Here is a 112,857-nt window from a genome sequence, read left to right on the forward strand (position 1 = left end):
TCAGGGAATAACAGAACTTCTTATTCAAAATTTTGATCTTATAGGATTCCTTTTTGAAGAATGGCCTCGGGAATTTTTTATCCAAAATTTTGGTCCTGTAGGGATCTTAAAGAATGGCATCAGGACTTCTTATCCAAAACTTTGGTCATGTACCGCCAAAATAATCTCAACTATTAATCTAATAATTTTAAAAATAGACGATCAATATTATATTTTATTTGAAAAAAATACGACCTCTAAAATCAATTGAAAAATATCGTAATACAATAATAAATCGAAAATGATTACATTGTTGTAATACTATTCAAACACAAAAAATGATATAATGTCCTAATACAATCATAGATAAAATATGATTAGAAGTTCAACCAATCATAAATAAAAAGGTATTATATTATTCTAATATTGTTCAAACATTGAATTATAATACAATAATACAATGATACAACCGTAAATAGACTAAGATAAAATATTCTAATATATTTATACTATCTATAATCTATACTATATTATAATAGACAAAATATTAAAAGTTTGATAGTCGGTCGGTCGGTACTTGCAAAAATTATTAAATTACCCCTTATATGGTTGATATTAAAAATATTAATTATAATTGGTATTAAAATCTATTCAAACAAAGTCATTGTTTTTGATCGTGTATAGTATAAACATAGAGTCAAGGACGATTCTTGAGAGAAAGGCTTAGGAGTCATTCGGTTCGTCAAATTCTGAAATTAGGTATGAGTTTTAGTCATTTCAACCTTATACCTCGGGTTTGGTTCATAAAAATAGGTTTGATACCCATTCCTCAAACCTCCAAAATATAGGTTTTTCATACGAGGGGGAGGTGGGTATGTAAGACGGGTATGTGAATTAACTTTGATTCTATTATTTTAACTTCAATTTAAGCAATTAAATGTAAATGTTTAGTATTAAAATAAATCTATGAAACAAAAATATGTCAAAATAATAAAAAACTTTATATTTAATTAAATCAAAATTAATGACTTAAAATATTTTAAATTACAAATGTTCATTCTAGCACTCAACGAAATACGTGATATCAGATATGACACCTATCCCCATACCACTCTAACCCGATTCCACATCTTGAACTAAACGACCCCTTAATATTCATAGAATCCATATTAAACAAAAAAACTAAATATAGTGATAATACAAGTGTTACTCCTAATATATCGAGTAATGATGTATAGATGTACTCCTGAGCTTCAATTTTTTTTTCAATTAGCTATTAATCTATTATTCATGCGCTTGATAGGAATTTAACGTGTAATCTTTCATTTAATAATTCACCGTATTACAATAGAATGATTTAATTTGAAAAATAATAATATAATATTTAAAATATTAAAAGTTTTGTTACTCCGTTCTATTTATAATTGATATTAGAGTCAACTTTCTATACCGACTTAACTTCTATTTCCTATCGAGTTTTATATAATTTTTAAAAAATATAATACTTGAAATATTAAAAGTTTGGTTGGTCGAATCTAATCATAATTGATAGTAGGGTAAACTTTCTCTATCGACTTAAATTTTAATTCATATCAAATTTTATATTATTTTAATCAATTTTAAAGTGAAAAGTTCTTCTAAAAAATTTGATTCTAATTAATATGAGGCATATATTATTTTAACTGATGTTGAAGTCAACTTATTCTACTAATTTAATATTTATTTAAATAAATTCTAAAACAAGTTTTACCATAACATTTATTATTAGGTATAATGACATCAAATATAAAAATATTTTAAATTAAAAATATGTAATACAATACTTAACCAAACATATAATATCAAATATGATATTTCATCACCATACCACTCTACCCGTTCTAACCTAATATCACATTTTGACCAAAAGGCCCCTTAATATTTTTCAAGCTAAATCACTAATAAAAAAACGCTTCAATATCCGGTAAAGTCTCTGTTTGTAATTTGGTTGCTTTAATCCTAATTATTGATTTTTTAAAATCAAATTTATGATTAGATATTAAAATAATAGTTATTATATAAATCACTTCAAGTTCTGAATATTATCAACAATATAAATGATGCTAAATTTAAATATTTTAACTGAACCACATGGCCTATTTAACTGGGATAGGTTTATATTTTTCAGAACTCATTTAGTGATCATTTTATTAACTTATTTACTTTTAAGCCTACTTATTATAAATAGTTGTTATAATAAAATGAAAAATATATTCGATTATACTTATTTAGTCATACTTACCCGTTTAACAAGCATAATTAATATAATATTAAGTAAAAATGATATTATATCAATTATTTTAAACAACTGTGTATCGTACGGGTTTTAGATTAGTATTTATAATAGAAAAAATATTAAAATTTTGATAGCCAGTCGGTCGTTAATCGTTAAAATTACTTATAACTCTTATTTAATGATTTCAATATTTTACTTAATTACCATTATCTAATTAATTATATTTTTAAAATAAAAAGCGTTAAATTTTAATTTTAACTTACTTAATTATCCTTACTAAATTATTTTAATTTTAATTAATACATGATTTAATAATACATTATATCCTTATTATATAATATGCATAAGAGGATCTTATCCAAATATTTGGTAGTTATGGTCACTGTACGGCCAAAACAATCTCAACCGTTAGATCATAAAAGGTAACACCTAACTGTTAGATTATAAAATTAGATATGAAAATAAAATTATAAATACATTATAACTCCTAATCCTTCACAAATTCTTCTATAATCAACTGTATTCTAAAATGAATAGAATATAAGATTTAAACTAAAAAGAAGTAGACATCATATATTAAATAGAATAATAATTAGATATAAAACTAAAATTGTAAATACATTATGACTCTAATCCTTCAAAAATTCTTCTATAATTAACTGTATTCTAAATTGAATAGAATATAATATTTAAACCAAAAAGAAGTAGGCATTCTAAATTAAATTAAATAATAATAAAATATCTTATTATATCTTACAGTTTTAAATTGAATAGAACATAGGATTTAAATAAAAAAGAAGTAGAAATGATCACATTGTTTTAATACTTTTCAAACACGAGAATAAAATACAACTTCCTAATACGATTCTAGATAAAATATGATTAGATGTTCAACCAATTATAAATATAAAAAAATTGTTTTACTAATCCTCAAACACAAAAGTGGGGCAAGGTAAAGAAAATACACTCTATAATATACATGACAAAAAAGTAATTAAATTCAACATTAATATATTTCTCAATATCTGCATATTTGTTGAAATACAAAAAAATATAAAAAATTATAACAATATAAATATAAATATCAGAAATAATAATATACGTATATTAAAAAAATATAAAATAAATTTATAAAATTTTAAAAAATAAAACAAATAAATAAGCTAGTAGTAAATAATAATTACACGGGTCCTTATCTTTGAGAAACAGGTTTTATTTTTGAAAGGGTGAAAACCCATTAATTGACAACAAACGGCATCAAACTTCATCTATGAAACAACCATAAGTAAAACAAATGTTACATGCAACTGCTCAAAAACAATTTAAGAAATAGAAAATAGGGGGCCCATTATGTTAAAACGAAAAGTTCCGACTTAATCAATATTGAACTTAATATATTAAAGGTCCACCTATATATATTATCTATTCATTTATCTATACTCATCTATATCGTAAATAGAAGAAACATTAAAATTTTCAATAAAATATCTATTTTTGATACATGCTAGATTTACTTACCCTTAATAATCATAATAGATTAATATAAAATTATTAAAATTATTAGTCAAATAGGATATATGTACTATCTTATAATAAACGAAATACGAAACTTTAAAAATTTGATTGATACGGTACTTCTTTATATTACTTTATTATCATCAATTTGTTATTTAACTTTATTAAAATTATTTCATTAATATTAAATATTAGAAAGCCTCTTCCCTTTAGCTCATGCAACTTTTTTTTTAATATAATAGATTAATATAAATTTATAAAAATTATTAGTCAAATAGGATGTCTATACTGAGTCAAGTTCTATGGAGACCACTACTTTATCGGAGACCTCGGAGACCACCAATATTCTACAATCAAAACACTATAAAATACATTAATTTGTGAAGTATATTCAACAGATATCACCAATTCATTAAAATTGTTGAAAATCCTTTAAATTTAATAAGTAGAATGTGTATGTTCTGCAAGTTGAACAAATGTTCAGCAAACTAGACATGCTTCGTAAAATAAAACATTTTGTAATATTCTACATGCAGTACATATATTCAAGATTTTGAATAAAATAATGATTTTTGCAAAACATGATTCACAAAATAATAAGTTTTGTAATATTTTTAAGCAAGATTTTACGTGCAGAACATAAGTGGTCTCCAAGTCTCCAACAAAAACGTGGTCTCCATAGAACTTAACTCTACTATCTTATAATAGACGAAATACGAAATATTAAAAATTTGATTGATACAGTACTTTGTTAAATTACTTTATGTTATTTAACTTTATTATAAATAATTCACTAATATTATATATCGGAAAGCCTCTTTCCTTTTAACTCATGCAACCTTTTTGATACACTCAATGCCTACCCCTCATGTAAGCCGTCATTCGCATCAATCGAAACCAAGCAAAGCTATCTCCCGATATCACATCTTCTTCAAATCAAATTCGCTCCTTAAGAGCAAATCGGGGGTCAAGTTTAGGATTTCGTGTCCTCTAGATTTTTTAGTCGTGCAATTATTCTAATTAAAATTAATAGTAAATTCAACTTTTTACATAACTATAAATATATTTAATTATAAAATAGGAATAAGAATTATTGTTATATCATATTATAGAATAGCCACGTATTTGGGATCCAACCAAATAATTTTATAAATATCAATAACATCAATTTTATAATATATGTATCTATATTATGATATTAAAAATGAAACATATAAAGTTGTGTTGGTAATTGTCTAGTAATCTGTATATTTGTCATACTTTAAATTTATAATTATACTTAATATAAAATACTTTCATTAATTGATTAATATTCACAATATAATTATACAAATGGAGTTAAATCTGTATAATGATATCGGACGAAGACAAAAGAATATATACTTTTCACCCGGGCAAAAAAGAATATATTATTAATATGACTAAAACAAAAATTAAAAAAAAATTGTTGATAAGTATAATGGTACATGTATAAGAAAATATATATTATTCAACTGGTTTAAACAAAAGTATACTATTGATATTGCTTCAAAAACCTAAATATAATTAGTTGAATTTGCTGTATCGGTTAAAACAAGACAATAAACACTATTGATGAGGTTAAAAAGTTGTACTATTAAACCGAGTTCAATGGAAATTCCAATTGAAACATAATTATGACATCGGCCAAAACAAAATTGTATACTACTCATTCAGGCTATATTAAAATAATATTCAACCATGACTAAAATAATTTTTAAAAATAAATAAATGTAATTACATGAATTTGGTTAATATAACGATTTAATATAATTATAATTTTCTTCTATATCTATTATACCTACACTATTTAAAATAATAATAAAATAACAATTAGTTAAAACAATCGTGTATCAAACAGGTTATATTGAAAGATTACTTAATTACCATTATTTGATTATAATTATTTAACAAAATAAAATAACAATGTTAAAATTATTAAATAACTGGTCAGTTATTAACACAAACTCATTATCAATTTCAATGAAATTAATAATATATTTTTAAAATTCTCAATAAAAATTAAAGTAAAAAAATCATTCGATATTAAAGAACATCCTTACATCGCATGAATTTAAACGAAATATTAAAAATTTTGTAGTCGATATTTGTTGAAATTACTTAATTATCATTAATATATTTTATTTTGAATTATAAATATCAATACCCGCTAAAATTAGTTGATTATACTTAATTATTTTTATACAACTACAGTAATTAATATTAAAAAAACTCCATCTTCGTGCAGCTGCTACTCTCATCAGCAGCCTGAGCACTAGAACTGGCAATTCGTGTCGCGTCGTGTACTTTCGTGTCGTGTACTTTCATTTTTCGTGTACTGATATGCTGATCCATGAACGAAACGAAATTATTTCGTGTACACATATTCTAAAACGAAACACGAAATGAAAGTTTCGTATCAAAACTAAACGAAACGATAAGTACACGAAATATTTCGTGTACTTTTTGTGTAACTAAACGAAAACGATATGAAAACAAAAATGAAACGAAATTGTACACGAAATAGTACACGATGATTAAGATACAAAGTCTGGCAATGTAATTTAAAATATCTGTTTACATCAGAATTAACATTAAAATGTGGATTAAACTCCACAATGAAATTCAGGGGTACATAAAACAAAAATATAAAGTAAGCTCAAATTTTGACGGGCTTCACATCTTTGTCAGCAACCATTAGCAATTTAGCATATCCAGTAAACAAAAGGCGTGGCAGGTGACAAGGTATTGTTGTACATAAAATTCAGAAGTTCCATTAATCTTGATCAAATTCAATGCTGCAAAATTGAATAAAATGCAGTCTATCAATGGATATGTAACAGAAATGTGATCAGAAGTTATTCATATCCATTAAAAATATCCCTAATCAGCAAACTTTGAGAATAACTAGAAGAATAGATACCCAGATTTTCGTAAAAAACTTTGAGAATAACAGAAGTGTGATCAGAAGTTACTTTCTACGCTTTTTACAGTTCCAATCACTTCTACGCTTTTTACAGTAACAATAACTTTGATCCATATATTAATTAACAGTCAATCATTTTTTCTCTTTAGTACCATACTTCCAAGTGATCAAAAGTTCACAACCAAATAGGAGTCGACCAAAATGAAATTAAACAAACAATAAGAGAAGGCTTACATCAATAGACCCAACAAAAGCTAAAAGATACTATCTAACTTACAAATCAGCCTGATCAGCGATAACGAATTGAGCAAAGGAACCAAGAGAAACAAAGCCACAAACATGTCTACTGGACATCAACTGTGAACAAAGTAACAGATGCAGAGTTTACTTTATATGGAAGGCCCCAAATCATCCTTAATCGCCAAATTTATAATATCTTGAGTAAGTTCTTCCAAAGAATAATTCGGAAGAACTGAAATAGGAAAGAGCAGAATTAACTATTAATCTATTATGAACAACATGTATAAAATTATATATACCAAATTAATTATTACCTTCTTTTTATAATTTTGTAACATTATAGAAAACTCCAAGAAACTTACATATCCCTTCAACATTATCCCATTCCTCATCATCAAGAGCATGTTTATAGTTAGAATCACTTAATTTCAAATGGGAAAACGCTCAACAACAGTAAAGTGCACTATCAAGTATTAGGTATGTTGAGTTCCACCTAGTTGGGACATCTTGACGCAAGCCTTTGCTCCTATTTAAAGCCACTTGTTCTATACATTCTTTAAACTTCTCTTTCCTACGTTGAGACCCCTTAATATATATAACCGACTATCTAACTTTTATAAAGAATTCGTCCATATCTTTTAAGCCTTCTTGAACAATTAAATTAAGGATGTGAGCACAACATCTAATATAAAAAATTGTCCTTTGTTCACAAAGCATTCCTTATATTCAACTGTGTCCTCAAAATATTCACAAAGGCATCATTACTTGATGCATTATCTAAAGTAATTCTAAACAACTTGAACTCCAGATTTCATTCGCATAACAACTTATAAATCTTATCAGCAATAGTAATTCTTGTACGCGGTGAAGGCATATATGTAAATTTTAGTAACTTTTTATGCAATACCCAATCATCCGCAATATAATATGCCATAATTGTGATGTACCCATCAATTGCAACTGATGTCCATAAATCTGAAGTTAAGCATAGTCTACCATCTAATTTTTGAACATATTAAACATCTGCTTCTTTTCATATTTGTAAAGTGCTATTATATCACTTTGTAAAGTATTCCTACTAACCAAGGTAGCTTTCAGATTGGCATAAATAAAAGCCTCCTTAATACCTTCGTACTCAACAAATAAAAGAGGAAGATTATGTCTTACCCCGACACTTGTGATCATGTCTCTGAATTTTTTTCGATCGAATGATGTGTTCCGTAATGCAATAGAACCTTGACTGCTTGACAAGATCATCTACCTTACATCTCCAGTGCTTAGACAAACTTTCTGATGTTTAAGCATATTAACAGTACCGTTTGTTGAATTGTAAATGCAGGTAAACCCACATTTCGAACATCTAAAATACAACACCTTATCTTCTACAATCGGAAGTTCATCAAATGTATCCCACGCTTTCGATCTTCTTTTTCTTGTTCCCTTGCGCTTCTGTCCAGGTTTACTCGAACCCTCAGTAGGATTAGTCGGGTCAGTTGGGTCGGTTGCTGCATCATCTTTGTCTTCATCGTGCTTATCTCCATCATCGCTTAAAGATTCATAATCCTGCAAATGGTTCACAATCGCAATCGATTTAGTATTTACACACGTCAACAGTTAGAAATTTGATAAATAGAGTGAAGCTTACCAGAATATTAGTGTTCGTTTCTTCCATTGGAAGTGAAGAACTCAGAGAGCGGCGTTTTGTTTCGAAGCGGCGGATTGCAAATAAAAACCCTAAAATGTTTTAGTTTTAAAAGATTATGGTCCTCATTTGGTCAACAACTACTTCCGGGTATAAATGTAAAATTTAAAATTAATATTTATATATATATATATATGTATATATATATTATTTAATTATTTATTTGTTTATTTGTTCCGTGTACTTTCGTTTCGTGTCTTGTACCTGTGGATTAAACCAAAACCAACACTAAAATTATTCGTGTAATTTCGTGTTCGTGTACTTTCGTGTTCGTGTACCAAAGAGATAAAACCAAATCCATTATTTTCGTTTCATGTTCGTGTTGTGTCTGATATTTCCAGCTCTACTGAGCACCTGAATTCCGTTTAAATACTAAAATCTTCGAAAATATAACTCGGGAATTCCTTCGTGACACATCTAAACACTTTTTTCGTCTAACAACATGAAATAATTGAAATTTTGTTGTCTACATATTATTATAGTAATATTTAAAATAAAATATTTTTAAAATAATAATTATAATATTTATAATTTTATACTATCTTATAATAGATGAAAAATTAAAAAAATTGGCACGGTATCTATTTTTTGGTATTCACTAAATTTACATAATTAATCTTACTTATGAATTTGTGTAAATTAAATTTAACATAAAAAATAATTATATATAGTTAGTATTACTATCTATCTATTATTAAGACGAAACATTGAAAATTTTGTATGGTACCTGTTTTTTGGTACACAATAAATTTACTGAATTACCCTTACTTTATTTAAAATTTTATTAAAAAATATTAATTAATTAAAATCAATTAGTAAAAAACTTATATTTTGTAAACACATCCGGAATGTTTATTTTTCATCAGTTAGCTTATAGAAGTGAAATAATTTTATGCGAATTAACCATGAGCGTTCACTACCTTACTTTGTTGTTTGTAGGATCAAAACAAATGGCATGCCCTTCATTTCTCCTTCGCGTTAATTTTTACTATTTAATTAGACACACAATCGCTTTCTCATATTCATATAAAAAGTATATTAATTGTCTTGGCCTGGCTTGAAAGGAACTATTACATGACTGACCACGTACAAATAATAATTTTATGTACGATTGGTCAATCGATCAATTATAATTGTTATTGAAATTAAATTCCTTTATCAATTTAAATTATATTTCATATCAAACTTTATATTATCCTAATTAATATTAAAATCAAATTTTTTTACCAAATTTAAATTCTGATTCATATTAAAATCTATGTTATTTTAATGAATATTCGAACCAACTTATTCTACTATTTGAATTTTATTAAATTAAATTATAAAATAATTTTTACTATAAAAATCAAACCGTATGATTACTATATAATTAAACTATAAAATAGATATTATAATATCTATTATATAGATATTATAAATGTGTTTATCTATACCATTAAACGATAAATTGTTGCTTTGTATAAGGGTCTCGATATAAAATAAAATAATCTACACTTTTTACAACAAAATTATATTATTGATCCAAACTAAAAAAAATATATAACAAACTAAATTTAATTAGTTGGATTCGGTTAATATAATATAATGTGCCTCATGTAATGACAAATAATAAAAACTATTAATCCGGCTAAAAAATTATATTACTGAATCGAGTTAAAATAAGATAATATCTACAATTAATTAAGTCTTAAAAATTTTCTACAATTAATGCAAACTAAAATAAAACTAAAATCAACACATAATTCGACCAAATAAAATAAAATCATATGGATTATTTATCCAGGCAAAAGGAAAATTATCTTATTGATCCGGGAATAAAAATAATAAAATGGAACTAAACATAATTCATTAGATTTGGTCTATCTAATGGGTCTAGGGTTAAAACACAATAAAGTATATTATTGGTTTGGGATAAATTAAAATTAATATCAGGCAAAGCATAATTCGTATATATACTATTCTAGTGGACCCCGTTCCACCCTTTTCAGAGGAGCCTGTGTATGTTAGTTCAGATCCGGAGAAGGATCCATCAGAGAGTAGTGAGAGTCCTATGCACATATCACCCTTGAGGCCAGAGTCAGAGACCCCATCCCCTGAGCTAGAGTCTGAGATGCCTAAGATTGTGCCTGTTAGTGTTGGTGGCAAGTTAGCCCAGGATCGAGATTTTGTTTACTCCCCATTCTTGAGTTGGGAGCTTTGGTGGATAGGCTAGCTCAAGAGTCTAGGCTGGGGACTTCAGTTGTGGAGGAGGAGTGGAGAGCTAGGATTCAGTTCGTAGAGCAGGTTGCCCGGAGGAGATTGGACGAGGGACCGTCCACTAGTGATGCTGATGCTGAGGCCCAGAGGCTGCATAAGATCATTTGCTGGATGTTGGTTGTGTTGAGAGATATTCTGGATGATTAGATGATAGTGTTGATCAGGCGGGACATCTAGTGGAGCCCGTAGTTGTTGTGATTTCTTTTCAGCACCAGTAGGCTTTGGGATACTTGGTCAGATATCGGGATCCCTTTTTCATTTGTTGTGTTGTATTGTATTTCAGAACTTTGTAGTAGTAGTTGTTAGAAGTTAGGGGTAGATATGGGGATGTTTTCCAGTTTTTCCTCTGTTTAACCCTGCTATATTATTGTACCTTATTTTCAAAACTTGCTGCAATCAAACCTTTTATTTATGTACCTTTGGTTTATTGAATCAATCAAATATCTTGTTTCCTGTTGTGAATCCTGGAAATCTTTATAAACTGTTTTACATACCATGTTTCTATATAATCATGATTAGCATTTCACAAATCATACCCTAAACCATAAGAAAACACAACTGATAAGAGAAATTATATAGCAATAGGATTACATGTGCAAATTTGGGTAAAAGCTTAAAACGGGTAAAAGTCATTTTAAAGTAAAATGTTATTGTCATATATCAATGCTATGCTATCGTATTGCTAAATAATTGCTCAATCGGGTTTGTAAGAAATGGCCAACTCACCAGATCACCAAGAAGAAGAGACCCAAACCCAAGACCAAGAACTAAACCAAGATACCACTATGATGAACTGACTTGCTCAGCTTTTGCAACAACCCGTAGCCCCTAAAGTTGAAAACTTCAATCATTTTCAGTCTGTTCATCCCCCAGAGTTCTTAGGTTTGCCATACCCGATAAAAGCTCAGTCGTGGTTAAGAGAAATGGAGAAAGCGTTTGAATTAGCGGAAGTTAAGGATGAGAAGAAAGCTCAGTATGCGAGTTATTACCTTAAAGACGAGGCAAGATTCTGGTGGGAATCTTCGAAGGCTTTGATTGAAGGAAAGGCCTTATCGTGGAAGAAGTTTACCGTGTTAGATATATTTGAGATGTCATGTCTAATATGTTTCATGTTTAGTTTTCAGATCTTAACAAACAGGGAATATCAGTACTTACTGGAATCAGTACTTACTGGAAGTCAAAACTTAAGGATATCAGGATTTAGATTATCAGAAGATAATATCATAAGATAGATATCAGAACTTAAGTGCTGGAGGACTAACAGTTAAGGAAGGAAGCTGATTTACAGGAAAGAAGATCGAGACTAATACAAACTCAAGATATGCATGGAAAGAGTTAGAGGACTTAAAGACTTGTATAAGATATCTGATTGATATATTTTAGGAGACAGAATTATATTCCATATCAATTAGAAGTTATATTGTAACTGTGTACTATATAAACACAAACATAGGTTTACACTATATGTGTTATCATTATCGAGAAGATCATACATTGTAACCTAGCAGCTCTCGTGATATTTGTTCATCACTGAGAAAGAACAGTTCCATTGTAATAGAGTTTATTATATCGAATATATATGTTTACTATTACTTGAGTTCGAAATCGATTTGAATGTATTCTACATTGTATTCAACCCCCTTCTACAGTGTTGTGTGACCTAACAAGTGGTATCAGAGCCTATCTGTTAACACACATACAGTAAAGATCCAAAACAATCATGTCTGAAGAAGCAGAAAATCCAACCAAGCCCGCCAAAACTGAAGAAACTCAAAAGACTCAAATTCACAGTCGATATGAGACTATAAGGGTTCCCATACTAAGACCTTCTGAGTACCCCATATGGAAAATAAAGATGGCTATGTTTTTGGAAGCTACAAATCCAGAATAGCTTGATAAAATTAATGAAGGACCACATAAGCCAACCAAACTCTCTGTTGTAGTTGCAGATCAGCCAGCAAAGACCATACCAAAGGAGAAAAGTGAGCACACAGCTGAAGATATCTCATCCATTGCCAAGGATGCAAAGGTAAGGCATTTGCCGCATAGTGCCATTGATAATGTCATTTCAAACAGGGTAATTCACTACAAGACTGCAAAGGAGATATGGGATGCTTTGAAGATAAGACGCCAGGGAACTGATGCAATCAAGAAGAACATGAGGACTATACTCACTCAAGAGTATGAGCACTTTGACTCAAAAAGTGATGAGTCATTAACTGACTTATATGACAGGTTTGTCAAACTCTTGAATGATCTGTCACTGGTGAATATGATCTTGAAGATTCAAATTTAAAATTCCTTTTAGCTCTTCCTGAGAGTTGAAATTTGAAGGCTACTATTATATGAGACAACTATGCTCTTGATGAAACTACTTGATGAAATTTATGGTATGCTCAAGACTTATGAACTTGAGATGGATCAAAGAAGCAAGAGACACGGGAGAAAGTCAAGGATAATTGCTCTTAAGCCTGAGGAGGAATTCCCCAAAGTGGCTGTCTCAAAGAAAGGCAAAAGAAAAGCTCTCATCAAAAAGTCTTATACAGAATCATCAAGTTCTGATGATGATGATTCAGAAACTGAAAGTTTACCTGAAGTAGATGCTGATGAAGAGATGATGAAATTGTGTGCTCTTATGGTGAAGGGTATCACAAAGATTTCCTACATAAAATTCAGAAAGGGAAAGAAATTTTCCAGGAAAGGGGTAAGTAATGATAAGAAGGGTTTCAGAAAATCTGAAGGCAGAGGAGGAAAGTCTGACAGAGGAGATTACTCAAATGTCAAATGCTACAATTGTGGTGAGAAAGGCAACATATCTCCTGACTGCAAAAAAGGAAAAAGTGACAAAGATAAAGCACTTGTCATAAAGAAGAAAAGCTGGACAGACTCTTCAGATTCTGAAGACGAGGAGAACTATGCCTTGATGGCAAATACTGATGGCAGCCCTGAAACTGCTGAATTAAAGGTACCTCAAACAACTCATGCCTTTCATACTGATGATATTACTGAGTTGATATTATATCTTAAAACCATATTTATTAGCTACATAGATCAAACTTTAACATGTAAAAGATTAACTTCTGAAAATCTTGCTTTTAAGAAAAGGAATGATTATTTAGAAAATGAGTTAGTTATGTTCCATCAAACTCAGAAGATGATGCTTTTTATGTTAGAGATGAATTGCTAAAATTGAATAAATCTCTCAAAACTGAGTTAGAAAAAGAAAAAGAGATTATCAGGACTTGGACTAACTCTGGAAGAACAACTCAGAGTTTATTAAGTAGTGGAAACTGGAAAGAGGGCTTAGGTTATGGAGATGATTAAAGTGAAAAAGGAACTGAATAAGTTGAGCCAATTGTTGCTAAACAAACTGTTAAGCCAAAGGTAAATCCTGTTAAGTTTGTAGCTAAAACTGTAAAGTCTGATTCTGAAAAGATGAAAGAGTCTGTGACAGAAGTTAAGGAGAAGTCAACTTCTGACAAATTATAATAGGATAAACTAGCTGAAGTCAACATAGGCTTAATGACTAAGAAGCAGCTTAAGCATAAGCTGAAAGAAATAAGGAATGTCAACAAGGTTAAAGCAGCTAGGAAAAATAGGAATGGAAAGGAAGGTGTGAAGAAAAGCAATAATTATATGCTTGTTCCTAAGGCCCCTAGAAAGAAATGTTATAACTGTGGAAACTCTAACCATCTTGCTTCTTTTTGCAGGAAGAATAAGAATATAAACTCTTTACCTCTTAAGTCAGGAGTTAAGAGTCAGTCTGTTAGGTTTAAGCCACAAAATACTTCTTTTCATTGTGGTAGTTTATGGCATTCCATTTATACTTGTAAGGAATATCATAGTTTATACTATAATTATTATCAAATAAAACCTTCTTTGAAGAAAGTTGCTTTAATTCCTTCTAGTGTAAAGTCTGATGCAAAGTCTGATATAAGTTCTGATAAACAGCATGTTAGCATAAACTCTGATATTAAATCCAGTGTAAATGCTAACAAACTTAAAAAGGCCAAAGGATCCAAGCAAGTCTGGGTCTTTAAAACTAACCATTAGTGGTCTTTGTGATTGCAGGGCAACAGGAGAAACATCCTAGTACTGGATAGTGGATGTTCAGGACATATGACTAGAAATAAAGCCCTGCTCTCAGACTTTGTGGAGAAAGCTGGCCCAGAAGTTTCTTATAGAGACGGCAACATGGGAAAAACTCTGGGATATGGAAATATTAATCTTGGGAATGTCATCATTGAAACAGTAGCTCTTGTCTCAGGACTTAAACACAATCTGCTAAGTGTGAGTCAAATCTGTGATAGAGGATATCATGTGGATTTCTTTAAAGAACACTGTGAAGTTGTAAGCAATTCTACAGGTAAAGTAGTTCTGAAAGGATACATGCATGGTAACATTTATGAAGCCATACTTTCAACAACTTCTGATGGTTCTGCAATCTGTCTGTTGAGTAGAGCATCAATTGAAGAAACCTGGAATTGGCATAAAAGACCCTCTCATTTAAACTTCAACAACATAAATGAGCTTGTAAAGAAAGATCTTGTGAGAGCATTGCCAAAATCAGTATTTGCTCCTGATGGCCTTTGTGATTCATGTCAAAAGGCAAAATAAAGAAAATCTTCTTTCAAGAGCAAAACTGAGTCATCAATTCTTGAGCCTTATCACCTACTGCATGTTGATCTATTTGGTTCAGTCAATGTCATGTCTATTGCAAAGAAGAAATATGCTATGGTTATAGTGGATGAATTCACAAGGTACACCTGGGTGTACTTCTTGCACAAGACGAATGAAACTGCATTTAATCTAACTGATCATATTAGACAGCTGGATAAGTTGGTCAAAGATTCTGTTAAAATTATAAGAAGTGATAATGGCACTGAGTTCAAGAATTCAATCATGGAAGAGTTCTGCAAAGAGCATGGAATCAAACAAGAATTTTCTGCACCTGGAACTCCGCAGCAAAATGGAGTTGTAGAAAGAAAGAACTGGACTCTCATTGAAGCTGTATGGACTATGCTTGATGAAGCAAAGCTGCCAACCTACTTTTGGGCTGAAGCTGTGCAGACTGCTTGTTTTACACAGAATGCAACACTCATAACCAAGCATGGAAAAACACCATATGAGATCGTGAAGAAAAAGAAGTCAAATCTGAAATACTTTCATGTATTTGGTTGTAAGTGTTTTGTTCTTAAGACTCATCCTGAACAGCTGTTAAAATTTGATCTAAAAGCTGATGAAGGAATTTTTGTTGGATATCCACTTTCCACAAAAGCCTTCAGAGTCTACAATTTAAGAACAAGAGTTGTCATGAAATCTATCAATGTATCTTTGATCGGTGGTTCCTGCATTCTTGAGACCAAATGCCATAACAAGATAACAATAAACACCAAAGTCAGTGATGAATGATACCTTTAGGATGTTGTCCTTGTGCATCTTGATGTGATTGTATACATTAAATCCATCCATGATGCTCAACATCTCATGTCCAGCAGTGGAATCTATCAAAGTATCTATTCTTGGCAGCGGGAAACAATCCTTGGGGCATGCATCATTCAAATCAGTGAAATCCACACACATCCTCTATTTCCCATTAGCTTTCTTTACCATCACAGGGTTTGCTAACCATTCTGAAAATTGTATCTCCTCAATAAAACCAGCTTCTAAAAGCTTCTCTACTTCCTGTTTTATAGCTTCTTGCCTTTAGGGGGCAAAACTTCTTTTCTTTTGCTTCACCGTCTTCCGACTCAGATCCATATTCAGCTTGTGAGTAATCAGTTTCGGGTCTATGCCTGGCATATCAGTTGCCGACCATGCAAACATATCACTATTTTCTTACAGAAATTTCACCAACTTCCCTCTAAGGGGCTCCTCTAGTGTGGCTCCAACAAAAGTCACTTTCTCAGGATCCTCGGGAGCTAAAGGAATCAAAACCAAGTCTTCTGCTGGCTTCCCTCTTTTCTCATCATTCTCTCAGATATCCAGATCTTCAATAGGCAGAACTTGCCCCCAACTCCATCTGCCCTCAGATAGGCTACATAACAACTTTTAGCCATTTTTTGATCTCCTCTCTCTTCTCTAATCCCATTCCGGGTGGGAAACTTCATAACTGAATTGTAGGAAGAAGGGACTTCCTTGAAGGTAAGTATCCCTGTTCTCCCCATGATAGCGTTGTAAGTTGAACTAGCCTTCACCACCACAAAGTCCAACATCTGTGTTGCTTGCCCCGGTTCTTGTCCTACGGTCATTGGCAACTTGATTATCCCTTCCACGGGGGACTCCACTCCTGCAAATCCATATATCGGCATATCGGTCGGGGTTAATTGAGAATCATCATAACCCATCCTTAAAAGGTGTCATGGAGCAAGATATTCACTGAAGCACCATTATCCACAAGGACCCTCTTAACCGGGCTGTTTCCTATTATCGGTGTTATGACCAGCGGGTCATCATGAGGAAATTTCACACCCTTCAGGTCAGAATCATCAAAAGCTATTGTTACTCCTGTCCTAGCCCTCTTCGGGGATTCCCCAGCAATATGCATAACCTCTCTGGTATATGCTTTCCTGGAGTTCTTGGATAATCCAGCAGCAGTTGGTCCTCCAAAAATTGTATTTATCACAGGCCCTCGGGATCGTGGTCCTCCAAATATTGCATTTATAACTGGTCCCCTAGGCTGGAGATTCCGACCCTGATCGTCTCGGTCCCTCCTATGATCTTCAAAGTTCTTTCTCCCATTGTTATTCCTATCTCTTCCTTTCCCAGTGTACTTGTTCAATCTTCCTTTCCGAATAAGGAATTCTATTTCATCTTTTAGTTGCCTATACTCATCGGTGTCATGACCAACATCTTTGTGAAATCTACAATATTTTCTCTTATCTAGCTTGGCAAGATCAGCCTTCAAGGGTTTAGGCCAACAAATATCTTGATCTTTCTCGATTTCCATCAAGATCTGGCTTCTAGGAGCATTCAGCTCAGCGTACTCAGTGAACTTTTGTCTAGGTCCTCCCTTCTTTGGGGTTGAATCAGGGTTTTGCTCAATTCTGGGATACTTGTCCTTAGCAATATATTCCAGATCATTTTTTTGCTTCTTGCCTCCAGTGGGCTCGTTACTCACTACTATCTTCCTCATGCTCTCCTCTACTTTGATGTACTTCCCGGCCCTATCTTGGAGCTGCAACATGCTTTCAGGGGGCGCTTGGCCAAGGATATCTTGAAGAACTCATCCCTAGTTCCCTGTTGCAGTGCTATCATGGCTACCTTGTCATCAAGGTCCGGGACTTTTAAAGCTTCCTTTGTGAAATGATTCAGGTAGTCTCTCAAGGATTCCTTCGCTCCCTGCACAATGCTCATGAGGGATGCTGAACTTTTCTCATGCACTCTCCCGCTGATGAACTGCTAAAAGCCTGACTTAATTCTTTGAAGGACCCAATAGAGTTCAGGGGCAAACGACTATACCATCTTGGAGCCATACCCGACAGGGTTTGAGGAAAGGTCTGACACTTAATAGCGTCATTCACGGGCTGCAATAACAGTGCATTAGAGAATGTCCTGACATAATTAGCGGGATCTCCTGTGCCATCATAAGCTTTAATAGTAGGCATCTTGAACTTTCTTGAGATATGGGCATTCATTATCTCTTCAGTGAATAGTGGAGTAGGATCATCAGGATCTCCAAGGGGAAGAAGATTGCTTGGATCAACTTTTGGGACTACAGCCCTTCTTTATGACGGACCATCCAGGTCTATGATTAGGGGAGGATTTCTCCCCCTAGGTGGTAATGGGAGTCTGGTGCGCCTCCAAGTCGCGCTTCAGCCTTTGAATCTCAGCCTCGTGGGCCTTGATTCTATCCTACACTTCTTGGGGATTCACCCCTCGGGTGCTGCTAGGACGTTGGTTTTCATCATCCATCGGCTCTTTACCAGCACGTCTCCTTCTTGGAGCCACTTCATCATCTGAAGATTCAGAGTCTCTCTCAGTGTAAGGACCAGAAAATTCCTGATCCTCTGGGATAGGATCCAAACCTTGTATGTAGGGGGATGTTCGCCCTCGTCCTTCACTCCGTCCAGCATGTCCACTTCCTCTAACCTCGGGGTAAAGGGGCATCCCATAAGGGGGGTTAGTGGTCACAACAGTTGAATACTCATACCCAACGGGTCAAGAATCTACAGGTATATGTAGCTGTTGAAGTTGGGGATTCGTCCCTTGAGGAGCCGAGGGAATCGTCCCTTGTGGTTGAGGTTCAGTTGCCCCTACCTGGGCTCCTCCTTGGGTGGTGACATAGGTTGAATGCGGAGGTACCTCCACGGTTGATGAAATCGTTTGGGTTGTCCCCGCTGGTGTTCCTCCTTCTAGGGTGCTGCTTCATCTCCGTGTTCTCGCCTTGGTTGTTGTTGTGCTTCCCCACAGTCGCGCCAAATGTTATGATTCAAAAACTAAAGTATAATAATTGCTGTATTTATCACTAAGGAACGTGAGCTTCGAGGCTCGATTTGACTGCTCTTGTGTTTTGTGACTCGATCTGCCTTACAAGATGCCTACGTACCTTGCTGTGTGCCAATGATCAAGTCAAAAAACGTAGTTCTGATTAGTGGGGTGAGGCCCCTTATATAGATGTTGGGATTCCTTGAATTGGACTTGGGTTAGAAGACTTGGTGGGCAAGTCTCAGAATTAAAATGGACTTTGGAGTCCTAAGAGGTAGGAAGCGGATTCCTTGTCCCACCAGGTTCCTTGGAGACCAATCTACAAGGATTTATTTCTCCACTAGGACTCATCTTATCAGCTGACTTATCCCTTATTAATTAATTACAAAATTAATTAATATTCAGGGTTTTGGGCCTTCTCAAATGGGCTAGCCGTTGGCCCAATTCTGATATGATTAATGCAACATTAATTATATACCCAGGCCTTATTTTCTTCCCTATCAGGCGACCACTGGTGCCTTAGAGAATCTCTATGGCGACCACTGTGGTGCCTTGGAGATATTTTCTATGGCGACCAGTTCTGTGGCGACCATAGTCTTTGTACACTTCTATGGCGACCAAGTAGAAGACTGTTATGACTTAGAGTATTCTTGCTTTTACCAAATCATTTTTTATTGTATCAACATTTTCTTCTGTAATTGAATCAAAATTCCTTCTTGAATACTAATGTTTGGTGCACTGGTCTGGTTCACAAACAACTAGCATTGAGAGAATCCTAATTCAATTTATCTTGAGTTTCTGAGCTGATACAGATTGGTGTTTATCCATTGCTTCTTTCACTGAACCCTTGATTTGTACCACTTGAAATCAATTCATGTAACTGATGCTTAAAGTCCCTTATTGTCTTATTCTTCATGGATGCTTGAACATTAGAATAAACTTCTTCCCTTGATCTGTTAGAGGACTTAAAGAGTCAATTGCATCATTTGGTTCTTTGTGTTTATCATGTCTTCATCTGTAGAGTTCCTGTGCTTCACAGTTTAATATTATTTATCTGTTTCTGTTTTCATGTTGAGTTATAAATCCTCGATTACATGTTACATTACATTATACTTTACAACTCTATTATTGATCATCAAATTCTACGATATTGTACTTCAGATGTTTGTGATCTTCAACACTCTCAATAGTTTTAGGAACAAACTAAGAGCCTATCAAACCTCATAGGTTCTAACCCAAGTCATTAGAACCAAACACTTCTCAAAAAGTATTCCATTACCTTACTCTGATACATCCCCCATATTTTGCTCTGATTCACTTAATTTTTTTAAGATATCAACTCAACGATCAGACAAAATTACCATTTGGTTTTGGAGTTATGTTGAGAATGAGGGAGATAATGCCAAGAAACACCACATAAGGAAGGAAAGGTCAACCCTAAAGCTCTGTCTCTCACAAAGAAGTGGAGTATGTATAACCTGAGACATCTGTAAGCCCATCTGTATTCTCTCAAAAGGATATAGAGCTAAAAAAGGCATATAAACAGTTACTAGGTGTATTCTCCCAACAGAATGTTATCTATTAAAAATTCGCTGTCAGCCAGGGCATATGTGTAAGAGTCACTACCCCTTGACCAAAATGTTTCCAGTGCACATGTGAGATTCACATACACAAGGAAGGTATTGACGCAACAATCATTGTCAAACCATATCAAGGTCAATGGCAATAGGTTGAAATCATGGATCATGTTCTACTCTTTATCTCTTATCTTGAATGAGAACATGTTAGATATATTTGAGATGTCATGTCTAATATGTTTCATGTTTAGTTTTCAGATCTTTACAAATAGGAAATATCAGTACTTACTGGAATCAGTACTTACTGGAAGTCAGAACTTAAGGATATCAGGACTTAGATTATCAGAAGATAATATCAGAAGATGGATATTAGAACTTAAGTGCTGGAGGACTAACACTTAAGGAAGAAAGCTGATTTACAGGAAAGAAGATCGAGACTAATATAAACTCAAGATATGCATAGAAAGAGTTAGAGGACTTAAAGACTTGTATAAGATATCTGATTGATATATTTTAGGAGACAGAATTATATTCCATATCAATTAGAAGTTATCTTGTAACTGTGTACTATATAAACACAGACACAGGTTTACACTATATGTGTTATCATTATCGAGAAGATCATACATTGTAACCTAGAAGCTCTCATGATATTTGTTCATCACTGAGAAAGAACAGTTCCATTGTAATAGAGTTTATTATATCGAATATATCTGTTTACTGTTACTTGTGTTCGAAATCGATTTGATTGTATTCTACACTGTATTCAACCCCCTTCTACAGTGTTGTGTGACCTAACAAGTGGTATCAGAGCCTATCTGTTAACACACATACAGTAAAGATCCAAAACAATCATGTTTAAAGAAGTAGAAAATCCAACCAAGCCCGCCAAAACGGAAGAAACTCAAAAGAATCAAATCCACAGTTGATATGAGACTATAAGGGTTCCCATACTAAGACCTTCTGAGTACCCCATATGGAAAGTAAAGATGGCTATGTTTCTGGAAGCTAGAGAATCAGAATACCTTGACAGAATTAATGAAGGACCACATAATCCAACCAAGCTCTCTGTTGTAGTTGTAGATCAGCCAGCAAAGACCATACCAAAGGAGAAAAGTGAGTACACAGCTGAAGATATCTCATCCATTTCCAAGGATGCAAAGGTAAGGCATTTGCTGCATAGTGCCATTGATAATGTCATGTCAAACAGGGTAATTCACTACAATACTGCAAAGGAGATATGGGATGCTTTGGAGACAAGATGCCAGGGAACTGATGCAATCAAGAAGAACAGGAGGAATATACTCACTTAAGAGTATGAGCACTTTGACTCAAAAAGTGATGAGTCATTAACTGACTTATATGACAGGTTTGTCAAACTCTTAAATGATCTGTCACTGGTGGACAAGGAATATGATGTTGAAGATTCAAATCTAAAATTCCTTTTAGCTCTTCCTGAAAGTTGGGATTTGAAGGCTACTATTATAAGAGACAACTATGCTCTTGATGAAACTACTATTGATGAAATTTATGGTATGCTCAAGACTTATGAACTTGAGATGGATCAAAGAAGCAAGAGACACGGGAGAAAGTCAAGGACAATTGCTCTTAAGACTGAGGAGGAATTCCCCAAAGTGGCTGTCTCAAAGAAAGGAAAAAGAAAAGCTCTCATCACAAAGTCTGATACAGAATTATCAAGTTCCGATGATGATGATTCAGAAACTGAAAGTTTACCTGAAGTAGATGCTGATGAAGAGATGATGAAATTGTGTGCTCTTATGGTGAAGGGTATCACAAAGATTGCCTACATAAAATTCAGAAAGGGAAAGAAATTTTCCAGGAAATGGGTAAGTACTGATAAGAAGGGTTTCAGAAAATCTGAAGGCAGAGGAGGAAAGTCTGACAGAGGAGATTACTCAAATGTCAAATGCTACAATTGTGGTGAGAAAGCCCACATATCTCCTGACTGCAAGAAAGGAAAAAGTGACAAAGATAAAGCACTTGTCACAAAGAAGAAAAGCTGGACAGACTCTTCAGATTCTGAAGATGAGGAGAACTATGCCTTGATGGCAAATGCTGATGGCAGCCCTGAAACTACTGAATTAAAGGTACCTCAAACAACTTATGCCTTTCATACTGATGATATTACTGAGTTGATATTATATCTTAAAGCCATGTTTATTAGCTACAGAGATCAAACTTTAACATATGAAAGATTAACTTACGAAAATCTTGCTTTTAAGAAAAGGAATGATTATTTAGAAAAGGAGTTAGTTATGTTCCATCAAACTCAGAAAGAGAGAGATGATGTTTTTTATGTTAGAGATAAATTGCTAAAATTGAATAAATCTCTCAAAACTGAGTTAGAAAAAGAAAAAGAGATTATCAGGACTTGGACTAACTCTGGAAGAACAACTCAGAGTTTATTAAGTAGTGGAAACTGGAAAGAGGGCTTAGGTTATGGAGATGATAAATGTGAAAAAAGGAACTGAACAAATTGAGCCAATTGTTGTTAAATAAACTGTTATGCCAAAGGTAAATCCTGTTAAGTTTGTAGCTAAAACTGTAAAGTCTGATTCTGAAAAGATGAAAGAGTCTGTGACAGAAGTTAAGGAGAAGTCAACTTCTGACAAATTAGAACATGATAAACTAGCTGAAGTCAACATAGGCTTAATGACTAAGAAGCAACTTAAGCATAAGCTGAAAGAAATAATGAATGTCAACAAGGTTAAAGCAGCTAGGAAAAATAGGAATGTAAAGGAAGGTGTGAATAAAAGCAATAATTATATGCTTGTTCCTAATGCTCCTAGAAAGAAATATTATAACTGTGGAAACTCTAACCATCTTACTTCTTTTTGCAGGAAGAATAAGAATATAAACTCTTTACCTCCTAAGTCAGGAGTTAAGAGTCAGTCTGTTAGGTTTAAGCCACAAAATCCTTATTTTCATTGTGGTAGTTTATGGCATTCCATTTATACTTGTAAGGAATATCACATTTTATACTATAATTATTATCAAATAAAACCTTCTTTGAAGAAAGTTGCTTTAATTCCTTCTAGTGTAAAGTCTGATGCAAAGTTTGATATAAGTTCTGATAAACAGCATGTTAGCATAAACTCTGATTTTAAATCCGCTGCAAATGCTAATAAACTTAAAAAGGCCAAAGGATCCAAGCAAGTCTGGATCCTTAAAACTAACCATTAGTGGTCTTTATGATTGCAGGGAAACTGGAAAAACATCCTAGTACTGGATAATGGATGTTCAGGACATATGACTGGTAATAAAGCCCTGCTCCCAGACTTTGTGGAGAAAGCTGGCCCAGAAGTTTCTTATGGTAACGGCAATATGGGAAAACTCTGGGATATGGCAATATTAATCTTGGGAATGTCATCATTGAAACAGTAGCTCTTGTCTCAGGACTTAAACACAATCTGCTAAGTGTGAGTCAAATCTGTGACATAGGTTATTATGTGGATTTCTTTAAAGAACACTGTGAAGTTGTAAGCAATTTTACAGGCAAAGTGGTTCTGAAAGGATACATGCATGGTAACATTTATGAAGCCATACTTTCAACAACTTCTGATGGTTCTGCAATCTGTCTGTTGAGTAGAGCATCAATTGAAGAAACCTGGAATTGGCACAAAAGACTCTCTCATTTAAACTTCAACAACATAAATGAGCTTGTAAAGAAAGATCTTGTGAGAGGATTTCCAAAATCAATATTTGCTCCTGATGGCCTTTGTGATTCATGTCAAAAGGCAAAACAAAGAAAATCTTCTTTCAAGAGCAAAACTGAGTCATCAATTCTTGAGCCTTATCACCTACTGCATGTTGATCTATTTGGTCCAGTCAATGTCATATCTATTACAAAGAAGAAATATGCTATGGTTATAGTGGATGAATTCACAAGGTACACCTGGGTGTACTTCTTTCACAAGACGAATGAAACTGCATTTAATCTAACTGATCATGTCAGACAGCTGGATAAGTTGGTCAAAGATTCTGTTAAAATTATAAGAAGTGATAATGGCACTGAGTTCAAGAATTCAATCATGGAAGAGTTCTGCAAAGAGTATGGAATCAAACAAGAATTTTCTGCACCTGAAACTCCGCAGCAAAATGGAGTTGTAGAAAGAAAGAACAGGACTCTCATTGAAGCTGCATGGACTATGTTTGATGAAGCAAAGCTGCCAACCTACTTTTGGGCTGAAGCTGTGTAGACTGCTTGTTTTACACAGAATGCAACACTCATAACCAAGCATAGAAAAACACCATATGAGATCGTGAAGAAAAAGAAGTCAAATATGAAATACTTTCATGTATTTGGTTGCAAGTGTTTTATTCTTAAGACTCATCCTGAACAGCTGTTAAAATTTGATCTAAAAGCTGATGAAGGAATTTTTGTTGGATATCCACTTTCCACAAAAGCCTTCAGAGTCTACAATTTAAGAACAAGAGTTGTCATGAAATCTATCAATGTATCTTTTGATGACAAGAAGATCACTGGACTTGAAGATTTCAATGATAACGATTAGCTGAGATTTGAAAATGAAGACTTAAATTATGATTCTGTAAATTCTGATGACTTAAACTCTGAACCTGTAAGTACTGATGTCATTGAATCTGTGGTAACAACTCCAAAGAAAAATGCACCTGTCCAGGGGGAGCAAGCTAAAGATCCTACCACATCTCAAGACTCTCAAGAAGCATCAGAACCTGTCACTGGCTCTTCTAGTACTGATTCATCTAGTTCTGATGAGCTAAATTCTGATAATTCTGGAAGCTCTGATACTTCAAATCCTGAAGGATACAAGTCAAACTCTGAAGTCTCAGAGAGCATAACTACAAGGGGAGCATTAGAAAATATTGATGGAGACAGTATGGATCATGGGGGATGTAACACCCCCAAATCCGGGGTCGGGGATCCGGGTTGTCACGAGTTCCATTTCCCTTAATAACACCCAATCTTAATAAAAAATCAACTACTCTGTACTGTGACCCCACAATAAACACACACACCACAAGTTATAGTCTCAGAGATGAATATCCAAAAAATAACACGAGTCGTTTTATTCCAAAATTATATGCCATTACACCTTAAAAGGGTTTCTGAATAAATTTACATTTCTTTGCCATTATTACAATTGATAAAGATACATAAGTCTGGTACATCAAAAGTTGAAAGCCCAGCCTATTGGTAGTTCCTACCTCAGCTACAACGACATCAACGCCTATAGGAAACTGCAAAACGTTTCCTATCCGCTCGCGAATTGAGAGCTTGGTCATGTTCATCTTGTCTATCTGATGTTGTGTGATGAAAGAAGAAAGCAAGGGTGAGCAACAAGCCCACCGAAATAATATGTAATATAATTAACAATATTTGAGCATTCTCATAGTACTCATGAAAGTCTTGGTCAAGAAGAAATGAACCAAGTTTGATATCTTAACGCGACCAAGTCACAAAATATTCAGTATATATATATACTTTTCACAACATTTGAAATCCTCTGACATGTATAACATCCACAGAGTTCCAGTTTATAACTGTATAAAAATATCGTTGCAAGGTGATCTCATATATCTAACCTTGTCTCAACGTTTTTCTGAAACCTTTGTCATTCATAAGACAATCATTAACTAGATATAAGTTTAAAAGATGAAGTTACAACATACTCCAATATACTTATATCTTTTCTGAATACTACTTGAACTACCACCGTTCAATGAATAAATAGTTCATCCTATAGATTAAGCTACAAGACAAAACTTGTATAGAATCAATCTTTAAAATATTATCAAAATAAAATGAAGTTATGAGATACTTCATTTGATGCAAACATCATTTTGAAAACTTGACCCTGCCAACACTCAACAATCGCCCAACCGTAGCCTTTCTATCGAAGTGCTCTGGGTAGTGTTGCAGAAATATCCAATTGGATGATGAACTCATTACGGGAGTTTGCCGCGCCAGGAAGACCACTTACGATGATCAGTCGTAGTAGTGCAACCCCACCATTTTTTACATGTAGAGGAGAACCTGTCGGATTTACTTGTCAACCGAACACTGGACTCCTAAGGAATGGACGGTCTTAGCGGAACTTCCGGGCCATTTGGGCCAATATAATAAGGCCGGGCCGGCCCTACTCGACCACTTACGCCACTCCTAGTTCAGATGAAATCCATGACCCTGAAACGTAAAGCTCGTTCTCCCTTTCCCCAAGTAGAAACTTGTTGATACGGCTCCACTAAAAAGTCGTATCTAGATGGAAAGGAAAACTCACCAATATTTCTCAGGCGATGCCTGTTAATGGATTAACTTGTTCCAAGAATTTTACTTCCCGAGTGTTGGGTAAGTAATCAAAAACTCTTTTATCAAAATAGCAACCTCGTTGCGAATATAAAACACATCACAGAGCCGGATCCCTCAGGTTTTGAGCGAATATTTAAATCCCCTTTGAAAGGAAGATCTTAAATATAAAATGAGTTTTGGGATCCGCTCTAACTTTTAAAATCATTTTGAAGACTCGCAAAACATTTTTAGGAATGTTTGGAGTGATGCTGATTTACTAAAATAAACCAGTCCCGATATATTAGGAAATATCTGAATATTATTATTTAAATAATATCCTCATAAAGAATAATCTTTATAAAAATAATTGAAGTAGAAGTTTTAAAACTTATACTTGCAATGAATATTAAATAACCAAAGATATACTTATACGAAAGTACTATCTTTATTTGAATAATCAAAAGTGAGTTTGATTATCGACACATTATTCCTTAATAAAATAAAGAATAATAATTAGTAAATAATCGGAGTCATAAGTCCTCAAATGAATATTCAAATAATAATATTCATTAATAAAATAAACGGAGTCATAAGCCCTCGAATGAATATTTAAAATAATATTCAATAATAAAATCAACGGAGTCATAAGCCCTCGAATGAATATTCAAAATAATATTCAATAATAAAATCAACGGAGTCATAAACCCTCGAATGAATATTCAAAATAATATTCAATAATAAAATCAACGGAGTCATAAGCCCTCGAATGAATATTCAAAATAATATTCATTAATAAAATAAGGTTATCGAATAAACCTTATTTGATTCATAGTTTTAAAAACTATTCATATATATATATAAATATGTATATATTATACTCGGGAGCATCGACTCCCGGTTTTAGAAAAACGTTCACCTTTGGATCCCTTATACTAAGGGTATATGCAAATTACCGCTTATCTCTAGCATAGGTAAGAGCATCGACTCACGTTCGCTTTCGTGCTTAATGATTCACTTAAGTCGCTCGAGTACCCTCGGCTCCACCATTTTTTATAAATTAACCATTAAAGTTTTAAGGAAATTCTTTCACGAGTGCCTTACCAACTGCCTAATCCACTTTACATAAATGTTTTATACCCCAATTAGTCATTTAAGGTCCTTAACCAAGGATTCAAAGTATGGCGAGGGGTAATGGTTCGGTCGCGAAACGCCGTTACTTAAAACGGTCGTTTCTCCTAAACCGATATCGGAATCAAACGAACTACATATCAAAACGAAGCTCGTAACATGAACTATCTAATCATGGTAATGGTCAAAACCTAGCAGTGAGTTCACGGGTCCTAATGTTAAGAACAAAACAGTCTAAAGTAAATCGGACATTACGACGGCTATGTTTACGCGATTACCCAAATTTATACAACTCCAAATCAACCCACAATCAACCCACAATCACAACCCAATCAAAACTCCATCCATACTTCACCATAACAGCCCCAACAACTCAACATTATCAATTTATACTATTCTCAAACATGAATTTAAACTATACTTAAGTTCATTAATCAATACTCCAAGAATTACAACTCCAAAATATTACAACACCAACTATCCTCTACATTCAAAACAAACAAGCCTCTCATGAACTATAACAACATAACTAAACCTAATACTCAAGTAAAGTTAGGGTTTGGAGGGGTTATACCTTCCTTGGAGAGTGGAGAATCAAGTAATTAGCTTGGAATCACCCTTAAAAGTCCTTATCCAAGCTTAATCTAAACAAAACCTCAAGAACAAAAATTTTAGTTCTTAAAAAACACTATTCACCATCTTCTTCCATGATTTTTAGGAAGAGATTGTGAATGATTTAGAAGCTCAAACTTATAGGATAGCTATATTTATGCATAAGGAGTCTTAGATAATTACCTTGCTAATTAACAAAGCTTGGAACTAGGATTTTGATTTTTTTCTCCTTGAAAAATGAAGGAAAGCCGAGAGCTTTGATGAAGAAATGAAATAAACTTTGTGTTTTCTTACCTTTTACCATGGTAACTTTTGTGTGGTTCTAAATCAACCAACAACACACTTGCTTTGGTCATGCTTATGTCACCAAGTGATGTCATCCTCCCACCTTTGTCCCCTTCTCATTGGTTTGATGACATCATCCCCATTAATCTCTTTGATTAGCTTCTAATTACTTGGCTAATGACCGCTGAGCTGTTGTGCGGTTCGCTTAACTTTCATTTTCATTTATCGTTTGAGGGATCATACCCGGGATCTTATTACTTAGGTTTCTTTAATCTTTCTCAATACATTATATTCCCTTTATGATCCTCTCTTATAATCCTTGAATTTAAATCCTTTTTATTCTGTTACCTTATACTCAATTCTTTCTGTATCCTGTAGATTTCCGGGAAAAATCAAAGTGTTCGGATTTGGATTTTGACGATATTTACATACACTTATATACCACATAGAGTACTAATAATATCCCAGAAGATCAATAAAAGAACCCCTACATAGTGTGGCATGAAAAGTTTTCTTATTCAACATAATCAGCAAAACACTATTCATAAGGGTTTCAAAAATTCCAAAAATTGGGGTTATTACAGTCTCCCCTCCTTAAAAGGATTCCGTCCCGGAATCAGATAGAAAATGAGTAGGGATACTTTCTTAGCATTGCACTTTCTAGCTCTTAAGTAATTTTCCCACATTGTGGTTCTACCATCAAACTCTGACTAGTTTGATAACTCTTCTCCTAAGCATTTGTCCATTTTTGATCTATAAACCTTCCTGGTTGCTCCATGTAGGTTACGTCTAGTTGCATGTCTATGCGCTCATATGCCCCTATTTGTCTGGCATCCGAATTACACTTCCTTAACATTGATATGCGGAACACGTTATGAACTTGCTACATGTTCGGGGGTAGGGCTAGCTCATATGCTTACTTCCCAATACGTCTTAATACCTCAAAGGGTCCAACAATTCGTGGACTTAAACTTTCCTTTCTTTCCAACCCTCATCAATTCCTTTTTAAGGGAATACTTTTAACAATACAAGGTTCCCTCCTTCATACTCTTTGTCCTTTCATTTGTCAAATCAGCATACTTCTTATGTCCATCTTGGGCTACTCCCAGCCGTCCTCTGATTAGATCTATTATATTCTGGGTCATTTGGACCACTGCTGGTCCGAGCATCTTGCGCTCTACAACTTCATCCTAACATAAGGGAGATCGACATTGTCTTCCCTCAAAGATCTCATAAGACGACATCTCGATACCTGACATACGATCTATTATCGTGAGAAAACTCATCCGCGTTAAGTGATCATTCCAAATTCTTCCAAGTCTATTGCACAGACTCTTATTATAGCTTTTAGCATTAGAGCTTTTGCTTCTCAATACCCATTCATTTCCAGTTCGTAATCGCTACTACCTTCCGTTCCTAATATTATTCTGGTTACACCTTTGCTCGTTAGCATTCTATAACCTTTTAATAATCGCGTCAACCTTAGTATCACGAACGCGTTAGAATCGGAATACCACCATACTTGGTACCACTTCCTCTCTAGCTGCCTCCATCTTCGAAAGCTTGGTCCTTCATATAGAAGTAAAAGAATTTATTGAGAGATCACTATGATCATGAACACTTGTTCTATTGCATAGTTAGTACAGAAGGTGGCCAGCCTTTAGTACTTGACAAGCAATTAAACAACATGTGGTATCCTACTAGGCTTCTATCACACAGATAGATAGTCATTCGGCAGTACCTCCCCTTCTAGAAGGGTTGTTCTTCTCAGCTTATACAAAATGAAAAGGAGAGAAAAGAATGAATTGAAGAGAATTGTATATATATATAATATGCTGCCACAAAATATCTGGCTTGGAATCTACCTCTGAACTATAGAGGTTTGTCATAGGAGAACAAAACATATATGTATATAAATCCACATCAAGTATAATAGCATCGCATTTCACATGCTTAAATATTTACTATTCCATCCATCATTCTATGGACCCATGCTCTTGCTCGAGCTTATACACAATCACCTTTGAAACTCCCTCGACATCGAAAATCGAATCTGGGATTTCATTCTAGACATCACCGTTACTAGAATTCTATGCTTGCACTGCAACCTTCCTCGTATAGTAATACAACTCTCTATTGATAAGAAGGAATAAATATTCAATAGGTAGATAATCTACTTAATTAGTCTATCAATGATAACTTATACACCACCACGACCCAATTAGTGGTACTCAATCTCAACATCCATTCCAATACAACTCTCATGGTTGTAATCGACTCATTACTCGCAGAATCATTGCTGCATTACTATGGTCCACCACTAACCTACTGTCGTAATTCACTTTCCATGAAATCTTAATATCTAACCATACGGAGTCCATACATGTCGTATAGAATTCTCCTAAGGAGGTAACATAATTACCATTCATGATTCATGAAGAACACTCTAGATCCTGATGTACATACATGACATGAAGCAGATAAAATTGCAGAAGAGTTTCAATCAAAGCAACGATAGCAGGTTAATACCATTCTTAATCATACACCTTAAATAGAAGACTTAACTCAAAGGTTCGTCTAGTCCTTTTTGAAACATGGTCCTGGCTTATCTCAAGATAGTACTCTCTGAGACAGATAGCCCGCTCATGGCGATTACACGAATTAAACCTTTACCAACTACTATTACGGTTGTGTATTGCACAGTCATCAGAAGGAATGTCAATCTTCCAAACCATAATACAACCTTCACAGCTTTTACCATCATCACTGTATTCCTTTGGCACAAGCACCTATAATTATCCTCTTACCTTTAAAGTGTCGGCCACCTCTTTGGCCTTTCCTGATAGTAAAATTTCCTTACAGTCAATGTCATTTTAACCACCTCCAAATAAATTTTCTACCTCATTTCAAACACTGCTTATGTGAAAATGCTTCTCTTAAGTCCTGGTGAGAAAAAAAAATCACCATTTTTCCATAAGTCATTTCCTTAGTCTTTAGATGTGAACATTGCCACGACTGACTCTCGATCATACTTAGGACGTCTCTTATCTTGGGTCCTTCTTGTTTTCACCAATCTCGACCCTCATTGGATCGATCTATACTTTCTTATGGTTCAACACGTGCCCCACCTGGTATTATTATAATTACGTCATATTTCCTTCATCAAAATTTCTATTCTTGAGAACTTTGAATATTACCTTTCTCCTTGTAAAACCTCTAAGGTTATCCTTAAATCCTTCATCAGGTACACCCTAGGCACAGGGCATATCAAGATACCATTTACTAATACCAGAATCATTGTCTATATACTTTTGAAAAATTTCTCCACTGATCCTTAAAGGTTGTTGTTACCTTAATCCTTTCCAATTCATACTGTCAAAACTCATGCTTTCCCTATTAAGGGTGAAATTCCAACCTTTATGCATTCCCCTAGGATTCATTTCAAGTTATCGGGGTTTCATCCTTCATTCCACCTTTACAAGATACTTACACTCTTCCATGGATAAATCAAGTCATATATACTTGATAGATTACCTTATTCAATCATTCTCACTTTGATAGTCTATACTTAATTTCACAATAGCATCCTTATTCAAACTGAGGTCAATCCATATGGCCTCCAAAAGATAACAACGGTTTTTTTTTCCGCTTTGCTTGCCTAATTTGGTAATGACAACAGGGATGTTCTGGAAGATATTGGTCGTGTTCAACGTGAACTTCTTCTTAATAATTCCTTATTTACTTTTGTTATTTATCTCAATAGTCATCTCAATATTGGGATATCTTTCATACCTGGTGTCTCCCTTTCTGGGTATCAAGCCACCGGTCTTACACTTCACATTCTTGAAGGTCACTTCCTTCATCCAATTTTCCTAATTTCTTACTTCCTTGTCTCCTCAGTCTATCCGCGTCTCATTATTTATCCTTCGAACTATCTCAAGGTTTCCTCGAATCCTCCCAACTTACAGGGGATAAAATATATGTATCTCTTATGCCTTCAACCATCAATTTTAACTCATGGTGAATCACCCTCATCCTGACGATTACATACTTTTCTATTTCTATTACTACGAGTCTTTAGGGTTTCCTCATACCCAACTCCCTTATCATTCCTCAAACTCTATTGCCTTTATATTCCTTTCCACTTCAGTTTCTTTTTATTTTCCTTTATCTTATCATTATTTCATGAACCAACACAATATAAGCATTGATTTCAAACATCCCGTCATTCTGGATTCGTGTCCTCAGAACGAATCTTGACAACTTTTACAACTTAGATTCATAATTCATCATACTCGTCTGCCTTTGTTCTGGCTCTAAAGCTTTTATATTATCTCCATAACCTTGGGAAGTACTTTCCTGAAAATGATTGACTGAACTTAAATCAGTTTATTATAATCTCTTGCTCCGTGCCTTCCTTGGCCTTTCACCAGCGGGTAGTTTCTCTCTTAGGAGGGTAAGTGACAAAAACACTCTTTTATGATTCGTCAATCATTTAGAATCTCAAATGATTCCTGTATTTCCTTTAGCCAGGCTCTTGCCTCGGCTGGGTCAGCTATTCCCTTGGAACTCTGAGAGCTTAACGACTTAAAGGTCCTGAAAGAATTTCACACCACATTGTTTCCTCAAGGTGGTGGTTAGGGGTAAAAGTATAAGTTTTGTTTTAGGCAGGTCCATGGATTGCCCAATAGGAGTACCATCCTGGTTCTTTTTCTCAGTCTAAATATTTCTTCCTACTCCCCATAATTGGGGTCATCTGTTAATTTAAAATCTTCATTTTCCACTTCATTATATTCTGGGTTCCTTATATCTTAATTACGACCTCCCTGATTATCACATTCAAGGTTTGCCCCTAATCTTATTCCTCATGGGGGCATAATGCTTGGAAAAATTTTGAGATTCTCTGGATATTTGTCTTACTTACTTTGCTTAAGTCTTTCCCTCGTTCTGTCCTTGCATGATTGCAAATTATGAATTCTCAAGTTCTATAAACTTCATGACACTCTCTTAAGTGTTAATAGTGCAATTAAAAATATGAACTTATCACAAACAAACTGATCTGAACTGAAATTAACGAATATATACATAACCATTTGTTCGAGGGTACAACAACTGAACACATTAAAGAGAATTACATCATTTGATCTGATCGCTTCTATCCCAAAAGTACTACCATAGATAACCATCTAGTCATTAAAACTAATCATTCATAACTTAGGCTAATCCTCCAAAAGCGGTGCTTCATGAAACCCTTGTATGATCGCTCTGGCTCTGCACATTACCATGGATCAAGAAATGCGGGCACGCACGACATCCCTAACCTGCTCCATCACAGAGGTGATGAGGTCTAAGATAGTTGCAAGTAGAGCTGGATCAATCTGACCCTCAAGATGGCCTCTAGCTGTAACACGAGTGGTAGCCTCAATCCTTTCCATGCTATACGCTAATCCTGCCGGAAGTACTCCGCCCTCAATCCTTGGTGCAGTAAGTCGACCCAACAGATCACTCCTAACATTACGGGCCTCAGACAGGCCACCCAAAGTCATGTAATAATCGGCGATAAGAGAAGCCTGAGTGGTAGCATCTAGCAGTCCATGGGGTGCAGGTGGTGCAGGCCCAGGAGATCCAAATGGATAACCAAGCACGGTATCAGGTGACAATGATTCAGGAGATAAAGGTGGCATTTCCTCAGTACATGCTGGGCTCTGTACAGGGGAGGGAACAGAAATTGGTGGAACCTCATTGATGTCTTCAGGAACCTCTGGAAGAGGGTCTGATACTGGTATAATTGGTGTCGTGGAAGGCCCCACTCTTTCTGCCCTCATTAACCTTTGTGCCCTTGGTAACTCTTCACCCTCTAGTGCCACCCTCATGGCCATTCTTGCTCTGGTAGTCGCCCTGACTACGGTCATCAATTCCTCAACGGTCATTTCTTCATTCTCGTCAGGATCCTCCACGAGATCCTCCCCAGCAACAATCCCTTCTGGGATAACATCCTCAACCGCAACATTCTCAACATGAATCTCATATGGTCCCTCGTTAGGGTACTCTATCGGATTCACAATGTGATCTCCAACATGTAATAAAACATCCTCATGCTGATGCTCCTGAACCTCAGGGTTCGGTGCCCCGCTACCCTATACAAGAACGAACTATGTTATTATCACGATATTTATAAGGGTTCCCGTAAGGGTTTTAACTGTAAGTACTACGTTAGGTAGCCCGACTATGAACTTGGCAAGAGTTCTTATTATCTTAGTGAACTTATTATCTTAACGTCACATCATCTCTGAGGTTTATAACGCTTGGCTCTGATACCACTTCTGTAACACCCCCAAATCCGGGGTCGGGGATTTGGGTTATCACGAGTTCCATTTCCCTTAATAACACCCAATCTTAATAAACAATCAACTACTCTGTACTGTGACCCCACAATAAACATACACACCACAAGTTATAGTCTCAGAGATGAATATCCAAAAAATAATACGAGTCATTTTATTCCAAAATTATATGCCATTACACCTTAAAAGGGTTTCTGAATAAATTTACATTTCTTTGCCATTATTACAATTGATAAAGATACATAAGTCTGGTACATCAAAAGTTGAAAGCCTAGCCTATTGGTAGTTCCTACCTCAGCTACAGCGACATCAACGCCTATAGGAAACTGCGGAACGTTTCCTATCCGCTCGCGAATTGGGAGCTTGGTCCTGTTCATCTTGTCTATCTGATGTTGTGTGATGAAAGAAGAAAGCAAGGGTGAGCAACAAGCCCACCGAAATAATATGTAATATAATTAACAATATATGAGCATTCTCATAGTACTCATGAAAGTCTTGGTCAAGAAGAAATGAACCAAGTTTGATATCTTAACGCGACCAAGTCGCAAAATATTCAGTATATATATATATATACTTTTCACAACATTTGAAATCCTCTGACATGTATAACATCCACAGAGTTCCAGTTTATAACTGTATAAAAATATCGTTGCAAGGTGATCTCATATATCTAACCTTGTCTCAACGTTTTTCTGAAACCTTTGTCATTCATAAGACAATCATTAACTAGATATAAGTTTAAAAGATGAAGTTACAAGATACTCCAATATACTTATATCTTTTCCGAATACTACTTGAACTACCACCGTTCAATGAATAAATAGTTCATCCCATACATTAAGCTACAAGACAAAACTTGTATAGAATCGATCTTTAAAATATCATCAAAATAAAATGAAGTTATGAGATACTTCATTTGATGCAAACATCATTTTGAAAACTTGACCCTGCCAACACTCAATAATCGCCCAACCGTAGCCTTTCTATCGAAGTGCTCTGGGTAGTGTTGCAGAAATATCCAATTGGATGATGAACTCATTACGGGAGTTTGCCGCGCCAGGAAGACCACTTACGATGATCAGTCGTAGTAGTGCAACCCCACCATTTTCTACATGTAGAGGAGAACCTGTCGGATTTACTTGTCAACCGAACACTGGACTCCTAAGGAATGGACCGTCTTAGCGGAACTTCCGGGCCATTTGGGCCAATATAATAAGGTTGGGCCTTCGCTACTCGACCACTTACGCCACTCCTAGTTCAGATGAAATCCATGACCCTGAAACGTAAAGCTCGTTCTCCCTTTCCCCAAGTAGAAACTTGTTGATACGGCTCCACTAAGAAGTCGTATCTAGATGGAAAGGAAAACTCACTGATATTTCCCAGGCGATGCCTGTTAATGGATTAACTTGTTCCAAGAATTTTACTTCCCGAGTGTTGGGTAAGTAATCAAAAACTCTTTTATCAAAATAGCAACCTCGTTGCGAATATAAAACACACCACAGAGCCGGATCCCTCAGGTTTTGATCGAATATTTAAATCCCCTTTGAAAGGAAGATCTTAAATATAAAATGAGTTTTGGGATCCGCTCTAACTTTTAAAATCATTTTGAAGACTCGCAAAACATTTTTAGGAATGTTTGGAGTGATGCTGATTTACTAAAATAAATCAGTCCCGATATATTAAGAAATATCTGAATATTATTATTTAAATAATATCCTCATAAAGAATATTCTTTATAAAAATAATTGAAGTAGAAGTTTTAAAACTTATACTTGCAATGAATATTAAATAACCAAAGATATACTTATACGAAAGTACTATCTTTATTTGAATAATCAAAAGTGAGTTTGATTATCGACACATTATTCCTTAATAAAATAAAGAATAATAATTAGTAAATAATCGGAGTCATAAGTCCTCGAATGAATATTCAAATAATAATATTCATTAATAAAATAAACGGAGTCATAAGCCCTCGAATGAATATTCAAAATAATATTCAATAATAAAATCAACGGAGTCATAAGCCCTCGAATGAATATTCAAAATAATATTCAATAATAAAATCAACGGAGTCATAAGCCCTCGAATGAATATTCAAAATAATATTCAATAATAAAATCAACGGATTCATAAGCCCTCGAATGAATATTCAAAATAATATTCATTAATAAAATAAGGTTATCGAATAAACCTTATTTGATTCATAGTTTTAAAAACTATTCATATATATATAAATATGTATATATTATACTAGGGAGCATCGACTCCCGGTTTTAGAAAAAGTTCACTTTTGGGTCCCCTATACTAAGGGTATATGCAAATTACCGCTTATCTCTAGCATAGGTATTATCAACTGAATCAACAGATATATGTATCAAGAATACGAAACAGGCATGCATATATACCATATCACATGCTACAATATATCGCAAGAATTTGCTAATTAACCATCATGCATCTATCACAAGATAATGCACATACATATGTATACATCACAACAACAATATAACGGATAGAAAACTTGCCTGAGTGCTCCCGGATAGACTTAAGCTTAGAGTGGGTCCGATAACCTATGAACAACAACATAAGTCGGAATTAAACCCCGGTCGCTTAAGAAACTAGACTTTAACCATTTAGAGTCCTAACGTTCGCTTTCGCGCTTAATGATTCACTTAAGTCGCTCGAGTACCCTCGGCTCCACCATTTTTTATAAATTAACCATTAAGAGTTTTAAGGCGATTCTTTCGCGAGTGCCTTACCAACTGCCTAATCCACTTTACATAAATGTTTCATACCCCAATTAGTCATTTAAGGTCCTTAACCAAGGTTTCAAAGTAAGGCGAGGGATAATGGTTCGGTCGCGAAACGCCGTTACTTAAAACGGTCGTTTCTCCTAAACCGTACATCGGAATCAAACGAACTACATATCAAAACGAAGCTCGTAACATGAACTATCTAATAATGGCAATGGTCAAAACCTAGCAGTGAGTTCACGGGTCCTAATGTTAAGAACAAAAACAGTCTAAAGAAAATCAGACATTACGACGGCTATATTTACGCGATTACCCAAATTTATACCACTCCAAATCAACCCACAATCAACCCACAATCACAACCCAATCAAAAATCCATCCATACTTCACCATAACAGCCCCAACAACTCAACATTATCAATTTATACTATTCTCAAACATGAATTTAAACTATACTTAAGTTCATTAATCAATACTCCAAGAATTACAACTCCAAAACATTACAACACCAACTATCCTCTATATTCACAACAAACAAGCCTCTCATGAACTATAAAAACATAACTAAACCTAATAATCAAGTAAAGTTAGGGTTTGGAGGGGTTATACCTTCCTTGGAGAGTGGAGAATCAAGTAATTAGCTTGGAATCACCCTTAAAAGTCCTTATCCAAGCTTAATCTAAACAAAAACTCAAGAACAAAAATTTTAGTTCTTGAAAAACACTATGCACCATCTTCTTTCATGATTTTTAGGAAGAGATTGTGAATGATTTAGAAGCTCAAACATATAGGATAGCTATATTTATGCATAAGGAGTCTTAAATAATTACCTTGTTAATTAACAAAGCTTGGAACTAGGATTTTGATTTTTTTCTCCTTGAAAAATGAAGGAAAGCCGAGAGCTTTGATGAAGAAATGAAATAAACTTTGTGTTTTGGTGAAATGATTTGTTGGTTGGTTGATTTTGTTTTGTTTTCTTACCTTTTACCATGGTAACTTTTGTGTGGTTCTAAATCAACCAACACACTTGCTTTGGTCATGCTTATGTCACCAAGTGATGTCATCCTCCCACCTTTGTCCCCTTCTCATTGGTTTGATGAAATCATCCCCACTAATATCTTTGATTAGCTTCTAATTACTTGGCTAATGACCGCTGAGCTGTTGTGCGGTTCGCTTAACTTTCGTTTTCGTTTATCGTTTGAGGGATCATACCCGGGATCTTATTACTTAGGTTTCCTTAACCTTTCTCAATACATTATATTCCCTTTATATTCCCTAGAGACACAATTGATAAAACACTGTTCTACCTCAACCATGGAAAGGACTTACTTTTGGTATAGATATATGTTGATGATATCATATTTGGTTCTACAAATGATAAATTATGTGAGAGGTTTGCAAAGCTAATGTAATCAAGATATCAAATGAGTATGATGGGAGAACTCAGCTATTTTATGGGCCTTCAAGTCAAGCAGAATGAAGAAGGTACTTTTATCTGTCAATCCAAGTACACCAGAAACTTACTGAAGAAATTTGGAATGCAAGATTGTTCAACTGCATCCACTCCCATGGCCACTGTAACCAAGTTAGATGAAGATACTGGTTCATCAGTAGATATTACTAACTACAGAGGTATGATTGGTTCATTACTCTATTAACTTGTATATTTCACACAATTTACAAGTTGGGGGAGATTGTTAGATATATTTGAGATGTCATGTCTAATATGTTTCATGTTTAGTTTTCAGATCTTAACAAACAGGAAATATCAGTACTTACTGGAATCAGTACTTACTGGAAGTCAGAACTTAAGGAGATCGGGACTTAGATTATCATAAGATAATATCAGAAGTTGGATATCAGAACTTAAGTGCTGGAGGACTAACAGTTAAGGAAGGAAGCTGATTTACAGGAAAGAAGATCGAGACTAATACAAACTCAAGATATGCATGGAAAGAGTGACTTTTATAAGTTATCTGATTGATATATTTTAGGAGACAGAATTATATTCCATATCAATTAGAAGTTATCTTGTAACTGTGTACTATATAAACACAAACATAGGTTTACACTATATGTGTTATCATTATCGAAAAGATCATACATTATAACCTAGCAGCTCTCGTGATATTTGTTTATCACCGAGAGAGAACAGTTCCATTGTAACAGAGTTTATTATATCGAATATATATGTTTACTGTTACTTGTGTTCGAAATCGATTTGATTGTATTCTACACTGTACTCAACCCCCTTCTACAGTGTTGTGTGACCTAACATACCGAGATGTTTTTGGAGAAGTATTTGCCCAGCTATATGCAAGATCAGTTGGAGATGAAATTTTTGGATCTTAAATAAGAGGATATGTCAGTGGCAGAATATGAGGTAAACTTTTCGGAGTTATCTAGGTTTGTACCTGAGTATGTGAATACGGAGGCGAAGAAGGCCAAAAAGTTCCAACAGGGACTTAGGCCATGATACGAAGTCAAGTGGCACTATTGGATATCAAGAACTATGCCGCCCTGGTGCCGAAGGCAATGATAGTGGAAGGAGAGCGTGAAGCTGCAAAAAGAGAAAATGAAAGTAGGAAAAGGAAGTTTGAGAGCTCGGAGCAAGAGCAAGGAAGTTCGAAGTTTAGAGGGAAGTTTGTAAAGAATGATGGAGGTCAGAATCAAAAGTTTCAGAAGTTTAAACTCGGAAATGGAGCCCAGAAGAATCATTTTCAGAAGACAGGATAACCGGTAAAGGATAATAAACCCCAGGTTCAAGAATGTAAAGTTTGTGGGAAAAGACACCTGGGAAGGTGTAACAAGTTGGATGTGACCTGTTTTAGGTGTAATCAGAAAGGGAATTAATCGTCAGAGTGCCCAAATGGAGAAAAGAAGCTAAAATTGACTTGTTTCAAGTGTGGAAAAGTGGGCCATACGGCTAGAAACTGCAAGAAGCCTGTTCAAAAGGCCAATATTCTTAGAATTGCTGGACCGCCGGTTCTCCGAGCACCAATAACTCAACCCAGAGCTAGAACCTTCAACATGATAATAAAAGATGTTGTACAAGATGTGGATGTGGTGGCAGGTATGCTCGTTATAAACTCAGTAGAAGTAAATATGTTAATGGATTCTGGAGCAACTAGATCCTTTATTTCTGAAAGTATTCTTGATAAGCTAAATTATGTTGCGTACCCTCTTGAACCCAATTTGAGTATAGAAGTAGAGAATCAAGAAAGAGTTACTGCTAATAGGATTTGTCCCAATTGCGATTTGATTATAGAAGGTCGACACTTTTCTACTGACTTAATTCCTTTTAAGTTAGGAGAATTCGATGTTATATTAGGGATGGATTGGTTGTCAAACCACGAGGCGCAAATTGAGTGTAAAAGTAAGAAGGTGAAGTTAAGGACCAAGGATGGTGACGCAGTGATATTCAAGGGAAGAAGACAAGAGAAGAAGTTTTTAACGACTATTCAGATGAGGAGATTATTACGTCAAGGATGCGAAGCTTATTTTGCTAATGTCAGAGAAATAGAGAAAGAATCCGTAAGAATTGAGGATATTCCAGTAGTAAGAAATTTTCCCGATGTATTTCCAGATGAATTACCTGGACTACCTCCAGATAGAGAGATCGAGTTTATGATTGATTTGGCTCATGGAACGGAACCAGTATCGAAAGCTCCCTATCGAATGGCGCCAGTTGAGATGAAGGAGTTAGCAGCACAATTGCAAGAATTATTGGATAAAGGAGTAATACGCCCAAGTGTATCCCCATGGGGTGCACCGGTGTTATTTGTGAAAAAGAAAGATGGAAGTATGAGGTTGTGCATTGACTATCGTGAATTGAATAAGTTGACAATTAAGAATAAGTATCCTCTACCACCAATCGATGACTTGTTTGATCAGTTAAAAGGAGCTACTTATTTTTCCAAGATTGAATTAAGATCTGGTTATCATCAGCTGAAGATTAAAGCGGAGGATATACCCAAGACAGTTTCGAACGAGAGATGGACACTATGAGTTTTTAGTAATGGCGTTTAGTTTAACGAATGCGCCAGCTGTATTTATGGATCTTATGAATAGAGTGTTCAAGCAGTATTTGGATAAGTTCGTCATAGTATTCATCGACGATATCTTGATATATTCCAAGACAGAGGAAGATTATATGGAGCATTTGAGAATTTCTTTAGAAATTTTGAGAAAAGAAAAGTTATATGCCAAGTTTTCAAAGTGCGAGTTTTGGTTGAAAGAAGTTCAGTTTCTTAGACACGTAGTCAATAGTGAAGGAATTAAAGTACACCTAGCTAAGATAGAAGCTGTGATGAATTGGGAAAGACCCAATACTCCTACGGAGGTCAGAAGTTTTCTAGGATTAGCAGGATATTATAGAAGGTTTGTGCAAGATTTTTCTAAGATTGTTGTTCCCTTAACTAAGTTGACAAGGAAGAATGAGAAGTTTGTGTGGACAAATAAATGTGAAGAAAGTTTTCAAGAGTTGAAGAAAAGATCGGTAACCGCCCCAATTTTGGTGTTACCAGACAAAAAATGAGAGTTTGTGATCTTTAGCGATGCTTCGTATAAAGGATTAGGATGCGTGTTAATGCAACACGGGAAAGTAATAGCGTATGCGTCAAGGCAACTAAAGCCACATGAACAGAAGTATCCCACGCATGATTTGGAATTAGAAGTGATTGTGTTTGTTCTTAAAATTTGGAGGCATTATTTATATGGAGAAAAATGTGAGATCTATACGGATCATAAAAGTTTAAAGTATATTTTCACTCAGAAGGAGTTGAATATAAGATAAAGAAGGTGGTTAGATTATGACTGTACAATAAGTTATCATCCCGGGAAGGCGAATGTGGTAGCAGATGTTTTAAGCCGCAAGGAAAGATTGAGTATGTTAACTTCATCAGAGGAATTGATCAAGGATTTTGAAATGATGGAAATAGAAGTGCAGACTCTAGAATTTGGAGGTGAAGCAATTTATGCAATGACATTTCAACCCAAAATTTTGGAAAGATTCGATGTTGTCAAGAACAAATGATGAACCACAAAAAAGATAAGTTGACAGGAGAGGAAGTTAAAGCTCAAAAGGATGAAAAGGAATATATCGTGTTAACTCACGCATTTGTATACCTAGCAATGTGGAGCTAAAGCATGAGATTTTTCACGAAGCGCATAACTCGAGATTTTTGATTCACCCTGGAAGTACAAAGATGTACAAGGATTTAAAAGAGAGTTATTGGTGGCCAAACATGTAAAAGGAAATCGCGGAATGGATAAGTAAGTGCTATACATGCCAACGAGTAAAAGCGGAACATCAGCGACCTAGTGGATTGCTTCAACCACTAGACATACCTGAAAGGAAATGGGAACATATCGCGATGGACTTCGTGGTAGGATGCCAAAGACTAAGTCTAATCATGATACGATTTGGGTGATAGTCGACCGACTGACAAAACTAGCACACTTCTTGCCTATCAAAGAAATAGTTTCATTGAAAAAGTTGGTCAAATTGTATTTGGATGAGATTGTGATGCGTCACAGAGTTCCGGTATCTATCGTGTCCGATAGAGATCCTAGAATTAACTCGAGATTTTGGAGACAATTTCATGATCATTTGGGAACTAAATTGAAAATGAGCATGACGTATTATCCGCAGACTAACGGACAAAGTGAAAGAACAATTCAAATGATCGAGGATATGTTGTGAACATGTGCATTAGATTTTAAAGGAAGTGGGATGATCATTTGCCATTGATTGAGTTTTCCTACAACAACAGTTATCACGCGAGTATTGGCATGCCGCCCTACGAAGCGTTGTATGGAAGAAAATGCAGATCCCCTATATATTGAGATGAGGTTGGTGAGCGTAAACTAATTGGGCCAGAACTAGCTCAACAAATGAAAGAGAAAGTAGAAATGATTCGAAAGAGGTTAACTGCTGCTCAAGATCGACAAAAGAAATACGTGGATCAAGATCGAAAAGATTTGTAATTCGAGCCCGGGGACAAAGTGTTGATGAAGATATCTCCGTGGAAAGGTATATCCTGATTCGGGAAGAAAGGAAAATTGAGTCCCAGGTATATTGGACCATTCGAAGCACTTAGACAAGTTGGAAAAGTGGCATACAAATTAGCGTTACCTCCGCAGATGCAACATCTTCATAACATGTTTCACATTTCTCTTCTAAAGAAATATAATGTTGATGTAAGCCATGTGATCGAATTGGAACCGGTAGAAATTCAGCAAGATTTGTCTTATGTGGAACAACCAGTGTGAATCTTAGATCGTAAAGAGAAGACGCTCAGAAATAAAGTTATACCTCTAGTCAGAGTATTGTGGAGAAATTCTAAAGTAGAAGAGTCAACTTGGGAATTAGAGATTGAAATGTTATAAAAATATCCTCACCTATTTGCTTAGACTAGATTCTGCGGATATAATCCTTTTAAGGGGGTAGATTGTAGCGAATGAGAAATTCACGATATGATTAAGAGAATAAAGAATATTGTGTTGTAATTATAAAGAGTGATTATGTGAATTATGTGTTATTGTGTTTAGTAAAAAAGTTTAAAAGAATATTATAGTCCAAGTGGCGTGTCAGTTGGTATAAAGGATTGATTGTGAAGCGTGTCTGAAACGGTCAGCGTCGGGCCGTCAGACAGGACGCGACCCGTTACGCGAAAAAGGGAAATAATAATAAAAAGGGAAATTTTTTGATTGATTATGAGTTGTTATGTGTGAATATATGTGTTTTCCTGTTTATATGCATGATTACATGATCTAGATGATCTTAAATGATTTTATGGAAATGATTTGATTTAATTAAGGTGTATTGAACCTTTATTCATTTTTATAAAATTATCTGAGTATGGCCAGGACGTGAAATTTGTTTTATTATCTTTAAAATAGTCCTAAAGACTTTAAAAAAATGATAGATGGATTTATTTGGTGATCGGTGTATTTTAAAATGATTTTATCGAGTTATAATTCTATTTTGAGCGCAATCTTGTAAAATCCGTAATAAATCAACCATTCGCTCAAAAATTATTTTGAAAATATGGCTGAAAAGCTAATTTCGAGATCTACGTTCTAAAATTATTATTCTTTGCATTCCCATATTTTCTGAGAGAGTTATTCATTATTTAATTTTTTTTGAGTTTAGAATAAAAGAGAAAGGATAATAAAAGAAAATAAGGATTTGTAAATTACTAAAGTAGCCCTGCCCTTTTATTATAAAACCCCTTCCCCACTTTCGTTTTCTTTCCTTCACCCAGCTCTACTCTCTCTCTTCTCTCACTTTCTCTCATCTATCTCTCACTCTCTCTCTTTTTCCTCTCGATATATTCTCTCTCTCTCTCTCTCTCTCTTTGTTTCTTTGAAATCCTCCATAAATCTTCATTCTTGTTCCATATCTGAGCTTCAATTCATGTGCATGTGTGTGTTTATGCTTGAATGCAAAGTGTGCGTGTGTGTGTTTGGGTTCGGTTTTGAGTCGAGGCTCGAGTTTTTGCTTGAATCAATTTGAATTTCGGTTAATATTGTGATGAAATTGTATTGCATGTAGTTGTTGCTGCATTTTTAAAGAGAAATAGGAGGTTTTAAGGTTGGAAACCCCCGAATGGGGTCACCACCGTGAAACCTCCGCCACCGGTGATGAACTCCAGTGAACTGGTGGTGAGTGATGATGTTAAAACTGAGCTCTAGTATCCTTAAACTATTTTTTTTGTATTTGCATGTGGTGTTTTATTTAAAATCGAATGGTTTTTGATTTCAAAAGTTAATAAGTTGATTTTTGTTGATTTAAATGGTTGTGGATGATTGTTTTAGAAAATATTGAGAAATTTGATTAGTTGACGGTTTAAAGAATCAAATTGATGGTTGCATATGTTGATTTTGGTAAAATTCGAAGGTTATAGGTTGAATTTTAAGAGAATAAGTTAAATTGTGTGCTAAGGTGAAAGATCAATCTTGTAGGTCCCAAATTATGTGTTTAAATGAATTATAGAGATGATTTTGATTTGATTTTAGATGAAGTATCAAATGCATGTTAAGTTATAGCTTTGCATGTAAAGATTTAAGTTAAAAATGATGTAAAAGGATGAGTGTTGGCTTGATCTCAAGTTTATATGTGGTTCTGATATTTGCATGTCATTGTTCGATTTTTGATTTTGTTTTGTGATTATAGCTGAATGATTAAGGGTGTAAAAGAGGTTGATTTTATCATAGGACTTCACAAAGTAAATGCATGTAAGATTACTAGGAATTAATTGGTTTATTTGGTGGTTTTGGTTCGAAGTAAGTGATATAAAAGGAAGGATTGAGTCGTCTTAATATAAGATTGTATAACTGTTGTTATAACTCAAGTTTAGAGTTTGGATACAAGGATTATATGCTATGTGTTGTAATTGCGTCGCAATATGTGATTCAATGACTATTTGGTTTAAAGTATACGAGTATATGGTATAAACGTGCTTTGTGTATATGATTGAGTATATATACTCTTAGGATATTGTGATAAGGGTTAATTATTAAGCATTCTGGGAACTTCGAGTGAGAATCTAATTAGGGTTTGATTGTTGGATTGTAGATTCGGAGCGTGAAGGCATTCGGGCTAGGAAAGGGAAAGGTGTTCTAGGTGGCAGTAGTTCAACCTTGTAAAACAGGAAAGCAAATTCAGGCAAGTAACTCTGCATACTGGTATAAGTTGTTTATTGAAAGGATAATGATGATGCCATGATATAATATTGATTCTTTATAACCACTTGAGATAACCTGTTATTGATTCTTGAGCCTTGATGTTGAATTCTTGTACCATACCTGTTATTGATTCTTGAGCCTTGATGTTGAATTCTTGTACCATACTTGTTGTTGATTCTTGAGCCTTGATGTTGAATTCTTGTACCATACCTGTTATTGATTCTTTGAAACACCCTGTTATTGTTCTTGTAACGACTTGATATGCTTATTGTCCAAACCCTTGTTATAAACCTGTTGATTCATACCCTAATTACCTATTGATTCCTTTGGATACCTTGAATTCTCATGATCCTTATAAGAACCTTTACCAATTTCCTTGCGTATTGTATGAGTAACCTATATATTTCTTTTGTATACCTTATTCTATGATGATTTCTATAACTGTTATGAATTTCCAACTTACGTACTTTGGATGTCATTTGATCTTGACCATAGCGTTGACTTTTGATTACTTTTGATTCCTTCAGTTCCTTTGATTTCTTGAAATTGAACTCTAGAATGATTTTCGACTTGAAAGAGTCCGAATGATTTCATATGCTTGGTAATGATAAAATGAACTTAGTAAAACCTTTTCTTTTCCAACACAAGGTTTTCCAAACGACTTCTTGATGGATTGGATTGAGACATAAGAGACTAGTGGGACTAGTCCAGTCATATAAGAGACTAGCGGGGCTAGTCCAATTAAGGCTGAAATTATGGCATAGGTACCTTAAAGACTAGATGGAGGTCGGCACGGGCTGATCACCCGTATTATTTATAAAAGTTAAAGTAGTCCAATCACGGGTTCCCTATCATTTAATAAAGAGAAATTGAATACCTTTATTCAGAAATTGCTTCTTTGAAAATGAAATGGTTTAAAATGATTTATGTAATATCTCATATTTTCAGATATTATTATTATTATTATTTGAAATTGTTTATGTGATTTTACGTGAATTTTAGTGAATTATATGATAATTGGAATTGATGTTTGGATGTTCATATGTGATATTATTTGAATATTTTTAATTTGTAACATATCTAGAATGGAGTATAGATAATTATGGTATTTTTCTGGTAATTTTTGGATCGTTATATGATTTTATAATGATTTACAGATTTAATAATTATTTTCGTATAATTACAAAACTATTTTATAAAATCGGGAATCGTCCAACCTCAACCGTTTTTGTGTTTTTACAACCCGAAAGTCTTTGAAAAACTCCTTCCTAACCTAATCTGGTTATTCTAAACATTTTTCGTGTTTTGACTTTTTCAATCCGGATTACGGTTTGACTCGTACGCGTCCCGCGTACAATTTTCGATACGATAATCATTTCGATAGATCAACAAAACCCGTATTCTTGAAAAACGGGATATGATTACATTATTTTCTTATAAAATGTTTTATAAGAAGCCCGGTTTGGATAATTATCCAATAGGGGTATCAAAACGGATCGTTTTGCAGTTAATTAGTGGCTAAGTAACTAAATTATCGATCCGATACGATCCAACGGGTATCAATATTCCATAAGTATAAATAGTCGTTTCTTATTTTATTTGTATATAATTATTCATAAGCAAACAGCTAAACATATGATTTACAGAGAAAACCTTGAATATTCGTAATATTTGGGGTATTTTAATATATGTATGGTATTTATTTAAAGATTATTCTAAAATCATTTTCCGTAAAGTATTATTTTGGGTCTACTTGAATTAAATTACGAGTTCAAAACATCGTTTATTGATATTTGGGGGTTATTATTTCCAAAAATATTAATTCTTATATTATTGATTTATTTTACTAAAATTTCAGAAAATAGGAAAAATCAAGAACATTTTTGGGGGTAAAAATTCTTGCTCAAACTTTGATCAATAATTTTGGGCTATCCAGGAAACCAAATTTGATGTTCTAGTAACCAAATCAAAGCTTATTTCAAGCTCTACAAATTGATACCAGTTTCAACATCTGAGATTGAGTATTGGTAAAAATCGAATTTAGTGTTCTTGTCTTGAAATTTCGTATTGATTCTTGAATACTTGTTTATTATTTTCGTTAATTGATTATCGTTTCTGAGATGGAGATGATCATTTTCATATATAGTTTGTATGATTTTGATTAGGATTTAGATAAAACCGAGTTCTAAGTTTTTAAGATTTTTCAAGTTGATTTTTTTAGATTATTTCGGTGTTCTTGATAATTTCGAGGTTATGAATGAATCATACGAATGGTAGGCATGATTTTGAGCTATAGAACACAAGTTTTGGTGTTGATTTGATGGCAATCAAACTTCGGCGAATTCGGGCTTCGGTTCGCCGGTTTTTGAAAGGAATCAACGATATAGTCGTTGATTCTGATCGTTCCTGTTTTAGTCGTGCTCCTGGGAAGCTTAGGAATTGTTTTGGAGTAAAAACGGACTGAAAAGAAGTCGATTTGGCTTCGACGGAGCCTCGTCGGGAAAGACCGCAGTCGCCGAAAACTGTAGTGCTTATTCATCTTATGTGTGTAGCTAACATATAAGATAGCGTGTTAATCTCTATTGAAGCGACAGTGAATATAGAGGTTTAGAACTTGCCATGCTAGCACAGATTCATGTGTTATTGTTATGCATGATTCATAGGTAATTTTAACAATCTTACTTGCCCTATGTAATCACGATAGATAACTTGCGCATTAAACCGTTATATTTTCAATTCTTATAGACATATAAGGACTAAGCATAATTGGTATCTATTCAACTTCTATCTCTTTTGTGGATGCTTGGTAGTAGGGTATTCGTACAATGAAAGTTGGCGTTTACTAGTTTCGTGTAATCTGATTAATGTCATCGCCATTATATGCTAGAAGTGTAAAATTTTACTTAAATATTAATTTTTTATATTACTACTTTAGTATTTAAATATAATTTTTTTGTTTATTACTGGAAGCAAGATCACTAAAAATAATTAACATAATCTTTTTGACATTAAATTAATTATATAATTGTTCATTAGCATGTAAAAAATCCCGTCAAAATAATTCAAAAATTTCAAAAGTATATAACAAAACTCTAGAACAAATCTCTTTAAATTAATTTCTAGTTGTATATTGTTAGGGACTTTTTAGTCAATTAAAGTAAATAAATATATAAATATATAAATTGACTACATGTATATATGTTATATTAGAGTTAAAATTTAACCTTGGGACATATTTATAATTATTAAATTAAAAGGGATATATTTGTAAAGTTACCTATTAGTTTGTGATATATTATACAAATCCCCTATAAAATTTTATTTATCTAAAATTATAATAATATATTTTGATAACGATTATAAATATACACATGTGTACATATTAGTGATATTTCTGTTTTAAAAATAATGTAAAAATTGAAATATATAATTTTTATTGATATTTATATGCGTACTTATAAAAAAATATTTCAATTAAAAAGTAAATTTTTAACTTGTACAGTTAAGGTCGGATCCTAATTATCCCACTTTTCACAGATTTTGTCCTTCTTTACCAAAATTCCTTCTTCATGCATATCTCTTCTTATGTTTGTCTCGATCTTCTTTCCTTTAATCAGCTGCTGTCCTTATCTGAACGTCCTTCAGTACTTAAGTTCTGATATCTATCTTCTGATGATTATCTCCTGATAATATAAGTACTGATATCCTTAAGTCCTGATTTCCAGTAAGTACTGATTTATCCTGTTTAAGTAAGATCTAAAAACTAAACAATACAGTAACATAGACAACATAGAATTAAAATGACAACCCTAGTAAAGAAATTAGTAAAGAAGTAAAAATGAGGAAAGTGATGACAATATCAAGTGATTCGGTACTTCAATCAAATGATACAAGCAGACAAATGATTTATACTACCACACTTGACACAGATTTTTCTAGGAGCATATTTATCAGGTATGTAGTTATTGTGTTTGTTAATCCCTACTTTACCATTCCTATTGTTTTTCTTTTTAGTCTCTATTTTTACCTCAATCTTTTCAAGTCTGTCACTTAACTGTTTGACAGTCATGTGACCAACATTAGCCTTTTTCCCTTTCTTAACTTGACTCGATTCTCCTGAAATAAAGTTCTTGGAAACAGACTCATACTTCTCATTTAGCTTAACTAGTTTGGCTTTACTGATAGGCTTGCTCACAGCCGACGGATGAGGATTTTCATCATTCGACGGATAACCCTTTTTGTTATCCGACGGATGATCCTCATCATCCGTCGAGTCTACATCTGTTAGCACTCCATCTACCAAATTAGGTTCTAGTTTCTCTTTGTTCTTTTTCCAGGTTGCATCACAGAAAGACTCAATTCCTTGAACTTTGGTGATTTGAGCATGGACATCTCTGGATGTTTTCCATGCCTTAATCACCTCTTGTTCACGCTCGAGCTGCTTCTTTAAAATTTCTTCTTTCTTCAAGGACTCAGTTAATTCCTCCTTGGCAATCTTACACTCAAGTCTTAACTTTTCAAAATCAATGAACTGAGACTCAAGCACATTATTTCTCTCACTCAAAAACAAATTGTTTTCTTTGATTTTAGCATTTTCTTTAGTAAGAGACTTAGGTGTAACACGCAAATGATATAACTCTGTAGACATGTCATTTATGGCATCATTACACTCAGCCTTAGATAAATATGCAAGGTTTGTAGTAATTACCTGATTACTTGAAGACATTATCTCTGTTTCATCAGACTTGGCCATTAGGGCTAGATTGACATAGCTGACATCTTCATCTTTATCCAGTCCATCTGCTTCCCAGTCATTTTCTTGTGTTATGAAAGCCCTTTCCTTTTGTTTGAGTAGTTTAAAGTATTTTTGCTTATAATCCACAGGCTCAAACTTTTTCTTGCTGGAATCTGACTTCCTACACTTACTGGCAAAATGCCCTGCCAAGCCACATTTGAAATATTTGAATTTTGATTTATCCACCATGTTTCCATTTGGCTTGGCTGCTCCAAAGTTCTTCTTGAACTTGAGCTTGGTAAATCTCCTGGAAAGAAATGCTAGGTGTTCATCAATATCCTCCATGTCATCTTGGCTCAAAGAATCTTCACTTTCTACTACAAGCCCCTTGCCCTTGTTCTCACAGACCCTTGAAGTTGATTCAACAGCTTCCATCTTCACTTCCTTCTCTTTTTCCAACTCAGCAACTAGTGCAATGGATCCTCCTTTCTTCTTTCCTCTCTCCATCCTCTCATCTTGCTCTATTTCAAGCTCATAAGTTTTCAGGATGCCATACAGTCTCTCCAAAGTAAACTCCTTATATTCTTGTGAGTTTCTTAATGAGACTGTCATTGATTTCCATTCCTTTGGAAGAGATCTAAGGAATTTCAGATTGGAGTCTTTTGTCTGATAGACCCTTCCATGCAACTTTAGAGCATTTAGTAGTTTTGAAACCTACTAAAAATTTCAGTGAGAGACTCACTTTCTTCATTATGAAAATGCTCATATTGCTGAATCAAGAGCTGCATCTTATTTTCTCTGACTTGTTCAGTGCCATCACAGATGATCTGTATTGTATCCCAAACATCCTTGACAGTTTTGCAGTTGATAATGTTGTCAAACATATCTCCATCAACTCCATTAAACAGGATGTTCATGGCCTTTTTATCCTTCCTGACTTGTTCATTGTCAGGATCAGACCATTCATGCCTTGGCTTGGGGACTGATGGCTCGTTTTCTGTTGCTGCTCTCATTGGAACATGAGGGCCTCTTTCTATGCAGTCAACATAGGCCTCATCTTGAGAAAGCAAATGAAGATGCATCTTTACCTTCCAATGATGGTAATTATCTTTATCCAGAAAAGGGATCTTGACTCTAACATCCTTCTTGTTCATCTTGTTATATTGTTTTGATCTTTAAACTCTTTGTAAGTTAAGAGTCTGCTCTGATACCAATTGTTAGTCCCTTAACAATATGACAAGAATTACCGAAGGGGGGTTAAATGGAATTCTTGAAACTTTTTCTTGAAATAAAAATGTTCTAACTCGAATATATATATAAGTGTGAATTGATTAGCACAATGCTGAATAGTTACTTAAATGAATCAAATCACAAGTAATTAAAAACAAGAATCTTTAAAAACTTTCTGGTGGATTAGAATGATTCCACCAGAGATATATCTTATATATCGAGAGAACTCTATGTGCAAAATGCTCACAGCTGCTTACAATAATTGAACAACTAAGACTACAGAGAAATGCTAAGAATTCTGCTTACAAATGTTTCTCTGCTTGTATCTTAGTTCGATAGTCCCTTAGTTGCTACTTCTTGGTTTATCTACCACCAAGATTACAAAGTAATGAGACAGGATAATAAAACAAAAACTATCTAGTCTATTACAATGCTACTTCATTACTCTATTCCAGCATCTTTGAATATCTTCATAATAGTATGGAAATGGCAATGCTTCTTTGTTCTCAAAAACCCAGTTGAATAGGCTACCACATTCCATTTGCATCCACTCGACGCATGTGACTGTGTTGTCACTGTCAACAGATATTTGAATTCTTTATCCGTCAGGTTCATGATCATCCGTCGAGTTATTGATCATCCGTTGGGTTGTCTAGTTGATCATCTGTCGACTTCATTGTAGTTTATCCTTCCGATAGCAATCTGGCACTTGACTTCATTTCATTTATGCAGAATTACAAGACATCATCTATGTACAATTAATCAACCTATTCTGCATATCTAGTTAAAGTCAACATGACTTGATAACTACTAACAGAATCTATACAATGGTGTATGCAGAAATGTGCTACAGACTTATTGTTACATAAGCTACTCACTCGATGGATAATGAGTTATCATCCGTCGGGACTATAATGAGTCATCCGTCGGGACTATAAATCTTATCCGTCAAGTGCTACATAATTTCACTAAGTAAAATCTATCAAGGTATTTTGTTCATGAAATCATCAAGTACACAACATATGCACAACACTTAGACTTGAGACTGTTTACATAAAAATACTCCAATCTAATCTTTTACATTTTTACAGACTCAAGTGATATAATACAAAATACAAATTTAGATTATCACACAACTAATTCTTAGGTTTGTCAATTTGACTTAATCTTGTTAAGGTACATGCATGTTTTGCACAACAACATGATTTGCTACACGTTAGAGATACGTAGGCATTTTGTGAGAGCAGATTTAAGTCACGAAATACAAGCGCGGTTATTAAAACTCGAAATACTCGAAACCTCCCATTAATGACATGCCCAAGATTCACTTCAGATTTTTATCCACAACAATAGTCTAATACAAAATAATATATATAATTGATACGGATTAAAACAAGACTAAATTAAATTAAAGATATTTTGTATACTATTAATGTGGGCTAAAATTTACCATTTAAAACTAAAATATCGCTTATTTCAAAAATATCACTAACTTATACATGTATATGTGCGAATATATATATAATTATCATCAAATTATATTATTTAAAATTTAAAATTTAAAATTATTAAATCTCATATCATAAAATTTTCAATTTAATTTATATTCAAAGAATTATATAATAAAAATTGTGCATCGCACGAATTCTAAGTTACTAATATTTTAATTTGACATTATTGAAATAATTTGTAATAATAAAAAGCGATTTTTTGGGTCCGGAAAGGAAAATATTCGATCTTGAAATAATTATATCCTATTATATGAATTTAACTTGGGTTACAGGTGTGGTAGCTGTATTGACTGCATCTTTTGCTGTAACCCGAGGAAACCTTTGCACGCCTCCGTTTCCTTTTGAACAAAAAACCCCATTCCTTTTGAACAAAGAAACCCCATTCAGACCCCAATAGAAAAAGTTGCAAACCAGATCCTCAGAAGACAAAGCTTCTTCTCCAACTACAGCTTTCATTGCCTGGACATCTTTCCCAATGGCATAGTTTGCATATAGCTGTGATAAAGACACGAACAAATTGTTAAAGAAAAATAAGGTCGCGGGCTTTTTAAGCTCAGATAGCAAACTTTTAGCAGGCAAAAGAAGCTACATCGAGCAGACATAAGGGGGGAAAAGGGTACGGCTTACTTATTTTTCTTTTAATTCATATGTACCTGGTTTGACACATCTGAGTGATCTCTGCGAGTCATGCCCTCTCCAATAGCACTCTGCGGCGCACAAATGACGCCATTTGATAGAAGTTTATAGTATATACATCTCGAGCAAGATAGTACGAGTATAATCATACTAACAAAACCATGCACTTACCTTCATTAAACGAGACAAAGATGGGAGCACATTGATAGGCGGATATATCTGCATCATCAAACAGATAAAAACTTTCAAGCATGTTAACAAGCTACGTCTAGTCATGATGCAATAATCATAAAGCATGTATGTAATTTTCTTATCAATAACAAGAAAAAAGGAGGTCATTAGAGCAGCTCCAATGTTGGGTTGCCCAACTTACCTTTTTTCTGGGGTCCGCATGTGCCACGTCAAATAGGGTTGGTCAAGTGAAACAAATGGCCAACTTACTCCAATGCTATGCCCACTTCCTTTAATGTGTAGGACCCAATTTATTCATATTATATTATATTTTCAAATAATTTAATTTTTATTAAAGTAATTAATTCTTTTTATTCAAATTTAATATAATTTTATTATGTTGCAATTATAGTAATAAAATTAAAGTAATTTAAAAACATCTCACACAAAAATATTAAATTTAAAGGTTACATAATAATACTAAAAATGTAAAAATAACACATGAATGAAAAACATAATTATCAAAATACATCACACAAAAGCACTAAATTTAAATGTGTATGCATGCCAAGTTATAAAACAAAAAGTAACAAACAAAACATAAACAGTAAAAGTAAAAAGTAAAAATAAGGTAAAAAGACATTAAATTATCATAAATAATTGAAATGCCACTGCCCGAGAAAGTGGGCGTGCACATTTCATTTCAATTCCTCCAATATATATCTTATGTACCCGTGTCAGTTTGCATGGTCCAATGGAGAGTTGTGTATTACATTGGGACTGCTCTTAACATCTAAAACTTATGTCATAGGTAAAACACATGATTGAAATCTCTTTCAAGTTATCTTAATGTGGACCAACACATATAAGCAAACAGAGGGCACATTTGCCCATTCTTAATGTGGACCAACACATATAAGCAAAAGTGATATAAACATCAAAATGCATTTATGGCGTAAACCTCTTATGCAACTGGCATGCAACCAACAGAAATGGCAGGACCATGGAGTAAAAAAGTGTCAATCGAAATAAACGTAAGAGCAAGTTAAGAGAAACACGTTCTCAAAAAAGAGTACGACACTATATACTAGTCACTTCTCAGATCCTGCTTTATCTTCTCAAAACAATAGATCGACATAGTATTTGCTCTACAAGTAAATGTCTTCGCATAGAGCAGTAATTTATGTGATAAAATATTTTTATACACCGAGGAAAATGTGATACGTATTTAACACCACAATACAACAGCATGTTATAGATGCCAGTGGGTCATAGATTTCATCGGGAACATTTTCTGAAATAAAAATTACTCAACTCCAAACTATAGTTTTATCAGATATACTCTGGATGCTTAACAGGACTACATAAGTTGTAGCTAATTGGTTCAAATTTAGGTAATATTCCCTCACCACGCATTCCCCAATGATTTCTTAGAACTTGTCGGTTTTGGAGTTGTCTGTCAATGTATATTTGCCCCTCAGTAATATAGCCAGTAAGATCCGGAGTGGGGTGTGTAATATCTGGTCATTTATTAATTCAAGTCAGACAGGTTTAATTACATATCTACAAAAGCATAATGATTTTAAAAAGACTTTCAGATGTTTACCATCATTCGATATTGTCAAAATTGGTATTTGCGTTATGGAACCTTTTCTTCCTTCAATTCGTCCAGCACGCTCATATATGGTTGCAAGATCAGTATACATATACCCAGGATACCCACGCCTTCCACGCACTTCCTTACGAGCAGCAGAGACCTACAACAAAATGTAACCTTTTTAACAACAAAGAACCTCTAGTTTAATACTCAAGCAATCCGACAGAGCATAACTGGGAAAGTAATTAAAATATGAACTCCTGTATGGTGATTATTCTTAGAACAAGACGTATATATAAAGATTGATATATGTATTTGACATGAGATAATTCATTTTATTGCTCAACTCCAGGATGCCGGAGAACATGAACATAATTACCTCACGAAGTGCATCAGCATAAGAACTCATATCTGTTAGAATTTCAAGTACATACTTCCCACATTCATATGCTAAATACTCTGCAGTCGTCAGGGCAATTCGAGGAGTAATAATACGTTCAATTGTGGGGTCATTTGCCTGTACAAGGAACATGTCAAGGAGAACTCAAAAGCTAGTATCTATCTGATAACTCCGGTGAGCGGGCGGCTCCGTCCGATGGCGTTTCTGGAAGTTCTGTGGGTGGATGAGGTGTAGCTGCTGGTTGGGCACCTGCAAAACAACACCGGAAGGGGGGTTTGGCTCCCACGGCGCCTCCGGTGTAAGAATAAGAACAGGCTTTGGAGAAGATGAAGGTATGTATACTTATGTAATTTAGAGGCTGCTGTGTGTGTGCGTGGATGTGTATGTGTGGTGGCTGCTGTGTGTTTTTGAGTGTATGAGGGAGTGTGAGAGTGTAAGAGTGAATATTTTTCCAACCCTAAACCCTTCAGCCTTGGGGGTATATATATCCCCAAGGTAGGGTTTAGGGGTAGTTACCTCTAAATCTGGGCCGTTGGATTTTGGGAGCGGAGGACGCCTGGCTTGGGGGGATTGCTTACACGTGTCCAGGGGAGGACCACCTTCAGAGTGTCCTAACGGCCTCTGACACGCGTCGTGCTTGTCTGGTGTGTTGGTTGTTGATAGCTGTCAAAGTCACGTGCCCACGTACCCTTGCTTGGCGGGTTGCGGGATGTGCATGTGTTTGCTAGGAACCCCCCTCATGGTGGCTTGAGTCCTGATCCAGATCCGGGTAGGCATTAGGTCCGGGTTCCGGGTTGGATCCGGATCCGAGTCATGGGATGGGCCTGGGTCTGGTCTCTCCATTTGATTGTACTGGGAGAGGGGGGTCTCGGTACATCGATTGAGCCCGGTATTCCATAGATCCAAGTTGATCCTTACCCGGGTCTCTCATACCCTATCATTTGCCCCCACTCCCTTATGCAGATTTTCTGGATGAGGGAGTAGAGTAGGGTTGCATATTTGACTTAGGAAAAAACTTTCTGCTCCTGGTTGCCCCCCAATCCGGATCTGGTGTAATAGATACCAATCCGGATTAAGGTAGAATAGTTGCTTCAGAAAAATTTCTGCTCCTGGTTGCCTCCCAATCCGGATCTGGTGTAATGTATACCAATCCGGATTAAGGTAGAATAGTTACTTCAGAAAAATTTCTGCTCCTGGTTGCCTCCCAATCTGGATCTGGTGTAATGTATACCAATCCGGATTAAGGTAGAATAGTTGCTTCAGAAAAATTTCTGCTCCTGGTTGCCTCCCAATCCGGATCTGGTGTAATGTATACCAATCCGGATTAAGGTAGAATAGTTGCTTCAGAAAAATTTCTGCTTCCGGTTGCCTCCCAATCTGGATCTGGTGTAATGTATACCAATCCGGATTAAGGTAGAATAGTTGCTTCAGAAAAATTTCTACTCTTGGTTGCCCCCCAATCCGGATTTGGCGTATTCTAGAGAACTATAGTATCAGAAATCAATCCGGAGTGATATGGATCCGGGTAGTCCTTCGGGATCCGGGTAGGATGCTTCAGGTTCTGTGAAATTTTTCAGAAATTGTAACGTTTTTCGCTCAATTTCCCCCCATGAATTTTAATTTCGACAGTTGTTTTCCTAGAAAGTCGCCCCCATAATGATTATGGGGTTTAATGCGGTTTAATGTGTATATATTTTTTTTGTAACTGTTGGGTGAACCAGTGTTTGGACGCCACGTGGCAGGGGAGTTACTCTTTCCTGGGCCTATAAAAGGCTGCCTCCCCTCTTCCATTTCATTTTTTATTTTTCATCAAAGAAAGCCAACAGTCATACATCTCTTTTTCTCCCAAAAAATTTGAAGTGTTGCTTTCTCTGTTGGAGCTCTCCGTCTCTGTGCCGTCGTGTTTGCCCATTTGTTCTCAATTCGTAAGTTTTATCCCTTCCTTCTTCGATTCCCTGTGTTTTATCCGCGCATTTTTTCAACGTTTTCCGATTTTGCATGCTTCAATTTTGTTTCTTTACCTTCGAATCCATGGTACCGGTCAGTGTTTTAGTGTTTTTTGTGTTAGGTACGACTGTTTGTGTGTAGATCTGTGATTTTTTGCTTGTTTTTGTTTGATTTTGGTTGTGATTTTGGGTTTTTGTACTCGATTTTCTGGGTTTTCTCTATTTTTTCTTCGTGTTCTTGATAGAATATAATTGCGTATATATGTAAAAAGGGGTGGATTTTGCTGTTTGATTCTTGTGATAACTGTTTGTGGGTAATTGTTTTGATTTTGATCCGGGTCGAGGGTCTAGGATCCGGATATGGGGAAGGTTTTTGGGTAGAATTATATGACTTGGGTTTTTAAGCTGTTTTTGGTTGCTTTTGATCCGGGTATGGGTGTTTGCCATGAGGATCCGGGTATATGGGTTTTGTTTTAAGTTTTTTTTTGCTATGGATCCGGATCTGGGTATTTGCCATCAAGATCCGGGTCCATGGTGGTTTGCTTTTGTGGATTGTAGTTAACATGATCCGGATCGTTGATGTTTTTCCAGGTTGGACTTGCATTGGTGGTCCGGATCATTAGGTTATAATAATACTAACATAACACACTTGATCCGGACCTCTTAGCGAAACAATTAAAATATGTAGGGACCAGGCTAACTGACCTTCATTTTAATAGGTATATGGTCCAGATCAAGGAGTGGGCTAGAAAAGTCTATAACTGCTACCCAAACTTTTCTGGAGAGGAGAGTGACCCGGATTCATCTGGTAGAGAACAGATCCGGGTAGAGATGGTTAAGAAAGCTTCTGTTTCCGCCGAGATAATCTCAAAGTTCAGGTATAAGAGAATGTCTGGGGGTTCAGTTCCCTTCACGCCCGAGGGGTACTGGATAGATGTTAAGTATCACTTTGTTGAAAAGCCGACCGAGATAAAAAACGAGGTCTATTATAGCCGGGTTAGATATGATAGACAGCCCGACGGTCACCCCGGGGTATATAACCAGGAAGCTCTCGAGAGGGTGTTTGCTGAGTTTCCTATAAGCCGGGATCACTACCAGTTGAAGGACTCGTTCTCTGAGGCCGATCCGGGTGAGATGAACGAGGCGGTCCGGGCTGCTTTCCAGTTGACCCCAGATATTGAGTGGAGATGGCCAGAACCCCATGAGAGGATTTATCATCGTCCGGAAGATGGTTTTATCCCGGTCTGGATGGAACATCTCAGATCCGGGTGGAGCCCCCGGTGCCATATGTTCATAAAGCACCTCTGCAAGCACGTGTACAGGATATCCCCGATGCAAATCACTCCGAATGGGATAAAGTCGATGACCTGGTTCATCGCTTGCTGCAACAAATCCGGATTCTTGCCCACTTTGAAGCTCTTCCACCAGATTTTCTACCTATCCAAGTCAAGTCAGAAGCCTTTCTATGAGATCGTGTTCCGGGCCTCGGAGTGTAGTTTTGGCCCGGGCAGAGCCAAACCAATAATACACCAGTCTTCTTTGAAGTACTGGAATGGGGAGATAATCCTTCTGAAGGGATATAACTTGGCCTATCTCCCTTACTTTACTACTGAGGGGGTTCAAACTAAGTTTAACCCGGCTGTGCTCGAAGACCGGGTTGTTACCCAGATTAGATGTTTCTGTGAATCTCTCGAGTTCCAGCCAACTCGGGACACATTTATGAACCATAAGCTGCTTTTTAATCTAGGCTGTAAGTTTTCCTTTAATTTGTGCTGCCCTTGATCCGGATCTTCCTTTCATCCTGGGGATCTGGGTCCTGTTTCAATTTTCTTTTTCTTTTTGATTTTGGATGAGATGCTTGCCTTTGATCCGGATCACTTTTACTCAGTTTGATGATCCGGATCAACTTATAGTTTGCTTGTGGAATGTATAGTTTGTTGCCTCTAATCCGGATCTCTTTCACCCATCTTGATGATCCGGATCATGTTCCAGTTTGCTTTTAATTTGTTTGAATAAATTTGTTGCCTCTGATCCGGTTTAACCTCCCTTTGTTTTATTTCCACAGGTCTTCCTCATTTCAACTGCAATTTTCTGAAAATCATATCTTCTTCTGCATATGCTGCTGCTTTCAACACTCTCGGGCTGGCCTTTAAGACAAGCAAGGGAACCCCTGGTCCCGGATCTGTAGATATTGAAGGAGGGGCCGAGTCCTCCGTCCCTCATAACATCCCGGATCCGGGCCACGAGTCTGAGCCCGAGGTCCAGGAGATTCCGGGCGGTGATGACCCCCCAAGGAAGAAAAGAAAATTTGTTCCGGCCAAGCCACCACAGGGCAAAGCTGTGGTTTCCAACCGGGTTGTATGTGATTCGGAAGGCCGAGGGCCCGATGGAGAGGCCGTGAAGATAGGTACCAAAACTCTAATCGACCTAGCCGGGTTCATGTCCAGTATCCCCTCCGAAGATGACTGGGAGGAGGTAGAGGGGTACAGCATGGCGGCTGCCTTGAAAAGGGTTACGGGTCAATGGGGGCAGGTGATTTCTGAATTTTTATGCTCTTAGTTCCGGATTATGCCCCCCAATTCACTTTGTGCTTTGCTCATAATTATGTTTTTTTTTCTCAGCTTGGGAGTGCAATATCCATTTGCTCTGATGTTGCTTTTACTGGGCTCAAAGAGGCCAACAACCGGACTAAAGCCGAGAAGATACTTTCTGATTCCTTGAGGGGAGAGCTGGAGGAGGCCCGGGAGGGATTCCGTGTGGTGGAGTCCGGGTTGAATGAGAAGCTGAAGGATTCTGAGACCCGGGCTGAGGAGCTGGCCAAGGAAATGGAGAGGCTCAAGGTCGAGCTTGCTGCTAAAGAAAATTTGAACAAGGAGGCTATCATTGCTGAGTTCAAGGCTAGCGATGTTTATGACTTCGAGGTTGCTCAGGCCGGGGTTCCCGAGGTTCGTAGGTCCTGGGTCGTTGCTGAGTGCCACATAAAGACCGACCCCTTGGCGTCCTGGGAGAGCTTCATCCAGGAGTTCCTCGCTGTAAAAGCTGTAGTTGACCAGCTTTGCATAGCTTCTCGGGCCCAGCCCATGTAATTTCATTTTCTAGGATTTCTCATTATCGTACTTTGATTTGAACTGTGTAATATTTGGATTTGTTCCAGGTTGATGGCAATCCGGATTGTGTTTTAAACTCTTCTTCCGTTATAGGAAATATTTGCTTTTCTTCAATCTGTTTTTTTTAGGAATCCGGATCCTGGTTATGGCCCCTAATCTGGGTTGATATCAGGGTTGGTCCGGGTATGGAACCGTGTCCGGGTTGATGCTTACTTTTTTGCTTTATGTACTTAGAAAATGTGAGTACATAGTGGTTGCTTGCAACCCGGATTTGAATGCTAATCTGAGTTGTTTTTTGCTTTTAAATTTGCTTTCAATCCGGGTATAAAACCCACCCGGGTTGATGTTTGCTTTTTTGCTTTTACTTAGAAAATGTAAGTACATAATGGTTGTTTGCAACCTGGATTTGAATGCTAATCCGGGTTGTTTTTTGCTTTTAAATTTGCTCTCAATCCGGGTATGTCTAACCCGGATTGGTGATTGCTCCATTTACTTAGGATTTTTCTAAGCAAATAGTGGTTGCTTTTGTTTTTTGCTTCTAACCCGGGTATGAGAACGTACCCGGGTTGTTTTTTGCTTCCATAACTGATAATTTAAAGGTAATAACTTTCTAAGAAAGGAAGATTCTTTTCATTGATTTGCAAAAAAATTTCATACAAAATATAGGATCATAGATTGGTTGCTTGCCATAGGCTACAAGTTCTGGTTGCTTTTGGTTGCTTATTCTACTGGTAAAACTTTCTGAGCCTGAGTCCATGCCATGTGTTTGGTATCTCAGACTCATCCATGTGCATTAGCTTGTATGTTCCTGGCCTTAGAACTTCCTTGACTTTGTATGGGCCTTCCCACTTTGGCATTAGCTTCCCAGTGTTGGTGCGGTCTGAAGCTTCCGTGTCTCGAAGGACCAGGTCTCCAACTTGGAAGTTTTTGACCCGGGACTTCTTGCTGAAGTGCTCTCTTATTTTCTGCTTATACTTTTCCATTCTTGCCATTGCCTGGTCTCGGACTTCATTAATTAGCTCAATATTCGTTCTGAGCCCCTCCCCGTTTGCTATTTCATCAAAGTTGATTGCTCGATGGGAGGGTGATCATACTTCAATTGGTAGCATTGCTTCAGTTCCATAAGCCAGTTTGAAGGGGGTTTCTCCTGTGCTTGTTCTGGGGCTTGTTCTGTATGCCCAGAGTACATTAGGTAATTCTTCTGGCCATTTGGTTTTGCTTTCCCTGAGTCTCTTCTCTATCCCCCTGAGAAGTATTCGATTTGTTACCTCAACTTGGCCGTTTCCTTGAGGGTAGGCTACTGATGACTTCTTGTGCCGGATGCCCCTTTCTTGAAGGTAGGATTCGAATTCTGAACCAACGAACTACGGACCATTATCTGAGACCAGTACTCTCAGGATCCCAAACCTTATCAATATGTTGTCCATGAACTTGATGCAGTCTTGTTGGTTTATTGTTCTCATTGCCTTTGCCTCTACCCATTTTGTCATATAATTAATTGAAACCAGTAAGTATCTGAGGTCGCCTCTGGCCCTGGGAAAGGGTCCCATGATATCGATGCCCCATACGGTAAATGGGATTGGTGATAAGACAGAGGAGGGTAGGACTGGGCTCATCCGGGTCACATTGCTGAAGAGTTGGCATTCCTTGCATTTTTTCACAAAGTCTATTGAATCCTGGTGAATAGTAGGCCAGTAGTACCCCTGCCTTATGATTTTGTGAGCTAGTGCTTTTGCGGACATGTGGTCCCCGCAGATTCCTTCGTGAACTTCCATGAGGCAGTACTGTGCCTCTCCTGGGCCTATGCACTTGAGGATTGGGGAGGAGAAGGTCCGGCGATAGAGTATTCCCTCTTCAATGAAGAATTTTGAAGCTTTTGCCTTTAACCTTTGTGCCTTCCCTTTATCCTCCGGGAGCTCTCCCTTCTCCAAGTAATTAATGAATGGAGTCATCCAATTTGGACTGTTATCTATTTCCATGACATCCTCAGACTCTGTGCTTGGTTTCTGCAATTATTCGAAGTAGACGGAGCAATCCAGGTTTGATGAATTTTGAACAAGCTTAGATAGTGTATCAGCTTCTGAATTTTCCTCTCTGCATATTTGGATGACTTGTATTTTTGGTATCAAGGCGAGGTAGCTTTGGACCAGAGCCTGGTACTTGGCTAGAACTGGATCCTTGGCTATGTACTCGCCATTTGTTTGCTTTACGACGATCTGGGAGTCGCTGTAGATTTTGAGATTCTGGATCCTGAGTGTTCTTGCTAGCTTCAATCCTGCAATCATGGCCTCGTACTCTGCTTGATTGTTTGTTGCTGAGAAGCTAAATGAGATTGCTGTTTGGATTGTGAATCCTTCTGGGCTTTTTAGGATGAGCCCGGCTCCTGATCATTCATTTGTTGAAGAACCATCAACTTTGAGGGCCCAGGCTTCTGTTTCTTGGTCTGTATTTCTCTCAGGGTCAATGCTCATGGGCACGGGCTCTTCATCTGGGAAATTGCATTCTATGATGAAATCGGCTAGAGCCTGGGCTTTGATTGATGTTCTAGGGATGAAACTCAAATTGAATTGACTTAGCTCAACTGCCCAATTTACCAATCTCCCTGAGACATCTGGCTTGTGTATTATCTTCCTTAAGGGTTGGTTAGTTACAACCCATATCTCCCTTCCCTGGAAGTAGTGTCTGAGCTTCCTGGATGCTGTGACTAAGGCAAAAACAAACTTTTCTAGCCTCGGATACCGGGTCTCTGCATCTTTTAGCACTTGACTCACATAATAAATTGGTTGCTGTTTGCCATTCTCTTCCCTGATCAAGGCTGCTCCAACTGCCAGGGCCCCTGCTGACAGGTAAAGGGATAGGAGTTCCCCGGGTTGAGCTTTTGTTAACACAGGGGGTTGAGAAAGGTACCTTTTGATTTCTTCAAATGCGCTTTGGCATTCCGGGTTCCAATTAACTTCTCTCTTGTTGGTTGCTCCTTTTAACAGGTCAAAAAAGGGTAGGCATCTCTCAGCTAGCTTGGAGATGAATCTTCTGAGTGCTGCTAGTGATCCTGCTAGCTTCTGCACATCTTTTTGTGTTCTGGGGGCCTTCATCTCTTGGATTGCCTTTATCTTTTCTGGGTTGGCCTCAATCCCTCGGTTGCTTATCATGAATCCAGTGAATTTTCCTGCCCCTACTCCGAATGTACATTTTTCTGGATTGAGCCTGAGAGAGTATTTTCTCAAGTTGTCGAAGCATTCTCTCAGGTCTCCTATGTGCCCGGGGATGCTTGTGGATTTTGCAATCATGTCATCCACATAGGATTCCAGGTTCCTTCCAATCTGGTCCTTGAAGATTTTATTCATTGCCCTTTGATATGTTGTTCCCGCATTAGTCAATCCGACAGCAGCATTACATAGGCATAGACCGCCCTGTGGGTGATGAAGGCTGTCTTTAGAATGTCTCTGGGATTCATCTTGATCTGGTTGTACCCCGAGTAGGCGTCCATGAAACTTAGCATCACGTGCCCAGAAGTCGCATCAATCAATTGATCAATATTTGGCAAGGGGTAGGGGTCTTTGGGGCATGCGTTGTTCAGGTATGTGTAATCGATACACATTCTCCATTTTCCGTTTGCTTTTTTCACCATCACTACATTTTCCAGCCATTCCGGGTACTTGACTTCGCATATTATTCCAGCTTTCAGTAGTTTCTCAATTTCTTTATCGATTGCTTTCTGCCTTTCTGGGGCAAAATTTCTTCTCTTTTGCTTGACTGGCTTCCTCTCTGGGTTGACATCCAAACTATGCATCGCTATGGATTCATCCAACCCGGGCATTTCTTTCGGGGTCCAAGCGAATATATCAGAGTACCCTTGGAGTAGCGATACCAGGTCTTTTCTGAAATTAGCCTCGAGCCCGGATCCTATCTTTATCTTTTTGGAAGGATCGCTTGTACTGATCAGAATTGTTTCTGTTTCAACAGCGGCCTCTATCTTGGATTGATCCGTATTTGATACCATCTTCTGGATCCGAGCCTCTGTGTTCTTTTTCATATAAATCTGAACCTGGGCTGACATCTCTTTATTGTTTCTTTCTCCAATTTTTTCTGGGTTGGTTGCTTGCACAGTAGGGTTGGTTTGGCCAAGGCCTAGGCTCAATTCAATCCCTTCTGTGACTTGGTTGCTTTTTTGCTCTTCTGAGCTTGGTTTGGTTGCTTTCGGATTTGAGAGGGACTCTATGACCTGAACTTCTTTCCTCGCATCGTCCCTTGGGTGGGGGCGATGTTTCTTAATACTTTATTGTTTCCGGAGTACCACGGCCTTTCTCTTGTTGTCTTGGTGGGTTTCAGCCATTACCAGAGCCTGGCTATAACATCTTTCAGCTACCTCATAGTCTCCCTTGATTTCTCCTACCCCAGTTGGAGTTGGGAATTTGATTTTCAAATGTGATATGGAGGTGATTGCTTGGATCCTGGTCAAGGCCGAGCGCCCGATTATGCCGTTGTAGGATGAAGGAGTATTGATCACGTAAAACTTTATCACATGGGTAACTTGGTTTGAGCCCGATCCGAATACGACTGGCAAGTATAAAGTTCCCTGGATCGGGACCAAGTTGTTCCCGAACCCATACAGAGGGTCCTCTTGGCATTTATTGGAGCGTACACTCCCAAGCTTCATCCTGTCCACAATATGCTTGAAGAGTATGTTTACTGAGGATCCATTATCGATCAACATCCTTCTTACTTCGTTGTCAAAGATATCAAGTGTTACAACCAAGGCTTCATTGTGATTCGGGTTGACTCCTTTATAATCCTTGCTGCTGAATGAGATCATCATCTCCGGGTAGGATTGAATGGAGAACACTTCATCTCCTGAGCCCGGGCTCCTAGGGGGGGAGTACGAACCTCCTAGGACCACATTCACCACATTCTTACCTTTCCTTTGCCTTTCTTCTCTCTGATTTTTCTCCCTTGAGATGTATTGATTCAGGTTGCCTTTCTTGACTTGATCTTCAATGAAGTATTTTAAAGAGAGACAATTTTCAGTCTTGTGCCCATGGGTTTCATGATAGTCGCACTGCCTGTTGTAAGGCCTGCTCTCTGGGGGAGTCTGCATTGGCTTTGGAGGATAGTAGAATGGCTTTCCCTTGATCTCCTTCAGTATCTCTTCGCGGGTCCTGTTTAGTTGTGTCCACTCTGGCTCTTACCTAGGCTCCCTTTGCTGCCTAGGGGGACCGCGATCACTTTTGGATTCTGTTTTAGGACCCAATCTTTGGAATATTGGGGTGTTTTGTACAACATTTGTTTGCTGGGTTTGGTTGCTTTGTTTGAACTTTTTCTCCTGATGGTAACCCCCTTTCGGTCGGTCATCAGAAGATTTGTTCCTGTTTCCTCCATTCCGATTCATTCTCATTGCCTGAAGAACATCTGTTTCTTTTATGAACCGAGCTGCCATGGAATAAGCAGCGGCTAAGCTTTGGGGCTCTTTGTTTATCAACTCCACAATATACCTCTCATTGTATTCTGGATCCAGGTTTCTTCGAAATATGCTTAGAGCCTCCCTTTCATCGAGATTCGAAACTTTGTTGATGGCTTCCTGGAACCTCCGCATATAGGCTGAGAGTGCTTCGTTATCATACTGGCGGATTGTCTCCAGGTGGCACGTGTGCATTTCATGTGTTTTATTGGCTCTGAATCTTCTAAGGAAGGCTCCTCTGAATTCTTTCCAGGAGTGGATGCTTCTTGATGGGATTCTGTTGAACCATCTTTGAGCCCCCCCTTTGAGAGTCGAGGCGAAGAATCTGGATTTCGTCAAGTCATTGTAATAGTATATCTGAGCTATCTGTTCGAAGTAGTTGAGGTGCTCTTCCGGATCCCCCAGTCCATCGAAAGAGTCGAAGTTGTAGTGTTTGAGATTTTTTTGTCGAGGGATGGCTTCTAGGGAGTGGCTGAAGGGCGTGAGGGTCTCCCCAACTTCCACCCCGGATTCTTTCTCCATTTTTCTCTGGAGCTCGTAAATCATGTCCTTGAGATCTTTCTGACCCTCCTCTTCGTCATTAGAAATAAGTTCGGGGGTAGGGTCCCTCCGAGTTCTTTTGCCTCTTGCTTTAGCTAGGAGCCTCTCCTTCTCCAGTTGCATTCTTTTCTGAATTTTTTGCTCCAACTTTTCTTCCTCTTCCTTTCTTATCTTTTCTCTGATTTCTTCTAACTTTTTCTTTCTGGTTGCTTCTGTCTCCTTCTTGCTAGGCTCCTTTTGATTTTTCTTTGACTTGGCCCCAATTCGGTCGAAGACAGATCTCCTGGATTGCTGAGAGTCCCCGGACTCTTCTTGCTCATCATCTTGTTCAAATTCCATCTGAGCCCGGGCTTGTTCATCTCTGTAGAGCCTGATTGCTTCAGCAAGTTCGTGGCTTGTTAAGTTGGCCATATGCTCCTCTGCAACTGGAACATTGGTATACTTGTACTGATTGAGCTCTATGATATTTCTGGCATCCCTTACCGGGGTATTCTGCGTCAGTGGTTGCTCCTGGAAGATCTCTCTGTCTCCTCCAGGTTCTTGGGCTTGAGAGGGGTCTTGATCCTGAATGTGGGTACTAGCGGAGGGCCTACCAGCTGTACTTTTTCCTGCTCTTGCCATTACCACAATTGTACAAACAACTGACCAAGATTTGAGGCTACAAATGTGGATCTGAGGTTGCTTTTTTGAGTGTTACAAAAAATTTCCAGAATAACAGCAAGCAAACTTTTTGGGTTTTGCTAACAATAATACCAAACAAGAACAGCAGGCTCTTGAACATAAAAGAAAATATGCAAGCTAAAACAGTTTAGGGTTTTAAAATCACCAAGACTATCAAACCCCAGACTTCAAGATTATCAAGATTATCAAACCCTAAACAGCTAAAACTTAACAAACAAGAGCGGGCTCACACAAACGTGGCCTAAAGCAACAAGCTCACACAAACGTGGCTAAAATGAACATTCATATTCAAGAAAGGGTTTTGCTATTTACGTTCTAGCGCCAAATGATAACTCCGGTGAGCGGGCGGCTCCGTCCGACGGCGTTCCTGGAAGTTCTGTGGGTGGATGAGGTGTTGCTGCTGGTTGGGCACCTGCAAAACAACACCGGAAGGGGGGTTTGGCTCCCACGGCGCCTCCGGTGTAAGAATAAGAACAGGCTTTGGAGAAGATGAAGGTATGTATACTTATGTAATTTAGAGGTTGCTGTGTGTGTGTGTGTGCGTGGATGTGTATGTGTGGTGGCTGCTGTGTGTTTTTGAGTGTATGAGGGAGTGTGAGTGTGTAAGAGTGAATGTTTTTCCACCCCTAAACCCTTCAGCCTTGGGGGTATATATAGCCCCAAGGTAGGGTTTAGGGGTAGTTACCTCTAAATCTGGGCCGTTGGATTTTGGGAGCGGAGGACGCCTGACTTGGGGGGATTGCTTACACGTGTCCAGGGGAGGACCACCTTCAGAGTGTCCTAACGGCCTCTGACACGCGCCGTGCTTGTCTGGTATGTTGGTTGTTGATAGCTGTCAAAGTCACGTGCCCACGTACCCTTGCTTGGCGGGTTGCGGGATGTGCATGTGTTTGCTAGGAACCCCCCTCATGGTGGCTTGAGTCCTGATCCGGATCCGGGTAGGCATTAGGTCCGGGTTCCGGGTTGGATCCGGATCCGGGTCATGGGATGGGCCTGGGTCTGGTCTCTCCATTTAATTGTACTAGGAGAGGGGGGTCTCGGTACATCGATTGAGCCCGGTATTCCATAGATCCAGGTTGATCCTTACCCGGGTCTCTCATACCCTATCACTACCCATAACCTTAACTGAAGATAGAACCAATTCTAACAGATATATATATCTTTAATAATATCACTTATTTATCTAGGAATACCAAGTTCAGAAAGAGGGTAACTCTCTCCATTTATCCGTTCTCCTCAAAATCACGTTTGAAAAACTGTGCTGTCTCCATGTTAACCCCCATAGCAGCAAAAACTATCGCAAAATTATCATCCTCCCCATCCTGCATATGCCAGGAATCAGTCACGACAATATGGCATTTTAAGAATATAACATATCAGCTTATTTCAATCGATTGAACCTCAGGGTAAACAACAAAGACAAAGTATATCCCACTTATATATACATCTTTGTAGCTAACGAATTACACATTTACTTCCTAATGACATGACATATCTGTTTTAGAGTGATTCATTGTACCTCTAAAAGATTTTCAGTTTTCTCTAGTCGCTTGACTAGACCAGCCTGACGACATATCTGGGCAGCAATTTCATTGTGCGGAAGACCTGCCGCAGAAAATAAAGGGATTTTCTGCCCTCTAGCAATAGAATTCATAACGTCAGTCGTTGAGATCCCTGTTTGAATCATCTCCTCAGGATAAGTTCTTTCACTAGGATTAATTGAACTTCCTGAAATGGAAAAACATAGAACATGGCACTTTATTATAGACATGCAATGGAAGAAGTACAAAGAATTTCTGGATAGCACAGCCAGTAAAGACTTGCCTGAAATATCCAAATACGCCTCAGCCAAATAGGAGGACCATTGTCAATTGGTTTTCCAGAACCATTAAATATGCGCCCAAGCATGTCAAGTGAGACAGGAGTTTTTAAGACCTATATCAGGTATCAAAATCCGTTCTTAGAAAGATAAAAATGATGCTTAAGGTAATGTAAGTGGGATTGACCATAAAAAACTATAAGCGCTTGCTCCCGAGTTTTTTAATGGGAAGAAAAGAAGTGTTTAGCAGGTAAAGTACTTTCATCCCATTTTTAGAGTGAAAGTTTTGGAGCGAAAAATTGTTAAATTTATATTCATAAACACTTGTTTTCGCTCCTTTTAAAAATTTGGGAACATGATTATGAAGGGAAGTGAAACTAATTTATTTATCTTTCACTTGCATTCTTTCCCTTTTAAAACTCGGGAGTAAGGGGTAAAGCTCTGTTTATAGTGTTCGCATCATACATGATACACCAAATTTAAATAGTTTCGTGTACAAAAAAAAAACGCATGTTAATTGTTTCCACTTTTTGCTTCACATCCAACAAATTCTATCTTTAGATACCGTTTTTGTAATTTTAAATACCGTACGTAGGCTGATTGGTTACTTCTTTTAATGATAATTAATATAGTTCAGTTGCTAATACAATGAAGAAAATAGTTATACCTCTCCTGTAAATTGCACAGTTGTATATTTATTGTCGATCCCAGACGTTCCTTCAAAGACCTGGTCAAGGAACATGAAACAAACATATATTTGAGTCGATGTACTTTTTACAAAATCTAAAACAGCATATGATAGAACGTTAAAAATCAAGAACCCCTCAAAACATATTTCATCAATCAATAGTCAGCTTCAAATTCCTAAATACACAATGAGCAATGTCTGTGACTATCAGCTGACAATGGTTGGATAGTTTAAACACTGCCAAGTTCTGATTCCGGCAAGTTATTTTAAAAGGGTTCATGCACATTGACTTTTTAATTGGGATCTCAACCTGATTGTAATGGGTATGAGGAGATAATATCTCTACTTATACCCTAGGAAGTACCAACACGGATGCGGGGACACGGGAAACGGATATGGGGACACGGGGATTCGTCAATTAGTAAAGAGTAGTGGATATAGGACATGGCAAAAGAAGTAGAACTAGAAAAATATATAGGACATTTTATATGCCAAACAATAAACAACTTCATTCATAGTAGATTAGTAGTAAAAAAAAGTTTCTTTCACAGTAAGAGATGAATTAAAATAAAATTTATTCTACATTTTCATTAATAGAAGAATGTCCATCTGGAACAGCTCATATTTCTGGTTCATCAAGAAAGAAATGCAATCTCTAGAACACCTTCCACTTGTGATGAAAACACGGTGAAAACAGATATGTGCATATAAAATCTGAGAATGTTGACAATTAGGGTAAAGATCAGATGGTATTGGGTAAAGATACCTCAATAAATACATAAAAATAGGTATTAACTACACACCTCAACAGATAAAATTAAATTTCATCGAGGATAGCATAAATATTTGCAACTAAAACATGCCTACACTTTCTCCGAAAGGATATATGATGAACTTTAAGAAGCTAAAACCAGATGGGAAGTTTACATTACAAACATTAATGGTGAGATAACACACTCACTTGATTAGCATAGAAAAAAGTAGAAGGCATATTGCATAACTACGGATTTGAAAGCCTGAAATAATGATCACCTGAACAACAGCTTTCTCGCCATCAACTTCGAGGACTTGACCTCGCCGAGTTGTTCCATCTCCTAAACGAATGTTGACAATCTCTTGAAACTTGGGTCCCTGAAAAATTAGAGAGGGAAACATAGTGTGTCGTATATATTTATCCACAAATAACATAATGTGCACAAAAAATATTAAAATATATTGCTGTTAAGGACAGAGAAACTGATAATCACCTTCACTTTATCAAGGATAACGAGCGGCCCAGCAACTCCAGATACTGTCCTATACTCTGCATTAGCATGTATTTAACGTGGTTAGCAAAGATATGATGTAGACCTGTTAAAAAGACAGTAGCTTCCGCTTTTTCACCAGAAGATGATAAAACAAGTAAACTTACCCATGCCAATCTCCATTGTTCCCTCATCCATGTCAAAATTGTTTTCACCACCCATATTTATCTGAAAAAAATAAATAAATTACGATACACTAGGAAAGCTAGATAGTGAAAGATAGCCATAATCTGCAATTGTTTCTGTCAGACCCACATTAAGAAAAAAAGAAGAACTGGTAGATTACATAAGGCATCAGCTAAATATGAATAAGCTAACAATGAAGCATTGGATTCAGTTGCATGATGTGCAAGGTACTAAAATCAATAAAACCGATTCTGATGGCATGCGAAACGTGCATAATAACAATTGTTAAATGGGATACATTGAAGTTCTAACGATAATAATGTTCATCTATAAAGGAAATTGAAAATCCAAAATTTAAATTCATATGGTATAATAAAAGCAATTATCGGTTAAGTAACAGCCTAGCATAATACACCTCTACCTCTTGAGGATGAGAGGTCGAGGTTGAAGCCATTTGAGGAAATAACTAATTACATTTCTGCAGATGAGCATTACCATAAACAAAATCAAAGAAAAGTTAATAAAAGTCAGAAAACTAGTCTCCGAGAATGAGGATTCATTGAAAGCGTAGTAAAAGGTCAACAGTTCAAATTCCGATCATGACTAAATATATCATACATTAAAGAAAAATGTTAAACATTCCTGATAATCCCAGTTTGCCCCGAGATCTTCTCCTTACTTGGCCCGGACTCAAACTCCGTTTTGGCAGAAATGACGGCGCTGTCCGGTGTAGTTGTAGGGTGGTAACCTACAAAACAGAACCGGAGGGGGTGGCGTCCCCGCGGCACCTCCGGTGTGAGAATGAGAAAGGATTTTGAAGGAGTAAAGGGGCAAAATGGGAATTATGCAAGTGTTTTTATGGTGTGTACGCATGTGTGTATATGTAAGTATATGTGAGAGAGAGTGTAACCTGTAACCTTCCTTTTGTCATGCCTTTTATAGGCCTCCTATTAGGGTTTAGGGGTTTGTACATTTTAATCTAGACCGTAGGTGTGTCTTTTGGACTATAGGGCATGTGGACGTCTGGGATGCGCCAAAGTACTATCGAATCCGGACCGTAGGAATGTTCTGGATCCGGGGTACCTGGAGGGTGGTGATGTTGCCACGCGTCCTGGGCTCTCCATGGTTAAACCTGGGTGCTTTCTGGGCTCTTCTTAATGGGTCTTGGGCCTCTGTTATTGGGCCTGTATTAATATAGGCTATCACTTGCCCCCCACTCCCTTATGCGGGTTTACCCGGATGGGGGAGTAGAGTAGGTATTATTGTATCGGAACGCCTTTGCAAAAATTTTGGGGGTTTATTTGATTTGTTGCCCCCTAACCCCGGGGTCAAATGGGAATTAGACTCCGGGGTTGACTTGGTTAGTCACTTGATTTTAGTCCAAGGTGGGATTCCGTGAAGTACTTAGAAAAAATTTGGGGGTATATTTGATTTGTTGCCCCTAACCCCGGGGTCAAATGGTAATTAGATTCCGGGGTTGACTTGGTTAGTCAATTGATTTTAGTCCAAGGTGGGATTCCTTGAAGTACTTGGAAAAAAATTGGGGGTATATTTGATTTGTTGCCCCCTAACCCCGGGGTCAAATGGGAATTAGACTTCGGGGTTGACTTGGTTAGTCAAGTGATTTTAGACCAAGGTGGGATTCCTTGAAGTAGTTGGAAAAATTTTGGGGGTATATTTGATTTGTTGCCCCCTAACCCCGGGGTGAAATGGGAATGTGACGACTTTGAAAATTTTGGTTTGGTGGATAAGGACAATCCTAACACTTGATTTGACCGGACTCTGAAAAGCTGACGCTGCAAATCCGGAGTGTCAGACGACTGTTAGGATTCCAGCCGGGGCCGAAGATACATACATTGTATGCGTATCTTTTAAGTGTACCAGTTTTTTAATTTCCCCCCTTTTCTCCTAAAAAGTCGCGCACACGTAATGATTACGTGACAAGTCGTGTAATAACTGCTGTGCAGTTATTTTCTGGGACCAATCGGAGGGTGCCACATGGGGTGGGGGTTAATTTTTACCCAAAAAGCTTTCATCTTTCACCTGCCCCTCTTCCTTCTATAAATACCATCATCTTCCCTTTCTTTTTTCTTTTACGCGATAAAAGAGTTTGAGAGAGAGACTGAAAAATCAAAACCTTTGGAGAGACATTTCTGCGAGATTGAAGCCCTCATTTTTTCTCCTGCTAATTTGTAAGTTGTTGTCTCCTTCCTTGATTTTTCATGCTCTTCCGCCATGCATGTCATCGTTTTGTACTGATTTTGCTTCGCTACTGTGTACTTTTTTTTTGAGTTTTTGTTTCGCCATTCTTTCCTTGTTTTTGTGACTGCTTTGTTGTTTTGACCTTGAATCTGTGTAGTTGTGTGGGTTTTGTACGGTTTTCATGGTGGTTTTGTGTTTGATTTGTGTAAATAACATAGATTTTGCTAGTTTAACGTGCGAAAAAGTGGGTTTTCAATTGTGTAAAAAGTTGAAGGGCCCGGGGTGTGTTCTTGATATGTGCTTTTGGTTGTATATGTATGTATGTGTTGTAGATCTTGTTTTTGGGTTTAGTTTTGTACGCGAACTGTTTCTAAAACTCTTCTGTTTTTTTTGTTTTGTTCTTGTTGTTGGGTTCGGGTTTGGCATTGACTCCGGGGTGTGTTTATATAGATACACATAGTATATGCCAGGTAGCCACTTTAAGCGTACTGCTACCCTTAGAAATCGGTACCCCGAGCGGCCTAGAGGCTTAGGCGGACTAAACGCATTATACCCTTCTTCCTCTTCCTCCAGTATTAGCTCTGTAGAGATGCCTCCCCGAGTTGACCAGCCTCAGCAAGTTTTAGCCCATACTTTAGTCTTAGGCCCCGGGGGTACCTTGTCAAACCCAGATGGGTCTTGGGAGGATGTAGATGAGTACTTTGTCCAATGCCGAGTGAACCCTAAGCCCTTGGGCTTTTATTACAGAGATTTATCCGAGGCGTATGGGGGTCCGGATGGGTTAGGAGGTAGGGAGCCTTATGACGAGGACGATATGAACAGGAAGTTTTTCACCGCCCCGGGGACCAGGTATGAGTGTGGGGCGGTTCACAAAGAGATTCAAGATAGGTATACGGATGCCGAGGTGGATAGTGCCCTTAGGCTAGCCTTTAACCTTGAAGATAAATATGAGTGGAGATGGCCCGAGATTCACGAGAGGGTGTATCACAGACCAGAGGGAGGATGGGTCGGGATTCCCTTTGAACACCTCCGGGGCATGCGCCTCGGATTACATCAATTCACTAAATCCCTATGCCGGGATGTGTACGGGATTCCTTTCACCCAACTGGCCTCGAATTCCGTGAAGTGGATAAGTTGGTTTTTAGCCTGTTGCCATGCCAAAAACTACATCCCCGCCTTCAAACTTTTCCACCATATTTTTAAGATCAAGAGATCCACCTCTTGGCCAATATATGAGTTCTTGTTTAGGATCGAGGACTGCGGATATCCTTCAGATAAGATGGTACTCCCGGTCAGCATGTTGACATCACTTAAGGGATGACACCGGGAGTTTATCTTTGTCCGGAGTGGGGATTTGGAGTTCATGCCACTCCATAAGCTCGAAATTAAAACAGATAAATTTTCGGTCCAGCGGCTCGGGCAAGCAGCTCTCGCGATGGTTTATGCCTTCTGTGGGGCACTTGGGACGCAATGGACCCGTGACACTTTTAATAGCAATGAAAATATGCATGCTGCCGGATGTAAGTCTTTTATTTTAGCTTTATTTTGTTGCTTTAACCTTTATTGTCTGCTTGTATCCGGGATTGATATCTTGTTGTTTCTTTTTCAAGTATTCCCAAGTTAATTCCTTATCCCCCGAACATGTCTGCTCAGCTCAAGGATTTGTCAGCCAAGCTGTGAAGGATTGGAGGAGTGACGAGTGTGGATCTCGGGAAGAAGAAGGTTGGTGAGGGCGAAGATACAGCCCGGAAGGTGGCGTCGTCCCGTCCGGGGAGGACCACGATCGTGATCAACGGGACGCGACAAGGGTCCCAGCACCCCGGAAGAGGAAGAGTGCCCCTGCAGGTTCCGGGGAAAAAGGAGGAGAAGGGTTCGAGGGCCATGTTTCCAAGAAAGCTGCTGTTGAGCTGGCCCCGGATACCCCGGAAACCCTGAAGGCCTTGCTGGCTAGCTTTACTCCAGAGACTCGCCGGAAGGAGCTCTTTGAGAATTACGCCAGCACAGCCGAAAGGAAGAAGTACAGAAAGGAGCCCCTCGACGACTTCCTGTTCGGACTTCAGGAGGAGATTACCGCTGTAAGTTCTTTTCTTGTAATATTTTGGTTTTACACTTGCCTTTTTTCTGTATCTGTATCATCTAAATGTGATGTGTAATAATTTCAGGCTAACTTCCGGGTTGCTGGATTGGTTTGCATAACCCGAAGCCTACAGGCGAAGGCTGATGCTGCCGAGGTTAATAAGATTGAAACTGAGAAGCTGTCCCGGGAGGTGAAGAACTTGAAAGAGGCGAATGCGAAGGAGGCCGCTGCACATAAGAAGCTTCTTGATGAGATCCGGGAGAGACAGGACCGGGTGGAGGCTTCTGTCCGGGAAATGAGGGTTGAAAACAAAAAGCTGAAGGACGAGCTCGCTGCCCGTCCCACTCCTGAAGAGGCTCTAGCTGGGTTCCGGGGTACTCCGGCGTATTATGAGGAGCTGAACGACAAAGCTCTGGAGAAGATCCAGATTTGCTGGAGGGTTCCCTCTAAGTACCTCGGTGAGAATCCTCAGGGCACGATTGATGTCTTCCTAGAGAAGTACATCGAGGAGGAGACTCGGATGGAGCAGGAAGCAGAAGCCATCCTGGCAAGGGATTCTGGTACTGGAACTTCCAGCAAGCCCCTCCTTTTCCCGGATCTCCACTCGCCCAGCAGCTTCCGATTTCAGAAGGTGATCCGGAGCAGCCTCCCTCTCCTCCTGCCGAGCCTACAGTAGAAGCTTGAAGATTTTGCCATTTGTTGGCATGTAATTTCCGTTTCCTTGTTTTTAGTTTATGCAATTCCGAACTGAGCCTTTTGGCTTTTTTAACTTGTCTATAATCTGAATGATTTCGATTTGCCCCCCGGGGTAGTTTAATATGATTGTGCTTTTCTTTCTTTCCTTTCTTATTGACTTGCATATGAGAATTTCTAACTTAGGAAGTTAAGAATTTTCCTAAGTACTCATGGGCTGTGTTTTTGCAGACCCCGGGGTGGGGTAAAATTTTTAACTTATAAAAATTTTCTAAGTGCTTATGGGTTGAGTTTTTATAGGACCCCGGGTAGGGGTAAATTTCCATTTAATAGAAATTTTCTAAGTACACATGGGCTGTGTTTATGCGGACCCTGGGACGGGGTAAAATAGAAATTTTCTAAGTACACATGGGCGGTGTTTATGCGGACCCCGGGACGGGGTAAAATAGAAATTTTCTAAGTACACATGGGCTGTGTTTTTAAATTTGATGGTAAATAAATAAGCAACATAATGAAATTGATTCAAACTATGGAACGGTTAAATTAGAGTTTTTCATTTAAATTGAAAGCAAAAATTACATTCTGGGGTGGATGAGAATAGCATTTACATCAAAATATCACAGTATAGATGTAGAAATGTTCCCAGAATGTGCACCTTTCTCTTATTGGTAGAACTTCCTTAACCGGGTTCTGTGTCAGGTGTTGGGGACCTCGGTCCCGCTGAGGTAGTTCAGCTTGTAAGTTCCCGGCCGGAGCACTTCCTTGATTATGTAGGGGCCTTCCCAGTTCGGCTGCAGTTTCCCTTGGTTAGTTGGGTCCGAAGCTTCAGTGTCCCGGAGTACTAGATCTCCCACCGTATATTCCCTTATCTTGGCCTTCTTTGCAAAATAAAGCTTTGTTTTTTCCATGTAACTTTCCATTTTTTCTACAGCCTGGTCTCTTACTTCATCCAAGAGTTCCAGATTGGTTTAAGGCCTTCTATGTTGGAGACTTCATCAAAGTTGACCACTCTATGAGAAGGGGACCCTGTTTATACTGGTAGCCGAGCCTCGGTGCCATAGGCGAGTTAAATGGAGTCTCACAGGTTCCAGTCCGGGAGGTGGTTCTGTAGGACCATAAGACCTTCGGGAGCTCGTCTAGCCAGTTCTTCTTAGATTCTTCCAACCTTTTTTCCAAACCTCGGAGTATGGTTCTGTTAGTGACCTCTACTTGTCCGTTTCCCTGGGGATGGGCTACGGATGCTTTCTTATGCTTTATCACAAGCTCTTTCAAATATGCTTCGAAGTCTGAACCGACAAACTGCGGGCCATTATCCGAGATTAAAACCATCGGAATCCCGAACCTCATCACAATTGAATCCACGAAATTGATGCAGTCTTGCTGATTGATGGTTCTCATGGCCTTGGCCTCTGCCCACTTAGTCATATAATCAATCTCCACCGGCACATAATGCAGATCCCCCTTCGCTCGAGGGAAAGGACCCATGATGACAATTCCCCAAACTGCGAATGGGATCGGGGAGAGGACTGACCCGGGCAGGCTTGGATTTTACTTTGGCACTGAACTTTTGGCATTTGCTGCATTTCTTCACATAGGCAATTGCATCGGCGTGGATGGTGGGCCAATAGTAGCCCTGTCTGATGACTTTGTAGGCTAGAGCTTTAGCGGCTAAGTGATCTCCGCAGATTTCCTCGTGTACCTCCCGAAGACAATAATATGCCTTGTCCGGGTCAACACATTTTAGAGTCGGGGAAGAGAAGGTTCGCATGTATAGCTTATTATCTTCTAGAAAGAAATGGGAAGCCTTATATTTGAGGTAGCGTACCTTGTTTTGGTCTTCTGGCAGGGTCCCATCCTTAAGATAAGCTATGTAAGGAGTCATCCAGTTGTCCGGGCTGCTAACGCATAAGACTTTGGGTCGGTCGGTGCTGGGTGCCCCGAGCTCCCCGAAGTAGACTGAGCTGCTTAAGTCTGAAGTATTCTGGATGAGCCTGGACATCTCGTCTGCCTTCGTGTTTTCTTCTCTGTTTATTTACAAGATGGTTGGGTCCGGGATGGTTTCCAGGATAGCCCTCACCATTTCCTGATATCGAGCCAGCTTGGGGTCCTTCACAATATATTCACCGTTGGTCTGTCTTACCATAATTTGAGAATCACTATAGATGGTTAAACGCTTTACCCCAAGGGATTTGGCTAGCCTGAGTCTGGAGAGGAGAGCTTCATATTCAGCCTGGTTGTTTGTTGCTTTGAAAGCGAAGGTTATGGCTTGCTGGATTGTGAATCCGCCCGGGCTGGAAAGGATCAGGCCAGCCCCGGACCTCTCGGCTGTTGCCGAACCATCAACATATAATGTCCAAGTATTTCGGTTGCTAGTCTCCTTTTCTTCTCCGGATTGGATTTTAGGTGTCTCTGGGACTTCGGGAAAGGTGCATTCCATGACGAATTCGGCCAACGCCTCGGCTTTTATAGTTGTCCTTGGGACAAATTTGATGTTGAACTGGCTCAATTCAATCGCCCAATTGACCAATCTCCTGGAGGCATCTGGCTTATGGATGATTTTCCGAAGTGGTTGATTAGTGATCATCCTGATTTCCCGGCCTTGGAAATATTGCCTTAGCTTCCTGCTCGAGTGCACAAGAGTCAGGGCGAATTTCTCCAAGTTTGGGTACCGGGTTTAAGCGTCCTTCAGGACTTGACTTACATAGTATATCAGGCTTTGTGAACCGTTTTCCTCCCGGATGAGTGCAGAGGATACCGCTCTTTCTCCGGCTACAATATAGAGATAAAGAGGCTCACCGGGCTTTGCTTTTAAAAGAATAGGCGGGTTCATCAGATGTCGTTTGACTTCCTCAAACGCTGTTTGGCAATCCGGGGTCCATTCGATCAGCTTTTTGTTCCGGGCTCCTTTTAACAGCTCAAAGAAAGGCAAGCACCTTTCTGCCAATTTTGGGATAAATCTGCGAAGGGCTGCCAAGCATCCTGCGAGCTTCTGAATATCCTTTTGAGTTTGGGGGACTGTCATTTCCATTATAGCTTTGATCTTTTCCGGTTTGGCTTCTATTCCCCGTTCACTGACCAGAAAACCAAGAAACTTCCCAGAGGGGACCCCGAAAGCGCATTTTTCCGGGTTCAGCTTCATGTTATACTTCCTCAAATTGTCAAAGCATTTCTTGAGGTCCTCGACGTGATCCGGGATTGTGACTGACTTAGAGATCATATCATCGAAAAAAGATTCCATGTTCCTGCCCAGTTGACTTTTGAAAATGGTATTCATCATTTTCTGGTACGTTGCCCCGACGTTGATTAATCCGAACGGCATCATAATAAAAGCGTAGACAGCCCGGTGTGTAATGAACGCCATCTTCGTGATATCTGCCGGATTTATTTTGACTTGGTTGTACCCCGAAAAAACATCCATGAAGCTTAGCATAACATGGCCCGAAGTTGCGTCTATTAGCTGGTCAATGTTGGGTAAGGGGTAGGAGTCTTTAGGACACGCCGAATTGAAACTGGTGTAATCAACGCACATTCGCCACTTTCCGTTGGGCTTCTTGACTAGCACCACATTTTCTAGCCAATCCGGATACTTAATTTCACAGATAATATCTGCCTTCAACAATTTTTCAACCTCTTGATCGATTTCCTGCTGCCTTTCCGGGGCAAAGTTTCTTCGTTTTTGCTTGATTGGTCTTTGTTTTGGATCTACATCCAGGCTGTGCATCGCCACAGATTCATCAATCCCCGGCATGTCTTCTGGGGTCCAGGCGAATACATCAGCGTATTCTTCCAATAGATCAATAAGCTGTTTTTGGAAGGTGGTTTCCAGGCCTTTGCCGACTTTGATCTTCCGGGTGGGGTTCCCGGGTTCCAACTCTACTTCAATTGTCTACTGGGAAGGTTCGACCTTTGTCTTCTCCTTGTTTTCCACAAATTTCTGGATCCGGGCGTCAGCGTTGGTTACGTTGTACCCGGAGTCTTCAATCACATTCACGTCCAATCTGGCCCTTTTACTGAGATGTTCTCGATGCTTTTTTCTGCTTTGTCCCTTGGGTAGGGACATTATCTTTTTCCTGTTCTCCGATTCTATTTCTGTCATGACCAAGGCTTGACCATAGCATCTCCCTGCCATCTCCCTGTCTCCTTTCAATTCTCCGACGCCTCCCAGGGTGGGGAATTTGAGCTTTAAATGAATAGTTGAGGGGATTGCCCCGAGTTTGGTGATGATGGGCCTTCCAAGGATCATATTGTATGATGAGGTTGCGTTTATCACGTAGAACTTCATCATACGAGAGACCTGTTAGGGTGTAGTTCCAAAGATAATAGGAAGATAAATGGCGCCCCAGATTGGAATCATTATGTTTCCAAATCCGTACAAGGGATCTTCAAGACAGGGTTCCATTCGGAGGTGGCCGAGCTCCATCATGTTAAGTGTGTGTTCGAATACAATATTAGCAGAGGAACCATTATCAACTAAAATTCTTTTGAACTCATTATTTGCGACATCCAGGGTTACCACCAATGCCAAATTGTAATCCGGATCTAGTCCCTCATAATCAGAGTAATAGAAACATATTGGCTCGTCTTCCAAAGGCTGAATCATCATGACGTCCTTCTCTGGGTCCGGGCTCCGAGGTGGAGAAGCTGTGCCTCCAAAGACAACATTCACCACATTTTTTCCGCTTCCCGGGGCCCTGTCTTTGTCATTCGACCTCCTTTGAAGATACTGATTCATGTTTCCCTTCTTGATATGGTCTTCTATGAACATCTTGAGAGAGAAACAGTATTCTGTGGTATGGCCATGATCTTCATGGTAGCCGCAATGCTTGTCCCGGGCCCTGTTCTCGAGAGGTGCTAGTAAAGCTTTCGGTGGATAATAAAATGGCTTACCCTTGACTTCGCGCAAAATATCGGCCCGGGGCCGGTTGAGGGGGGTCCACTCGGGCTCCATCTTGGGCTCTCTGTTAGCCTTAGGCTTTCTTTCATTCTTTCTCGGTTCAACGTAACTTTCCCGGGGTAGGGTTCCCCGGGATTGTTGAATGTAGTTGGCCTGTCTGTCCAGTTTGTATCTTTTGTCTTTTCGGGACGACGAGCGATGCTCCGGGGACTCGTCATCATCATGTATTCTCCGATTCATTTTCATTGAATTGAGAAAATCATTTTCCTTTATGAACTTTGATGCCAAGGCATAAGCAGACGTCAGGCTCTGGGGTTCTCTGTGAATCAAATCTTTTACGTATCCTTCGCAGGATATTGCATGCAAGTTTCTCCGAAAGATGTTTACTGCTTCCTTTTCTTCTAAGTTGGAGAGTTGATTGACTACTTCCTGGAATCTCTTGATAAACTCGGGGAGGGACTCCTTGCTTCTTTGCTGGATTGTCACCAAATGACACATCTGTAGCTCGTTCATTCGGTTGGCCCTGAACCTTTTTAAGAATATCTCCCGGAAGTCTTTCCAGGAGTCCACACTCCGGGATGATATTCGGCTGAACCATTTCTGAGCTCCCCCTTTGAGTGTTGACGGGAAGAACCGACACCTTGTTAGGTCACTATAATCATAAATATTGGAGATTTGCTCGAAGTAGTTCAGATGTTCCTCGAGGTCAGCTAGTCCATCAAAAGAATCAAAATTGAAGTGTTTGAGCCCTGATTCTCTGGGGGTAGATTCCAACTTTCTGGTTAATGGGCTGGCTGCCGCACCCACTTCCATATCGCCTTCTACTTTCCTCTTGAGATCCTGAAGAGCTCGAGCCATTTGTTCTTGCTTGGACTCCTTTTCGGGCTCCGAATCGGAAGAAACATGAATTCGGTATGCCTTTCTTTTTAGCTTTGCCTCTTCCTCCCGGATTCACTTTTCAATAGCTTCTTTGGCTTTGGCTTCTTCTTCCTTCCGGATTCTCTCTCGAAAGGCAGCTCTCTTTATTTCATCCCTGGCATCCTCTGATGGTTTCTTCAAGTTCTTTGAAATCCGATCAAAGACGGATCCCCGGGATTCCCCGGACTGTTCTTGCTGATCCCCTGGGCGGGTCTCAGGTTCGGCGTTATGTTTTTCCTTCCACAGGTCCATCGCAGCTCGTATCTGATCCGGGGTCATGTTTCCCCAGGGGTCGGCTGAGGTTCCAGTATGCTTGTGGGCAGCTCTCTCAATGACTATTCTCTGATCTCCTGGTTGGAGATTTTGAAAGGGAGTCTGGGTGATGGGGGGCCCTTCATCCACATCTTCCATCTCCCCGTCCCTGGGTTGGGGCGGAGGTGGAAGGAAAGAAGTAGAAGTAGCCGCTTTGCTCTTTCTTGTAGTCATGGTTATTTAACAATACCACAAATTTATAGTAATATAACTTATAAAAAATGAATCTGAGAGATTGGAAGTGGCGTTCTTACTGAGAAGTGGTATTTTGAGTTGCTGGGTGGGGTAGGAGTTGCGGATATGAACAGCACAGGTCGGAGGTTCGGCCCCTCCATCTAGCGCCAATGATAATCCCAGTTCGCCCCGGGGTCTTCTCCTTGCTTGGCCCGGACTCAAGCTCCGTTTTAGCAGAAATGACGGCGGCGTGCGGTGTAGCTGTAAGGTGGCAACCTACAAAATAGAACCGGAGGGGGGTGGCGTCCCCGCGACACATTCGGTGTGAGAATGAGAAAGGGTTTTGAAGGAGTAAAGGGGCAAAACGGGAATTATGCAAGTGTTTTTATGGTGTGTACGCGTGTGTGTATATGTAAGTATATGTGAGAGAGAGTGTAACCTGTAACCTTCCTTTTGTCCTGCTTTTTATAGGCCTCCTATTAGGGTTTAGGGGTTTGTACCTTTTAATCTGGACCGTAGGTGTGTCTTTTGGACTATAGGGCATGTGGACGTCTGGGATGCGCCAAAGTATTATCGAATCCGGACCATAGGAATGTTCAAGATCCGGGGTACCTGGACGGTGGTGATGTTGCCACGCGTCCTGGGATCTCCATGGTTAAAACTGGGTGCTTTATGGGCTTTTCTTATTGGGCCCTGGGCCTTTGTTATTGGGCCTGTATTAATATAGGCTATCTATTCCAGCGTCTAAGAAAATTACGCAAATAAAAACTAAAATATTACATGTACACAACTCTACTTAACTCACTTAATCAATTCCTAAAATTATGAAATATGTACAAGAATGGTTCCACTGTATAATTCACTCCCACTATTTGTATGTAAATTAGAAATACTAGTCTGGTATAATAAGATAAGAGCATCTCCAAGGGAGAGCACCTGTTAGCAATAATATCTATGTGGCAACCCTAATTTTAAAAATATAAATAATATGTAAAAAAACAGTACTCCAAGGAAGATACCTGTTAGGTAAAATTTTAGATGCCGAGAAAAAGGCACGCTACATTTGTTGAATGAATGACTGTCATTGTGGCGCCCCAAAACCCGGGGTCAGGAGTCTCGGAAGCCACGCTATCTAAACTCACACAACTCACACTACAATATGTAAATACTCACGCTTTACGACCCCACACTTAACACACACACACTACAGGTTATTGTCTTGGAAACGAACCATCATTACTAGAGAAATTTTATTACAACCCAAATGTAATTAGTCTTACCGGGGGTGACCTTTAAGTAAGGTTAATCCATCGGCCGAATATACGCTTCTTATTTCTTATTTTATATAAACCATACTTATAAATAAGCCGAACTATAAACAACTGAAAACTAATCCAGCTTATTCCGACTACCTGAGGTACTGCACCAAACAATCTACGGAACAGCTGTCCATTCCCTACCCGTTTCCTGACTGTGGTTCTCATGGCAGGCATCTTGATTCACTGTTGTGTTGTGTCAATTTAAGAAAACAAGTGTGAGCTAAGATGCTCAGCATAATAATGTACAGTATGAAAATGACTGTATAATAATATCATATATTATATATATGTTTTATTTAAAAGTAGATTTCTCGGTGTCCCACACCTTCTTATGAGAATAATTCTTTTAAGAGGTTTTTATAACCTGCGAATACCTTAATAGTAATCCCAGCACCTAGGTTTGGGTTACGGTATTGCATATCAATTCCAATTGGAAGATTTTGGACATCTTACAGGAGCCACCGCATACGATGATCAGTCGTCCTACGGAAAGTAACCTTCTTTACTAGTAAAAGGACTAATACCGTCATCTCTCGGGTATCACCCTGGCCGCATTCGGGATACTTCATAAGTTCCTGAGTACACAAAGTACCTTCGCCTGCGGTACCTTTGGTAGCCCATCCAGCACACGTAGTACCAGAGTCTACCCCTCCATTGTCCTTCAACAGAATTCTATCCATCCCGGGAACTTGAACCACATCGAAGTTCCCCAAGCATTTTGCTTGTTGATAGAGATTATTTATCTTTTTAGAATATAAGTGTATATATATGTATATACGTACTTCCGAGAATTTCGGAGGAAGTACTAGGGATGTGAGTTGACCGTTGTCAACAGATAATTAATAAGGGGAAAAGTTTCTTCTTGAAACTATATTCAATATAATAATAAGTCGGGATAATATTCACCGACGATCTGAAATTATTCGAATGATACTTCTAAATCAGAAGGTATATCAGGATCTATGATCTTTAAATCAATAACAATCCTTAAATAAATAATCATTAATTAAATAGTAGTCTATAAATAATTAAATGATAATTGATATTCATCATACCTCGAATGAGTTATTCTTTTAAAAGATTTATTTAAATAGTGTTCCTCAACTAGTTTGTGTTTACATAATTAATAACCTATAATGATTAATCGGGTTTGAAATAAATAACGTTGAAGTATACTACTCCTATAATAAAGGAATACGTATATAATATTTAATATCCGAATCAATAAAATATAGTTGAGGGAATATGCTCATTGGGAAATCGTTTTAAAAGTTCGAGGTGTTTTAATGTTTCGTAAGTGGACGATGAGTCCCTTTAAAACGTACTATTATGGACTTATATCCATCCTATAATATCTCCGGAACGATTCCCGGGTTTTATCTTAAATCCCGACCGACCCTCGGTCTTCTATCATACATTACGCTTAAAGCGAAATAACATTTCACGATATATACTTATCGTACAATATCGCTATATCATGCGAAAATTCAAAACTACGTATCATTGAAAACATAGTATATATGCGATGATAGTAAAATAATCTTTTCACAACACAACAGTAAAATGGAGTTGGGTTTGTAAACTTGCCTGGGTATCTCGAGGTGGAGGATGCTCTAGGTTCCGCTCGGAAATCTATAACCATAAACACATTTCATTTCGTTAGGTTCCGTCCTAATTCACGGTAATTTGCACTAATGCGCTACTCATTATACACCCTCTCAACTCATACTACCCTTAACATTTCTTTTAAGTCATAAACACTTTATGGTCACTTCATTTTCCTAAGTATCTTGAGTTCATTCTCATTATCGTTGTCGGCTCCGCTTAAGAATTCTTACGATTTCTACTCGCGCGGTCTCGGCTCCGACATTTTTATAAAATTGAGAAATCATTATTTTCACTTAAAATTTTTATGACAGTTAGGCAACTTCACATGTTACTCTCTGTAAAAATTTCATGATTTATCAATACTTGTAAGTCTATCCATTATATTTTCAAAGTTCGTGATTTGTAGCAGTTTTTGTCGCATAAAACACTTTTACTAAAACGATCATAACTTTTGATCCGTAAATCGGAATTAAGCGATTCAAGCGCCTAAACGATCCATATAATATTTTCTATCTTAAAAAAAGTTATTTCTCAAGAATCTACAGTTTACAACTTCTAGACTTTCTGCAGAAACTTAAAGTTACGGTTTGTTGTTTTTAACGACGTTACGTTTACGATCGGGGTTTCGTTTATGCCTTAACTATCAACACAACCACCAACAATCATCATATCATCATCAACACACAAACTCCTCTCAAGAAAATTATGTTCTTGAGGCAACAACAACCAACCTTAAATCTACTTAACTTAATCATCAAGATTTCATAAACAACACTTAGTAAGCTAGGTTTACTAACACCCACTAAATGGATCTTAAACATGAACCTTAAATAAAGTTAGGCCAAAGATTTTTACCTTTATTGAAAGCTTGAGATGTGTTCTTGAGGATGGTGGAGGCTTGGAAGTGCTTGGTATGATTTTTGGAACCTAAAACCACCATTAAAATCAAGAAACCAAAGAGAGGTTACTATTCACACTATTCACTAGTGAGTTTCTTGAATTTATTCCACCCATCAAACCTTGATAAAAAGAGATTAAAGATTTTTATTACCTTAGTTTAGTTGCTAGGAGGCTTGGGAAATAATTGTGGGATTTTACAAGAACTAGAGCTTGGAGTTTTGAATTGCAATTCCTTCTTTTCCTTCAAATAGCCGAATGGAAGAAAAAAATGGGGGTGGGGGGGGGGGGTATTTATAGCACTTGGTTGCTTCTCTTGGATGAATTCTAGGTTGCTTCTTGGAAGGTGACTTGATATCTTTGCAAGTTGATCTTTATTCTTCCTAGGATAGCTTTGGTTTATTCCTTGTCTCCAAATCCATGGACAAATCTTTGTAGCTTGCTAGATTACAAGCTAAACTACAAGGTTAGCTCCTTAGCACACTTTTTGCTAGCTAGCTTGGTCATCCTAGGGTTAGCTTACTATTTGATGAAGTAACCATGGTTACTTTCTTACCATGGTTTAGTTAGTGCGTTACGTTTAATTAATCGTTTACGCGTTCGCTCGGTTACTTAAACGTTCTCCGCAATACTTATTCGTAAATGGTTCGCAATGTAATTCTTTTTGTATTTATTCCTTATATTTTTTTATTTATCCTAATTGAATATAAATCCGTAGGATTTTAATCTCGTAATTATATTGTGATTCCCATAGTCCTTGATAAGTCGTAATTACGGTTGTTTTTCAAAGTTCGTTTTCTTCGAAAACTAATAGCGTTTACATACACTTATTTGGTACGTATAGTCGTAATATATATTCTGAAACTCATTTTCTTATGCACTATATAGTGTGGGCTCAAAAGTTTTCCCGTCTGTCAGGGTTACTATTCATTAAACGTTTTACAGGGTCTCAAAAATTCGAGTTATTACAGTCATCTATATTTGGGCCACGTCATTTCCCTCTACAATATTTCTCCCGCGGCTTATTTTCCCTCCACTGTACACCTTCCCGCTAGAACATCTGGCTTCATCAAATATATATAATTAAGGTTTCGGATTTTAGAATTGAGTGGAGTTTTACGAAAAATTACATTTATATATATAATAATTACATTTAATATATATATATATATATAATTACTAATTTAATTTTATATTTTAAGTTTATGTAATATTAATTGTAAAAATTTAATATCAAAAAGCTGTAAAAAATCATGTTAACCAATTTTATTAATTACTTATATAATTTTTTATTGTACATTTTTATATAAAAAACTATTAAAAATTACTTGGATAAAAAAAATTAGTTAAATATTTTATAATATATAAAAGTAATGTTTGTTAACTAATTTTTTTCATGATTTAAATATTATAATAACATCAGTAAATATTTTTACTTTATACGTATATATATTATTTCCACTTATATTTAAGTTAAAAAAAATTATTAATAATTTCTTACCAACCCTTTTTGATAAAACATAACTGTTAAAATTTGAAAATAACAATAACAACTGTTTTTTGAATATAACTAATCATTATAGCTAATACCACTGAAGCAGAATTACTTACAAGTTCATCAATTTTTACATAATATCTATTTTCTACTAATATAGCTAATGAATATAGCTACTCCCGTTGGAGATGCTGTAATCACCAAAGTTGATTCAGAGCAATTCAAGCACAGCGGTTACTCAAAAAAATAAAAACATACTACCTCCGTCCCTCTCATTTCTTTACAATTTTTTTCACATGTTCGACACGCATTTTAAGACAACTATAAAATATATATCTGTAATTTATTTTTAAAATTTTCTTTTTTTTGTATAAAAGTTTAAACATTATACTTTTATTTACAAGAAAAAAATTATAAAAAAAATATGTAACTACATTTAATAAGAGCATTAAAGTGCGTGCCGAGCCCCGTCCCCCAAGAATTGAGGGGGACGGAGGGAGTACATGATATATATCTATGTATGTATTATAATGAGAGAATAAAGGTGACTTGAATTTGTTATAGCCAAAGAGAGAGAGTGAAATCTGATGGCGTGGATGCTTAATTTATTATTTCATTCATTTGAAGCTCGCGTCAACATTTCACAATATTAAAAAACAGCTTACTAGTTTGTTAATATTTAAATAATTTTAAAATTTTGTTTATTCAATTATATTATAATTTTAATATATTTATATAAATATACAATAATTATAAATTTATAATAAAAATAATAAAAGAATTAGAAAGAAGCTTTGCTTAGTAGAATAATTTGTTGTCATAATTTAGCGCGATAAATACACTATATTTAATAATTTAGTAATTTAGTAGTTTAATATGTATATAATCCTATTTATTTTTATTTTTAATAACTAAACCAGGGGGATAATCGTTGAATCAAAATATATTTTATTTTAATTATAATATTATAGTATAAATTAAAAAAAAATAGATAGTACTTGAGCTGTAATTCGAGTCGGGTCCGGCTCCGCAATGATATAATGATGAAGCTTCGTAATACTATAAAGCCTAGGATATGCCCAATCCTAGGGCTATTCACGGACCGAGCTGTTCGTGAACAAACTCGAGCTCGGCTCATTAAGAGCTCGTTCGGCTCGGTTCGGCTCGTTAACAAACTCGAGCTCGAACTCAAACAGAAAAATTTGTTCGTTAAGCAAATCGAGCTCGAGCCGAGCTTTGGGTTGTTCGGCTCAAGTTCCGCTCGAGTTCGGCTCGGCTCGGCTCGAACTCGGCTCAGCTCAAGCTCGCTCGTTAAAATTCAAAAAAAAATTAATATATCCTGAATATTTTTATATAGGTATGATTTTTTTTTAAAAAAAATCCGACTTCACTTTATTTTTTCTTATCTTCTAACGATCATTTTGCAAATCATATGTGATATTTTTTTGACGTGATTTAGAAATTTTATATTTTAGTTTCTAATTTTAAAATGTGGCTTCATAATTATATTTTAGTTAAGATTTTTTAAATATTTTTCATCGATTCAACCGTATGGATGTCATAAAATATATATTTTAATGATATCACCAAAGTTTCACATCAAAATAATTTTATTTGATTTTCTATTTTACGGTCAAGCATTAGTTTGACTAGTAACGTTAACTAGTGTTTAGTCCAGATTTGTTATTTCGGTTATTTTAAAAGTACTTTATATCGATCCAACCGTATGGATGTCATAATATATTCATTTTATTGATATAACCAAAGTTACAGATCAAAATAATTTTATTTAGTTTGCTATTTTAACAGTCAAACATTAGTTTGACTAGGACTAGTAACTAGTGTTTAGTCCTGTATTAGTATCTCGACTTTTTTAAAATTATTTCTAATTGATCCAACCGTATGAATGTCAAAATAAATATATTTTAATGATATAACCAAATTTTCAGATCAAAATAATTTTATTTGTTTTGTTATTTTAACAGTCAAGTATTAGTTTGACTATTACCGCTAACTATTGTTTAGTCCTGATTTGTTGTTTTGATTATTTTAAAAATACTTTATATTGATCCAACCGTATGGATGTCATACATATACATTTTATTGATATAACCAAAGTTACAGATCAAAATAATTTTATTTGGTTTGCTATTTTAACAGTTAAACATTAGTTTGACTAGTACTAGTAACTAGTGTTTAGTTCGTATTAGTATCTCGACTTGTTTAAAATTATTTCTAATTGATCCAACCGTATGGATGTCAAAATAAATATATTTTAATGATATAACCAAATTTTCAGATCAAACTAATTTTATTTGGTTTGTTATTTTAACAGTCAAGTATTGGTTTGACTATTACCACTAACTAGTGTTTAGTCATTAATTGGTGTTTCGATTTTTTTTAAAATATTTTCCCTCGATCCAACCGTATGGATATCAAGATATGTATATTTTAGTGATATAGCCAACATTTTAAAAAAAAATATTTGATAAGTTATTTTCACAGTCAAATATCGGTTGACCAGAATTTTTTCTGGCTCGGCTCGGCTCGTTTATGTTCGCGAACAAGCTCGTGTTCGGCTCGTTAGTTAACGAGCTCGAACTCGAACACGATTTTTGTTTGATAAAAAAGCTCGGCTCGGTTCGTCAGAAAAAAAAAATTAAAGCTAGACTCTGTTTGATCGAAACTCGGCTCGGCTCAGCTCGGTTCGTGAACAGCCCTACCCAATCCTCCCAGAAATAGATTATATCTTCATTTTCTCAGGACCACTTCAACATGTTTTTATTTAGGAAAATGGAGACGTCATGCTTATTTATTACTTTTATCACACCCTTAATAATGTAGGACATGTCATTCCTTACGTGTAAATTCTCAAAGAAATGTCGGAAATTTTTCCCATATTTTCCTATCAGTACCTTGTTCCACAGTGCGTTTTCGTCATGTGCACATTTACACCACAACTTTGCTAACATAGCAAGTTTTTTTAAGAGGTATGATGTCGAGCCCACATTTATCCTGGGATTGACATACTAGGTCCCATTTAAGCAAGTGCATTTTGCACATTGTCCTTTGAACCCCGGAGAAAATCTCGTCTAATCTTTTCCGTTATATAGATAACAGATGCAAGGATGATGAATAAATTGAACCAATACATATGTAAGCTATCCAAAACGGCTTTCAGTAGCACAAGCCTTCCTTCATTGAGATTTAGCTTAGCTTCTAATTTTTTAATTTATTCTTCATTCTAGAGACGAAAGGGTTCGATAAAGATGTAAACACGAATTGGAACCAATAGAGATACCCGGACAGTTAAAAGGTGTTAGGTCCTTAATACAACTGTAGAGGGGGTGAATACAGTTTATGCAGATAAATCAATTTAAGCACTCAACAGGATAAACAGTTTTCTATTGATTAATAAAAAATGATTACAAACTAATCTCACAAAAGATGAATAGATATCCTTGAGAGCTGTTAGGTTACACAAAAGATATATCAATACGTGACACATAAAGTGTTAACCTGATATGTGCTTATATACTGCACAGCTACACAATCAAATAAGGAATCATATTCCATTATAATAAGGAATCATAAAACATATTCTTAATTTGATTACTACTAGAAGTAAAGTCCTTCACCAGCTTGAATTCTACAAACTCTTTTCATCTTCGATATCTCCTGATCTTTAGCTATTGTGACTAAACACTGATGTCATTTACTGATCAGCAAATGCCGATGACAAATGTTGATGACAAATGTTGATGACGTCACCTTCTACTAAAGTCGGATATCAAATGTTGATAATAAACTCTGATAGTTTATAAACTGATATCATCAATTTATTCTAACAATCTCCCCTAACTTGTGCATTATGAAATATGGACAAGTTCTAAATTGGTGATGTCAAAACTATCCAAATGCAGAAATTTCAAACAAATAACAATCTTACAGTCAGTGCTTCTAAACTTTATCTTCAGTCTTGAACTTCAGTAAACTTAGTAGCTTCATCAAGGATTTTTCTTAGTAGTTGTCCTTCAAGAACATTTACATACATTTGCATTTGTTTTTTGATATTCTTGAGCTCTTCTGTAGTTTCATCATTCTGATAAACAGTTGCTCCGAGGTCATGTAAATTTGATTCTCCAAGTGCCAAATCATCCAGTTCCAGAAATCCAATCTTCTTCCCATCAGGGTTAAAAGTAAGAACTTCTCTTCCTAGAGACTTAACCACTTTGGCTCCTCTAGTAGGAATATCAACAGCATTTCCAGATTCATGAATATATTTTGGAACATAATTGGATTTGTATGTCATTCCTCTCTACTTCATGTGTACTAAGTTCTTCAAAAATTCAAACCATCTACCAGTAGTAGAGTTGGTTACCTTGAGTAAAGTACTGATTAATCCAACTCCTGCCATGGTTTATTCTTCAAATGCTCTTGAGTGAGCCTCAACCTCCTTCCATATTCCAGAAAATAGATCATTTTTTCACCAACTAGATCATTTACAATCTGAACTGATTTAATTCTCTTCAAATCTTTAAGTTTTGTGTTATCACCAATCTCTGTCAGATTTTCAGGTTTCCTTAAAATAAGAGCATCAACAACAACAAAAATCAGCATTTGAAAGACCCAAGCCACTTCTTCTACCATATCTTCTAGACTGAGAATTTTCATTATAGATTTTTTATAGTCTCAGAAGAATCTCTTACTGGTGCAGGTGTCTTACTTCCCCATAGTAGATTTTTCTTTTCTTCAAAGGTTAATTCTGGCATATCATAGTTTAAGTCCTCTGAATTAGGATTTGTAACTACAGCTTGCATTTTACTTGAAATGTCAACAACTTGAGTAGTATCAGAGGTTGTGACTGGTTGAGTTTCATCATTTGTTTCTTCTACAAGCATTGTCATAGGTTGTAATCAACTTTAATTTCTCAGCCCAATCAGCTCCAGGAATCATCTTTCTTCTTTTGTGGAACTGATTGACTTCTTCTTCTTGTATCTTCTGATCATCAACATCATCATGAGCTGCAACTACTGGATAGATTGGATCTATTAATGTTTGTGCTTTTGAACTCTTAGATAATGATTTCTTCTTGGACTTAGCTTTAGGCTTTGACTTTGACTTCTCACTAATCTTCTTCTACCCCTTATAACTCATGTCAGCATTTAAAATTGCTTGAGACCTTAAAGGCCCTTCAGCATCAGTTTGACCGACTTCCTTGATTACCACACCCTTTGTAGGTCTGCTACCAGAAATATCTTCAAAAGGTAAGACAACATCAGTATTTGTTGACTTCAAAGATTTGTACTCTTCTTCCAAAGGCCTAAGTTGTTCCATGTCAACTCCAGGATTTTCTCTTTCAAATATTCTTCTACTTACCTCAGAATCAAAATTTTGAATTTTTGGATCCTTGTAGAATAGAGTTGTTTTCTTCCCTTTTACTTTCAGAGCTTGTAGATACTGACTTTCTATAGCACCAGCTTCTATCTCCAGAATGCATTGGTCTTCATCAACATTTGTAACTTTCAGAGTTTGAGTTTTAGCCACAGTCAACTCTTTACTTTGCATAATCTTTGAGACTTGCCATTCAGATCTCCTCATTTCTCCACCTTGTCTAGATTGACTAGTGGTTTTAGATGTACCACTAGAACCAATTAGATCTCCACCATGTTTCCTCAAAACAAGCTCTTTCTTCTTACCATTACCACCAGCATCATGACCATCCTTGTCATCGGCATCTTTCAACTGGAGCTGCTTGCATTTAGATTTCAACACTTTCTCCCCCTTTTTGGCATCATCACCAAGTAGGAGGGTTACAATTAGCTCCATAGACTGTTGTACCTCATCCAATTTACTAGATATCTTATCTTGAGTAGCTTCCAACTTAACCTGGTTGGCTTCCATTTTGTCATGTCTAGCAATAAGAGGTGCTAATTGCTTCTGGATCTCCTTAGTTTTGATCAGCTTGGTTTTAAGAAAGGATTCCTTGAGTTTATCAACCTGAGTATTAGCCAGAGACTGAGTTGCAAAACTGATTTAACCAATAATGTAGAATCCTTGAGATTTGTCAGAATATCAGGATTGGCAATACTTTGCTCAGCTCTCTCCAGATGTTGAGAAGCATTAGCAACAGATATAGGATAAGAAGTATCCTTCCGGTTAGAATTCAATTCTGCATCATAAAACTTCCTATTGTTCTTAGCATCAAGCTCATCTAATCTCCTTTGCTTTTCATATCTAGGCATGTCTTCAGGAAATAAAAGCTCATCAAGATCCTTATCAGGATCTAAAGCTATATTAACATTCTCTCCATCATGAGAGTCACTCCCATGTACAAATTCATCATCAGCAACTGGCTCCTGGATAAACTGAGCTACTTCATCTTCAGCATCAATGTTTAATAAACCATCAGGAATTGGAGCTGTGTGAGAATCGGCTGCTTCAGAAACTGCCATGTCATCAGCATATAACTCTTGATCTTCAAGAATAGTGTCCATATGAGGTGGAGCTTCAGCATTTATCTCCAAAACCTCAGTACCAGTGGAGTGTTGTGGTGATTCTACAATGATGGGTTCATCTTGAATGGATTGTCCTGCATTTACATCAACAGCAGTGACAGGAAAAACAATAGATGGTGGAACTATAGAATGAGTGTATAAACCTATTTTTTATAATGTCTTGCATAGTGGAGATTCCAACAGCTAAAATTACAGCATCAGCTTCCAAACTCTCTTCCCCCCAAGCTACTCCTGAAATGCAACCTGTTTCCTCGTCAAGGGAGAATTCTGTTACTCTCCTACCCTCCAGAAACTTACAACCGAGTTCCTTAAGAGAATTCATCCATGGCTCAAATATCATTCTTCTAACTGTTCCACGATACCAAACCGAGTCGAAATCTTTCTGCACCAGTTCACAATAGCGAAATACAAATTAATTTACTTTTATTTTATGCACAAGTAAGATGAAATTTTTTAGCCTTTTTTCCAAATTCCAAATGGCCGAATTAAAATCTTAAAATCTTGTGGTAACAAGCGAGTATGCATTTTTTTAGTAACTAAACGTATTTCTAATTTAGATGGATTTCTGCAGAGAAAGCGTAGTGCAATAGCCAAAATTACAGTTTTGTATAATAAATTTAAATTAATTAGAATTAGAGATGTAACACATATTAGAAAGCAATAGAACCATTAAACCTGGTGAGCAAGAATGAAGTAGTAGATAATTGCCAGAGTTGCAGCAGCACTACATTGCTCAGCTGGAGCAAATAAACCCACTAGAAGCAATGGACTAATAACATCCTGATAAAACCGTTCTGAGCAGCCGTATTGTTTAAAAAGCTCCCTCGCAGTAACTAACAGTTGAGATCTCTAGAGACACTGGAACAAATAACCTTTATTATATTTCTATTAAGTGCTTAAGAGATTTCCATAATAATCCCAGAAATACCATTTTAAACCTAAAAGGAACTAAACTTACGTTGGTCATATTTTCTCCAGGCAGTATCAGTGTTATCAAAATCTATTACTGGGAAAGGCAGGTCAAAGGAGGAAACATTTCATGACTTGATAAATGTTAAGAAAGTTCAGATTAATCAGAGGAAGTAATGCTATTGTACATACTTGCAGCTAGAGCCGGCCAAACGGTCGGGCCGACCGTGCCGGGCCGAATTTTCGGCAGTCCGGTTCAACAGCCAGTGAACTCGTGAACGGCCCGTAAAGCTGCACGAGCCGTGCCATGCCGTGCCGATTTGACAATATGTTAAGTCGTGAACAGCCCGCGAATTGGGCGATTTTAACAGTTCCGGCGAGTCTGGCGGTTCGGGGCGGTCGAACGAATAAAACAAATAAACGAATAAATGAATAACCGCGAATAACCGCGGGCTTCCTTGATTTGACACAAAAGTCAAATGATTGATCCAATGCTCCCACCTTTTGTTTTCTTTTGTTTCCTTTTTTTTATTTTTTGTTTTCTTTTTTTACTTTATACAAACAGACATTGCAAATAATTAAACAGAATTTATTCAAACCTACCTTTTACTCGTATTTTTATTTGATAAAATAATCAAAACAAATTTGTTTTTTTAAAAACAAAGTTAGTTTTTCAAATTAGTTACAGCTTTGGATTTTATTTTCTCAACACAAAAAAAAACATAATTGGATTTTACGGCTTTATTTGTTAGTCCCTTAACAATGAAGCAAGAATTACAGAAGGGGGGTTGAATGGAATTCTTGAACCTTTTTCTTGAAATAAAAATGTTCAACTCGATTATTGATATATTTGTTTTGATTAGCACAATGCGGAATATAAACTTGAATGAATCAAAACACAAGTAATTAAAAACAAGAGTCTTTAAAAACTTTCTGGTGGATTTAAACAATTCCACCAGAGATATATATAATATATCGAGAGGACTCTGTGTGCAGAAATGCTCACAACTGCTTACAAAATAGAACTACTGAGAATACAGGAAATGCTAAAGATTATGCTTACAAAGATTTCTCTGTTTTTGAGTTTCTCTCAGCTATCTCAGTTATTTTTCTATTTGCTACTCTCTTGGTTTATATATTACCAAGATTACAAAGTCAAAAAGACTGAACAAATATAAAATCTAACAGTCTTAATCTTTGCTGCTTTTTGTCCTCTATTACCCAGTTAATGGGCTTCCACAATGTGTTTGTATCCAACTCGACGGCTGTATGTCAGCTTTCACTGTTCAACTGATGCTTGAATTCTTGATATGATCATCCGTCGACTTTCAGATCATCCGTTGATGACTTGATTGATCATCCGTCGACTGCTATGTTAAACATCCGTTGATAGTCATTTGATCATCCATCGAAGGCTTTGTTAATCATCCGTCGGTAGCTATTTTGGTACTTGACTTCATTTCATTTATACAGAATTACAAGACACTACTTATGTACAATTAATCAACCTATTCTGCATATCTAGTTAAAGTCAACATGACTTATATGCTACTACAGATTCTATACAAAGGTGCATACATCACTGTGCTACAAACTTATTATTACATAAGCTACTCACTCGATGGATAATAAGTTAATCATCCGTCGGGACTATAATGAGTTATCCGTTGGGACTATAATTCTTATCCGTCGAGTGCTACATTATTTCACTAAGTAAAATCTACTTAGATGTTTTGTTTAAGTGATCATCAAGTACACAACATATTCACAACAATCTCCCCCAATTTATGTCTACTGGAATTGTAGCCATAAATTAAGAGACACTTGATGATAACAAAACATCCTAAACATATATCTTTAAGGATAAGTAGATAAAACTGAAAGTGTTTTAATTAAACAAAATGTACAAGGTTTGGCTCACAGTCAGTTCAAGATGCTCCTCTAGCCTGAGCAGATTTTTCTAGTTTCTTGAAGGTCTGGATGTTCTTCCAAGCTTTCTGTTGTTTTCTTCAATTTGATTCTGGAGCTGCCTGTGGAATTCTAGTTCATCAGATTCTGAGAGATCTAGCATTTCTTGCATCTCCAAGAGAGTCTCATTGCTAGAGATACTCAATTGGTCTTCTAGTCTGAAGAATCTTCTCACACCCTTGTCATCCATGAATTCCATCAGCCAGTAGGGCCTTAGATGCACTCTTCTCCCTGTGTATGGGATGATTAGAGTCTTTGGGAGTGCATCTTTAGCTCTAACACTCCTCAGCTCTTCAATCTTCTTCAATACTAGTCTTCTTGCAGTTACATTGAACCCAAAGTTTTTCTTGAAGGATGAATAGACTTTGATCAACATAGCTTGGCTTTCTTGAAGTATCCTGTGAAGAGGCCACTGAATCTCCCTTCCTCCTTTGTACTTGAACACCAACCTTTCAGGTAGGTTTATGTATGCATCAATTGCCCTTAATTCATCCAGTTCATCCAGATAAAGGTTTAGATCTGAGAATTCTTTGATGTCACACAAGTACAAGTAGTCTCCCCTGTTGACCTTGGGTTGAGCTTTGACTACTGACATGGATTTGAGAGGTGACAGCTTCACTTTCTTGACTGCCCTTGATTTTGTCCTCATTGGCTTAGTAAGAATTGGCAAGTTGAAGTCAGGAATTGGTAATTTATCCCACTCTATTGGCTCATCCTTTGGCACAATAGGCTCTCCATGTATGTTCCTGTAGGGGTTCACCACCCTTATGTCTTTAAATACCACAGAGGGCTTTGATGATTGAATTTTAGCTTGAGTGGATTCCTTAGGAAATTGATCTTCCAACTCCTTGTCAACAACATCCAGTTTCCTTTTTGTTCTTCTAGTCAGTTCTTTCTTTCTTGGGGATTTCTTCTGTTCTTCAATCTTCTTCTTTGATTCAGCAGCTTCAGATGGTTGAGAGGGAATTTGTTGAGAAGAGTTTACAGCCTGTAGCTTGGCCAAGATGGCAATCTGCTCTTTCTTCTGTTTAGATTTCTTTGCATCTAGAGCAACTTGCCTCTTTTCCTTCTTTAATCTTGCTTTCTCTTCTTTCTTTGCTTGAGCAAATTGTGGATGTCCAGCTACCATACAAATTTCCTTTCCATTTCTGAATATCTTAGCAATTCTCCTTTTTGAGGTAGAATCAGCTGGATCTTTATAGAAGACAATGGATCTTGACAGAAGCTTCTTTTCATCAGGCTTGGGTGTCTCATACACAGTATCCAAGGGATTCTTCAAAGATGACTTTGGATAATTTGCCCTTGGTTTGAGAATTATTTCAGCCTTTTGTGATTTGATGCAGGAAGATTGTCCTTTCTCCAGATAGTTCATGCTCATCTCATTCACACTGATTGGCTTGACATGAGAGTGATGGATGGCTGACTTAACTGGCTCCTTGACTAGTTCAAACTTTTTCTGAATTTCCTCATCAATCTTTTCCCAGTTGATTAAACTCAACTTTCCTTTTTCAGCAACTTTCAAATTTGCTGTTGCTGCTTCAATTAGATCTATACCATCTACAACTGGTGGCTTAGAGATAGTAATTGAAGGTACAATTACTTTGCTGATTTGTACTAGAAGTTTCTCCCCCTCTGTTGGTCCTTTCTCCCCCTTACTTGATTCTCTCTCCCCTTTTTTGTTATCATCAAGTTGAGGAGTTAGGCCTTGTGCTTTAGCCAGTTGCATGAGAACATTGGTCGGAGTCTGTTGATTTTGAAGAAGAATAGCCACTGAATCTTCAATAACTTGAACTCTGTTTTCCAGCTTGGCTAGCTTCTTTTCAGAGTCTGATTCTCTCCTCAATCTTAGTAGTAGATCTTGCATGGTACCATATGGCATTACTGAATCTAGCTTCTCAGAGTTATAGGTCTTCAAGTCAGCTATATCTCTTTTCAATTCATCCACACTGAGATTCTGTCTTAAGTGATGGATCTTCATTAGATGTAGAGAGTCTAAGTGAGCTTGAAGAACAGCCTTGGTACCAGCATCTGAAGTTTCCTGAAGAGCCTGTTGAATAGCCATTACTTGTTTGACCAAAGACACCTCAAATTGTCCTGGTATAGATTCCTTTGCCCATGCCCATTCAGGTAAACTTAAATAAAAACTTGGGCCTTCAGCTCCCCCTAAGTTCATGCTTCCATCCAAAGAACCAGAGTCATCATCATTAGAATTTACTCCAAATTCTTCAGATGGCTCTCCAGCTTGAGAAGGCATCATGTTAACAACAACTTTATCTCTTTGAAGAGATTCTATGGTGTGCACCAAATTCAAAGTCTGCTCTGCCTCCACATTGCCCTGAGCAGCCAACAATTGATAGGCTGACACAGGATGAGTAAAAGTGTCAGCATCCAAGGAAATGTTATCAATTACAGCTTTGTAATGTTGTTGAAATTGTCTTTCCTTTTTAGCATCATCCACAATCATTGACTCACTAGCAATGGCTGGATCCACCCTTATTTCTTCTGTACCTGCCTTTCTCTCATATTCTCTCTTTTCTTGCATCAGGGTCTCACCCTGGCTCCCCACCCTCACACCCTCACCTTCACCTACTAAGGTGGGACTCCTCTCACTCACTTTTGCCAATCCTGGAGAAATGGATTGCTGAGATTCACTATTTTCCTCTCCTTTTGCCTGAAAGCAACCCAGCCTCTCACTCAATGCACTCTCCTCTCTCAGTCCTAAGAGTGATTGTATTACCACTAAATCTTCTGCACTTGAAATTATTGAAGTTTAAAGTTGTGCAGAGACACTCGATGGATAAGTGATATCGGTCGGGTGAGTGGTAAAGCTATCTGACGGATAACTGCTGTTAAGCTTATCCGTCGGGATACAATCACTACTCGATGGATGAGCAATATCCATCAAGAGAGTAGAAATGAATGAGGTGGGAAGAGAAACTATTGTAGACTCTGTGTTGATTGAAGTTATTTGAGGCACAGAAGTCACAATAGAATCTGAAAGAATTGGAAAGTGAGCCAACAAATCATCTAAAAGATGATGCTCACTTGCACTAGATTTTGGCTTCCCCAACAGAGTTAAAGAAGGGGAATCAGGAATTTAAGTGTTTATCATGTCCACTTCCAGTGAGTTAGTTGGTGAGTATGGTGTTTCAGTGGCTTCTATAATGAGAGATTTTGGCTGTGACTCCATATTAATTGGAGCCACATCAATCTGAATTTGAGAAGGTGCAGGGACTGTGTCTTTAGCACCAGTTTGCACTGTGTGTGTGCCCTGTGCATCCCCAGTTGTTTTGGATTTCTTCTTTCTAGTGTAAGTTTGGGGTGAGCTTGTGTCCCTAACCCTTTTGGCCTGTGCTCTTGGATGAGAGCTTTGTTCAATAGCCACATCCTTTTGGGAGGATGCAGCTAGAAGTGAGCTTTTTTCCTTTTTAAGCACTGCAGTTTATTGGGAAACTGCAGTGTGGCTAGGCTGGGATTCACTCAACTCTCCAACCTTATCCTTGGGGTTTCTTTGATGTTCACCCCTTCCCTTACCTATCTGACCCTCCTTCACACTCCCCTCTTTGGCTTTGGTAGATTTTTCAACTGGTACCTTTTGAGAGATACCAGAGGGGGTTTTCTTTGATTTCGATTTGGAAATTACAGTTGATTTGGCAGCTTTGGTAGGCAACTGTTTGGTCATTATCACAGTTACCATAGCTATGCCTGAAGTCAAAAAAATAGAGGAGATTAGAATAGTTGAGGGTATGGATGAACTTACCTCACTTACCTGAGGTGTCAGCATTACAGGGAAATAGAACATTGGCACATCCCTATGGTGGTTGGCTCTGTTCAAATCTGCAATGATTCTTCTCTCTTGAACCCAACAAGCTAATTTGTTGTTTGGGTTCTCAAGTGCAATCTCTTGACAAAATGGTTAGCCAATAGCATAAAAAATCTAGCATAATATATGTTCTTTCCCCTTTTGGCTAACTCACCTAGTTTAAAACCTAACTCATATATGACAAGTTCACTGAAATTGTAAAATTTGTCTGTAACTAGCATGTATAGCATGTTAAGCATGGAAATGTTCACAGAATCAAAATTACTAACTTTTCCAGAGAAAACTTTAGTTACAACATCACACATAAAACTCCATTCCTTCCTAAGACCTAATCTCCTAATTTCACTTAGCTTATTAGTAGGAAGTGCATAATGCATGGAGTTAAGCATATTGATCAAATCAGTGTCAGTGTGTGGTGAAGTTACATTATCATCAGGAATCTTGAAACATGCTTTTATCACATCACTATTGATACAGAATTCATTACCTTTGATGGTCAGAGTGATGGTTTTGTCAGTAGAGTTGTAAATTGCAGAGGTCCATATCTCTTCTACAACTTCACAAAAGATTGTGGGTGATTCAAGCATGGTAAAACTTAACTTGCAGTTCTTCACGAAGTCCATCATCTTGTGATAGTCTTATGATTATTGAATGCCCTTGTTGATCAAAGCAGTGAAGTTGTTCTTCTCATAAATGAACCCAGTCTGAGACATAATCTTTACTACAGGTACCATTGTTAGAGAAGGAAAGCTTGAAGAGAAAGAGGATTTTTGCTTGAGAGAGAATGAAATAAGCACAGTTGAATTTGAGAATGATAAAAGAAAATGATTAGAATGAAATAAGCTTTTATACTTTGCTCAAAAACAACGGATGAAAATAATAAAGAAAAGTAAATTACCCAATAGAAATTGCCTAAAATAGCCGTTTAAAAATAAACTGTAAAAATTCCACCCATTATCCGTCATGTAATGCTTACAAACTGTAAGTATACTCGATGGATAATGTTCAGGGAATTAACGGTTAAGATTTAGACACTTCGACGGATGAGGATAAACTGTTATCCGTCGAGTTTTAAAAGATTCCAGAAAAATAATTGATTTTTATTTGCATATTGTATATCGACGGATGACTCAACTCGATGGATAATGGCCATCCGTCGAGATGAAAATTTTGACTTAGCCAAAATTTCATCCAAGACTAAAAAATCAGTTAAATTTCTGGCTACTTTTCAACTTGCAAAATAACTCAGATAGATTCAAGAGTAATTAAGCATACCTAATTCACTTACCAACCTAGAAAAGGTGGATTCATCCAGTGGCTTGGTAAAAATATCTGCAAGTTGCTTCTCACTTGGAACAAAATGTAACTCTACAGTACCATTCATTACATGTTCCCTTATGAAATGGTACTTGATGTCTATGTGCTTTGTCCTTGAATGTTGCACTGGATTTTCAGTGATGGCAATTGCACTTGTGTTATCACAGAAAATAGGAATCCTTTCAACTTGCAAACCATAGTCTAACAATTGATTTTTCATCCATAAAATCTGTGCACAACAACTGCCAGCAGCAATATATTCAGCTTCAGCTGTAGAAGTAGAAACTGAATTTTGCTTTTTACTGAACCAGGACACAAGCTTGTCTCCTAAAAGTTGACAGGTTCTTGTTGTGCTCTTTCTATCAATTCTGCAACCTGCATAATCTGCATCTGAATAACCAGTTAGATCAAAACCAGAATCTCTAGGATACCAAATGCCAAGTTTTGGTGTTCCCTTGAGATATCTGAAAATTCTCTTGATAGCTATCAAGTGAGACTCTCTCGGATCAGCCTGAAATCTAGCACATAAACATGTAGCAAACATTATATCTGGCCTACTAGCTGTTAAGTACAGAAGTGAGCCAATCATGCCTCTATAGCTTGAAATATCCACAGACTTTTCAGTAGTGTTTAGTTCAAGCTTAGTTGTAGTGGCCATAGGAGTTTTTGCAGATGTGCAATCCATTAGATCAAACTTCTTTAAAAGATCAAAAATATATTTAGTTTGACTAATAAATATTCCATCACTAACTTGCTTAACTTGTAAACCAAGAAATTAAGTTAGTTCTCCCATCATACTCATTTCATACTTACTTTGCATCAGTTTGGCAAACTTTTTACAAAGTTTCTCATCTGTAGAGCGAAAGATAATATCATCTACATAAATTTGAACAAGTATGCTAGAGCCATTAACATTTCTGAAAAATAAAGTTTTATCTACAGTACCTCTTGTGAAGTGATTTTCCAAAAGGAATTTTGATAAAGTGTCATACCAGGCTCTAGGTGCTTGCTTCAGTCCATAAATTGCTTTCAGTAGATAATAGACATACTCTGGAAAATTTGGATCTTCAAAGTCAGGAGGTTGACTAACATACACTTCTTCCTCCAAATCTCCATTCAGAAAGGCACTTTTGACATCCATTTGATAGACCTTGAAATTGGCATGGGCTGCATAGGCTAAGAAGATTCTGATGGCTTCAAGTCTTGCAACAGGAGCAAAAGTTTCATCAAAATCTATTCCTTCTTGATGGCAATAGCCTTTAGCAACCAATCTGGCTTTGTTCCTTACTACTATGCCATTTTCATCCATCTTGTTTCTGAATAACCATTTGGTGTCTATTGGATTCTTTCCTTTAGGCTTGGGTACCAACTTCCATACTTTATTCCTTTCAAATTGGTTTAGCTCCTCCTGCATAGCTAAAATCCAATCAGGATCTAAGAAGGCTTCTTCTACCTTCTTTGGTTCTTCCTTTGACAGAAAGCTGCTGTATAGACATTCTTCTTGAGTTGCTCTCCTGGTTTGAACTCTAAAAGAAACATCACCAATAATCAGTTCAAAGGGGTGATCTTTTCTCCATTTCCTTGGTTGAGGTAGATTAGCTCTAGATGAAGAGACCTCAATGTTGTCTTGATGTGGGATTAAGTTTTGATTGCTACAAACTCCCCCTGAGTTTGTGGATCTTTGATTTGAGAAAGGGGTACTTTCTATGGGTGATCTACCTTGACTTCCTGCTCCTTTTGATAACCCGACGGATGGTGAATTTTGAGTACCGACGGATGAGGCAGGTTGTTTTCCGACTAATAGCACAGATTGCCTTCCGACGGATGAAGCATTATGTAACTCGACGGATGTTGAGTTATATGCTTCATTGGTGGTAGATTTGTCTGCATTATCCTTAGACACTGTTTCTTGATCACTCTCATCATCACTTTCATCACTAACCATCTCGACATTGTCAAATTTGAGGCTTTCATGGTAATCTCCATCTTTCAGTCCTTCAATCTTTTTATCATCAAACACAACATGTATAGATTCTGTTGGGAACCACGGACTTAGGGTGTTACTACATTTTACGATAAAGATTACGAAAAGAGGATTACCTTGTTAATGGTTGATTCCACGCTCTTTTATTGTATTCCCAAATTCCCTTGAGCGAAGTGTGGCCTCCGTCTTCTCAAGTTATCCTCTCTTCTTGCTCCTTGGTGGCTACAATATATTTTCACCCAATTCCAAGCAAGAAGAGAATAAGAATATATATAGGCTACAATAGGGACCATGGATAATTAGGTTGGGTCTTCTAATTACATCTTGAGCCTAGCCCAATGTAATTAAATATTAATTCAATCTACTAAAGAATTAATATTTGCACTACCTTTCCTAATACCGTAATTTAATTAATTCGGTTCCAATATTATTTGCTTATTAAATTCCCCATGTTTAAAATATCATATGTCCATTAATTAAATAAATTACTTATAATTTATTTAATTAATATCTTTTATCCTTGATCATCCACTCAACCTTTATTTAATTATGCCAGAATAAATTCCACCTGCAGGGTTTCACATAATTAAATCTTTTTGAGCTTTCAAGGGGACATCATTAACCCGAATATTATCAGGACATGGATTCCTTCAATAAATAATATCCACCATGTATATAATTCCATCACCCAAAATATAATGATATAATTCAAAAGAATTATTTCATATATAAATCAAAGCATGTAAATAATATACACGTGTCAATTACTATTTCCGAATTAAGAACCTAAGCATTAATAATAACATAGAATCTTAGTTCTCCTTCTTAATCAGTATTAAGGAAACAATTCTAAATTTGATCATGTTCAATATACACAAAGTATACTAGTATTATTTATTAGTCAATATAAACTAATCTAAATAATACTACAGCCATACCAGTGGATTGTCCAACACCACCTGTGCTGTGAACCTTATTATATTATATAACCATATTTAACAATCTAATATTCTGTATCCCATTTGATACTAGATTGTTCACAATATATAATATTAGACAACATGTAAACATTCAAATGACTCTCAAATAAACTGGCCAGAAATAAATGTACATACTTCAAATAAATATTTTTAGTATACACTAACAATCTCCCACTTATACTCAAAATATTCTATGTGTACATCAGTGTTTATTTAATCGACTATTACATAAAAATCTATGTGTCCATCCATCTGACTCCTATCGCTTCCACATGCTTGTCAAAAACCTTGGTTGGCAAGCTCTTTGTGAAAGGATCTGCTCGGTTGTCTTCTGATGATATGTGAGCCACAACTATATCCCCTCGCTTTACGATTCCTCGTATGAGATGATACTTACGTTCAATATGTTTAGCTGCTTTGTGGTCTCGCAGTTCCTTTGAATTTGCCACAGCACCAGTGTTATCACAATACACCATCAAGCTCCTAGGCAAATTAGGTACCACATCTAAGTCCAAAAGGAAGTTCCCGAACCATACAGCCTCCTTGGCAGCCTCAGAGGCCGCCACGTACTCGGCCTCCATGGTGGAGTCTGCAATACATTTCTGCTTTACACTCCTCTATATAACGGATCCACCTCCCAAAGTAAAAACATATCCCGAGGTTGATTTCCTCTTATCCCTATCTGATTGGAAATCTGAATCAGTATATCCCAAAGGAAATAGATCTGAGGCCTTGTAAATTAACATATACTCCTTAGTCCTTCTCAGGTACTTGAGTATAGTTTTTACTGCACTCCAATGTTCCTGACCTGGGTTCGACTGATATCTACTAACCATGCCTACATCAAAGCAGATGTCAGGCCTCGTACATAATATAGCATACATTAAGCTTCCACATGCTGAAGCATAAGGAACTGCTTTCATGCTCTCTATATCCTTAGGTGTCGAAGGACACTGCTTCTTAGATAGAGCAACTTCATGCTTAAAAGGTAGAAAACCTTTCTTGAAGTTCTACATGTTAAAACGAGCTAATACTTCATCAATGTAGGGCTCTTGAGATAAAGCCAACATCCTTTTCTTGCGATCCCTTATAACTTTGATCCCAAGGATGTATTCCGCTTCACCTAAGTCCTTCATGTCAAATTGTTTGAACAACCATGCCTTTACTGATGACAATATCTCAACATTGTTTCCAATGAGTAAAATATCATCTACATATAGTACTAGAAAAACCACTGCATTACCTTCACTTCTCTTATACACGCACGATTCGCTTGGACTTTGATCAAATCCATATGACTGGACTGCCTGATCAAAACGAATATTCCAGTCTCTAGAAGCTTGTTTAAGTCCATAAATAGACCTCTTAAGCTTACATACCAGATGCTCTTGGCCTTCCTTAATGAATCCTTTTGGTTGCTGCATATAGATGGTTTCTTCAAGACTTCCATTAAGAAAAGCTGTCTTGACATCTATTTGCCAAATCTCATAATCGAGATGAGCTGCTATCGATAAAAGAATACGGATTGACTTAAGCATGACTACTGGTGAAAAGGTTTCCTCATAATCGATACTTCTTTCCGAGTATACCCTTTCGCAACAAGTCTTGCTTTCCAGGATTTCACCTTTTTATCTAATCCCCTCTTTTTCTTGTAGATCCACTTACATCCAATAGGTTTTATACCTTTGGGTGGTTCCACGAGCTCCCAGACCTGATTAGAATACATTGATTCTATCTCAGATTCCATCGCCTTTTTCCAAAGATCTGCATCTTTGTCTTGTGCTGCCTCTTCGTATGTACGGGGATCATCATCATGTTCACCAGAGACCAAGTCTAAAGACTCACCCAAAAACATGAATCTATTAGGCTGTTGAACAACCCTCCCACTACGACGAGGCACTGGTGCGGTATTAGTGACAGGTTGTACATTATGTTGTGGTTGTTCTACTTGTACTACAGCTTCATGGGTATTATTTATCCCTCCCACTAGTTCCTCTAAAACGATACTACTCATGGGTTTGTGATTCATTATATATTCCTCCTCTAAGAATCTTGTATTGGTGCTAACAATGACATCCCGATTCTTCGGACTATAAAATAAATATCCTTTCGTTTCCATGGGGTAGCCTACAAACAACCTTACTTCTGTACGAGATTCTATCTTAGTCGCGTTCTTGTTCAGCACATGTGCTGGACAACCCCATATTCGAATATGTCTTAGACTCGGTTTATCCCCGGTCCACAATTCTAAGGGGGTTTTAGGAACCGACTTAGAAGGTACTAAGTTCAGAAGATAAGCTTCTGTCTCTAAGGCATGTCCCCAAAACGACTTGGGTAAATCCGAATAACTCATCATCGATCTAACACTCTCTAAAAGAGTCTGGTTCCTTCTCTCTGCTACACCGTTCTACTGGGGTGTGCCTGGTGCAGTTAACTGGGATTCTATCCCATTTTCTGATAAATATTCCCTAAATTCTCCAAGAAAGTATTTGCCACCATGATCTGATCGTAGTGACTTGATACTTTTATTAAGTCGCTTCTCCATTTTAGCTTTGTACTCTTTGAACTTATCAAAGCACTCAGACTTACGGTGCAACAAATAAACGTACCCATATCTAGAATAATCATCAATGAAAGTGACGAAATATTCATAACCACCTCTTGCTTGGATATTCATGGGTCCACATAAATCAGAGTGAACCAATTCTAACAGTTGTTTGGCTCTATTCCCTTTTGCCTTGAAAGGCCTATTAGTCATTTTACCTTTCAAGCAGGATTCACAAACTGGAAATGGCTCCACTTCCAATGAGCTTAAAGGCCCGTCTACTACCAGTCTTTGAATCCTCCTCAAGTTAATATGACCTAATCTCAAGTGCCAAAGATATGTTTGGTTCAAACTAGAAGGTTCCTTTATTTTAGTAGAGTTAGAAGATGTGTTGTTCAATTCCCTAAATTGCAGTTGCAGTGCAGGTTGACTAGGATTAATTATATACAAATTGTCTTGCAATGTACCAGAACATATAATTCGTTTATTCATCATAATAGAAACATTACGATCCAAACAAACATTATAACCATCCAAAGCAAGTTTAGAAACCGAAATTAAATTCCTTCTAAAAGAAGGTACATAAAGACAATTGTTCAAAACCAAAATCCTATCGAAACCAAAAGATAAATGAATAACTCCTACTGCAACTACTGCTTCTTTCGTAGTATCTCCCATGAACACATATATCTCACCATCTCTAAGCATTCTGGATAGTTGGAACCCCTGCATAGAATTACAAACATGATCAGTGGCTCCTGTATCTACACACCAAGTGCTCGTAGATATAGCCGCTATAAATGTTTCTGTAACTAGAGAAAGAGACATACCAGTATTGTTTGTCTTCTTAGGAAGAGGACAATCCTGTTTCCAGTGACCTGACTGTTTGCATCTGAAGCACTTTCCCTTAGGCTTTTTCACACCACCCTGAACTCCCACTGCCTTCACAGCTTTCTGTGTCTGTGCCTTTTTCTTCTTCTTAATACCTTTCGGCTTAGAGGAAGAACCTTTCTCAGCCACATTCACTTGAACACTCTGCCAAAATAATCCTTCAGCTGCCTGAAGTTCTGTCAGCAGTTCCGCGAGACTATACTGCCTCTTGTTCATGTTGTAATTCAAGCGGAACTGCTCAAAACTCTTGGACAAGCTCATAAGGATAATGTCAATCGGGGTTTCCCCGTCAAGTTCAGCACCAAGGATCTCTATCTCATTCAGATGCGACATCATCTTGAGAACATGATCCCTTACAGGTGTGCCTTCAGCCATCTGAGTGTTCATTAAAGCCTTCATGGCTACTTGCCTAGCAGCCCTATTCTGATCTCCAAAAAGTTCCTTGAGATTAAAGAGCATATCCGAAGCAGTGGCCATAGACTGATGCTGATGCTGCAAAACATCCGACATTGCTGCCAGAATGTAACATCGCAACATCTCATCAGCCTTAATCCACCGTTTATAATACTCTTTCTCATCTTCAGGAGCATCAGCAGCAGGCTGTTTAGGCTTGGGTTCATAAGTGCAAAACTTGTACTCCTCAGCAGTCAACACAATGTCCAAATTTCGTTTCCATTCAATATAGTTAGGTCCGGTAAGTTTGTTATCCTTAAGTATGGTGAATAGTGGATTAAAGCCCATTTTATCCTGAGAATCATGCATAAAAACATCACATAAATAAAGGTGCATTAATTATTAAGATCTATTGATTCCTCTAACAATTATTAAAATTTAATGCACTAACATAGAAACACCATAAGCTTCTGGTACGCCACGATGTGTGACATGTATACCACCTAATTTTGTTTAAATGTTACTTCGGTCCTATTACTAAATAATATGCCACGTTGGGGTGGACTGTATTATTTTTCAGAGCTAAGTGTATACCATCATCAAATCTTAAATTATTTGAAATCTATGGAACTTGGTACGCCACGATGGGTGGCGTGTATACCTTCCAATATTCGTAATTTTGCCTTGAATAGAATACTTCAATTCAATATTCATCAATGGTTTGATTTCCAGGTAGTGGAGGAGTCACATCGGTCTCGCTTAAAACCCACAGCCATACAAGTTCGATGAACCCGTTTTTGACAAAATCGCCCCAAATCAGAAATAAAGAAAATCCGTATTTATTCCTTTCAAAATTTATTAATTTAAGAAGTTTGTTCTAGTAATTTCTATAACATTCTAGACACCATAAATTACATGCCACAATGGGTGACGTATATATAATTTATATTCGTCTTTATGTTAAATTACCTACAACCAATAATGGAGACCATGAGATTTAATTTCATATTAATTCCCTCTCCCACTTAGATTTTTTTTATTAAAATTGAGGAATTTTAAAATTAAATGGGGCCCTATGTTGTTATAATTATGTCTAATCATGCATTCAAAATACACACATAATTTTAGCAACATATAACATTTAATTAAAGCAATAAATAAAATTTATGTCCATGTCGTCCTAATTAAGTTAAACATGCAATTTTAAAAGAATTACACACATAATTAACGACACACATAATCGATAAATTAAAACAATAATTAAAATTTAATGGAAAAAATTAAAATAAATTTTCAACTATTATGGCCCTTGAAAAAAAAATCCAGCTCTCAAAAAAAAATCTGCCCCAAGCGCGCCCCGACGCCCCCAGCAGCCGCAGCAGCCCCAGCAGTCCCAGCAGCCCCAGCAGCCCCAGCAGTCCCAGCTGCCGCAGCAGCCCCAGCAGCCCCAGCAGTCCCAGCTGCCGCAGCAGCCCCATGTAATCGCACAACGGAACAAAAAACTACCGAAATTGATTTCCGATCGCACATAACTATTACAAAATACCCGGAACAATTACAAAAAAAATAGATCTAATACAAAACTAATTTTGTAAAATCTATTCTAACACGATCAACCCTCGTGTAAATTACAACCACGATTAAACCACGTGGAAACCAAAACAAAAATTAACCATGATTAAACCACGTGGGATCCAAACACGTAATTAAAATATACATGGCCATAATAGTGGATTAACAACCTGCATCAAAACCAATACAAGCAAAACACTATATACACGCATATATAATTACGACATGGACATTATATCATAAAACGTAGAACCCATTACCAGGCTCTGATACCAATTGTTGGGAACCACGGACTTAGGGTGTTACTACGTTTTACGATAAAGATTACGAAAAGAGGATTACCTTATTAATGGTTGATTCCACGCTCTTCTATTGTATTCCCAAATTCCCTTGAGCGAAGTG

The 112,857-nt window shown here is 37.1% G+C and overlaps 4 protein-coding genes and 1 pseudogene across 5 annotated transcripts; all 5 read right to left on the minus strand.

The window, feature by feature from the left end:
* Window positions 1–6,274: 6,274 nt before the first annotated feature.
* Window positions 6,275–8,734, minus strand: LOC141698350 (uncharacterized). Of its 2 annotated transcripts, XM_074503039.1 has the most exons (4): window positions 8,599–8,734; window positions 8,121–8,516; window positions 6,991–7,070; window positions 6,275–6,585 (listed from the first exon to the last, which is right to left on the minus strand). In XM_074503039.1, exons 1-2 carry the CDS (start codon window positions 8,623–8,625, stop codon window positions 8,211–8,213), a joined length of 333 nt encoding a protein of 110 aa, XP_074359140.1. In that variant the 5' UTR covers window positions 8,626–8,734; the 3' UTR covers window positions 6,275–6,585; window positions 6,991–7,070; window positions 8,121–8,210. The 2 variants fall into 2 exon arrangements, with proteins under 2 accessions (XP_074359140.1, XP_074359139.1); XM_074503038.1 differs by lacking the exon at window positions 6,991–7,070.
* Window positions 8,735–54,742: 46,008 nt separating this feature from the next.
* LOC141695488 (V-type proton ATPase subunit B 1-like) lies at window positions 54,743–73,002 on the minus strand (annotated as a pseudogene).
* A 5,914-nt stretch (window positions 73,003–78,916) lies between these two features.
* On the minus strand, window positions 78,917–79,363 carry LOC141695489 (uncharacterized). The gene has a single exon (XM_074499730.1). The coding sequence runs from the start codon at window positions 79,361–79,363 to the stop codon at window positions 78,917–78,919; it is 447 nt and encodes a 148-aa protein (XP_074355831.1).
* A 4-nt stretch (window positions 79,364–79,367) lies between these two features.
* LOC141695490 (uncharacterized) lies at window positions 79,368–79,937 on the minus strand. The gene has a single exon (XM_074499731.1). The coding sequence runs from the start codon at window positions 79,935–79,937 to the stop codon at window positions 79,368–79,370; it is 570 nt and encodes a 189-aa protein (XP_074355832.1).
* A 1,887-nt stretch (window positions 79,938–81,824) lies between these two features.
* On the minus strand, window positions 81,825–83,690 carry LOC141695492 (uncharacterized). The gene is made up of 2 exons (XM_074499734.1): window positions 82,383–83,690; window positions 81,825–82,232 (listed from the first exon to the last, which is right to left on the minus strand). Exons 1-2 carry the CDS (start codon window positions 83,688–83,690, stop codon window positions 81,825–81,827), a joined length of 1,716 nt encoding a protein of 571 aa, XP_074355835.1.
* Between the last annotated feature and the right edge of the window lie 29,167 nt (window positions 83,691–112,857).

The sequence above is a fragment of the Apium graveolens genome, chromosome 11 (genome assembly GCF_009905375.1).
Source record: "Apium graveolens cultivar Ventura chromosome 11, ASM990537v1, whole genome shotgun sequence".
NCBI lineage: Eukaryota > Viridiplantae > Streptophyta > Magnoliopsida > Apiales > Apiaceae > Apium > Apium graveolens.

What these genes read in the sequence shown, in the direction of transcription:
- LOC141695489 (XM_074499730.1), bottom strand. Translation starts at nt 79,363, where the DNA reads ATGACTAAGTGGGCAGAGGCCAAGGCCATGAGAACCATCAATCAGCAA.
- LOC141695490 (XM_074499731.1), bottom strand. Translation starts at nt 79,937, where the DNA reads ATGTCCAGGCTCATCCAGAATACTTCAGACTTAAGCAGCTCAGTCTAC.
- LOC141698350 (XM_074503038.1), bottom strand. Translation starts at nt 8,625, where the DNA reads ATGGAAGAAACGAACACTAATATTCTG. An exon ending in AAACGAACACTAATATTCTG is followed by an intron (nt 8,517 to 8,598) that starts GTAAGCTTCACT and finishes AACCATTTGCAG; the next exon opens with GATTATGAATCTTTAAGCGA.
- LOC141695492 (XM_074499734.1), bottom strand. Translation starts at nt 83,690, where the DNA reads ATGGCTCGAGCTCTTCAGGATCTCAAGAGGAAAGTAGAAGGCGATATG. An exon ending in ATGGTTCCTCTGCTAATATT is followed by an intron (nt 82,233 to 82,382) that starts GTATTCGAACAC and finishes ACACCCTAACAG; the next exon opens with GTCTCTCGTATGATGAAGTT.